Source organism: Chiloscyllium punctatum, chromosome 9 (genome assembly GCF_047496795.1).
Source record: "Chiloscyllium punctatum isolate Juve2018m chromosome 9, sChiPun1.3, whole genome shotgun sequence".
NCBI lineage: Eukaryota > Metazoa > Chordata > Chondrichthyes > Orectolobiformes > Hemiscylliidae > Chiloscyllium > Chiloscyllium punctatum.
In genome coordinates, this window is record NC_092747.1 from 8,155,308 (window position 1) to 8,299,486 (window position 144,179).

At 44.7% G+C, this 144,179-nt stretch overlaps 1 protein-coding gene across 2 annotated transcripts; it reads right to left on the bottom strand.

The window, feature by feature from the left end:
- Positions 1-754: 754 nt before the first annotated feature.
- On the bottom strand, positions 755-114,100 carry wnt11 (wingless-type MMTV integration site family, member 11). Of its 2 annotated transcripts, none has more exons than XM_072576816.1 (6): positions 113,884-114,100; positions 90,165-90,346; positions 71,704-71,939; positions 69,666-69,943; positions 62,694-62,986; positions 755-883 (listed from the first exon to the last, which is right to left on the bottom strand). In XM_072576816.1, exons 2-6 carry the CDS (start codon positions 90,245-90,247, stop codon positions 865-867), a joined length of 909 nt encoding a protein of 302 aa, XP_072432917.1. In that variant the 5' UTR covers positions 90,248-90,346; positions 113,884-114,100; the 3' UTR covers positions 755-864. The 2 variants fall into 2 exon arrangements, with proteins under 2 accessions (XP_072432917.1, XP_072432916.1); XM_072576815.1 differs by lacking the exon at positions 755-883 and adding an exon at positions 27,582-28,949 and having other exon boundaries at positions 113,884-114,097.
- Positions 114,101-144,179: the final 30,079 nt, after the last annotated feature.

Genomic DNA, 144,179 nt, shown 5'->3' on the forward strand with positions numbered 1-144,179 from the left:
TGCACTCATGTGAGTACATGTGACAATAATGCTACTTTTAAATCTAATTCTCATTCGAATACAGTGCCGCACAACAGACTTAAGAGCAACATTCCCTCTAAACCTCACAGCTATGCATGTGCAGCCAGTTCAAGGGTGCATGCATGGCATGCCAACTGCAGCGTAGACTTCCAATTGCAGAAGTCACATCCGTCAATGAGCCTCAGAGACTTTTGTATCTGAAATGAAAATTCGAGGGAACGCTGCTCGTGATCAAAATGATAGCTCACAGAATAAAAGGGATAGGAGCTACATGGATACTGAATTGATTGAGTAACAGGAATTGGTGAGCAATGGTTAATGGGTTTTACAGGCTGGAGGATGGTACTAGAATTTCCCAGGGCTCAGTATTAGAACCCTTACTTTTGTAATGTACACCATGATGTATCTTTACCCTGATGTACACGGCACAATTGCAAAGTTTGTGGACGTTGCAAAACTTGGAAGCTTTGGGAAATGTGAAGAGGATAATATAGAACTTCAAATGGAAGTGAAGAAGTGTGAAGTGATTCATTACAGTCGGAAGGAGTTAGACAGATGATATAAAGGAAAGGCAGCAATTCTAAACGAGATTCAGGAGCAGAGGGACCTGCGTTTAGATGTGCAGAATTCTTTAATGGTTGCCAGACTGATTGGCGGAAAAGTTTACAAATCATTCTGCATCCTGGCTCATGGGACTCTTCCGACACAGTGGCAGTGTCCTACCTCTGAGCCAGAGGCCCTTGGAAATATATCGCCGTTCCTTTAGTGTCGCTAAGTCAAAAGCCTGGAACTCCCTCCCTAACAGCATTTTGGGTCAACCTGGAGCACGTGGACTGCAGAGGTTCAAGAAGCAGAGGATGGTCTGAAAGAGAAAAACTTGGAAAGTCATGTTACACGTGTACAAAACAGAGCCATCGAGTCAGAGTTGTGCAGCATGGAAATAGATCCTTCGGTCCAACTCGTCCATGCTGACCAAAGGTCCTAATTGAATCTAGTCCCATTTGCCAGCATTTAAACCATATCCCTCCAAACCCTTCCTATTCATGTACCCATCCAGTTGACTTTTAAATGTTGTAATTGTACCAGCCTCCACCACTTCCTTTGGCAGCTCATTCCACACATGTACCACCCGCTGCAAGGAAATGTTACCTCTTAGGTCTCTTTTAAATATTTCCCCTCTCACCTTAAACCTATGCCCTCTAGTTTTCAACTCCCCTACCCTGGGAAACAGTCCTTGACTATTCACCAACCCATGCCCCTCATAATATTATAAAACTCTCCAAGGTCACCCCTCAGCCTCCAATGCTCCAGCTTATTCAGCCTATCCCTATAGCTCAAGCCCTCGAACCCTGGCAACATCCTTGTAAATCTTTTCTGAACCCTTTCAAGTATAACAACAACTATAGCAGGGAGACCAGAATTGCACATGGTATTCCAAAAGTGGCCTAAACAACGTCTTGTACATCTGCAAAATGATCTCCTAACTCCTCCACATGGTGAAAACCAAACAAACTGCAGAAGCTGTAAATCAGGAACAAAGCAAGAAATTGCTGGAAAAGTTCAGCAGGTCTGGCAGCAACTGTGAAGAGAAATCAGAGTTAACGTTTCAGGTCTGGTGACCCTCAGAACTTTCCCTCCACCCTGTCCGCTGCATATAAACCAACACTTTCCTAGCTACCATCAGCTCTGAGGAAGGGTCACCGGACCCAAAACGTTAACTCTGATTTCTTTTCACAGATGCTACCAGACCTGCTGAGCTTTTCCAGCAATTTCTGTTTTTGTTCCTATACTCAATACAATGACCTGATAAAGGCAAGCATACCAAACGCCTTCTTCACTCTTCTGCCTATCTGTGATTCAACCTTCAAGGAGCTATGAACCTGCACTCCAAGGTCTCTTTGTTCAGCAACATTCCCCAGGACCTTACCATAAAGCGTATAAGTCCTGCCCTGATTTGCCTTTCCAAATTTCAGTACCTCACATTTATCTAAATTGAACTCCACCTGCCACTCCTTGGCCCATTGGCCCATCTGATCAAGATCCCATTATACTCTAAGGTAACCTTCTTCACTGTCCATTACACCTGTCCTATTTTGGTGTTATCTGCAAACTTACTAGCCATATCTCCTATGTTCACAGCCAAATCATTTATATAAATGATGAAAAGCAGTGGACCCAGCATTGATCCTTGTGGCACACTGCTTGTCATCGGCCTTCAGTCTGAAAAACAACCCTCCAGCACTGCCCTCTGTCTCCTACCTTCAAGCCAGTTCTGTCGCCAAATGGCTAGCTCTCCCTGGATCCCATATGATCTAACCTTGCTAATTTTAGCTAGGCCTCATTTGGAGTATTGTGTGCAGCTCTGAGCGCCAAATGATAGTGAGAATGTGGAGGCTTTGGAGAGGGGGCAAAAGAGGTTTACCAGGATGGTGCCTGGACTGGAGTGTTTTAACTATAAGGAGAGGTTGAACAAACATGGATTAAGGATTGGAGGCTGAGGAGCGACCTGATAGAAATATGTAAAATTATGAGAGGCATGAATAGGGTGGATAGTCGGAGTCTTTTTTTTCCATAATGGAAATGTCAAATACATAGAAATATTGAAAACAGGAGCAGGAATAGGCCACTCAGCCCTTCAAGTCTGCTACCCCATTCAATATGATCATGGTCAATCAGGCCCCTGTTCTCACTTTCTCTCCATCACTGTTTGATCCTTTTAGCCCAAAGAACTAACTCCTTCTTGAAAACATTCAATGTTTTGGCCTCAACCACTTCCTGTTGCAGCACCGATCTGTAGCCGTCTGACCTACCCAAGTGAGTTCAAGGGAAATTACACACAGGAATAAATAACAGCCCAGCCTTCACCCTAGCAAATAATGCGTGTGCAGTGTATCCACTGGGTTCATGGTGCAATATGGCACTCAACACCTTCAGCTCTGGGAGCCAACTAGCCAATGGTGGGCCGGTCCCTCTGTTGCCTCTCACTCACACACCCCTCATCCACCTTCCCACTTCCCTTGCCCATCATTACCTTTATTTTTTCTGGCTATCTCCCTGGGGTTTCAGTTTTAATTGCCCATCTTTGGTTGTCCTTGAGCTCACACACGGTGTGATCATATAGCTCTGAGGCTGTAGTTACTCCATTCCGCATGTGTGTGCCATCTTTGAAACTGTCGTGGGGAAGTGTGCCCCCTATAGTCGGCAAACTGAACCATTTTAAAATTCTCGTCCTCACTTCCTTGCGGCCTCACTCCTCACTATCTCAGTCACTGCCTCCGGTCGCAGAACTATTCAAGATTTCTGTCTCTCTGAAATTTCTGTGTTCCTCAATTTAAGGCTCCTTGAACATTCCCAATTATAACTGCTCCATCATTGGTGGTGGCTGTATTCCTGATGAAGGGCTTTTGCCCGAAACGTCGATTTTCCTGCTCCTCGGATGCTGCCTGAACTGCTGTGCTTTTCCAGCACCACTCTAATTTAGACTCTGGTTTCCAGCATCTGCGGTCATTGTTTTTACCTGGTTGTACATCCAGCAAGGCCCCATGATTTGGAATTCCCTCCCTAAATCACTCCATCTCTCTCTATCTCCCTTTCCTCTTTTGCCTTGCTCTTTAAACTCTTGCACCACAACTGGAACTTCTCAAGTTAAAAAGTCTTGAGCAGGGCAAACTGTTTTAGGCCCTAATTTGCTAGTGATAACATCATTGGGGTTCTTTAATGGTGTGAGCTCCAGGTTAGATCCAATGGATCCTCCTTCACATAGGAATGGGCACACAAGGGGAAGAGCAGGAAAAGTTGTTTCAGGTCACGGTTCTGAAAGAGTTTGTGTTCATGTCAGGTTAGCTACATTCAAGGGGCTCTGGAGCCACATCTGAAGCACAGTTTTGATCTCCTTATTTAAAGAAAGATATCAATTCATTGGAAGCAGTTCAGAGAAGGTTCACTAGGATGATTCTTGGAATGGAGAGATTGTCTCATGAGCAAAGATTAAACAGGGTGGGACTCTACTCCCTGGAGTTTAGAAGAATGAGAGGTGATCTCATTGAAACATCCAGGATTCTTAAGGGGCTTGACAGGTTATTGCTGAGAGGATGTTCCCCCCGATGGGAGAGTCTAGGACCAGACGTCACAGTCTCGGAATAAAGAGGCACCACTTTAAGACTGAGATGGGGACAAACTTCTCCTCTCAGATGGTTGAGAGTCTTTGGAACTCCTTGTCACAGAGCTATGGGGGCAGAGTCCTTGTGTATACTTGAGGCTGAGAGAGATCCTTGATCAGTCAGGGAATCAAGGGTTACGGGGAAAGGGCAGGAAAGAGGATGTTAGAAATGTTGGAACAAGCATGATCCTATTGAATGGCAGAGCAGGCTTGAGGGGCTGAATAGCCTACTCCTGTCCTCATTTCCTATGGTCTTATGATGTGACCCAGAGTCTGGGTAGAGACCAGGAGCATCGTTGTGTCTAATCTTTTCTTGAGATCAATGTGCAGAAGAGGCTCCCGGAAGCTATGTGTTGGCATGATGACCGATGCACTCAGGGCTGCCCAATCCAGTGAGTGTTGACCAGGATTTCTATATTGTCTTTCAGAGAGAGCAGATATGTCTGTACCAGCTCCCTAAGCTCCTGGTCATTATAGAAGCATAGAAAATGGGAGGAAAAATTGGCTATTTGGCCCATCAAACCTATTCCACCATTCAATATGATCATGGCTGATTGCCCATCACATCTGCTTTCCTCCATACTCCTTGATCCCCTGAGGCCTAAAGCCTGACGAAATGTAATTGTATTTATTGCTAAACGTGCGTATCTAACAACTACAGTGATGAGGATAGATTGAAGAGGTTGGCTCTGTTCTCCTTGGAGTGAAGAAGACCCACAGGAAATTTGATAGAGTTTTTCCAAATCTGGTTGGACAGAGTAGATAGAGAGATAACGTTCCTGCTGGTAAAAGAGAAAAGAATGAGAATGCGTAGATTTAAAATAATGTGCAAACAGCGTAATGGTAGCATGAGAAAAAAACATCTTCACACAGCGAGTAGGTAGGATCTGGAATGCCCTACCTGGAAATATGGTGGAGGCAGGTTGGAAAGAGGTATTCAGTAGGGTGATATTTGGACAGAAATAGTGTGCAGGGATAGAAACATAGCATATAGGAGCAGGAGTAGGCCATTCAGCCCTTCGAGCCTGCACCACCATTATATACGATCATGGCTGATCCAACTCAGTCCCCTATCCCTGCTTTCTCCCTATACCTTTGATCCCTTCATCTATCTGCTTCTTGAAAACATGGGGAAGAGGCAGGAGACTGATGAACTAGGTAATGGAACTGGAATGATGGGCCAAGTGGCCTCTTCCTGCACCACAACAATCCTGTGATTCTGTGAACAGTGCCTCTTCTGAAGATTCTCTGTGATGGTATATCTTACAGCCACTAATTACTCAAAAGGTCCAAGACAAAACGAAGAGAAAGGGAGAATTGTGACAGAGAACAACTTCAAACATCCCAGTTCTACCCCCTGGTGGAGATGGCATATACCATGAGGTTCCTGGAGTGGTCATTTCAGAACATACAGTACCACCAGACTCTTCATTGTCATACACTTTCACCAAAATTCCATATCTCGCTGCAATAAATAGGGTGTCTGCTGGAGTCACAACAGTTGCACAGTTTGCAGTTGTGAAGAACGGCATATAAGGGTGGCACGGTGGGCTCACAGGATCCTGGGTTCGATTCCAACCTTGGGCAACTGTCTGCGTGGAGTGTGTACATTCTCCCTGTGTCTGTGTGGGTTTCCTCCCACAGTCCGAAGATGTGCTGGTCAGGTGAATTGGCCATGCTAAATTGCCCATCGTGTTAGGTGCATTAGTCAGAGGGAAATGGGTCTGGGTGGGTTACTCTTCGAAGGGTCGGTGTGGACTAGTTGGACCAAAGGGTCTGTTTCCACATTGTAGGGAATCTAATCTAATAGCAATTTGTTGTCATGTGGATCTTTACAAAAAAAGAACAGTAAAAAGTTTTATGGGTTGCCATATCATGGCACCTGCATAAATGACAGAATTATAGATAAGAAGGAGAAAAAGGTAAAAATTACATCAGTGTTCATTTCAGATCAATTTGAGTTTGGGGAAAGTCAATTAAGATGACATATTTGGGAATGTTGGAATACTCTCCCACCCCAGTTATAATCTCTTCCCACCTCTTTTGTCAGGCAGAAGATACAGAAGCTTAAACACATGTAGCAACAGATTCAAGAACAGCTTCTTCCCTGCTCATATTAGAACGCTGAATGGACCTCTCAAATTTCAAACCTAATGTTGATCTTGCCTGTTGTGCACTTTCTCTACAGCTGTAACTCTGTATTCCTCGCTCTGTTCAATCACTCTATGATCTTTGTATGGTGTGATCTGCTTTTACAGCATGCTAAACAAAACTTTTCACTGTACTTAGGTACCTGTGACAGTAATAAATCAAATCAAAGAAGACCTCCATACAGGACAGGACCACCAAGCCTGGAGCCCACTATGCCAAGCCAAAGAGGAGTCATATTGCTTGAAGCATTACCTCTATTTCTCTCATCACAGATAGCCAGACCTGCTGAGTTTCTCTGTGTTCCTGCCTTCCATTTTCCACCAGTTGCTACGCAATCACTGATGTTTCATTGGGGGAGGGAGGGGGGGTAACATTCCCATTTCTTATTGGGAAAGTCATGGGTACAAGCTCTATTCCAAGATTTGAGCTCGCCATCTACATTGATGATCCAGTGTCAGTACTGAGTGAATGTTGCAATGCTGGAGGTGAGGGGCTAAACCTAGACCCTATTTCCTGTTCTGCATTACCTTGACATCACCATTCTGAGGAAGGAATGGGGAGTTCTCTCCAGTGGCCTGGCTTATATTTAACCCCCTTCCCTCCCACAACCAAAACTGCTGAAACAGTTCATCTGCTTACATTGTGGTTTGTGGGAGATTGCTGTGTGAATATTAGCTGCCTTGCACCAAAGACTACAGTTCAACAGTACCCTGTTACCAACTGGTGTATCCTGATTTATATCCACTTGCCCTGGATGGGTGCAGTTCCAACAACACTCAAGAAACTTGACACCATCCAGGACAAAGCAGCTCACTTGAATGGCAACACATTCACAAACACCCACACCCTCCACCACCGATGCTCAGTAGCAGCAGTGCGTACCATCTACAAGATGCACTGCAGGAATTTAACAAGTCTCCTGAGACAGCACCTTCCAAACCCACGACCACTTCCATCTAGAAGGACAAGGGCAGCAGATACATGGAAACAACACCCCCTCCGAGTCACTCACTATCCTGACTTGGAAATATATCACCATTTCTTTACCATCGTTGGGTCAAAATCCTGGCATTCCCTTCCCTAAGAGCATTGTGGTTCTACCTACAGCATATAGACTGCAGTGGTTCAAGAAGGCACCTTCTCAAGGAGCAACTAGGGACAGGCAATATTGGTGCAAGCTGTGATCCCCACAACCTGTGAGTGAATCAAAACAATGTGCTGAAAGGTGCCATATAAATGTAATCCTCTTGCTTCTGCATCAGGATGTGGCAGAGCAAATCTGCAATTCCTCTGGTATAAAGGTAGCTTCACTCTCCAACTAACCCAGATTACACTTCAAAGTACCATTTACAAAATACAGGGGCAGAAAACATGTTACATTTCTCACTGTTGACATTCCTCTCTTCTTTGATCTTTAAAGTATTAAAATGAAAGGGTTTTGGTAGTGAGAAAATTCAAACCACAGTGTCTCTATGTGAGAGTGTGTGTTTCTCTACGTGTGTGTGTCTCTCTGTTTGTGTGTGTGTGTGTGTGTGAGAGAGAGAGAGTGTGTATGTGAGAGAGGGAGTGTGTATGTGTGTGAGAGAGTATGTGTGTGTGTGAGTCTGTGTGTGTGTGTTCCCATATTAGGCAACATTCTGGTAACTCTTTTCTGTATCCTCTCCAAAGCATCCACATCCTTCTGGTAGTGTGGTGACCAGAATTGTATGCAATATTCCAAGTGTGGCCTCATTAAAGTTCTACAAAGCTGCAACACAACTTGCCTATCCTTATACTCAATGCCCCTTCCAATATAGTCAAGCATTCTAAAAGCCTTTTTCACTCCCTTATCTACCTGTGCTGCCACCTTCAGTGATCTGTGGACCTGCACACTCTGATCTCTCTGCATATCAATACAGGCCATTCTGCTAATGTGAGTTCTATTAATGTGAATTTGCTGTAACACGATTGACGAATTGGGGACAATGTTTCTATAGCGTGAACTTTAAAGTGTGCATTGGTTATAACACAATTCCAGCCCCATTCATTTCAATGGTGCTGCTATTGTGTGATTTTCTTATAACACGGGATTACATGAGAATGGAATTACTGCATTATAGCAGAGCCCGACTGTACTCCGAAGGGTTCTGCCATTCACTGTATCATTTCCACCTGTACTTGACATTCCAAAATGCATCACCTCGCATTCGTCCAGATTAAACTCCATCTGCCATTTTTTTCTGCCTGTGCCTTCAACTGATCTATATCCTGCTGTATCCTCTGACAATCCTCCCCACTATCCACAACTCCAGCAATCTTTGTATCATCTGTAAACATAGTAATTAGATCAACTATGTTTTCCTCCTAATAATTTATGTATATCATGAAGAGGAGAGATCCCAGCACTGATCCTTATGGATCATCACTAGTCACAGAGCTTCATTCTGAAAAGTATCCTTCCACCACTATCCTGTCTTCTATGACTAAGCCAGTTCTGGATCCATCTTGCCAGCTCACCCCTGATACCATGTGATTTCACCTTTTGTATCAGTCCGTCATGAGGGACCTTGTCAAAGACTTTCCCGAAATCCACGTTGACAACATCAACTGCTTTTCCCTCATCAATCAGCTTTGTTACCTCCTCAAAAAACTTGATCAAGTTAGTGAGGTACGACCTCCCCCACACAAAACAATGTTGATAAGTCCATTTGTCTCTAAATATATTTAGATCTTGTCCCTGAGAATCTTTTCCAATAATCTCTCTACCACTGACATGAGGCTCACAGGCCAGTAATTTCTTGGATTATCCCCGCTATCCTTCGTAAATAATAGGACAAAATTGGCTATTCTCCAGTCCTCTGCGACCACACCTATGGCCAAAGGGGATACAAAGATGTCTGTCAGTGTCAAGTGTGTGCATGTATATGTGCGTGCGTGTGCATGTGTGTCTGTAAACATGTGTCTGTGAAAGTGTCTATGTGCTAGAGCATGTGTGGTGCGTGTGTGTGTGTATTTGTGTTTGTGTGTGTGTGTGTGTCTGCATGTGTGTGTCTGTGTATCTGTGAGAGGCTATGTGTGTGTATCTGTGTGTTTGTTTGTGTCTCTGTGACAGTGTGTCTATGTGTGTATGTGTGGGTGTGAATTTGTGTGTGTGTGAGAGAGTGTCTGAGTGTGTGTGTGAGAGAGAGTGAGTGTGTCTGTGTGAGAGTGTGTGTGTGTGTTTGTGTCTGTGTACCTGTGTGTGTGAGAGTGTGCATGTGTGTGTGTCTGTGTGTGTGTGAGAGAGAGTGTGAGTGTGTCTGTGTGTGTGTGAGAGACTGTGTGGGTGTGAGAGAGAGTGTAAGTGTGTCTGTGTGTGTGTGTCTGTGTGTGTGTGTGTGAGAGAGAGAGTGTGAGCGTGCCTGTGTGTGTGTGTGTGAGAGAGAGTGTGAGTGTGCCTGTGTGTGTGTCTGTGTGTGTGTGAGAGAAAGAGAGAGAGTGTGTGGGTGGGAGAGAGAGTGTGAGTGTGTGTGTGTGTGTGAGAGAGAGAGAGAGAGAGACAGAGTGAGTATGTTGGATGACAGCCATTGTTTGCCCTCCACAAACAAACAACATTCCCCAAGACCACCACAGGCAGTTTTCTTTTTCATTCATTGTATTAAGAAGCATTAAAATATGGAAAATAGGAGCAGGAGTAGGCTGTTCAGCCCTCTGAGCCTGCTCCCCCATTCAATATGATCCAACTCATGCCCTGTTCTTGCTTTCTCCCCTATATCCTTTGATCCCTTTAGCCCTAAGGAATGTATCTAAATCCTTCTTGAAAACATTCAATTTTTTAACCTCAATTGCTTTCTGTGGCAGAGAATTCCACAGGCTCCCCACTATCTAGGCGAAGACATTTCTCCCCATCTCAGTTCGAAATGGCCTACCCAGTGTTCCTAGGCTTTGACTTAATTTGAATTATTATTGTCACATGTACTGAGATACAGTGAAATGTATTGTTTTGCATGCTATCCAGGCAAATCATGCCTTACATAAATACATCAGGGCAATGGAACCGAATGCAGAACATAGTGTTACAGCTCCAGGGAAGGTGCAGAGAAAGATCCACTCTAATATATGAAAGGTCCATTCATTAGTCTGATGACGGCAGGGAAGAAGCTGATCTTGAGTCTATTGGTATGTGGTTCCAGACTTTTATATCCTCTGCCCGATGGAAGAGCACGAAAAAGAAAATAACTGAGTTGGGAGGGGACTTTGAGGATGGGTATATGAATTGAAAGGGTTTGGAAGGATATGGGCTGGGTGCTGGCAGGTGGGATTAGATTGGGTTGGGATATCTGGTCGGCATGGACAGGTTGGACCGAAGGGTCTGTTTCCGTGCTGTACATCTCTATGACTCTATGACTCTGTGTTGGCTGATTTCCTAAGGCAGTGGGAAGTGTAGATGGAGTCGATGGTTGGAAAGCTGGTTTGTGTGATGGACTGGGTTGGGTTCACAATTCTCTGTAATTTCTTGCGTTGCTGGGCAGAACAGTTGCTATACCACACTATGATGCATCCAATAGGATACTTTATATGTGCATTTATAGAAATTCGTAAAGGTCACTGTGGAGCTTCTAGTTCTGCACTTCCTGATTATTGGGAACATCCTTTCTGTGCTTACCCTGTCTGATCCTGTTACAATGCCATAGGTTTCTATGAGATTCTACACCCACATTCTCACTTGATACCCTCTTGTGGAACTTAATCTTCCCAAATTACAGATGGACCACTTCAGGAGTAAATCACTTCATGCACATGGAGGATAATGGAAACTTGAAACTCTCTTCACCCCAAAAGGCTGGGGAGGATTTGATTAGATTAGATTAGATTACTTACAGTGTGGAAACAGGCCCTTCGGCCCAACAAGTCCACACCGCCCCGCCAAAGCGCAACCCACCCATACCCCTACATTTGCCCCTTACCTAACACTATGTGCAATTTAGCATGGCCAATTCACCTGACCTGCACATCTTTGGACCGTGGGAGGAAACCGGAGCACCTGGAGAAAACCCACACAGACACAGGGAGAACGTGCAAACTCTACACAGTCAGTCGCCTGAGGTGGGAATTGAACCCAGGTCTCTGGTGCTGTGAGGCAGCAGTGCTAACCACTGTGCCACCGTGCCGCCCTATTTGGCTCAATTGTGGCTTGGAAATGACTGTTAGATAAAAGATATTTAACCAAAACAGATTCCTAGGATCAATTCTTCTTCCTCTTCAGTTCTCTACCAGCCGACAGGTCCCACAGTAACATGATCTCCTCCAAGGGTGGTGCAAACCTTTGCTTAAAGAATATTGAAGAATTCTGCTTCTGTCTCATCTTGAGAGAGTGAAATTCAAAGACATATCAACTTCTGTGTGAAAGTTCCCATTTTTTTTGTCCCAAAACAGGAAGCGTCCTTTTGCTATCAACCATGCCAAGACTCCTCAGAATTGTATCTCTTGACAATCAAGTCCCTTCTTCTGAACTCTAGAAGATGCAACCATACGCCATTCAACCTTCTCTGCCCTTTCCAAGTATTAGTCTGGGAAACCTCCTCTGATCTGCTTCCAATGTGTTTACATCCTTCCTTGAATAAGTTGATCAATCCTGTCCAAAATACTCTACGTTCGGTATCACAAGTGTCCTGTGTAACTGAAACATTACCTCTCTACTTCTGCATGGAATTCCCATCACAATAAACTACAACATCCTATGAACTTTCCTGATTGCTTGTTGTACCTGCACACTAGCCTTCTGTGATTCCTGGACTAGGACACCCAGATCCTACTACATCTCAGAGCTCTGCAACCTCTCACCATTTTGATAATATGCTTCATTCTCATTTTTTCTAATAAAATAGGCATTTTTATAGAAATTTTTCAATGTTATACTCTATCTTCCATCTCTTTGCCCACTTATTTAGTCTTTATACATTGTTGTAACCTCCTTATTGCCTCTCCACAGTTTACTGCTTATCTTGCAATTTTAGCAAATTTAGCACCTATGTTTTTGGTTCCTTCTTCAAAGTAACTTGTGTAGATTTTAAGGACGCTGCTCTGATCCCTATGACACACCACCTGTTACATCTTGAAAAGCTGAAAACACCCATTTATGTTCATTTTCCATTTACTGTCATCTAACCAATCTTCTATTGAATAGAACCTGAAAGAACCGCAAATGCTATAAATTGCTTCCAGACTCAATATCGAGGTCAATAATGTCAGGGCTTGAGCTCTCTCATGTCCTTACCCTATCCCCTATACAGCAGGACTTGTCGTCGTATAGTCACACAACCTATTGTTAATCACTAACTGTCACCCTCCTAGCCAGATTGTTATCCACACTTTTGTCTGTCCAACTGTTCATCTCTGTCTCTGGGCTCTATCCCATCTATCATTTATTCCTTTACACCTCCCCACACTCCACCACCATCTCCTGCATATAAACCAACATTTTCTAGCTACCATCAGTTCTGAGGAAAAGTCACCAGTCCCAAGATGTTAACTCTGATTTCTCTTCACACATGCTGCCAGACCTGCTGAGCTTTTCCAGCAATCTCTGTTTTTTGTCTCAAACTTCTATTGATGTCAATTTGTCACCCTAAACGCCATGAGCTTTTATTTTCTTCAATGCCTTTTTTTTTTGCAATTGTCTTCTGGAAATCCAAGTGCTTCCACCAATTCCCCTGTATCCACAATGTATGTTACTTCCTTGAAGAATTCAAACAAATTGGTTAAATGTGATTTCCCTTTCGCAAAACCTTGTTGAGTTGGCCTGATTGCCCTGACGTTTTCTAATCTCTGTAAAATTTCAATAGTAGCTTTGAACATCTTCTCTATGGTAGATGTTAAGCTGATTGACTGTTTCTTGCTCTCTGTCTCCTCACCTTTGCAAATAAACCAGTTACATTAACTACTTTCTAATATAAAGGAATCTTCCCAAATTGAGGGAATTTTGGAGAGTTAAAGCTAACACATCAGCAACTCAACTAGTCATCTCTTGAAGATTCTAGGATGAAATCCATCAGGACTGGGCAACATGTCACCTCCAACAGTTTCCTTAATGAGAGCAGTTTTCATGAGTTCCTCTCTCCCTTCCATTTCCTGGTTTACAGCTATTTCTGGGATAGGAAGCAGATGGTAAAGTGGAACAGCAGCCGAATCATGCATGATCATATGGAATGATGGAACAGATCTGATGGGCCAAATGGCCTTCTCCTGTTTGGTGTGTTGATGTGAAATTGAGGTGCATGATTTAATTAAATGATTGATCACCCACAAGGGGCATAAAAGGCTCTTGTGTAGTTTGCAAGACATAGAAACAATAGGAACAGGAGTAGACCATTCGGCCCCTTGAGTCTGTTCCACCTTTAAATGTGATTGTAGCTGATCTGTGGCCCATATCCCTTCATAACTTCATTTAACAAAAATATATCCATCTCATATCTAAAACTAACGACTGATCCAGTATCCACTGCCATTTGTGGTAGAGAGTTCCAAACCTCCCCCACCCTTTGTGTGTGAAGTTCTTCCCAACATCTCCCCTGAACAGTCTGATCCTAATTGTCAGATCATGCCCCTAGTTTTAGAATCTGCAACTAGTGGAAATAGTTTATCTTTATCTACCCTTGGTTTTTCCTGTTAATATCTTGAAGACTTTAAACAGATCACCCCTTAATCTTATAAATTCTGACAAAAATAGGCCTAATTTGTGGAATCCTTTCTCTTAATTTAAATCCTGAAGTCCAGGTATTATTCTGATAAACCTCCTCTGTACCCCCTCCAAGGCTAATCCATCCTTCCAAAGGTGTGGTGCCCAATCAGCTCGAAGTGCTTCCAGTGGGGTCTAACCAGGGTTTTGTATAACTGCAGCATAACCTCTGCATCCTTATACTCCAATCCTCGGGATATAAAGGCCAGAATTCCACTGCTTTCTATATCATTTTCTGCAGCTGTGATATTTTTAACATCAATGCTCATAGGCAGCATGGTGGCTCAGTAGTTAGCACTGCTGCCACAGCATCAGGGACCCAGGTTCGATTCCAGCCTCTGGTGACTGGCTCTGTGGAGTTTGCACGTTCTCCCTGTGTCTGTGTGGATTTCCTCCGAGTGCTCCAGTTTCCTCCCATGGTCCAAAGATGTGCAGATTAGGTGAATTGGCTATGCTTAAATTGCCCATAATGCTTAGGGATATGTAGGTTAGCTGCATTAGTCAGGGTAAACGTAGACTAATAGGATAGGGGAATGGGTCTGGGTGGGTTACTGTTCAGAGGGTCGGTGTGGACTTGTTGGGCCAAAGAGCCTGTTTCCACACTATAGGAATTCTGTGAAACTTTGATTAAGTCTCTTTGGATATCCACTATATTTAACTTAATGCCATTTAGAAAGTACCCTCATCTATCTTTGTTTTGTCTCTTATCCTCTTACTTACTTGTATTGAATTCTATCTGCCACAGTTTTGCCCATTCCCCTAGTCTATCACTATCCCTTTGTAATTTTATGTTATCACCTACACAGTCCACAAAGCTGCCTAACCTTGTGTCATCAGCAACTTACACAGGACCTAATGTGACATCATGGCTTGTAAATGTTAGACTGAATGCCTGGGGATTTGTTCATTTTGTCTCTGAGCTTAGGCTTTTCAAGATCTCCATCTTGATGTCAATATTACAAGTGGTTGGTCAACTTGAGCAAGGGATTAAAAGGTTGGTTAGGTGATAGAGCAGTGTGTGTTTCAATGGGAGGGTTGGTTTCCCTTCATCCATTTGACCATTGTTTATGTCTGTTATATTTGTTGTGGGACAGCATAGTGTTTGTAGATAGAGTGAGCAGTGATGCTGAGAAAGGGAAAGATTTAATTTTACGGTGCCCAGCTCCCGCTCATTCACTGCTTTTCCAACTCCCCCAAACATATAAATGGGACTTATAACTTTGCAACCAAACCCCCTCTGTATAATAAAGTCATCAGCACAGCAGCAAAGGGCCAATGGCATTTGAACATCCTTCCAAAAGACATCATTAATGCCAAGATAAACATTCTCAGCAGTCCTTTCCTGCACGGAAACTGGTTGTATGACTGCTCATAAAATGACTAATTTGATCCTTTATGCATTGCACTGGAGGTAGAGGTCACTCTGTCTGAAATGCCACTTGAGATTCTTTTCTAAGGTCACAGTTACCTAAAGACAGAGACGTCTTTGTGTTTTCCCTGGGTTTGTTTAAGTGAGCCGTAAATGTTAGCTTCTAGTATAGGGATAAATATGTAGAATCCTAATGAGATGTCATTGATAAATCCATCCCTCTGTGTGAAGTAAAGGGTTAACGATGCCTACATATGGAGCCAGTGCAGGAATTGAACCTATATTGTTGGCATCACTCACCAGCTGGCTAGTCAATTGAGCTAACCAGCTAGAGTTGTCAGCCCTCACCATCCTGTGAGGATAGTGATTTGAATAAAGCCTGTTGCTGCTTGCTCTCTCCTTTCCTAGGCTCCACACAGTGTGGAGATTAGATTCCCTACAGTGTGGAAACAGGCCCTTCAGCCCAACAAGTCCACACCTATCCTCCAAAGAGTAACCCACCCAGACCAATTTTCCTCTGACTAATGCACCTAACACTATGGGCAATTTGGCATGGCCAATCCACCAGACATGCACATCTTTGGACAGTGGGAAGAAACCAGAGCACTCAGAGGAAACCCACGCAGACACAGTGAGAATGTGCAAACTCTAGTCACCCGAGGCTGGAATCGAACCTGGGACCCTGGTGCTGTGAGGCAGCAGTGCTAACCACTGAGCCACCGTGCTGCCCTCTTTGTGGGATTGTACTCTGAAGGAACAGGTTATGGCACAGAGAGTTCAGTGAGCTAGACAGACAACAAGTGTAGTGACTGGGACCATGCTGACCTCATTAACTGCAAGGTTCTTGACTGGGATTATTAACCTGGGCCAATCAGGGAGCCCTGGCTGACAGAACTAAGCAGGAGTCTTCTCTTCTGCAGTTACGTTAGAGCCCGGGTGTCTCTGGAAAAGGAGCACGCGGTATCCACCAACACCCTGGAGTTGTTCAGGGAGAGGTGGGCGCCACAGGGAGTGGGGTGCATTATTTCCCTGTCTAACTCTATTTTGATTTAATCCCTGCCCTCCCCTTCACTCTCTGATTATGCAGCATTGCCCTTTGATGTGAAGAGCATTGCTTGTCACTGGTCACTCAGGTGTTTCCTTTCTTCCTAGTGGTGGAAAGTTAAATAAAGATTTGTGCACCTTCTGTCTTTACTGTGTCTCACACCTGCACACACACAACGTGGGTGGCTGGGGAAAGAATAAGCACTACCGCGGTTAGGTGGTAGTGTGGGGGTGGAGAGAAAAAAAACAGGAGCATCAGAAAAAAAAATAAGCAGGAGTCTTCCCACGCTCCTGATCGTCGGGCACCCAGTACGGAAGGGGGAAGGCAGGTCTTAAGACCTCTTGTGGGTCTGCTCCTGGGCCTGGCCAAACTGGCCATAAATAGGTCCAGGCAGCGGGCCGTGGTGGGGGTCGTTAGGGCCGACTGCCTGCCCTTCTTCCGCGGTTACGTTAGAGCCCGGGTATCTCTGGAGCAGGAGCACCCCGGAGTTGTTCAGGGAGAGGTGGGCGCCGCAGGGAGTGGAGTGCATTATTCTCCCTCCAATTCTATTTTGATTTAATCCCTGCCCTCCTCTTCACTGTTTGATCTTGCAGCATTGCCCTTTGATGTGAAGGGCAGTGCTTGTCACTGGCCACTCGGGTGTTTCCTTTCTTCCTGGTGGTGGAAACTGAATAAAGATCTGTGCACCTTGTGTCTTTCACTGCGTCTCACACCTGCACACACACAAAAGGAGTCTTAGAGAGTTCCTCATTCTAGGGACTGGCTCTGAGCTGGCTGGTCACAGCCAGTGTACTGGGCACATGTAATTAAAAGGTGATAGGACATTGGCCTCTGTGCCGTTATTTCCGCACGCTAAATGAGTGAGTTAAATCAAGAGTGAATATTCAGGAATCAAAAGGATGGTTAAAAGACAGCATATCTAAGGACAGATTTACTGGTGCTCCAAGCAGGCCAGGGAAGGCTCACTAGGCTGCTTCCAGGTATGGCGGAACTGTCTAATGAGGAGAGGGTGAGTAGGTTAGGTCTTTTCCCTGGGGTGGGTGGTCCAGAACTAGAGGGCATAGACTTAAGGTGAGAGTGGAAAGATTTAAAAGGGACCTAAGGGGCATCTTTTTCACACAGAGGGTGGTGCGTGTATGAAATGTGCTGCCGCAGGAAATGGTGGAGGTGGGTACAATTACAACATTTAAAAGGCTTCTGGATGGGCATATGAATTGGAAGGGTTTAGAGCGACATGGGTCAAATTCTGGCAAATGGGACTAGATTAGTTTAGGATATCTGGTCAGGATGGACAAGTTGGAGTGTACATCCATGCTGTACTTCTCTATGACTCTCTGACCGTATTGGGATATAGAAAAATGAGAGGAGAACTTATTGAAGCATATAAGATTCTTACGGGCCTTGACAGAGTGGACGTGGAAAGGTTGTTTCCCCTTGTGGGAGAGTCTAGGACCAGAAGGCATCATCTCAGAATAAGATGATCATTTGTTTAAGACAGGGATGGGGAGAGAAGTGCATTAGTGGTATTCCTGAGTGCAGAGGTATGTGAGACTGGGTCATTATCTATATTCAATGCTGAGATAGACAGATTTTAAATCAGTAAGGGAATCAAGGGCTATAGGGAAAGAAAAACAGGAAATTGGAGTTGAGTGTTATCAGATCAGCCATGATCTCATTGAATGTGGAGCAAGCTTTCTGGAGTGAGAGGCCCACGTCTGGTTCCAACGTCTCATGGTCTTAGAAAGTTAGTCACATACCGATATCAGCCCCGGTCAGCTGGCAGTCTTGACCTGGCAACTGTTGGAAGGGAAATGAGAGTTAATGTAGAAGAAGAATCAGTTGGGTAGGTAGCATTGAGACCTGGCCTGAGGCGGGCTTGGGTCGGTCTGAGAGCAGGAGGGGATACTGCCAATCACCCCACTCTGGCAATGGTGCCAACAGAAGTAGTGAAGGATTTGCTGATGACACAAAGGTCGGTACAGACATGACAACTGTGCAGCATTATCAATGGGCTCAGGCAGATTATGACAGAGAGACAGTAAAGACCGTAGATGCTGGAAGTCAGAGTCGATAGGTGTGAGGCTGGAAGAGCACCGCAGGTCAGATAGCATCTGAGGAGCAGGAAAGTCAACGTTTCCAGCTGAATCCCTTCGTCAGCCCTGCTCTTCAGATGCTGTCTGACCTGCTGCGCTTTTTCAGCCTCACACCTATTGACCCAGATTATGATATAGCTGGGGATCAGGCCTGTGTCTCGGCAGACAATATTTAATTTGGAAGAGTGCAGTCAGCAGAGCAAATGCTTAACATGAGCACACCATTCAGGGAGAAGTCTAAAAGAAATTAGAGAGGGCAAGAGATAGGAGCATTCCAGTTCACAACATGTGAAGCGTATTGCACGCAAAATGTTGCACAAAATGCAAGGTTACAGGCGTAACATTGAGTATACCCCGCATTTATTAGTACATTCAGCCAACCATATGACCACACCAGAGTGGGTGACACTGGCTCACAGCGCCGGGAGACCAGGTTCGATTCCAGCTTCAGGCGACTGTGTGGAGTTGCATATTCTCCCCGTGTCTGCGTGGGTTTGCTCCGGTGTCCTCCCACGTGATGTGTGGGTTAGGTGGATTGGCCATGCTACATTGCTCTGTAGTGCAGTCTAGGTGGGTTAGCCATAGGAAATGCAAGGCTACATGGGCAGAGGGAGGAACTGTGTCTGGGTGGAATACTGATGGTGGCAGGGGGGGGAGGCAGAGTGGTTGGTGCAGCTTTGATGGGCTAAATGGCCTTTTCCATACTGTAGAGATTCTGTTAAGGTGATTGGCAGGAGAATCAGAGGGGGAGGTGAGGAGGAATGTGCTTTCCTGGCATGTTGTTGTAATTTGGAATTCACTGCCAGAAACAGAGGCAGTAGCAGCATCATCAGAAACTTTCGGAAGGGCAGTGGACCAATATTTGAACAGGAAGCATTTGCAGGGCTGGGAGAAACAGGAGGGGAGTGTGCATCCAATTAAGCAGGTCTTTAATAATGGGCTGAATGGTCTCATTCTGAGCTGGATGATTCTGTAATTTATGGTACAAAAAGCTGTCATTATTCATGAGCAGGTCGAGTGAATAACATCACAAACACAAATGGAAATTGCTGAAGAAACTCAGCCAACCTGGCAACATCTGTGGAGAGCGAAGAATAGAGTTAATGTTTGAATGCAGTGACACTTCTTCTGAATCTTCAGATAGTCAGCATCCACAGCTCTTTGTTTTGTTGGTTTTATTAGAGTGGATAAACTGAACAATTGATTATTAAGGCAAAGCAACTTAATTTAAATATTGCAGAAAACGATATATTTTGTTGAAGCTTTTCACCTTGTGCACATCAGGACCTTTCACAAGAATACCAATGGGAAGACAAGCAACATTTGATACAGTATGAGAAGAGAAGTGCTGATTGGTTGGCAAATTGACTTCTTTTTTCTAGGTTGGGAGATTTCATGAATGGGGGGGGGATATTTTTAAGGAGCGAGGAGAGAGATTTAGAAAAGACATGAGGAACAATTTCTTTACACAGAGGGTGATTCATGTGTGGAATGAACTTCCTGAGGAAGTGGTGGAGGCAGGTACAGTTACAACGTTTAAAAGACATTTAGTACATGAACAGGAAAGGTTTGGAGGGATATGGGCCAGGAGCAGGCAGATGGGACTAGTTTTATTTGGGATTATGTATAGCATGGACAAGTTGGACTGAAAGGTCTGATTCCATGCTGTATGACTGGAGACTAATTGTTCTTTAACCAGAACTTGTTCAGGGTTTATTGGAACGCTGTGTCTCCTCACATGAGGAATAATATTAAGGTTTTGGAAAGGGTGCAAAGGGTAGTCATTTGGAGGAAGGATTACTTATCAAGACGGGCAGAAAGCGCTGAGATTCCACGTTCAGATATAACCTGTGTCTGGGTGGCACATGGATCAAAGTTCATTGGAAACTGAAGTGTATGTTTTGCATTCCACTTGTAGATTTCTTTTCCCCCAATGGAATGGGTTAGGAGAGCCCAACTTCACAATCAGAGGTTTGTGTAAGGCCAGATCTGAGCTTGATCTGAGACGTTGACTCTTTCCACAGAGCCGGTCAAGTGTGGAGCTGGATAAAGCACCGCAAGTCAGGCAGCATCAGTCCTGACGAGAGGTTCAGACCTGAAACATTGACTCCCCTTACCTTCTGACACTGGTTGACCTGCTGTGCATTTTCCCAGCTCCATAATTTCTTGACTCTGACTTTCCAGCATCTGCAGTCCTCAGTATCTCCAAACTCTTTCCCCAGAGAATCTAAACTAGCTGCTGGCTCATGAGGCAGACACAAAACTCACTCAACTCCTTCATTTTGGGAAAGCAAATCTGAGCAGGACGTATACACTTAATGGTAAGGTCCTAGGGAGTGTTGCTGAACAAAGAGACCTTGGAGTGCAGGTTCATAGCTCCTTGAAAGTGGAGTCACAGGTAGATAGGATAGTGAAGAAGGCGTTTGGTATGCTTTCCTTTATTGGTCAGAGTATTGAGTACAGGAGTTGGGAGGTTATGTTGCTGCTGTACAGGACATTGGTTAGGCCACTGTTGGAATATTGCATGCAATTCTGGTCTCCTTCCAATCGGAAAGATGTTGTGAAACTTGAAAGGCTTCAGAAAAGATTTACAAGGGTGTTGCCAGGGTTGGAGGAGTTGAGCTATAGGGAGAGGCTGAACAGGCTGGGGCTATTTTCCCTGGAGTGTCGGAGGCTGAGGGGTGACCTTATAGAGGTCTACAAAATCATGAGGGGCATGGACAGGATAAATAGACAAAGTATTTTCCCTGGGGTTGGGGAGTCCAGAACTAGAGGGCATAGGTTTAAGGTGAGAGGGGAAAGATATAAAAGAGACCTAAGGGGCAACTTTTTCACGCAGAGGGTGGTGCATGTATGGAATGAGCTGCCAGAGGAAGTGGTGGAGGCTGGTACAATTGCAACATTTAAGAGGCATTTGGATGGGTATATGAGTAGGAAGGGTTTGGAGGGATATAGGCCAGGTGCTGGCAGGTGGGACTACATTGGGTTGGGATATCTGGTCGGCATTGACGGGTTGGACCAAACGGCCTGTTTCCATGCTGTACATCTTTATGACTCTAAGCAAAAGCTGGACTTGTTTCTCCGGATCACAACTTGTCAAGTTTTAATGACGATCCAGAGCCAGGACGTCGCAGTCTAATGATACGGGAGGAGGCCATTTAGGGCTGAGATGAGGAGAAATGTCTTCACCCAGAGAGTGGGGAACCTGGGGAATTCTGTGCCACAGAAAGCAGTTGAGGCCAAAACATTGAATATTTTCAAGAAGGGTGGACGCTTGGAATTTGTTTCCGTTAGGGTGGGTGATTAGGACCCTTGGGCACAACCTTAGAATTAGAGGGGGGTCAATTTAGAATGGAAATGAGCAGATATTTCTTCAGCCAGAGAGTGGTGGACCTGTGGAATTCATTGCCATGGAGCGCAGTGGAGACTGGGACATTGGGTGTCTTCAAGGCAGAGATTGATAACCTTTTGATCTATGGGAGGAATTAAGGGCTATGGGAGAGTGTGGGTAAGTGGAATTGAAATTCTCATCTGTCATGATTAAATGGTGGAGTGGACTCAATGAGCCAAATGGCCTTGCTTCCACTCCTATGTCTTACGGTCTTATGATATGGTTTAAAGGCTATAGGGATCAAACATAATGGGAGAAGGCAGGAACAGAGTATCAAATTAGATGATCAGCCATGATGCTGTTGAATGGCAGAGAAAGACTGAAGGGCTGAATGGCCTATTCCTGTTCCTATTTTCTGTTTCTATATAAAAGGGTTGGTGCTTTTGAATCTGATGGCAGTCTGACTGATCCGGATTAGCTTTGATCGCAGAGGGACTCCCAGCCAATCATCCTCACCGGGAAGAGATGGGAAAGAGAGCCCTTCTCTGTTCATCGTCATTTGAATGTTGGTAACTGCCCAGCACGTCTTTGAATAATGCCATGGGATCTTCCACCTTTGACTGTGCCGCACTTCCTCAGTCCCTGGCTGGGAGAGCCGGTCCGGATTATGAATCGCCCAGAATGAGACCAGAACTCGAGATTCATTACAGATGATAGAAAGTAAAGGGAGTTTTCCTGGGACAGACCACTTTCTCCCATACCTGTTAACTAAATGGAATTTGGAACTCCAGGCAGGTGAATTGCTTGTGAAAATCCTGTTGCAATCTACAAGCGTGCTCTGGTTATCCTGTGTTCAAATACAGCCAGAACCAGGCGGCTGTACTTGTGTGAGCATACTTACCTGTGTGTGCCAGTGTGTCTATGTGCATGTGTACATACATGTGTAGGTGTATACATGTGTTCATGTGTATGCGTGTACATGTGTATGCATGTATGTATAAGTGCGTGAATATCTTTTACATACACGTGTGTGTATAAGTGCTCACGTGGATGTGGATGTGTGTACATGTGTATGTGCTCATATGTGTGCATGTGCAAATGTATGTACACATATATATGTATTTGCATGTTTGTGCATGTGTGTACATATGCTCATGTGTATGTGTACTTGTCTATGTGTATACATATAGTTGCATGTACATGTGCGTGCATACATGTGTGTACTTGCCTGGGTGTGTGTGTGTTTGTATGTACATATCTATGTGTGTGGGTAGGCACACATGTGTATGTATGCATGCATGTGTATATCCATGTTTGTGTGAGTGTGTGTGTTTGTATGTACATATCCATGTGTGTGGATAGGCACATACATATATATGTATGCATGCATGTGTAAGTACATGTTTGTGTGTGTGTGTTTGTGTGTGCGTGTGCGCGTGTGTGTCCCTGTCCAACTCTGTGTGTGTGCGTGTGCGTGTGTGTGTGTGTTCAGGGTTTTGACATTGATGGATTGCTGCATGAATGGTTAAATGAGCTGTGCCACAAAGGGCTCCAATCAGTTATTTTGAAACCGCAGTTTTCTTTATTGGGTTTTTGATTCAAGCATTAAATTTCTTGGCATCGTTCCCTTCAACTGCTAATTTGGGGCTCGCGTTCCAGGTTTTTGAACGCGCGTCTCCTTTATGGTGGCCAGACCTTTGTTTCCCCTGGAGGTGGTAAGGTCAGCAGACAGCTTTGCCCATGCTACAGTATCTTCTAGAATCATACAACACAGATTCAAACCCTTCATCCCATCCTACCTGTTTGGAAAGGCAGCAACTGCTGTTGACCCAAATGGACAGAGCCGTAAGGGCAGGAGGAGGTCATGCCTGTCCTGTTTAATAAGCCCATGGCTGATCTCATTGTAATATTAACTCCTCAGTACTCCCTATCCCGATAATCTTGCACCCACTTTTCTCAAAAAGAATCTCTGTGCCTCTGCTTTAAAAATATTGACTCTGCTTCTACAAATGTTTTGAGATAGAACGCCAAAGACTCATGACCCTCTAAAAGAAACCATTGTTTCTAAATGGATAGCCCCTGATTTTTAAACAATGACCCTTAAGGTCCTACAAGAGGAAATATCCTCTCTGCATCCATTATGCCAAGCTCCCTTAGGATCTTATATGATTCAATTAATTCATCTCTTATTTGTCTAAGCTCCAGGGGATACAAGGCTAGTCTGTCCAACCTTTCCTCATAAAACCATCCACTCATTCCAGGTATTTGTCTAGTAAACCTTTGCTAAATTGTTTCCAACACATTTACAACTGTCCTTTAATAAAGTGACCAGTGCTGCTTATTGTCCATAGCTGAGGCCATTTCCTACTCTCATATCGAATTACCTTACGAATGTTATTGAATCTGTTTCAGGTGATCAAAATGATCTGCAGCGTTTAAAGGAAATTTTCTTAATCTCCCCTTCAGTTCTTTTGCCAGTCACATTAAAATCTATGTTCTGTGGTTTCTGACCAACCCGTCAGTGGAAACGCATTCACTTCAGCATTCACTTCAATTTCCCCATGGCTTTGTTCTTTATTCCCAAACCCAGCTCTGTTTGCGTCCCTGTGTGATGGAGGCAATGGCCTAGTGGTGTTATCACCAGACTATTAATCCAGAGATGCAGGAAACATCCGAGGGAACTGAGTTTGGATGGTGACATTTGAATTCAATTTTAAAAATCTGGAATTAAGAGTCTAACGATGACCATGAATCTGTTGCCAATTGTTGGGAAAGCCCCAACTGGTCACTAATGTCCTTTGAGGAAGGAAACTGCCATCCTTCCCTGGTCTGGACTACATGTGACTCCAGACCCACATTAATGTGGGTGATTCTCAACTGCACACTGGGCAATTAGGGATGGCATTAAATGTTGGCTTAGTCAGCGATGCCCTCAACCTGTGAATGAATAAAAAAAATTTAGTCTAAGATATCATCCGACTAAGCTTCCTTGGCACCCTCTGTAAATCCTCGCAAAACAATGGTCCCCAGGATTGAAGGCATCACGGAATTGTAGAATTATAAAGGCATGGGGTGGCTCAGTGGTTAGCACTGCTGCCTCACAGTGCCAGGGACCCAGGTTCAAATCCACCCTTGGGCTACTGCCTGTGTGGAGTTGGCACGTTCTCCCTGTATCTGTGTGGGTTTCCTCTGGGTGCTCTGGTTTTCTCCCTCAGTCCAAACATATGCAGGTTAGGATGGATTGGCTTGGGAAATTACCCACAGCGTCCAGGGACGTGTAGGCTAGGTGGATTATCCGTGGGAAATGCACGGTTACAGGGATGGGTCTGGATTGGATGCTGTTCGGAGGGTTGGTGTGGACTGAATGACTTGCTACCACACTACAGGGATTCTATGATAGAGGCCCTTCAACCCATCAAGTCTGCACTGCCAAAAATACACTAGTACTGATCTTAGTCCCACATTCCCACACAGCCTTGAATGTTATGACATTTCAAGGACTCATCCAAGTACTTTTTAAAGTTGTGAGGTTTCCCTCCTCAACTACCCTCTCAGGCAGTGCATTCCAGACACCCACCCTCTTTGGGTGAATACGTTTTTCTTCAAATCCCCTGTAAAGTTCCTGCTTTTGATTTAAAATTGTGCTCCTTGTTCTTGACTCTTTGATTAAGGGGAACAGCTGCTTCCTATCCTACTGTCCATACCCCTTATCATCTCTACCCCTCCTCTATCAGCCTTCTCTGCTCCAAAGAAAACACCTTGAGCTGATCCAGTCTCTCTTCATCGCTGAAATGCTCCATCCCAGGCAGCATCCTGGTGAATCTCCTCTGCACCCCCTTCAGTGCAATCACATCCTTCCGATAGTGCAGGGACCAGAACTGCACACAATGTTCCAGCTGTGGCCTCACCAGAGCCCTGTACAACTCCATCTTAACCTCCTTGTTCTTATAGTCAATGCCTCATGCATCCCATAAGATTACAAATTGGATCCCAAAGCATAGGGGAAGAAGCAATCTTGGACAACCAGAGTGAAGACTTCTCTGTTAACAGGCCATTTTCAACATTGGTGTAGAAAACAGCCAAGTGCCTGCATGCAGAGCAAGTGTGGTGCACAAACCATTAGTCTCTCAGACATCATCTGCAGCGTTTCTAATGGATTATGTGCAGTTATTGCTTAAATAGAAATGTTGTGCAGAGATATAGAGAAAAATGCAGGAGATTGGCACCAGGGGATAGAACTAGCACAAACGCAATGGAGCAAATGGCCTCCTTATGCATCTGAACAATTCTGTGATTCTGATTCTGTAAAGGTCTGATGATGACCATTGCCGATTGGTGGACTGGTTCACTAATGTCCTTCAGGGAAGGAAATCTGCCATTTTACCTGGTCTGGTCTACATGTGACTCCAGACCCACAGCAAAGTGTGGTTGACTCTGGGTAATTAGGGTTAAAAAGTTTGGTACTGGAAATACATCGCAGGTCAAGCAGCTAGTGAAGAGCGGGAGAATTGACGTTTCAGGCAAAAGCCTGATTTTTCTGGGTAATTAAGGATGGGCTGGTCTAGCCAGTGACACCCACATCCCGTCAACAAATACTGAAGCTCAGTGAGAGTGATGTTTGTCTGTCAGCCAAGCAACCATTTTCTCTGCCATTTTCAATAGTTTTATATCAGAAGGAGAAATAATTGAAAACAATGACAAAAAAAATGCATTTTTTGTGTTGTGGTGAATTTTCTCCAGCAGTGATCTGAAGATCCGATCTTAAATTCCTGGAGGTGTCAAGGAAAGGAGGATTGATGGATGAAGAAAGACTGGATTAGCTAGGGATATGTTATCTGAAGATTAGAAGAATGATGAAGATAGAATCTCATTGAAATCTATAAAATTCTGTTAGGACTAGATGGGGTTAAAACAGGAGGGATGGTTCCTGATGATTAGGGAATACAGAACCAGGGGTCACATGTTAAGTATACAGAATAGTCACAATTTGGAGATGGCGGTGTTGGACTGGGGTGTACAAAGTTAAAAATCACACAACACCAGGTTATAGTCTAACAGGTTTAATTGGAAGCACAAGCTTTCAGAGCGCTGCTTCCAATTAAGCCTGTTGGACTATGGTAAAAACAATGACTGCAGATGCTGAAAACCAAATACTGGATTAGTGGTGCTGGAAGAGCACAGCAGTTCAGGCAGCATCAACGAGCAGCGAAATCGACGTTTCGGGCAAAACGTCGATTTCGCTGCTCGTTGGATGCTGCCTGAACTGCTGTGCTCTTCCAGCACCACTAATCCTGTTGGACTATAACCTGGTGTTGTGTGATTTTTAACTTTGTACGGAGTAGGACTGAGATGAGGAGAAATTTCTTCATCTAGAGAGTGGAATTCTGTGCCACAGAAAGCAGTTGGGGGCCAAACTTTGATCGTTTTTAAGAAGGAGTTAGGTATAATGTAGTTAGGGATCAAAGGGTACGTGGGAGAAAGTGGGAATGTGGCACGGAGTTGGATGATCAGTCATGATCGATCATACTGAACGGCGGAGCAGTCTCGAAGGGCCGAATGGCCTACTTCTACTCCCATTTTTCTGTTTCTATGAGACTCCAGACCAATTGTGGAGAGATGTCTAGAGGGATGGGGATGGCCGGGGAGGTCAGGATGACCTGGTAATCGATAAATGTGAAAGACATTTCACGAATGAGTATCAAGATGAAGAATAGGCTGGACATTTTAAAAATGTATTTTATTTAGAAGTGTTTTAAAGAGAAAAAAATAGGACATTGTTTTCACAAAAACCTTTATATTTAAGTCTCCACAAAAAAACTTAGAATTCTAAAGTCTTATAAATATTATTTTTTTCAAGATTTAAAAAAAAATTATCTTGTAGCCAGTAGTAGAAAATCTATTTACAGATTACATATGTACAGTCACTGCCAGAGAGCTGTGAAATTCCTGTTTGCCATTGCAACTGTTTGGGAGTTTGGTAAGTATCTGATTCTGATGAAAAATTATGATTCCTGTACCTGAAGATGCCCGGATCCCTACAGCTTATAGAACAGAGGAACTCTGGAAACTGTTTGAGCTATCTGGGTTCTCCCAGATATTCCCACTCCTGATTGGAAGCTCCATCTTGTGTGGCCTGTTCCTTGGTATGTACCATTCTGTCTATTCCCCTTCCCCACACCCCCATCCCGATTCTGCCAGCTTCACCTCTGCCCGCAGGCCGGATTTCCCTCCGCTTCCAGGGAATGTTCTCCTCGGTTTGCTCCTTCACCAGCCAACATCCCCGCACCCACTGTTGTCGATGGGAGGAGTCTTTCTGCTCTCTCCAGCGTCGAGGTGAAATCCAACTCTGGGCCGAGCTGTAGCAGTTCCTCGAGGTGGTCACATTCACGCTCCCTCCCCACCCGCCCACTAACCACATTTATCATCATGGGGTGGGGCAGTGGGGGGGGAGGGGGAAGAGAGAACAGGTGCTTGAGTGATTGGGAGGGGGTTCCCCTTGGGCCAGGAGGTCGGGTGAGGGGGGAGTGGGGCTAGTACAGTGGAAGATCAAACAATCGTCAATGCCCCCAACAACGGTTTCCCTTTGTTCCCTTTGCTGACATTTTCCTTCCTCTCCTCCTCCTTTAGGCCCAGAGAGAAGCAGAACTGGGCTTTGCGAAAGAATGTTAACCAGCATGTTCGGCACAAGTAACGTCTGCAGAGCGTTGGCAGAGAGCCAGGTGAAAGGTGGAACCCAGGAAGCTGACACATTCAGAACCTTCAAGGAGTGCCTCGTCGATTTATTGCATCCAGTGTCCCTGCAGATCTTTCCGAAAGAGCATTCAGGATGGGGGCTTTGCTTAGTGGAGGGTTGGCAATCGCAGGGAGGGTTGTGGGGTTGGGTGGGGGGGGCTGGAAGGGGCAAAGGGGTCACTTGCAGACGTATCTCTCCACTATCCTCTCACACCTTTTGCACGTCACGTAGCAGCACCAGTGGTACTTGCAGTGACAACGCTCCACCACTTTCTCCATGTAAGGGTTGTAGCCCCGTCCACAGCACATCAGGGTACAGCTGTCACTGCCATTGGATGTTTTGTTGCACTGCCTGAAAAAGGGGGAGGGGAGGGGGCAGGGAAGGGAGGAGTGTGGCGTGGACGGAAAGGAAAGGAAGAAGCAGAGATTTCAAATGAGTAAAGGTCATGCTCATCAGCCCCCTCACCATTGCATATTTTTCCAACAATAAATTCGGTCCAACCCACATTGGCCAGGCCAGCACTTATTACTCAATTCCTCACAGTGAAGTAGTGGTGAGCCGCCATCTTGAATCTAACTGAGTTGGTCAGCCAGACCAACCTGCCACCCTTCACCCGGTCTGGCCTATACGTGACTCCAAACCTTTGGAACGTGCTTGATTCTCAACTACCCTGTGAAGTATACAGCCAGTGATGGCCAGCAATGCCTACATCCCATGAAAGAATTGGAAAAAGTCAAGAGTCAACGTCATTTTGGGTCCACAGTCACAAGCATACCAGATAGGTCAAGATTGACAGATTATATTCCCAAACAGATGCTAGCGAACCAGATACAAGCGCAGAGAATTCTGGAGAAACTCAGCAGGTTTGGTAACAACTATGGAGAGAAACAAAGTTAAATGTTTCAGATCCTCAATGACACTTCTTTGGATCAGTGAACCAGATTTAGTGAACCAGAAACCAAAACAGAAGTCGCTGAAAAAGCTCAGCAGGTGTGGCAGCAACTGTGATGAGAAATCAGAGTCAATGTTTCGGGTCCAGTGACCCTTCCTCAGAGCGCAGAGAACCAGATGGTATTTTCCAACAAACTGGAAGTCTATGGGTCACTGTGCCAGAATTTCATTCAGAATTAATTTAATTAACTTATTTGAAATGTTCTAGCTGCTGCAGTGGAGATTGAACCCATCCCCAAAATCAATAGCTTGGATCTCTGGATTAGAAGTCTTGTCATTATGTTCACAAGGGTTTAGCAGAACAAGGGGAGATCTCATAGAAACCTATACGATTCCAATAAGACCAGACAGAGTAGGCCCAAGAACAGCATTTTGAATTGTTTTTGCAGCTTCTCTAATGCTTCCACATCCTTCCCAAAGTACATTGCCCAGAATTTACACATTCTCCCAAGGTTTCCTCCGGCTGCTCTGGTTTCCTCTCACAATCTAAAGATGTGCAAGTTAGGTGAATTGGCCATGCTAAATTGCCCATAGTGTTTAGGGATGTGTAGGTTAGGTGCATTAGTCAGGGGTAAATATAGAGTAATGGGGATTGGGTTTCAGTGGGATACTCTTCGGAGGGTCGGTGTGGATTTTCTGGGCCGAAGGGCCTGTTTCCACACTGTGGGGATTCTATGAAATGTAATTCTATGAAACAACATTCCAGCTGAGGCCAAATCAGTAATTTATTTCAACATCATCTCATTGTTCTTGTATTTGATTACCCTAATAACAAAGGATATTATCTGCATTATTAAAAGTGCTTTCAACATGTACCCCTAAATGACTATCCCTAAATCCCTCTGGGAAAAGACAGGATACTGGAGTTAAAGGTTATCAGATCAGCCATGATCTCATTGAGCAGTGGAGCAGACTCAATGGCCTACCTGTTTGTACTAGAAAATCACTAACGTAACACCCCCCCCCCCTTTAAAAAGGAAGTGAGGCAAAAGACGGAAAATTCCAAGTCGATTAGCATAACCTCGGTCGCAGGTAGGATTTTGGAGTTCATTGTGAAGGATGAGATTTCTGAATTCTTGCAAGTGTATGGGAAAATTCAGCATGGTTTCATCAAGGGGAGGTCATGCCTGACAAATCTGCTAGAACTCTTTGAGGAAGTAGCAAGCAGGTGAGACCAAGGAGAGCCAATGGATGGTCGTTTTATTCAGAATGTAAGGAGACATGGGATACAGGAAAATGTGGGTGTCTGGGTACAGAATTGCCTGGCCCATAGAAGACAGACAGTGGTGGTAGATGGAAAGTATTCAGCCTAGAGCTCAGTGGTTAGATTAGATTAGATTACTTACAGTGTGGAAACAGGCCCTTCGGCCCAACTAGTCCACACTGTCCCGCCGAAGCGGACCCACCCATACCAATTCCCCTTCATTTACCCCTACATCTAACACTATGGGCAATTTAGCATGGCCAATTCACCAAACCTGCACATTTTTGGACTGTGGGAGGAAACCGGAGCACCCGGAGGAAACCCACGCAGACACGGCGAGAACGTGCAAACTCCACACAGTCAGTCGCCTGAGGCGGGAATTGAACCTGGGTCTCTGGCGCTGTGAGGCAGCAGTACTAACCACTGTGCCACCGTGCCGCCCACTGGTGTTCCATAGGGATCTGTTCTGGGGCCTCTGCTCTTTGTGATTTTTATAAATGACTTGAATGAGGAAGTGGAAGGATGGGTTAGCGAGTTTGCTGATGACATGAAGGTTGGTGGAGTGGTGTATAATGTGATGGGCTGTTGTAGGTTGCTATGGGACATTGACAGGATCTTCTCAAAACTTGCTAACATTAACACGATGTAGATGATCGTAAAATGAAGGGTATGTCGGTTAGTTTGATCTTAGAGTAGGATAAAAGGTTGGCAAAATGTCAAAGACCGAAGGGCCTGTTCTGTGCTGTACTGTTCTATGTTCTACCTACCTGGACTTCAAGAAAGCCTTTCACAAGGTGCTGCACAGGAGGCTACTGAATAAGATAAGGGCTCATGGTGTCAGAGACAAGGTGCCAGCATGAATAGAAGCTTGGCTGTCTGGCAGAAAGCAAAGAGTGGGGATAAAAGGGTCCTTCTCAGGATGGCAGCCAGTGGTGTTCGCAAGGCTCAGTGTTGGGATCACAGCTTTTCACTTTATACATTAATGATCTAGATAAAGGAACTGGGGGCATTCTAGCTGAGTTTGCAGATGATACAAAGATAGGTGGAGGGACAGGTAGCGTTGAGGAGATGGGGAGACCGCAGAAGGATTTGGACAGGTTAGGAGAGTGAGCAAAGAAGTGTCAGTTGGAGTACAACATGGAAAAGTGTGAGGTCTTGCATTTTGGTAGGAAGAATAGAGGCATGGACTATTTTCTATGTGAGAGAAAATTCAGAAGTCCGAAGTGCAAAGAGACTTGGGAAATCTAGTCTAGGATTCTCTCAGGGTAAACTTGCAGGTTGAGTCTGTAGTGAGGAAGGCAAATGCAATATTGGTATTTATTTTGAGAGGATTGAACATAAAAGCAGGGATATACTTCTGAGGCTCTGTCAACTCTGGTCAAACCACATTTGGAGTATTACGCGCAGTTTTGAGCCCCGTATCTCAGGAAGGATGGGGTTAGGAGAAGGTTCATGAGAATGGTCCCAAGAATGAAGAGCGTAACATATGAGGAATGTTTCAGAACTCTGGGCCTATACTCGATGGAGTTTACAAGGATGAGGAGGGGATCTAGTTGAAACTTACAGAATACTGAGGGGCCTGGACAGATTAGATATTGGAAAGATGTTACCATTGGCAGAGAGACTAGGACCCGACGGTCTAGCCTTAGGTAAGACCTTTTAGAATGGAGATAAGGAGAAATGTCTTCAGCCAGAGAGTGGGGAATCTATGGAATTCACTGGTACAGAAGGCTGTGGAGGCCAGGTCGTTGAGCATATTTAAGACAAAGATAGGTTCTTGAATATCAAAGGGGATCAAGGTTACAGGGAGAAAGTGGGAGAATCGGGTTGAGAAACTTATCAGCCATGATCGAATGGTGGAGCAGACTTGATGGGCTGAATGGCCTAATTTCTGCTCCTATGTCTTAGGGTCTTATTTTAACTACGTCAATCAACCTACCCCTTAATCCTATATACCTTTAGATAATTCAAGACAGATTTAAGCCTAGAATCTCTACAGTGACAGAAAGAGGCCACTTGATCCATTCAGTCTGCACTTAAGTGTGTACAAGACCATTTTCTAATTCAGTATGTGGATGTACCTACCAGAGAAGGCGCAAAACTTGACCTACTCTTGGGAAATAAGGCAGGGCAGGTGACTGAGGTGTCAGTGAGGGAGCATTTTGGGGCCATCGACCATAATTCTGTTCGTTTTAAAATAGAGATGGAAAAGGATAGACCAGATATAAAAGTTGAAGTTCTAAATTGGAGAAAGGCCAATTTTGATGGTATTAGGCAAGAATTTTCAAAAGCTGATTGGAGGCAGATGTTCGCAGGTAAAGGGACGGCTGGAAAATGGGAAGCCTTCAGAAATGAGATAACAAGAATCCAGAGACAGTATATTCCTGTCAGGGTGAAAGGAAAGGCTGATAGGTGCGGGATGACTAAAGAAATTGAGGGTTTGGTTAAGAAAAAGAAGGAAGCATATATCAGGTATAGACACGATACATTGAGTGAATCCTCAGAAGAGTATAAAGGAAGTAGGAGTATACTTAAGAGGGAAATCAGGAGGGCAAAAATGGAACATGAGATAGCTTTGGCAAATAGAATTAAGGAGAATCCAAAGGGTTTTTACAAATATATTAAAGACAAAAGGGTAACTAGGGAGAGAATAGGGCCCCTCAAAGATCAGTAAGGTGGCCTTTGTGTGGAGCCACAGAAAATGGGGGAGATACTAAATGAATATTTTGCATCAGTATTTACTGTGGAAAAGGATATGGAAGATATAGACTGGAGGGAAATAGACGGTGACATCTTGCAAAATGTCCTGATTACAGAGGAGGAAGTGCTGGATGTCTTGAAACAGTTAAAGGTGGATAAATCCCAAGGACCTGATCAGGTGTACCCGAGAATTCTGTGGGAAGCTAGAGAAGTGATTGCTGGGCCTCTTGCTGAGATATTTGTATCATCGATAGTCACAGGTGAGGTGCCGGAAGACTGGAGGTTGGCAAACATGGTGCCACTGTTTAAGAAGGGTGGTAAGGGCAAGCCAGGGAACTATAGACCAGTGAGCCTGACCTCAGTGGTGGGCAAGTTGTTGGAGGGAATCCTGAGGGACAGGATGTACATGTATTTGGAAAGGCAAGGACTGATTAGGGATAGTCAACATAGCTTTGTGCATGGGAAATCATGTCTCACAAACTTGATTGAGTTTTTTGAAGAAGAAACAAAGACGATTGATGAGGGCAGAGTAGTAGATGTAATCCATATGGACTTCAGTAAGGCATTCAACAAGGTTCCCCATGGGAGACTGATTAGCAAGGTTAGATCTCATGGAATACAGAGAGAACTAGCCATTTGGATACAGAACTGGCTCAAAGGTAGAAGACAGAGGGTGGTGGTGGAGGGTTGTTTTTCAGACTGGAGGCCTGTGACCAGTGGAGTGCCACAAGGATCGGTGCTGGGCCCTCTAATTTTTGTCATTTACATAAATGATTTGGATGCGAGCATAAGAGGTACAGTTAGTAAGTTTGCAGATGACACCAAATTGGAGGTGTAGTGGACAGCGAAGAGGGTTACTTCAGATTATAACAGGATCTGGACCAGATGGGCCAATGGGCTGAGAAGTGGCAGATGGAGTTTAATTCAGATAAATGTGAAGTGCTGCATTTTGGGAAAGCAATTTTTAGCATGACTTATACACTTAATGATAAGGTCCTAGGGAGTGTTGCTGAACAAAGAGACCTTGGAGTGCAGGTTCATAGCTCCTTGAAAGTGGAGTCGCAGGTAGATAGGATAGTGAAGAAGGCGTTTGGTATGCTTTCCTTTATTGGTTAGAGTATTGAGTACAGGAGTTGGGAGGTCATGTTGAGGCTATACAGGACATTGGTTAGGCCACTGTTGGAATTTTGCGTGCAACTCTGGTCTCCTTCCTATCGGAAAGATGTTGTGAAACTTGAAAGTGTTCAGAAAAGATTTACAAGGATGTTGTCAGGGTTGGAGGATTTGAGCTATAGGGAGAGGCTGAACAGGCTGGGGCTGTTTTCCCTGGAATGTCGAAGGCTGAGGGTTGACCTTATAGAGGTTTACAAAATTATGAGGGGCATGGATAGGGTAAATATGCAAAGTCTTTTCCCTGGGGTCGTGGAGTCCAGAACTAGAGGGCATAGGTTTAGGGTGAGAGGGGAAAGATATAAAAGAGACCTAAGGGGCAACGTTTTCACGCAGAGAGTGGTACGTGTATGGAATGAGCTGCCAGAGGAAGTGGTGGTGGCTGGTACAATTGCAACACTTAAGAGGCATTTGGATGGGTATATGAATAGGAAAGGTTTGGAGGAATATGGGCCGGGTGCTGGCAGGTGGGACTAGATTGGGTTGGGATATCTGGTTGGCATGGACAGGTTGGACCGAAGAGACTGTTTCCATGCTGTACATCTCCATGACTCTATGACTTTATGATCTCCTGAAGATTCACCCCAATCGCATCCCTTTACATGGAGTTTTTACCATGGCTAACCCACCCAGCCTGTACCTCCCTGGAGACAATGGACAATTTAGGATGGCTAATACAAAGTCCTGTATATCTGTGGACTGTGGGAGTAAACCAGAGCACTCAGAGGAAACCCACGCAGACATGGGGAGAATGTGCAAATTCCACACAGACAGTTGCCTGAGGCTAGAATCGAACCCGGGTCCCTGTCGCTGTGAGGCAGCAGTGCTAACCACTGAGCCCCGTGTTACTTGTCCTGATGATTTAATCCTATTAATAGAGTTATTTATTGATTTTTTAAAAAGCCCTTAAAGAGTAATGCAATATAGAAATAGGCCCTTCGGCCCACCATGTCCATGCTGACCAACAAACACCACACTACACTGGTCCCATTTGCCTGCAGTCAGTCCATAGCCACATATGCCCTGGCATTTTAAGTTCTGATGCAGTTAGGAGTCCAAAACTAGAAGGCATAGGTTTAAGGTGAGAGGGGAAAGATTTAAAAGGAACCTAAGGGGCAACCTTTTCACGCAGAGAGTGGTGTGTATATAGAACAAGGAAGTGGTGGAGGCTTCTACTATTACAACATTTAAAGGCATCTGGACAGGTATATGAATAGGAAGGGTTTAGAGGGATATGGGTTGAAAGGGGTTAGATTAATTTAGGATATCTGGTCAGCATTGGACTCAACAGTCTGTTTCCATGCTGTACACCTCTACGACTCTGATTCTAATTCCACGTAGCATTACAAAGGGTTTATTTCTGTTCATGTCATGTTGTCCAGTCTGAGCATTTCAATTCACGGAGCAATGTAAAATCTTCTAGTGTTCTGTGAAATAGCCAGATCCAATGAATAAATGTTGCTGAATTCAATAAAACCTTCAGAACAAAGTGTCATGTGTCATTGAAGCATATGTTAGAATTCACCCATAACCAATAGGCGACCAAGTTTGCTACAGCTCTTAACTCTTTTTGTATTCCTATAAAATTCTAGAGTTGGAACAGCTGCTCTGACTATATAGGTCAGCCTGGTCAATGGAGGGGCGGGGGGTTGGGGGCCAGGGACAAAGCTACGTTAACCTTTCGTGTATATCGAAGTGAACAGTGTGCTTGATCTTACTCACTTAATGCGCCCTTGGGAGGCAAGGGACAGGAAGAGCCTATATTTCCCAAATCATCATCTGTAAATCCTCCAGGCAGCTTCTGAGTGCTGGGGCGCCACCCTGGAGTTACCTATGAACCGTTTCCAGTTTGGTCTGGACATTAATTATTGCAGAGTGACCACTTCGCAAACCTTGCAGGGCTTTGAAGGAGAACATTAGGCCCACTCCCCGTGTCTCTGCACTCGGTGAAGCCACAATACAGCTGGCTCATTCATGTGTTGTCACATGAGCAAGGACCAAGAATGGCCACTCAGCCCTTCTACCCCGCTCTGCTGTTCAGCTGATCCATGGGAACACCACCTCTTGCAAACTCCCCTCTGAGTCACTCATCATCCTGGCTTGGAAATATATCACCGTCCCTTCACTGCCAATGGGTCAAAATCCTGGAATTCCCTCACAAAGCATCTACCCTACAGCACATGGACTACAGTTCAAGACAGCAGCTCACCCCCACCTTCTCAAGGGTCAGCTAGGGACGGGAAATAAACGCTGGTCCAGCCAGTGATACCCAAGTCCCATGAATAAATACAGAAAAAAGATTGTGGCTGCTCCGAGTTTAGCTTGAACTTGACATTCCTACATATTCCTGACAATCTTTCATTCCCTTGGCCATCAAATATTCCCATGGAGTGAGGGTGGGTGTGAGCTGCCTTCTGACAGTCCGTGTGCTGTAGATGCTTCATTGATGGTAAAATGCCTTAGCAAACTCATTTTGTCTCTCATTCTACGTATTTAACATATTTAAAATCCTGCCTTCCCTTGAACAAATGCAAACGCACAGTGCTACAGGGGAAGGGTGTTCCAGGGGTTTGAACCAGTGACCCTGAATGGGATAGTTTCAAAGTCAGGATGGAGGGAAACTGGAGCTGCTGGTGCTCCCACATTGCTCTTGCCGTGTTAATCCAGTGTTTATCCAAATGGGATCTGAAGATGCCCTCTCCCAAAAGGATCCGTCAGAGTTCCCAAGGATCCCGAGAAACAGTCTGCCATTGAATGACAACTGGAGAAGTGATGATTGTGAACTGGAAGGCGGGAGGAGGGGAAGGCTAAGAGTGGTAGGAAGATCACCAGACAGGCACACCAAGACATTCCAATATATGGCAGCACAGCGACCTCATAGCACAAGAGCCCACCCTCAGGTGACTCTCTGCGTTTACACATTCTCCCCTTGTCTGCGTGGGTATCCTCCTACAGTCCAACGATGTGCAGGTTCAGGTGGATTGGCCATGCTAAGTTGCCTCATGGTGTCCAGGGATGTGCAGGCTAGGTGGTTAGCCAAGGGAGGGTTACAGGGATAGGGCAGGGGTTGGGACTGGGTAGGAAACTCTTTGGTGCAGGCTTGATCAGCTGAATGGCCTCTATCTACACCGTTGGGATGTATGATAATGAATTAGGTGTAGGCTCTCGGCCTCTTGAGCCCAATGAACCATTCAATAAGATCACGGCTGATCTGATGACACACTCCTATCTCCCCCCGATAAACCTCCACCTCCTGCAGTACCCAGAATCTATTTTCTTTTAAAATTCATTCATGGGATGTGGGTTTTGCTGGCTAGGCTAGCTCTAATTGCTCAGAAGGGCAGTCAAGAGGTCACTACATTGCCATGAGTCTGGAATCACATGTAGGCCAAACCAGGTAAGGATAGCAGTTTCCTTCTTTAAAGGGCATCAGTGAGCCAGATGGATTTTTCCATCGGCAATGGTTTCATGGTCATCCCTAGACACTAATTTCCAAACCTTTTGTTATTGTATCCAAATTGCACAAGCTGCCATCGCAGAACATTAGCTAGGTCTAGCCTTACCTTAAAGATATTCGAAGGCTTTGTTACCACCACCATTTCTGACTATTCACAACTGCTTTAAATTTTAAAAAAAATGTAAAATAAAAGCAAATACTTCTAATAGTTGGAATCTGAAATAAAAGCAGAAATGCTACAGAAATCCAATAGCCTGGCAACATCGAAGGAAAGTGACACAGTTTTGGTTGGCACCACATCCACAAGCATCCACTCCCCCCATCAGCGGAGCTCAGGAGCAGCAGTGTGTACTCGCTACAAGCTGCTCTGCAGAAAGTCACCAAAGATCCTCAGACAGCACCTTCCAAACCCATGTCCACTCCATCTAGAAGGACAAGGGCAGCAGATACATGGGAACACCACCCCCTCATGTTCCCCTCTGAACCGCTCTCCATCCTGACTCGGAAATAAGGCACCATTCCTTCACTGTCACTGGGTCACAATCCTGGAATTCCCTCCCTAAGGGTATATGGGTCTACCCATAGCACATGGACTGCAGCAGTGCAAGAAAACAGCTCACCACACATTTCTCAAGAAGCAACTAGGGACAGGCAATAAATGCTGGGTCCAGACAGAAACACCCACATCCCACAAATGAGTTTAAAAAAAGCTAGTGATTTGAGTCCAGTATTGTTCTGAAGAGGACTTGTATTGGACATGAAGCAATAATTCTATTTCTCTCTCCCAGAAGCTGCCAGACCTCCTGGGTTTGTTACTTCCTCCTGACTGAGGCTGAAGTTTAATTCATCCTGGTCCAATAGAGTCATTGTGTCATAGAGATATACAGCACGGAAACAGACACATTGGTCCAACTCGTCCATGCCCACCAGATATCCCAACCTAATCTAGCCCCATTTGCCAGCACTTGGTCCATATCCCTCTAAACCCTTTCTATTTATATACTCATCCAGATGTAGTTTAAATGCTGTAATTGTACCAGACTCCACCACTTTCTCTGGCAGCTCATTCCATGCACGCTCCACCCTCTGTGTGAAAAAGTTGGCCCCTTAGGTCCCTTTAAATCTTTCCCCTCTCACCCTAAACCTATGCCCTCTAGTTCTGGACTCCCCAACCCCAGAGAAAAAACCTTGTCGATTCACTCTATCCATGTCCCTCATGCTTTATTAACTTCTATAAGGTCACCCCTCGGCCTCCAACGCTGCAGAGAAAACAGCCCCAGCCTATTCGATCTCTCCCTATAGCTCAAATCCTCCAACCCTGGCAACATCCTTGTAAATCATTTCTGAACCCTTTGAAATTTCACAATATCCTTCCGATAGGAAGGAGACCAGAATTGCACGCAATATTCAAACAGTGGCCTAACCAATGTCCTGTACAGTTGCAACATGACTCCAAAATCCTATACTCAATACTCTGACTAATAAAGGAAAGCATACCAAACACCTTCTTCACTATCCTATCTACGTGCGACTCCACTTTCAAGGAGCTATGAACCTGCACTCCAAGGTCTCTTTGTTCAGCAACAATCCTCAGGTCCTTACCATTAAGTGCAGAAGTCCTGTTCTGATTTGCCTTTCCAAACTGCAGATTTATCTAAATTAAACTCCATAGATCAGAGGTTTTTAAATACTTTACAGTAAAAGGAAAATGAGCCAGGATACAAGTTTGTTCAAGGTGCTTGGCTGTTAATGAAATGCCTTTGAATTGTAGTCACTGGAGTAGTGTAGGAAACACAGCAGGATGTCTGCCCATGGTAAACTCCCACAGATGGAAATGTGCTAATGAGCTGTTTTGGTGAGGTAGATAGAGGTATTTTGAGCACTGTAATTCAGAGGGACATCTGTGGTTACTTAACTGTTTGAAATGTTGCCCTTCAACCAAAATGATTTGAGAACCACTAAACCAGTCAGCAGTAGGTGCCACATAGAGTCATAGAGATGTACAACATGGAAACAGACCCATTGCTCCAACCCATCCATGCTGATCAGATATCCTAACCCAATCTAGTCCCACCTGCCAGCACTTGGCCCATATCCCTCTAACTCCTTCCTATTCATATACCCATCCAAATGCCTCTTAAATGTTCCAATTGTACCAGCCTCCACCACATCCTCTGGTAGCTCATTCCATACATGTATCACCCTCTGCATGAAAAAGTTGCCCCTTAGGTCTATTTTATATCTTTCCCCTCTCACCCTAAACCTATGCCCTCTAGTTCTGGACTCCCCCACCCCAGGAAAAATACATAGATATTTATCCTATCTATGCCCCTCATGATTTTATAAACCTCTATAAGATCACCCCTCAGCCTTCAACACTATAGGAAAACAGCCCCAGCCTGTTCAGCCTCTCCCTACAGCTCAAATCCTCCAACCCTGGCAACATCCTTGTAAATCTTTTCTGAACCCTTTCAAGTTTCATAACATCTTTCCAATAGGAAGGAGAACAGAATTGCATGTAATATTCCAAAAGTGGCCTAACCAATGTCCTGTACAGCCACAACATGACCTCCCAACTCCTATACTCAATGCTCTGACCAATAAAGGAAAGCATACCAAACGCCTTCTTCACTATCCTGTCTACCTGCGACTCTACTTCCAAAGAGCTATGAACCTGCACTCCAAGATCTCTTTGTTCAGCAACACTCCCCAGGACCTTACCATTAAGTGTATAATCCTGCTAAGATTTGCTGTCCCAAAATGTCGCATTTATCTAAATTAAACTGCATCTGCTACTCCTCAGCCCATTGGTCCATCTGATCAAGATCTCGTTGTAATCTGAGGTAACCTTCTTCGCTGTCCACTACATCTCCAATTTTGGTGTTGTCTGCAAACTTACTAACCGTACCTCCTATGTTCACATCCAAATCATTTATATAATTGACGAAAAGTAATAGACCCAGCACCCAGGCTCTCCACTGGTCACATGCCTCAAGCCTGAAAAGTAACCCTCCACCATCACCTTCTGTGTTTGATGATAAAACATAGGAACAAATTCTTGACCAGTTGGGAATCGAAGAACACGGGGCAAGTTCAGGAAACTGAATATGAGGAATGTCAGATTCGTCAGAATCAATTGATTGCAGGTCAGAGGGGCTGAACAACCTACTCTGATCATTATTTCTTATGGTCTTATGGTCTTAAGGAGGCCATTCAGTCCACCATAGAGTCATAGTGTCATAGAAATGTACAGAATGGAAACAGACCCTTCAGGTCCCAGCCTATTCAGCCTCTCCCTATAACTCGTCCATGTCGGTCAGATATCCGAACCTAATTTAATCCCATTTACCAGCACTTGGCCCATATCCCTCTAAACCCTTTCTATTCATATACCCATCCAGATGCCTCTTAAATGTTGTAATTGTACCAGCCTCCACCACTTCCTCTGGTAGCTCATTCCATACACACACCACCCTCTCAGTGAAAAAGTTGCCCCTTAGTCCTTTATAAATCTTACCCCTCTCACCTTAAACCTATGCCCCCTAGTTCTGGGCACTCCTTTCCTGGGGGGAAGCATCTTGGGTATTCACCCTGTTCCTGCCCCTCATTATTTTTTAAATCTTTGCAAGGGCACCTCTCAGCCTCTAATACTCCAGGGAAAATAGCCCCAGCCTATTCAGCCTCTCCCTATAGCTCAAAACCTCAACAGCCTTGTAAATCTTTTCTGAACCTTTTCAAGTTTCACAACATCTTTCCTACAGCAGGGAGGCAAAAACTTAATGCAGTATTCCAAAAGTGTCCTCACTGATGTCCTGTACAGCTGCAACACTGATGTCCTTTAGAGAAAGAAACATACCATCCTTACCTGGTCTGGTTTCCATGTGACTCTAGACCCACAGCACTGTTAACGCCTAACTGCCCTCTGAAGTGTCTGGGAAAACCACTCAAGTTACAAAGAACTAGGAATGGGCAACAGATGTTGGATTTGCTAGCAATATGCCAATGGATGAAAGGTAAAAAGCTCAAATCAAAGCTGACAATCCACTAGAACACCGAGGGAGGTTACAACACTCTGAGATACTCTTTCCTCAAGATGTTAAACTGAGGGATTGTCTGAGCTCTGGAGGAAAGACATCCCATGACAGTAATGGTGTCCTGGCCAATACTTATCCCCGACTCAGTGTCACACAAAACAGATCATCCATTCATTATCACATTGGTAATAGTGGGAGCTTCCTGTGCACATAGCTGGCTGTTGTGATTCCAATATTCCAACAGTGACAATACTTACTGTAAAGTGCCTTGAGAGGACTGGCGGTCATTAATGGCACTATATAAATGCAAGTTTTCTTTTCACTGCATAATTCTGTGCATGCAAGTTATTTTGATGGACCTTCAATTGTTGCAAATAATCTGGTAGATTAAAGAGAATCTAATGTACTGGGTTCACAAAAATGACCTGTCTCAGAAGCACAAGTCGAACGTAAATCTAGAATGTCAAAGAAAATGGACGTTTTCCCACATTCTCATGGTCTAAAACAGACCAAATGTATTACCTTTGATTAAAATTCCAGTGGATCGGATTCTCAACCAACACACTCTCTACTTGCTCCCTTTCCAAGAATTTCAAGGGGTCAAATTCCCAGCCATTCTACCTCACTGTGAAAGCTACTTTCCTTTCTCAGAAAGTTGGGAGGTAATCTGGTTTGATGCCTAATCGATAGAGGTCTGCATAAATAATCCAGGGAACATGAGTTCCATCCTCAGAATGGTGCTTTGAGAATTTGAAAAACCTGGCACTCAAAAAGGTAGGCATTGATAAAAGCAACAATGAAAGAGTCAGTGGAGAGAGATAAACAGAGTTAATGTTTCGAATCTGATGTCACTGTTCTGAAGAAACACAGAAACAGACCCTTCGGTCCAACCTGTCTGTGGCGACCAGATATCCTAAAATAATTCCCATTTGCCAGCACTTGTCCCATATCCCTCTAAACCCTTCCTAATCAGACACCTATCCAGATTCCTTTTAAATTGTAATTGTACCAGCCCCCACCACTTCCTCTAGGAGAAAGTGAGGACTGCAGATGCTGGAGATCAGAGCTGAAAATGTGTTGCTGGAAAAGCGCAGCAGGTCAGGACCACTTCCTCTGGCAGCTCATTCCATACACACACCACCCTCTGCGTTGGCCCTTAGGTCCCTTTTATGTCTTTCCCCTCTCACCGTAAACCTATGCCCTCTAGTTTTGGACTCCCCACCCATGGGAAAAAGCCCTTGACTATTCATCCTTTCATGCCCCTCATGATTTTATAAACCTCTATTTGGTCACCCCTTAATCTCTGACGCCCCAGGGAAATCAGCCCCAGCCTATTCAACCTCTCCCTATAGCTCAAACCCTCCAACCCTGGCAACATCCTTGTAAATGTTTTCTGAACTCTTTCAAGTTTCACAACATCTTTCCTATAGCAGAACTGAACACAGTGTTCTAAAAGTGGCCGCAACATGACCTCCTACTTCTATACTCAATGCATTGGCCAATGAAGACAAGCATACCAAATACCTTCTGCACTACTCCATCTACCTGTGACTCGGCAGGTCATATCAGACAAGGATTAGAATGTTGATTAGCATAGACTCAACGGGCTGAATGACCTTCTTTTCTGTGCTGTGGACCTCTATGCGTCTATAACTTAGAGCAATAACTCTGCTTGTCTCTCTTTTCCTTTAAAATTATTTGTAGGATGTGGGGGTCGCTGGCAGGACACAGCATTTATCGCCCGTCCCTAGTTGCCCTTCAGAAGGTGGTGGTGAGCTGCTGTCTCGAACCACTCCAGTCTAAGATGCAGCCAGACCTGCTGAGTTTCTTCAGCATTCTCTGATTTTATTTCACATTTCCATAGTACCTAGCTTTTAATGAAGCAGTCAGGTTGTCACAAAATAAGCTAAACTGGTTTGCCAACATTCTTAAGGAAGAAACCCCACTGTCCACACCTAGTTGGGCCTACGTTGAGGTTGTACAGGACATTGGTGAGGCCACTTTTAGAGTATTGTGTCCAGTTCTAGCCACCCTGCTATAGAAAGGATCTTATTAAATTGGAAAGGGTTCAGAAAGGATTTATGAGGATTTTGCTGGGAATGGGAGGTTCTGAGTTGTAAGGACGTGCTGGATAGGTTGGGACTTTTTTCACTGGAGCATTGGAGGTTGAGAGGTGATCTTATAGAGATTTATAAAATCATGAGGTGCACAGATAAGGTGAACACCAAAGATCTTTTCCCTCTGATGGGGCAATTCGAAACTGAGGGACATATTTTTAAGGTGAGAGGAGGAAGATTGAAAAAGGTGCAAACTTTTTACACGCAGATTGATTCGTGTATGGAATGAAATGCCAGAGGGAGTTCATTTTCTGATGTCGTACAGTCACAATGGTTAAAAGACATGATTTGGAGGTGCCAGTATTGGACTGTGGTGTACAAAGTTATAAATCACACAACACCATGTTATAGTCCAACAGGTTTATTTGGAAGCACAAGCTTTTGGAGTGCTGCTCCTTCATCAGGTGGTTGTGGAGTATAAGATCTGTGTCTTATGATCCTATATTCCACAACCACCTGATGAAGGAATGGCTATATCCTGGTGTTGGGTGATTTTTGACTTTGTTTGGAAGATATTAGGGTAGGGACATGTATAGAAAGGTTGGAAGGGTATGGGCCAAGTGCACACAGGTGGGACTAGTTTAGTTTGGGAACATGGTAGGTGTGGATTAATTGGACCAAAGGGTCTGTTTTCGTGCTGTATTTCTCTATGTGTGACTCCAGTCCCGTGCCAACACAATTCTCCCAGCTTCCCTCTGGAGTGGTTTTACAAATCATTCAGTCACTCCAAAAGGGTCAATATTAGGAGGAGGCCATTATCTTCTCAAGACAGTTGGGGGTGGCCATGACTGCCAGTCCTGCGGGTGACGCCCACATTGCCAGGTTGCCTCTAAATCCTATGGGCTTCTTTTCTCCATTGTTATTGGGTGAATGTTTAAATGCGCCTTTTAAAGGTTCGAAATCACAGCAAGCAAATTGAGACAGAAACGCAAGTCTTCAGCAGGTCTAGATTGCCAATCTGGTAGGCCTCCCCACCGTCTCCCCAAGCAACCAGGCAAGTCAACATCCAAAGCACCATGGAATTAGTGGCATATTGTCTGTAAGGCAAGAGGGTGAAGGAAAAGGCAGTACATAGAAACTAGGAGCAGGAGTAGGCCATTCAGCCCCTTTAACCTGCTCCACCATTCAATACAATCCTGACTGATCCGATACCTCGACACCATATTCCAGCTTTCTCCCCAACTCTCCTTGATGCCTTTAATGCCTAAAAAATGTTTCAATCACTTCCTTGAATATTTTCCTTGAGTACACTCAGCGGGTCAGCGAACCTCAGTGGAGAGATGGGGAGGTCAGTGGTCAGTGGTACCTTTCATCTCTCTGTACAGGCATCGCCAGACCAGAGACTGTGTTCATCCATTTGCTAAATTCCCTCACCGCGATCATTGAAAAATGGTCAAACTGCTGCCAAATGTCAATCTCTCAAAACAGAAGTATGGGTTTTGAAATCTTAATTAAGTTTTGTCTAGAATATATGCGTGTGCAAAAGCATTTTCTATTGTGTTTTTTGTCTCAGCTGAATTGATGAATGATAGATATTAATGAATATTTACAAATTGGCAAATCATATCTAAGCTAGAAAGCTCAGATCACACAGAACGTGCTTTGGCATTAATTGGTACTTCTATTGTCCTTTGACCCTGTAGGGTTTGGGACCTCTCTCTGGGAACTGATTAGCTTTGAAATCAGCATGATCTTTGTTCTGGTGCAGATCTCTTACTGATAAGAGACGTGCAGACTCCAAATGGCGTCTTGCCGCGTGACGGGAGGGTGCTGTATGGGTTTTGAGAAGCTTGACAAACAGATCTTGAAGAAATATAGGGCGGCCTGTGGGTTGAATTGTGCACCAGAGGCTGGTACTCTCGCCCCTGAGTAAGGGTCAAGTCCCGCTCTGGACAGCTGGGTATGTAATCTGATCTGGTCCTCCTGGCCCTGAGGGGGGGCTAGCAGAGGTGCCAGCTATCCTTCAGATGGGATGTTGAACCCAGTTCCTGATTTGCCCTCTCAGGTAAACATGAAAGATTCTGAAACTACCACAATAAAGAGGAACAGAGGATGTGTCTCAGCTTATATATACCTCAACCAACATTGGAAAGCCAGATTATCTTGCCATTTTCACATTATCATTTGTGGGATCGTGCTGTGGAGATTGACTGTTGTGTTCCTTGAGCTACAAGATAGAGTCAGAGCCATTACAGCATGAAAAAAGGCTCTTCGGCCCATCATGTCAGCAACAGTCATCAAATGTCCATCTATCCACATCCCACTGTCTAGCACTTGGGTGGCATTGTGACTCAGTGGTTAGTGTTGCTGCATCACAGCACCAGGGACCGCATTGGGCGACTGTCTGTGTGCACATTCTCCCTGTGTCCCCCAGGTGCTCTGGTTTCCTCCCATAGTCTGAAGCTGTGCAGGTTAGATGGATGGGCCGAGCTCGGTTGGGGTCTGGATGGGATGCTGCTTGGAGGGTTGGTGCAGACTTGATGGGCCAAAAGGACTCTTTCCATGCTGGAAAAACTCTTGACTCTACCTTACTTTCCCCCAAAGCAGGGATTCTATGATTTACAGCCTTGCAAGCTATGGCATTTCAAGTGTTCATCTAAAAATGTTTTGTGGGTTCCCCTCTGCCACCCTTTGAGGCAGTGAGTTCCAGACATCCCTCAGAGCTTTGCACACTCCAATCAGGTGCCCCTCAACCCCACCGCATTCTCTGTGTTAACTTGGGGTAAACTTCAAAAGAACATGTTTGGTGGTAATGCACTATAAGATGTCCAGAGGTTGTGAAAGGTGCTGCATAATTGCAAGTTTCATTCTTACTAATCCCACTCATGATAACACTCCTTCTGCGTTTTGTTCAATGATATCTCTATGATTTAATCTCTCCCAGACAGTCTACCTCCCCCACACTTCCCCACCTCCCGGTCCCATGGTATAAAACCCATTAAATTTGGACCTCATTTCCATCCAAACACCAATCAATTTCAACTTGAAACATTTTTTTCCCTTTCTCCAGGGATGCAACTTGATCTGCTGTGTTTCAGGTCATTACAGTTTCCCAGCATCTGTCGAATGTTATCTTTACTCATTTTCCCTGAGATTGCTTCAGAGGAAGTCCACCAACTACACTGAACCCAGAACTGCCCCTTCTTCAATAGGCAACCTAAATTTAAAATGCATGGTTACATACTCTAGAATCTCACATAACCTGTTCAGCGATGTTATTACACACCTCTGGAGCAGGTGGGACTTGAACTGGGGCCTCCTGGCTCAGAGATAGGGACAATACCACTGCACCACAAGTGCCCGCCTAATGTTTGCTTTAAAAGTCAAACTGTTGTGACATTTCTCTCGAGCTGGTGGGACTTGAACCTCAGCTTTCCTACCTCAGAGGCAGAAACACTAGCACTGCATCACAACCTTCAACAGTATAAGGGAACATGATTCAAAGTCGTTAATGACAGAACAATGGACCATTAACAAGACCCACCTTCTCGCCTTTCCACTTTCATCACAATCTTTCTGCATTTACTAATTGAACACAACTGATTTAGCTCATTGAACCACGTGCCTCTATTGACTGACTGTGATAATTCATTAATGTACTGGCAGCTGCCAATTACAACAAGTCATTGCTTGTGCTGTTCCTGTCATTGTAATGGGCATTCAGAGGGCAGTGTTGTGTGTGGTGATAACCTGCACTGAGCTGCAACTTGAACTAAATTGATTGAAACCTTGATGCCAAGCAACGCAAGAGAGATATTAGAGAGATTCCCTTCCTCCCCCTCTCTCCGCCCCCCCCCTTTAGTTCTGAAGAACAGTCACTCCAGATTCAAAATGTGAACTCAGTTTTTCCCTCCACAGATGCTGCCAGGTCTGCTGAGTTTCTCCAGTAATTTCTGTTTTCATTGAAGGGAGATATTAGGACAGAGGACTAATTGGGGACTAACAGACAGTGCAGGCATGGTGATGAGTTGGCTTGCTTTCTGATTCATTATTCTTAAATTATTCAAAATGGCGCTGTATCATGGCAACAAATCAAAGCTTTTCACTGTATTCTTCTGGTAAAATACACTTGGTGATAAAATGAAAACCAAAAATCTAACAGATGAACTGGAGGAATGTATAAATTAGGGGAAGGAGGAGATCACTGAGTCCCTCTCAACTGCTCCATCATAGCTGATCTGATTGTGGTTTCAAATCCACAGTCCAGCACCCCCACCCCCATGCCCCCACCTGCTCCCATACAATCTGACTTTCTTGTTTGTTAAGAATCTATCTCTGTCTTAAAAATGTCCAACGACCCTCCCCCCTTCACTCCTCTCTGGGGAAGGAAATCTGCCTTCCTTACTCAGTCTAACCAACATTTTTTACTCTTAGTTACAACATTTAAAAGGCATGGGTGTATGAATAGGAAGGGTTTAGAGGGATATGGACCAAATGCTGATAAATGGGACTAGATTAATTAAGGATATCTGGTCGGCATGGACGAGTTGGACCAAAGGATCTGTCTCCGTGCTGTACATCTCTATGACTGTATAACTGCCCTCTGAAATGCCCACAGGAGTCTGGAAGAACACAGCAAGCCAGGCAGCATCAGGAAGTGCAGAAATTGACATTTCAGGTGTAACCCTTCTGCAGTCCTGAAGAAGGGTTACACCCAAAATGTCGACTTCTACACCTCCCGATGCTGCCTGGCTTGCTGTGTCCTTCCAGTCTCCTGGCTGTCTGCTTTGGATTCCAGCATCTGCAGTTTTATTTTGTCTCTGGAATGTCCAAGCAAACTGCTCCATTCAAAGGCAATTAGTGATGGGCAGCAAATACTGACTTTGTCAATGACCCACATCCTGTGAAAACTGGACTGGGACTCGACGATTGTTTCCAACCATCCTACTCAAAGAGGTTATGACACCCCTCTGGAATAGATAGGAGTTGTACTTGGGTCTCCTGGTTCAGAGATGGAGAGATTACCACTGTGCCACAATAGCCATAAACTGTCCAACACAGAGGTGACCGTGATAATACCTGAGGGTACGATTGAGAGAGAGAGCACAATTGGAGACAGAAAAGCAATTGGTTTGTGAGTGAGTGAAAACACCCTCTCCCCTGGGAGTTTCAGTTCCATCATTAAGTTTTTCTTTTTTAACTAAAGGAACAGGATATGTCCTAATGCACAGAAAAGTCTCTTTAATCACTACTTTCCCATATGAAAGGCTTTAATTAAAATATCACTAACAATGAGTGATTTAATCAGCATTCAGTATCATTGTGATCTTATTGCCCAGGGACAAAAGGTTGCTAATGGCCTGTATAGAGTGGGCCAGTTAATGCAGACTATTCCATCTCAAACCAGTTCTCGGTTTCACTCTACACCTATTTACTTCAATTACAGAACGCAGGAGGCCATTCGGCCCAACCGGCTCTGTGTGGTTTATTGGCACTTCCTGAGCTTCCACACACCTCAGCATCTCACCCTATCCACCAGTCCCTTGGATTGTTCCTCCCTCGTTTGCTTATTTAGCATTCCCTTTATTTCATCCTTACAGAGAGTCATCCAGTCAAACAGCACAGAAGAGGTTCTTCGACCCACTGAGCCTGTGCCAACCCATCTGCACTAACCCCAATTTTCAGCACTCAACTCATTGCCTTAAATGTTATGGCAGTTCAATTATTTACCTTAACCCCTGTCAATGTTGAAGCATGATTCACAGACTGTCATCTCTCAAAGAAGGTGTTTGGTATACTTGCCTTCATTGGTTAGAACATTGAGTGTAAGAGTTGGGACATTGTGTTGCAGCGATACAGGACATTGGTAAGGACATTTTTGGAACATTGAGTACAACTCTGGTCACCCTTTTATAGGAAGGATGTTGTTAAACTTGAAAGTGCAGAAAAGATTTACAAAGGTTGCTTGATGCCAGGGTTGGGGTGTTTGAGCAAGAGGGAGAGATTGAATAGATTGGGGTGTCAGAGGCTGAGGGTTGACTTTATAGAGGTTTATAAAATCATGAGGGGCATGGATAGGGTAAATAGACAAGGTCCTTTCCCCGGGGTGGGGGAGTCCAAAATAGAGGACATAGGTTTAAGATGAGAGGGGAAAGATTTAAAGGGCACCTAAGAGACACCTTTTTCACTCAGAGGGTGGTGCGTGTATGGAATGAGCTGCCAGAGGAAGTGGTGGAGGCTGGTACAATTACAACATTTAAAAAGCATCTGGATGGGTATATGAATAGGAAGGGTTTAGAGGGATATGGTTCAAGTGCTGGTAAATGGGACTAGGTCAAATTGGGATGTCAAGACGAGGCAGACAAGTTGGACCAAAGGGTCTGTTTCCTTGCTTTTTAAACCTATGACTCTATGACTCTTCATAAAGAAGTTGCTTTGGAATTCCCTGTGCATTTATTGGTTACCCACATTGCCTCTGTTTTGTTCTATGTGGAGCTCTGTGGTCCGTATGTGGTAATAATTTCTGTAACTGGAAGTCAATGCGTTGGCACGCAGATGCATGCCAAACAAAACTTTTCACTGTATTTCAGTACATGTGACAATACTACAATCAAATCAAATCAGATCAGTAAGTCGAGAGTGTGGCGCTGGAAAAGCATAACAGGTCAGGCAGATGAAGGGCTTTTGCCCAAAAAGTCGATTTTCCTGCTCCGCGGATGCTGCCTGACCTGCTGTGCTTTTCCAGCACCACACTCTCAACTCTGATCTTCAGCATCTGCAATCCTCACTTTCACCCTCAGATCAGTAAGTGCTGACTCTCGGACTGGCTGTGTTGCCAATTATTTTATATTTGAGTATTGCTGAGATCAGACACACCTTGTCTAAGATTCTTGTCTTGCATTGTTCAGGACATTGGTGTATGGATACAACGTGGTTTGTAACCACACAGCAGAAGCTCTCTGTATTGTGTATTCTACTTTTCAGAAGAAATGTCAAGAGGCCTAACATTCTTCCCAATTTGACCCACCATCTCCAAGACGTACTTCAGTAAACTATACAAGGCACTAATCAGACCACAGCAGCTACACTGTAAACAGTTTGGGGCCACTTATTGAAGGAAGGATATAGTGGCATTGGAAGCGATTCAGAGGGTGTTCACTAGGCAGTTCACTATTTACAGTGATTGGAACCAGGTGGATCGTATTGAGTTCCTTGACTGGGGTTGTTAACCTGGGCCAATCAGGGAGCCCTGGATGACAGATATACAAAGAAATTTAGAGAGTGTCCTCAAGGGACTGGCTTTGAGCTGGCTGGTCACAGCCAGTGTACTGTGCACATTTAATAAAGGGTGATTTGGTGACGGGATACCAGCCCCTGTGCAGTTACTTCAGTATTAGAGAGTCAGTTACAACACAGGCTCAATTCCTACCCTAGCTGAGGTTGTCATGAAGGATTCTCCCTCTCTCCTCTCCTGAGGTGTGATAACCCTCAGATTAAACCAGCAGCAGGTTACCTGTCTCTCATGAGAGCAGCTCTATGATCTAGTCAGATTATGCCTGCTTTATCAGGTGAGACCGTTTTATGAAGTTGAGGTTAAGTACATGGGAGAAAGTGAGGACTGCAGATGCTGGAGACCAGAGTTGAAAAATGTGGTGCTGGAAAAACACAGCAGGGCAGGCAGCATCCAAGGAGCAAGAGAATCGACGTTTAGGGCATAAGACTGAAGAAGGGCTTATGCCCGAAACATCGATTCTCCTGCTCCTCGGATGCTGCCTGGCCTATTAAGTACAAGGGGTCTTAACTTGTTGGTGACCTTGTTGAATCATACAGGATTCTTAGTGGACTTAACAGGGCGATATGGAAGGCCTGCTTCCCTTGTAGGGGTCACTCATTCAAGACGGAGATGAGGAGGAAGTTCTTCTCTCAGAGGGTAGTGAATCTGTGGAATTCTTTACAACAGAGGCCTATCAAGGCTGGGTCACTAAGGCTGAAATGGACAGATTTTTAATTAGTCAAGGAATCAAGGTTGTTATGGGGGAAGGGTAGTAAAGCTGACTTGAGGATTATCAGGTCAGCCATGATCTCATTGAATGGCAGAACAGACTCAATGGGCTGAATGGCCTGCTTCTGCTCCTTATGATCCTATAGACTTGCACCCACAGCCTGGTCTGCCTGTCACTCCTTCAAACATTATACCTTGTCATTTATGTTTCATTTCTGCAGGTTGTCTATTCATTCATGGGATGTAGGTGTTACAGGCTGGGCCATTTCCCGCCCATCTCTAATGACTCTGCAGAGGGCGATGGTGAGCTGCCTTCTTGAATCACTGCAGTCTTTGGGGATCACCTATGTGCTGTTATTGGAGAAGGCAAGTGACCAATAAATGACGTGGTTACCAGGCCGGTACATCGGATAACTAGCAGAAAGGTCAGCATTGGGAAAATGGCATGGATGGTGAAGGGTTATCAAATAAACAGAGTGTAGATTTTACGAGGTTATGAAGAGTGAGGATGTTATGATGCTGAGGGACTTGAGGAGGGTATGGGATGGTGAAACGGGTATTTGTGAGGGCTATTTATTGTCCATCTCTAATTGCCCGGGGGGCAGTTAAGAATTAACTTTATTGCTGAAACTGGAGTGACATGAAGCCAGAGTAGCAGTTGCCTTCCATAAAGGGGATTAATGAATCAGACGGGGCTTTTCCTCCGCTAATCATTTCACAATATCAGAGCAAATTTTTAAAAAAATTGTTTTCAAATTGCACCTTGACAGGATTGGAACCCAAAACAAAACCTGGACCTCCCTGGATTCACAACATTGAGAGGTGTGGCGCTGGAAAATCGCAGCAGGTCAGGCAGCATTCGAGGAGCAGGAGAGTTGACAATGCGGGCATAAGCCCTTCATCAGGAATGCCCAAATCGTTGACTCACCTGCTCCTCGGATGCTGCCTGACCTGCTGTGCTTTTCCAGCGCCACACATTTCGACTCTGACTCTCCAGCACCTGCAGTCCTCATTTTCTCCCACTCTCTGGATTAACAATAATACCACTCAGCAAATCCCCTTCCCATTAACACAAGCCAAGTGCTGTTGAACCCCTAAATTTATCAACCCTTTCTATTTGTTTTTTTAAACGAACATTGAACAAGTTGAACAGACCCCTGGTAAGACATTGTCACAAAAGTGAGATCAAATTCAATGTATAGAGAATGTACATCTCTGCTGGGAACCCCACAATGGGAAGGCAAGGAGAAGCAACAGGGAGGGAATCGAACCTTATACTTTCAGCATTAAGCTGTTTCACAGACCCCTGCTAGTCAAGTCATGGACTTTGATACACATATCGCACCCTGGAGATATAGCTGGCGATGTTAGAGGTCAGTCCCTCCTGCTTATACCCATTTGGAACTTGATACTCAAGTCATTTTGGCCATATTAGGAACTTTGGCCACCAAGTCAAAAGCTGCACCATCACATCTCCTTCGGCATACATTGCTGCTGGAATAGTAAGTGCTCATTCCTCTCCTGTTTGAACCATCATTGCAGGCCATTGTCGACTGCAGGAGGTGATGGCCTCAATGGATTTTGAAATAGCCCCACAGGGGCAGGTAGCCCTCACATGGAGAGTCCTGGACACTGTTCCAGCTCCCTCAGAGCCAGCTCTCATAAAAGACCAGAGCCTCAGACCCTCCTGTCAGCCAGGGCTCTCTGACTGGACCAGATTAACAGTCCCAGTCAGGGAACTCATATTCTATGATGTCCCTCTGGCTGACCTCATTATTTTTGAGGAAGTAACAAAGAGGATTGATGAGGGTGGAGCAATAGATATGATCTATATGGATTTCAGTAAGGCATTCGACAAGGTTCCCCATGGGAAACTGATTAGTATGGAATACAGGGAGAACTAGCCATTTGGATATAGAACTGGCTCAAAGGTAGAAGACAGAGGGTGGTGGTGGAGGGTTGCTTTTCAGACTGGAGTGCCACAAGGATCGGTGCTGGGACCTCTACTTCTTGTCATTTATATAAATGATTTGGATGTGAGCATAAGAGGTACAGTTAGTAAGTTTGCAGATGACACCAAAATTGGAGGTGTAGTGGACAGCAAAGAGGGTTACCTCAGATTAAAACAGGATCTTGACCAGATGTGTCAATGGGCTGAGAAGTGGCAGATGGAGTTTAATTCACATAAATGCGAGGTGCTGCATTTTGGAAAGGCAAATCAGAACAGGACTTATACACTTAATGGTAAGGTCCTAGGGAGTGCTGCTGAACAAAGAGACCTTGAATTACATGTTCACAGCTCCTTGAAAGTGAAGTCGCTGTTGGATAAGATAGTGAAGTAGGCATTTGGTATGCTTTCTTTTATTGGTCAGAGTATGGAGTACAGGAGTCGGGAGGTCATGTTGCTGCTGTACAGGTCATTGGTTAGGCCACTGTTGGAATATTACGTGCAATTCTGGTCTCCTTCCTATCGGAAAGATGTTGTGAAACTTGAAAGGGTTCAGAAAAGATTTACAAGGATGTTGCCAGGGTTGGAGGATCTGAGCTATAGGGAGAGGCTGAACAGGCCGGGGCTGTTTTCCCTGGAGCGTCGGAGGCTGAGGGGTGACCTTATAGAGGTTTACAAAATTATGAGGGGCTTGGATAGGGTAAATAGGCAAAGTTTCCCTGGGGTCAGGGAGTCCAGAACTAGAGGGCATAGGTTTCGGATGAGAGGGGAAAGATATAAAAGAGACCTAAGGGGCAGCGTTTTCACACAGAGGGTGGTACGTGTATGGAATGAGCTGCCAGAGGAAGTGGTGGAGGCTGGTACAATTGCAACATTTAAGAGGCATTTGGATGGGTATATGAATAGGCAGGGTTTGGAGGGATATGGGCCGGGTGCTGGCAGGTGGGACTAGATTGGGTTGGGATATCTGGTCGGCATGGACGGGTTGGACCGAAGGGTCTGTTTCCATGCTGTACGTCTCTATGACTCTATGACTGCATCTAGGTATGTCTTCCAGTCTCAGAATCTCATCGGTTCAAGACCCACTCGGAAGTTGGAGCATAAACACCATTTGGGTTAGTGAGGGGTTGGGCGAGTTGGCGGTGGCTGCTACTGCACCATTAGGGGGCACATAGATTCAGATGAAAGACTAGATTTTACAGAGCACTGCCTTCCCATTCTCTGACGAAAATGTCATATGGAAGCTCACCCATGATGAAAGGGTTTGCCCTACAGGGGGTGTCGTTGTCAGTGCATAAACCAAATCATCCGCCGACATTTCCGCCACCTCCAAAAAGACCCCACCACCAGGGATATATTTCTCTCCCCACCCCTTTCCGCCTTCCGCAAAGACCGTTCCCTCCGTGACTACCTGGTCAGGTCCACGCCCCCCTACAACCCACCCTCCCATCCTGGCACCTTCCCCTGCCACCGCAGGAACTGTAAAACCTGCGTCCACACCTCCTCCCTCACCTCTATCCAAGGCCCTAAAGGAGCCTTCTACATCCATCAAAGTTTTACTTGCACATCCACTAATATCATTTATTGTATCCGTTGCTCCCAATGCGGTCTCCTCTACATTGGGGAGACTGGGCGCCTCCTAGCATAGTGCTTTAGGGAACATCTCCGGGACACAACATTTCAACTCCCCCTCCCATGGCCCAACATTTCAACTCCCCCTCCCACTCTGCTGAGGACATGGAGGTCCTGGGCCTCCTTCACCACCGCTCCCTCACCACCAGACGCCTGGAGGAAGAACGCCTCATCTTCCGCGTCGGAACACTTCAACCCCAGGGCATCAATGTGGACTTCAACAGTTTCCTCATTTCCCCTTCCCCCACCTCACCCTAGTTCCAAACTTCCAGCTCAGCACTGTCCCCATGACTTGTCCTACCTGCCTATCTTCTTTTCCACCTATCCACTCCACCCTCCTCCCTGACCTATCACCTTCATCCCCTCCCCCACTCACCTATTGTACTCTATGCTACTTTCTCCCCAGCCCCACCCTCCTCTAGCTTATCTCTCCACCCTTTAGGCTCTCTGCCTTTATTCCTGATGAAGGGCTTTTGCCCGAAACGTCGATTTTACTGCTCCTCGAATGCTGCCTGAACTGCTGTGCTCTTCCAGCACCACTAATCCAGAATCTGGTTTCCAGCATCTGCAGTCATTGTTTTTACCTCGTTGATCATGACCTTTGCATCCTATCCCAATCTGGGCAGCAAGTCCTACACTGGGTACTGACCCAGCAGCGCCACATTGGAGCGGTGGCCACCACTGGAACTGCAGTCAGTCCACAGATCAGGCGGTCATGGAGGTCAGGGTTCAGGTAACTCTGGGTAATGAGTGTGGGAACATGACTGTTAGCCAGATAGAGAATGAGATTACTCCCTGGACTGGGCGGATTGCCTTATGAGGACTGGCTAGGCCTGTGTCCTAGGGAGACACCCGAAGGGCTCTTGCCCGAAATGTCGATTTCGCTGCTCGTTGGATGCTGCCTGAACTGCTGTGCTCTTCCAGCACCACTAATCCAGAATTTGGTTTCCAGCATCTGCAGTTATTGTTTTTACCTCTGTGTCCTAGGGAGTTCATAAGAGTCAAAGGTGGCTTAATTGAAACATAGAAGATCCTGGGAGGACTTGACAGGGAGGATGTGGAAAGAATGGTTCCTCCTGTGGGAGAATCTAGAACTAGAGGGTCAGAGTTTAAAAATAAGGCAGTACCCATTTATGACTGGGAATATTCTCTCTGAGGATTGTGAGAATTTGGGATTCCTTTCCTCAAAATGCAGTGGATGCAGAATCTTTAAATACTTTTAGGCAGAGGTAGGTTCTTCATGACCAAGGGTTCTTCATGAAAGACTATCAGGGATGTGCAGGAATGTAGAGTAAGGTTAAAATCAGATCAGCCATTGAATGGTGGAATAGGCTTGAAGGGCCGAGTGGCCTCCTCTCTTGTTCCTTGTTTGGGTGTTTGTTGACAGTGAAGGGGCTCAGGGCGCCTAGTTTGAGAGGCTAGAATGGGGTCAAGATTTAAAAAGGTGGGTGACCTTGGGAGTTAGTGGGATGGGGTGGTTCCTGTGGGTACAGGAGATCCCACAAAGGCGGTCCTGCCCATCTCCCTTACCCCCAACCAGATTTTGCCCTGTGGGAGCTTCTAAGATGGCTGCTTGAGGCAATGAGGTGACCACCCAAGTGGTCATTAACCAGTCACTGAAGGGTCTTCATGGTCCTAAGAGTGAGTAGTCGTATTGGAAAGGGAGTGGGAAGGGGAATTAAAATGGGCAGTGACTGGAAGGTCAGGCCCCTACGAGCCCGCATAAGGTGCTCGGCAAACCCTATGTTTATGTTTGGTTTCCCTGATGTAGGGAAGACCACATCAGGAACACACGATGCAGAAAACTTGGTTGGAATGATAGCCCTGACTTAACATTGTAGCTGTGAGTTGAGAATAGACAGGCTGAGATTGTTCTGCTTGGAGCTGAGAAAGAGGAGAACAACCCAGTGTGCCAAATCATGAAGGGCTTTAACAGAATAAATAAGAAGAAACTGTTTCTGCTGGCAGTAGGGTCGGTAACCAAGGGACATGCACAAGTGCCAGGTGCAACATTAGAAGAGTTTATTTTACACAGAGAGCTGTGAGCTGGAGTGTGCTGCCTGAAAGGGTGGAGTAAGCAGATTCAACCGAACTTTCCAAAGCAAGTTGGAGGAGTGCTTAATGAGGAATTTTTGCACAGGGCTCTGGTGAAGGGACAGGGCCAGTCGGACTAATTGAGGGTCCTGCCGAATAACGATGGGTAAGTGAGTTCTTTCTGTGCTATCTCATTCCAGAGTTCCCTCAAAGTCTATCATTTCCATCCTAAGGCACACTCTCCCACTTGACATTAAAATGGTGCGAGGCGGAGGTGGGGACTGTAGATGCTGGAGATCAGAGTCAAGATTGGCATGGTACTGGAAAAGCACAGCAGGTCAGGCAGCATCCGGGGAGCAGGAAAATCTACGTTTTGGGCAAAAGCCCTTCATCAGGAATAGTGAATATTAAAAAGGAGTATTTAGGAATATTAAAATGGTGCTGCACATTCCTTAAGAGTGTGCGAGGTAGGGCTAGTGTTGTGTGGCCCATACATGAAGACCCTTCAGTGGCCGGTTAATGACCAATTAGGTGGTCACCATCTTGGCAGCTCTCACAAGGCAATATCTGGTGGGGGTAGGAGGTAAGGGAGATGGGTAGGACCACCTTTGTGGGATCTCCTGTACTCACAGGAACCATCCCTGTGCCCCCAACTCCCAAGATCACCCACCTCTTTAAATCTTGGCCCCATTCTGGCCTCTCAATCGAGGCCCCCCGATCCCCTTTTGTGTCAACAAACTTCCCAAACAAGGAATGAGAGAGGAGGCCACTCGGCCCTTCAAGCCTGTTCCACCATTCAATGGTTGATCTGATTTTAACCTCACTCTACTTTCCTGCACATCCCAGATAATCTTTCATCCACCCTGCCTTAAAAATATTCCAAGATTCTGCATCCACTGCATTTTGAGGAAAGGAATCCCAAATTCTCACAATCCTCAGAGAGAATATTCCCTGTCATAAATGGGTACTGCCTTATTTTTAAACTCCGACTCTCTAGTTCTAGATTCTCCCACAGGAGGAACCATTCTTTCCACATCCTTCCGGTCAAGTCCTCCCAGGATCTTCTATGTTTCAATTAAGTCATCTTTGACTCTTCTGAGCTCCCTAGGACACAGGCCTAGCCTTTTCTCATAAGGCAATCTGCCCAGTCCAGGGAGTAATCTCATTCTCTATCTGGCTACCAGCCACGTCCCCACACTCATACCTGAACCTTGACCTCCATGACCACCTTCGTCTGGGGACTGGCTGCAGTTCCAGTGGTGGCCACCGGTCCAACATGGTGCTGCCGGGTCAATCCCCAGTGTAGGACCTGCTGCCCGGATTGGGATAGGACGCAAAGGTCTTGCCATGTCCACACCACCCCCTGAGGTGTAACACAACTGTAGGGCAAACCATTTCATCATGGATGGCTCCAGAATGACATTTTCGTCAGAGATTGGGAACACAGTGGTCTGTAAAATTGAGTCTTTCATCTGAATTTCTGTGCCCCCTAATGATGCAGTAGCAGCACCACACCACCCCGCTGCCCCCACAACCCCTCACTAACCCGACTGGAGTTTATGCTGCAACGTCCGTGTGGATCTCGAACCAATGAGATTCTGAGACAGCAAAACATACCTAGATCTTTCATGATTGTAACGAGATCAGCCCACGGGGGTACAACACAGAATATAAGTTCCCTGACTGGGGCTGTTAATCTGGTCCAGTCAGGAAGCCCTGGCTGACAGGAGGGTCTGAGGCTCTGCTCTCTCTCTCTCTCTCTCTGAGAGCTGGCTCTGAGGGAGCTGGAACAATGTCCTGGACTCTCCATTTGAGGGCCTACCTGCCCCTGTGGGGTTATTTCAAGATCCATTGAGGCCATCACCTCCTGCAGTCGACAATGGCCTGCAGTGTTAGTTCAAACAGGAGAGGAATGAGCACTTACTATTCCAGCAGCAATGTATGCCGAAGGAACAGCTGCACCAATGTGATGGTGCAGCTTTTGAGCCAGAAACCCTGGGTTTGAATCCCAACTTGGTGGCCAAAGTTCCTTATATGGCCAAAATGACTTGAGTATCAACTTCCAAGCCATGCCAATGGGCAGGTGGGTATAAGCATGAGGGATTGACCTCGAACATCACCAGCCACAGCTCCCGAGTGTGATATGTGTATCAAAGAGGCCATTCTTGGCCTCCTCCATTGCCACAGCGAATCAAACCGCAAACTGGAGGAACAACGCCTCATCTTCTGCCTGGGCAGCCTACAGCCCGGAGGACTCAACACTGAGGTCCCAAATTTCAAATACTCTCCCTTCCCTTCCCCTGACTCCCTTCCCAGCTCCTTCCATTCCTCTCATCGACCCTTCATTCCAGCCACCATATGGATTCATTCCTCGCATCGACCAACCAGGTCATACCTGCTACCTGTATTCACCTATCCCCACTTCACCACCCCCCCCCCCTTATCTGCAGCTCCCCTAACACCCACCCCCAGTCCTCAAGAAGGGTTGTACCCAAAATGTTGATTTCTGCACCTCCAGATGCTGCCTGGCTTGCTGTGTTCCTCCAGCCTCCTGCCTGTCTACCCATCATTCCAATGAAGCTTAAGACCATAACTAGGAACCCCATTCTCCTGCCTTTCCCCATGATCCTTGATCTCTTTATTCATCAGGAACCTATCTCTGTCTTAAATACACCCAATGACTTGGCCTCCACAGCGTTCTGTGGCAATGAGACTGAAGAAATTGTTCCTCATCTATAAAGGGTCACTCCTTCACTCTGAAGCTGTCCTTCAGGTCGTAGTCTCTCCCACTGTCATAGAGTCACAGAGTCATAGAGATGTACAGCACGGAAACAGACCCTTCGGTCCAACCCGTCCATGCCGACCAGATATCCCAACCCAATCTAGTCCCACCTGCCAGCATTTGGCCTATATCCCTCCATTCCCTTCCTATTCATATACCCATCCAAATGCCTTTTAAATGTTATGATTTGGAGATGCCGGTGTAGGACTGGGGTGTACAAAGTTAAAAATCACACAACACCAGGTTATAGTCCAACAGATTTAATTGGAAGCACACTAGCTTTCAGAGCTGATGAAGCACTACCACCTGATGAAGGAGCATCGCTCCAAAAGCTAGTGTGCTTCCAATTAAACCTGTTGGACTATAACCTGGTATTGTGTGATTTTTAACTTTTAAATGTTGCGATTGTACCAGCCTCCACCACTTCCTCTGGCAGCTCATTCCATACACGTACCACCCTCTGCATGAAAAAGTTGCCTCTTAGGTCTCTTTTAAATCTTTCCCCTCTCACCTTAAACCTGTGCCCTCTAGCTCTGGACTCACCCACCCCAGGGAAAAGACTTTGTCTATTTGTCCTGTCAATGCCCCTCATAATTTTGTCAACCTCTATAAGGTCATCCCTCAGCCTCCGACACTCCTGGGAAAATAGCTCCAGCCTGTTCATGCTCCCTCTATTGCTCAAGTCCTCCAACCCTGGCAACATCCCTGTAAATCTTTTTCTGAACCCACATCTACTCTATCTAGGCCTCTCAGTATTCTGTAAGTTTCAACGAGACCCACCTCCCCCATCCTTCTAAACTCCATTGAGTACAGACCCAGAGTCCTCAACTGCTCCTCATACAATGAGCCCTTCATCCCCAGGAATCATTCTTATAAACCTCCTCTGGACCCCCTCCAAGGCCAGCACATCCTTCCCTAGATACAGGACTCAAAACTTCTCATAATATTCCAAAAGTCATCTGATTAGAGCCCTATATAGCTACATCAGGACATCTCTGTTCTTGTATTCCAGCCCTCATAAAATGAAGGCTAACATCATTAATTGCCATCAGAACCCCATCTGGCTCACTAATGCTCTTCCGGGGAGAAAATCCTTACCCAGTCAGGCCCATGTGTGAGTCCAGGCCACTGCAATGTGATTGAAACTAGAGCTAGGGAATAAATGCCGATCTAGCCAGTGATGCTCATATCCTTCTAATTAATTTTCAAAACGTGTCAGGATAGTTTGTGTGGTTTGCAGGGGAATTTGCAGGGGCTGGTGCTCCCCTGTATTTTCTGTGTTTGTCCTCCTCAGTGGCAGAGTTGGTGGGTTTGGAAGGTCCTGTCACAGAATGTCTATTCCTCAACCGACATAATTAATAAAACATTATCGTGGTCGGTTTGTGGGAGCTGGCAGTGCTTACTTTGCAAAGTGGAGGGCTGCTTTGTGAGGGGAGGTTGGACAGGCTAGGCTTGTATCTGCTGGGAATTCGGAGAGGAAGAGGCAGCTTGACTGAGACATGGACGATCCGGAGGGATCTTGACAGACTAGATGTGGGGAAGATATCTCCTCTTGGGGAGAGTTTAGAACCTTGAATCTAGATGGAAGGAAAGGTTCAGAGGGATGTGGCCCAAATACAGGCAAATGGGACTAGTTTAGTTTGGGTTAACTAATCAGCATGGGAAGAGTTGGACTGAAGGGCCTGTGTCTGTGCTGTATGCCTCTATGTCTTCAAACAAAGGTTACTGTTTGACAATCAGAGGTCACTCATTTAAAATACAGATGAGGACAATGTCTTTTTCTTTCTTACAAAGTTGAGAGTTCTTCCTGACAAGGTGATGGAAATAGAGTTGCTTGAATATTCTTATGGTTGACATAGATAGAATCTTGTTAAGCAAATGGGTTAAAGGTCATGGATGGAGGTGGGAGTGTGGATTTGAGATTATAATCAGATCAGCAATGAGAGAACAGGCTTGAGGGGCTGAATGGCCTGCTGTTTCCTCCTAATTTGTATGTGCGTATGTAATTTGACTGCCACATTTTCCACTTTGCAACAATTGCTGCAAAACAGGTGTCTGATTGATGGCTCAGAATTGGGCGAAAGGTGCCATACAAATGCAAGTGCTGTCTTTCGACTGTCTCACCTCTCTTGAGTTCCATTGGAGCCCAGTTTCTCATTCCTCGTACAGAAGTCCGGTGAATTCTGCAGGTACACCAGCTCACTCTCGCGGATGGGCCTGACGTCAATGTCCTTGGGGACCAGCTGTTTGCGGGTGCCCACTGGGCGATGGACCACCCTGGTGGCTGACAGGTACTTCAGCTTGAGGTCCTGGGCAATGCTGCTGAGCTCCTGCAGCCCCTTCCAGCACGTTTTCACCGAGCACGAGCCTGAGACTCCGTGACACTTGCACTTTATCTCCAGGGATGCCTTCAGGGCCTGAAAGATGCACAACTGTGTCAGCCAAAGCTCAGTCAGGCTCACACACTCAACCACTCTCATCCTGAGTTCAAATCCCACTCCATACACTCTTGAGCAAAAGATCATAGAATCCCTACAGTGTGGAAACAGGCCCTTCAGCCCAACATGTCCCCACCGACCTTCTGAAGAGTAACTCATCCAGACCCATTCCCACTGATTAATGCACCTAACCTACGCATCCCTGAACACTATGGACAATTTAGCACGGCCAGTTCACCTACCCTGCACACCTTTCGGTTGTAGGAGGAAACCCACACAGGCACGGGGAGAATGTGAAAACTCCACACAGACAGTCACCTAAGGCTGGAATCAAACCTGGGTCCCTGGTGCTATGAGGCAGCAGTGCTAACCACTGAGCCACTGTACTACCCCCACACCGTCACTGTTCCCCACACACTATATTGTACTGAGGGAGTGTCTTACTCTGGGAGCTATTATTTTACATATCACTGAGAAAGGTTTTGTCAAAGTTTTTTATCTTGGACTCATCAGGACCATTTGCAAGAATACCAGTGTAAAGGGGACCAACATTTTATATTCTTTGGTAGGAGAACCAGTCAGCATCACTGTACAACTTATAACATTCTACACTGGTATTCCTATGAAAAGGACATTCCTGATGACCAGGAAGTTCAGAACCAGGGGTCACAGTCTAAGGATATGGGATAAGTCTTCTAGGAATGACAGGAGAAGGAAATGTCTTCACTCAGAGAGTGGGGAGCCTGGTGAATTCTCTACCACAGAAAGCAGTTGAGGCTAAAGCACTGAATGTTCTCAAGGAGGGGTTATAGAGTCATAGAGTCATAAGGTATGGAAACAGACCCTTCAATCCAACCAGTCCATGTCGAACATGTTCCCAAACTAAACAAGTGCCACTTGCCTGCCCTTGGCCCCATATCCTTCCAAACCTTTCCTGTTCATGTATCCATGTCTTTGCAATGTTGTAACAGTAACTGAATCCATCACTTCCTCTGGCAGTTCATTTCACACACAAACCACTCTCTATGTAAAAAAGTTGCCGCTCAAGTCCTTTTTTAAAGTTTTCCCCTCTCACATTAAAAAATATGATGAGAAGGTGCCAGTGTTGGACTGGAGTGGACAAAGTTAAATATCACACAACCCCAGGTTATAATCCGACAGGTTTATTTGGAAGCACTAGCTTTTGGAGCGCAACTCCTTAGTCAGGTAGCTCGTGGGGCAGGATCATAGGACACAGAATTTATAGTAAAAGATCATAGTATCATACAACTGTTACGATGTATTGAACAAACCTAGACTGCTGTTAAGTCTTTAATCACTTAGAATGGGGATGCAGGTTTCGATTCATTTACATATAAACCCTAGAACTTCTTTCAAGTCACTTTCTGGGTGAAGACATTTCCTGCTCATGTCAATCCTAAAAGACTTATCCCATATTAGTGAGTTTTGAGAAGATTTGTAGCTCAAGTTGATGATAAGTCTGTAAGTTTGCTCGCTGAGCTCAAAGGTTTGTTTTCAGAAGTTTTGTCACTGTACTGGGTAACATCATCAGTGAGAATCTCTGGTGAAGCACTGGTGGTATGTTCCACCTCTCTAATTATAGGGCTTGGTTTCTAAGGTGGGTGATGTCATTTCTGGTTCTTTTCTTCAAGGGAAGGTAGGTAGGATCTAAATCGATGTATTAATTGATGGATTTCTGGTTAGAATGCCATGCCTCTAAGAATTCTCGTGCGTGTCTTTGTTTCGCCTGTCCTAGTGGTGTCCTTCTTTGTCTGTATGTATAGAATCTAGTGATAGTGGGTCATGTCTTTAGGTGGCCCGTTGGTGTTCATGTATCCTGGTTTTTGAGTGCTGCAGTGTGACGTAGCTCTTGGATGGAGACATTATTTCAAAGAGTTACATGACACTGCAGCACCCAAGAACTATAAAAAGCAGAAGTAAAACATCTACACAACGTTTTCAAGAAAAACGAGGACACAATAAACACAATCCACTGATTCCTCAGAAACAAACCCAAACAAGCAGACACAATGCAACCAAAACCTATAGCCATATTACCTTACATCAGAGACATATCAGAAATGACCTCCAGACTACTCAGACCCCTTGGCATCATGGTAGCCCACGAACCTACCAACACACTGAAACAGTGACTAATGAACCTAAAGGATCCATTAGATACAACCAGCAAATCTAACACCATTTACAAGATACCATGCAAGAAATATAAAAAAACACTACATCGGACAAACTAGCAGGAAACTTGCCACCAGGACACACGAACACCAAATGGCCACCAGAAGACACGACCCACTAACACTAGGTTCCATAAATAGAGACAAACAAGGACACCACTTTGACTGGGACAACACACACATCCTAGGACAGGCGAAACAAAGACATGCACTAGAATTCTTAGAGGTATAGCATTCTAACCAGAACTCCATCAATAAACACATCGATTTAGATCCTATCTTCATTCCCTTGAGAAAAAGAACCGGAAATTGCATCACCCACCTTAGAAACCAAGACCTGTAAATAGAAAGGCAGGACATACCACCTGAGACTCTCACTGATGATGTTACCTAATATGGTGACGAAACATCTGAAAACAAATCTTCCAGCTCAGCGAGCTAACTTACATACTTATCCCATATTCTTAGACTGTGACCCCTGGTTCCGAACGTCCTGGTCATCAGCAACGTCCTTTTCATAGGAATACCAGTGTAGAACATTGTAAGTTTATTCACAAGATGAGGACGTCACTGTCTTGGCCAGTATTTATTGTTCCTCCCTAACTGCCTAGGGGGCAATTAAGAATCAACCACACTGCTGCGGGTCTGGTGTTACACATAGGCCAGGCTAGATGAGGATGGTCGTTTCCTTGTCAAAAGAACATTAGTGAACCAGATGGGTTTTTCTAACAATCAACAATGGATTCCTGGTCATCACTGAGTCCATCATTAGAATCTTAATTCCAGATTTTTATTGAATTCAAATCTACCATTGCAGGGTTCAAATTCAGGTCCCCAGAATATTACCTGGGTTTCTGGAGTTACAGACCAGTGAGGATACCATTAGGCCACTCCCATATGCCTTCTTAATCACTCCAGTTAAGGCAAACTGGGTCATCAAACTTAAAAAGAATGAACACTAAAAACTCATTAACCCAAACCCTTAAGTGTGGAAAATGTTACTGTCTGTGGGAGCTTCCTGATCACAAAATGGCTGCTGCGTGTTTCCTACGTTACAGGAGTGACTGTATCTCATAAAGGATTCCATTGGCTGAGAAACACCTTGAAGCATCCTGAGGTCAAGAGAAGCAAAAAAAAAATTGGATATGTTTCCTTTGTAAAGTCTAACCGTAAAAGAATTCCCATCGACCCTTGGCTGATGCAGCCCATAGTAACATGAACAGGGAAGACCTGACGATACATCTAGAATTTGACGTATGGCACCAAAGGAAGAGTTGGTGGTGAAGTAGTAACATCATTTGACCTCGTAAGACACTGGTTCAAATCCCACAGCAGTCACTGCTAGAATTTAAATTCAATTAATAAAGTGACCATAAAACTATCATTCACTTTTACCCATCTGGTCTGCTGTTGTTCTTTAGGGAATGAAATCTATGGTTTGAACCTACTCTGACTTGCATGTGACTCCAGACCCACAGTAATTGACTCAAGTATTCAGATCAAAGGGCAATTGGGATTGTTGGCCCAGCCAATGACATCCACATCCTATGAATGAATAAAAAAAATTAAAAAGGTCACCATGAAACTCATTCATTGTAACACACCTCATCCAGTAATGGTCTTTAGTGAAACAAATCTACTCTTTGTACCTGGGAAAAAGTGAGGATGTGCAGATGCTGGAGATCAGAGTCAAGTGTGGTGCTGGAAAAGCATAGCAGGTCAGGCAGCATCCGAGGAGCAGCGGAATCAATGTTTTGTTCAGAAGCCCTTCATCAGGAATTCTGTTTGTATCTAGTCTGATTTGTATGTGATTCCAGACCCACATCAATGTGGAATGGTCTAGTGAGCCTTTAGGTTCAAAGGCAATTAGAAATGGTCAATAAATACTGGCCATATCCCAGTATAAACACAAACATAATTGGTCTTGCTTGCCATTTTTATCTGGGCCCTTCATAAACCAGGATTTAGATTTTGCTATTGTAGTGTAATGGCAGCTCAGTTGGCACTAGAAACTAGACCTGGACTAATAGCCCAGATTAATTTAAATCTCCCAACTTTGTAGTTTGAAATTTTGAAATCAGTTTTAAAAAATGGAAGGAGATCTGACTTTTATGCTGTAATATAATAGGTTACATCTGACAATGTGATATCTTAATGAGAGACAGTAAGCACTGTCATAGGAAGTGATGCAATGTCACATGATCTAGCTGTCTTTTGCAGCTTAGTGTCAAGATGAAGTCACAGTATGATGTTTGTTAAATAAGTAAAGTTAATGTTATCCTTACCTCAGCCACTCTGTAAATACTATTTTGCCAGCACACCAGACCAAGGGTATTATCACAGAATCACAGAATTATAACAGTACAGTGGGAGGCCATTTGGCCCATCATGCTTGCACTGGTTCTTTTATTTAGCACCATTCGCCTGCCTTTTCCCCACATCCCTGTACCAAATAACCATCCAATGCCCCTCTTAAATGCCTCAATTGATCCACCCTCCACCACATTTTCAGGCAGCACATTCCAGATCCTAACTACTTGCTGTGTGAAAAGGTTTTATCTCACAACACGCTTGCTTCTTTTGCACTAACTCCCTACCCTCTCATTATTTTCTCTTTTGCAAGCAGGAACAGTTTCTCCCTATCTACTCAATCTAACCTGTTCATGATTTTGAAAACCTCTATCTAATCTCCTCGGTATTCCTCTCTCCAAGAGCACAGCCCCAACTACTTCTATCCATCCTTGTCACTGAAGTTTCTCATCCCTGGAACCATTCTTCTACATTGCTTCTGCACTCTCTTCAATGCAATCATACACACCTTCTTTGGACTTGTTATGCCTCCAGTTCTAGAGCATCATGAACGACAATTATAGTATAGACCAGCACGTTAATAGACTCTCCACCATCTGGTCTCAGTACTCCACCCAAGTGTGCCTTCATCGGAGCTTCCTTTGTCTCCCATGTACTTGGATGGCCCGGTAAGGCGTTCAGTCAGGGCAAGGCAAGTAAGGAACAGGCCATAAATGCCTTTTGAAACCAGTGAAGACCTACTTCATTTTCGTAAACACAAAAGCCCAAATAAAGCATTGCTACGCTAGCCCCATACGCCAAGAATGAAGTGACCTAGCCGAGATCTTTAAAATCGTGAAAGGTTTGGTCAATTGTAAAGGGAGAGAGAGAGAGAGAGAGACAGAAACAGAGCAAAATAAGATGGTCACTGAAAGATGCAGAGGCTGTCCATGTGTATAAGTTGCAGAAAGCGAGTAGGCAGGTCCAGCAGGTAATCAGAAGGGTAAATGGAACTTATTGCTAAATGAATAGAGTATAAAAGTAAGGAAGTGTTGCTGCAAATGCACAACACACAGGTGAGATTGCACTTTTAATCCTTTAATTTTACAATTTTAATCTCCTGCATTGGGGAAGGTTTGCGAGACTGATTCCAGAAATGAGGGGTTTGCCTTGTGAGGAGAGAGTGAGCACTTTAAGTCTATAATAACCCTCCAATACCCTTTCCATCATATGCTTTTCCAGCTTCTTCTTAAATGCATCAATACTCTTGTACAATTTGCTCCAACCGCTCCCTATGGTAGTGAGTTCCACAGTCCCACCACTCTGTGGCTGAAGTCATTTCCTCTGTTCAGAAGAATGAGAGGAGATCTAACTGAGGTAATCTAACTAAATGCTAAAGGGATTGACAAAGTACACACAGAGAGGATGTTTCCTTATATGGGGTAATCCAGAACGAAACGTCATGGTTTTAGGATAACGGTAGCAGAATTAAAACCGAGATGAGGAGAAATTACTTCTTTCAAAAGGGTCAAGAATCTGTGGAATTCACTGTCCCAGGGTACAGTGGACATGAGGATGCTAAATAAAATTAAGGATTTTTAACTAGCAATGGATTAAAGGGTTGGGGGGGGTGGACAGGAAAGTGGAGTTCAGGCTAAGATGGGATCAGCCATGATCATAATGAATGGTGGAGCCAACTGGAGGGGTTGAATGGCCTACTCCTGCTCCTGGTTCATACGAGTAATCCGATAGGGAATTCTGAGGAAATGACTTCAGCCACAGAGTGGTGGGACTGTGGAACTCACTACCATAGGGAGCGGTTGGAGCAAATTGTACAAGAGTATTGATGCATTTAAGAAGAAGCTGGAAAAGCATATGATGGAAAAGGTAATGGAGGGTTATTCTGACAGGTTTGGACCAGCATAGATAAGCAAATGGATTTGTAACCTGATTGGGCCGAATGGCCTGTTTCTATGCTGTGGATCCAATAAAGTAAGTTCAGAGCCAGTGCCAGCCTGATGGATGGTATGCTGTAATTGAGAGAGTCCTGTCGTATTTCAGTTTCTAATGCTGAAATTGGATGCTGCCTGACCTTTTCCAGCACCACTCTAATCCAGACTCTGATTTCCAGCATCTGCAGTCCTCACTTTTGCCTAGTACTTCAGCTTGCTTACCTGGCGCCCAACCTCGCTGTTGTGCAGGTTCATCAGCTTGTTCGCTTGCGATCCAGACTTCTTCATCTTCATCGGCGAATCGGAGAACTTGGATCCCAGCACTATCCCGTAATTCAGGTTGTCATTGCAGCCACCCCATCGGAACCCCGGCCCGGGAGCCTCAGAGGCTAGCGGTCCACAGGAGCAGCCAGGAAGGTCTCCTGTGGTGCAGGCCCTGGCTATGGTATGGCTGATAGCAGCAGCAGAGAGAGCGTAGACAAAGGCGGACTCTCTGGTACCTGGAACAAGAAGCGAGTGGTACAGCATCAAACTCACTGCCCGCAAAAGGGAGACGATACTGCCTGGGGATCATCCTTAGGGAATGCCACAACATCAACAACAATGAGGTGCATTTATAAAGCACTCTTTGCACCAGTGAAAAATCCCAAGGCCCCTCACAGGAGCATTGTCAAACACAACTTGGTGCTGAGCCACATAAGGAGATGTGGGGCCATGGTGATGACTGGCACAGTTGAACCAGCAATCATTTGGGATGAATGAACAGATGAGAGGGTGTGGCTGATTAATTGGCTGTGATAAGGTTGAAGGTCTTCGCCCTGTGTTGAGGGGAGAGCGGGAAGCTCCGGGGAGCTGGATAAAGTAGCCATCGACAGGCCATGCCGCGGAGCAAGCTGCCCCTCACCCACAGCTACATCAGACCCGGGCGTTCTTGTTGAGGGAGCAAACCATGTCTGCCAACACCCCGATGCACCTAGAGACACAAGAGAGAGGTAGGCACTGCAGGGGCCCCCTCCAACACCATCTTGTCTTAACACCTCCCTCTCTCCTTCCCCTTCCTTCCTGTATTTAATATGGTTGCACTGCCTCTAATGAACAGTGCTTGTAATTTGTTACTCATTAATTGGATAACTCAGTGGTGGGCTTTTAAATAAAGAAAGGCTGTGGGTCTTTGGAATTCCATTACCCAGAGAGCAGTGGCGACAGAGTCATTGGATATTTTTGTGGCACAGATTGGTAGACTCTTGATTAGCAGGAGAGTGAGTATCTATCAGGGGTAGGCAACACTATCAGATGAATCAGAATTTTGTGGAATGGTACAGCAGGCTAGATGTGGCTGAATGGCCTACTCATGCTCCAGCATAATGGATGAGGAGGTCAACAGGTGGATGGACAGATTTGGGTGTGTGGAGAGGTGAATGGTTGATGGTTAGGTTTATGTATGGGGGGAGGTGGAGAATGTTTGGGTTGGTGGATGGGGGAGGTGAGGGAGTGTTGCGGTTATGGATGGGGGAGGAGGAGGATGGTTAGGGGAGGATGGTTGGGGTTATGGATGGGGAGGAGGACGATGGTTAGGGTTATGGATCAGGGGAGGTGAGGATAGTTGGGGTTATGGATAGGGAGAGGAAAAGGATGGTTGTGGTTATGACTGGGGAGGTGGAAGATGGTTGGGGTTATGGATGGGGAGAGGGGAAGGATATTCCTGGTTAGTGATGGGGTGAGGTTGAAGAATGAATGGAGTAAACTGTGCATATTACTTCAAATCAAGACTGGGAAAATATATCAAAAAGCTGCACTTACATTAGTGAGGAAGTGTTTGTTAGTCATAAATCTTCATGCAAAAGGACAGTTTTCCGATGGAAAGTGCCTGGAACATTCTGCCAGGGGAAGGTGTTTGAAGCAGATACCGTAATAATGTTTCAGGGTCATTTAGATAGACACATGAACACATAGAGGATGGAGGGATATGGACCATGTGCACACAGATAAGATTAGTTTAACATCATGGTTGGTACAGGCAAAATGGGCCAATGGGCCTGTTCCTGTACCTGCATTGTTCTGTGCTCTACAACATGTTAGAATGCCTGAACAGGTACCTTTTGCCTGCAGAGGACATACCTCTCTGCAGGAATATCTGTGATGTTTGAGCCAGTGTAACGGAGCTGTGTTGTGAGTGTGACTGACGACCTTAAGTTGTTGCAAGCTACACAAACCAATCCTTTTTGACGTTAATATTCAAGCTGTGTATTTGATGATTTACCTCTCTCCAGGTCTGGCGGGAAGTAGGGAGCCAGTTCGATTGAAGAGCAGTTCCACCTCATATCAGAAAAGGTTTTCTGGCAGGTTTTCTTGACCTCCCGGGCTGTCTGGATGATGCTCTGCATGAGCTCCAGGTTACTCCGGCAGAGCTGCTGCTGAGCTGAGACCAGGCCTTCCAGGTGCTTGCAGTTCTGGGTCTGGTTGAAGGCCATTCCTGGGTCAGTCCTGGCCAGAGCACTGGACAGGAGAGATGGACAAAGGGTCAGCTGTTTCCAAACCTGCTCCTGTGAGAGACATTGTTGTTCAGGTCTAATAGAGTGTACATCCAACCATGAGTTTAATATGATAACCACTAATAAATCCAGCACAGAATTAACTTCTTTCTCCAGAGAACAGTGAGAATATGAACTCACTATCAAAAGGAATAGTAAGAAAATAAGAGATATGAACAAGTGTAGGCCATTCCACTCCTCAAGTTACATTTTTAGAAAACCATTGCTGACCTGCCCCAGACATCAACTGCTTGATGATGATTCATGGTCTGTCCCTGTGAAGCCAGTTGGGAGCTGTCACTAGTCCCAACTCCTCTTTCATGCCAGCTCCTCAATTCCCTGAACTCCTCAGTATTTCAACAATCTATTGCCCACCTCTTTAAACAGTGATCAAGTCTTCTCAATTCTCTGGGGTCAAGAGTTCCACGGCATTCATAATCTCTGGGAGAAGAAATTTATTCACCTTTCAGTTTTAATTAAGTGTCCCCTTATTCTACAACTGTGTCCCTTGTTCAAAACTCGCCCACGGGTGGGAACATCTACTGTACCCTGTCAAGGAAACGTGTGTGTTTCAAGAAGGTCACTCCACATTCTTCAGAACTCAAAAGAATAATGGCTGAAACTTCAGCTTTTCTTGATAAATCAAACCTTCATCCCGGGAATCTGCCTATTCAACTTCTTCTGGCTAGCATCCAATGCCAATGTATCCTTTCTTAAACACAGGAATCAAAACTATGCACTGTACTCAGGTGCTGCCTCACCAACACCCTGCCCCTACCAATACAACTGGTGGAGCCTAAATTTATGTAATTAATTAATCTAGGATCTATAGGAACAAGAGTAGGTCAATCAACTCCTTCAGCTTATTTCACATTCAATGTGATCTTGACTGATCTGTGGCCTAACTCCAAATACCTGCCTTTGGACTGTATCCCTTAATATCTTTGTTGAATAAAAATTTATCTATCTCAAATTTAAAACTTACAACTAATGTATCATAAGCTATCGTTTGTGGTAGAGAGTTCCAAACCTCCCCAGCCCATTGTGTGTCGAAGTGCTTCCTAACATTTCTCCTGAACAGTCTGGCCCTAATTCTCAGACTATGTGCCTAGTTATAAACCAGTGGAAATCGTTTATCTTTATCTACCCTGTCATTTCGTATTAATATCTTGAAGACTTCGATCAGATTACCCCTTAACCTTCTAAATTGTAGAGAAAACAGGTCTAATTTGTGTACTCTCCCCTCATAGCATAACTCCTGAAGTCCAGTTATCGTTGTACTCTATCTGTACTTCCTCCAAGGCCAGTCTATCATCCCTGCAGTGTGGTGCCCAGATCTCCTCTCAGTATTCCAAGCAGGGTCTAACTATGGTTTTGTACAACTGCAGCATAACTTCTGCATCCTTATACTCCAGTCATGTAGATATAAAGGTCAGCACTCCATTAGCTTTCTTTATTCTTTTCTGCATGTGTTTGTGACATTTTAATGATCTATGCATCTGAGACCCCAAATCCCTTTTGGACATCAACTTCATACCGTCTAGAAACACCCAAACTATCCTGTCCTGGTCCAAATGGATAACCTCATACTTACTTGCATTGAATTTCATCTGCCACAGTTTTGCCTATTCACCGAGTCTATCACTACGTCTTTGTAATTTTATGCTATCCGTCTACATTGTCTACAAAACTTTGTCTCATAGTAAATTTGAGTATATGACTGCCTATGCCATTATCCAAGTCGTTAGTTTATAATGTGAATAACTGAGGCCTTAACATGCATCCTAATGGGACACCACTGGTCACCTACACATTATCCCTACTTTCTTCAATAAAATGAAGAACTGCAGATGCTGAGAATCTGTTGCCTTCCACTGTAATTTCAGAAATTTGACCTCAATTCCATGGTCCTTTACCTTAGTTAACAGCAATTGTGTCAAATGTTTCTTTAAACATCCTCTACTGTTTTGCCCATGAACAGATTTTCCCAGCTTACCGTGGACAGTCTCTATTACATCTTATTAAAGTCGGCCTAACTTTAATCTAAAACTCAGGTAGCTGATTTATACTTTTCGTTTTCAAAAGCTACATTGAACTCAATCATTTTATAATTGCTATTTGTTCAATGTTCACACACAATTGGGTTACTAATTAAATACAGCTCATTACTCATTACTAAATCTAAAATAGTTTGTCCCCTAGTTGCATCCAGGACATTTTGCTGTAGGTAACTATTTCAGATACCCTCCAGAAATTCACTCCCTTTCTGACAGGTGCGTGCCTGCCTCTCCCTATCTACGTTAAAGTTAAAGTCTGTGGATGCCAGAAATTTGACATAAAAAAGAAAGTGCTGGAAATACTCATCAGCTTCTTAATTAGTCAGGGGATCAAGGATTACGGGGAGAGGTCGGGAGAATGGGGTTGATAAACATATCCGCCATGATTGAATGTAGGAGCAGGCTCAATGGGCCCTATGACCTAATTCTGCTCCAATATCATATAGTTTATCTGTGGAGAGAAGCAGAATGAACATTTCAATTACAATATGACGTTTCTTCAGAATTCCACACCTTCCCAAAAGTCCACCCTCAAACAATACCATGATAGAACCATGACCTTTGATTCATTCCGTTGAATCATAGAATCCCGACAGTGAGGAAGCCTGTCGAGTCCACACCGAACCCCCCCCCCCGCCACACCCGAAGAGCATCCCATCCAGACCCAGACCCCTGTAACCCTGTATTTCCCATGGCTAACCCACCTAGCCCGCACATCCCTAGACTTCTTCGCATTCTGTGGGATTATGCTGTGCCCAAACTGGTTAAATGACAGTGGAATCGTTGGTATCATCACACTTATTAAGGATGACTATTCCAGTCCCTGTTGTCAGGTGTTACTGACATGTACACGCAGGCTGGCCTATTCTCTACACTGTCAGACATCTACGTCCCGGCAACAATTGGCAATTGCATTTTCCAATGCGTTCATTGGCTGTGAAACACTTTAGGTCAGCTGGAGGATATGAAAGGTGCTGAATAAATGCACCCTCACTCTCCTGTACTTTATTTCCCCACTAAACGTTCTGGTGGCGACAATGGGAGATGGTGGATGGAGAAGGAACAGTAAGTAAGGCACCATGAGAGAAGTTTAGCGTTTAATGTTGAATGGCAAGCTAGGGGACATTGTAGAGATCCAAAGCTGCAGTCTACAGGCAATGAAAGGTGAGGGTTATTGAACCTTGCCAGCTGTGCAGGGTAGTAACTGATTATGGATCCATTGGTCACATTCTTGCCTCACTTTGGAGGCCCTTGAACATCGGGCTGATACTTCAGAGTCAGTGCTGAGAGAGATGCTGCACTGTCAGAGGCACTACCATCAGCCTCTACCAGCCCTTTAACATGAAGGAGTTCTCCAGTATTTATCCTTCAAACGAGGCAACTACAAATCTGACCAGCTGGTTCTGGTCACTCTGTGGGATCTTGCTTTGTGTGTGGTTGTGAACATTTCCTACCTTACACCAGTGACCACACTTTGAAAATGATGAGCTCACTGTCAGGGTCACCGGCCTGTGAACTAAACAGACATTCCAGAACAAGTGCTTGCATAGCACACATGAAAGCTCCTTCAAACAAGGCGATTCCTTTATCTTAGCCTTCCGTCTCTTTGTGTTGGACACTAACTAGTCCAGACCTGTCCAGCTATCACTCAATATGAATGATAGCTTTGATAATGAGATTTACTATGATGCAAATCAGGCTTCAAGCTCCAGGTAACAATGGACGGTGCCACTACCAACTGAAACACTGAACACAAGAACAGCAGGAGGCCTTTCAGCCCCTCCAAACCTCCAAACTGTTCCACTATTCACGGCTCCATTTACCCTTTTGCACACCCCTCCACCTCACCCACATTCTCTTAATACCCCAGTTAACAAAGATTAGAACATAGAACAATACAACACAGGAACAGGCCCTTCGGCCCATGATGTTGTACCGATCATGATGCCAAATAATCGCTTCTGCCTGCCTATTGTCTATCTCCCTCCATTTCTTGCATATTCATGTGATTATCTAAAAGCCCCTTAAACGCCCCTCACATACCTGCCTCCACCACTACCCCTAGCAGCACGTTCCAGACCTCTACCACTCTCTGTGTAAAAAACCTGCCCCTGACATCTCCTTTGAACTTTCCCACTCTCAACTTAAATGCCTGCCCCCTAGTTTTAGACATTTCAACTCTGGGAAAAAGATTCTGACCGTTAACCCTACCTGCGCATCTCATAATTTTACAGACTTCTACAAACTCTCTCCTCAGGTTCTGCTGCTCCAGAGAGAAAAACATTGATCAACTTGATTCAGACTCTCTCTCCTGCCCCTTGTGTGTAGAATGTGCCTAAATTCACTCCTGTGAGGTAATGAACTTGGGAAGGGTTAACAAGGGAAGGGGTGGTACGATAATTGGTATGACCCTGGAGAGTACTGAAGATTGCAGGGACCTTGGTGAACATCGCTAGAGATCCCTGAAGCTAGCACATGGTTAATGTTGTTCAGAAAGCACATGGTCTGCCTCTGAGATTTAGGAGACACTCCTTACTCCTGGACTTCCCAAAGTATTTTCTCTATATCTACCCACAGCTGCTCGATGTTAACACCCTGTGTCAGTGCTGAATGCATTGAAGGCACTACAATCCTTACAGACCCGAGGGCTGCTCCCTCAGGGAGGGAGGGAAAACTGGTGGTGGTTTTGCTAAGGGTCGCCACACCTCAGGCAAAGAGAGAGATTGAGAAGGAGTCCTTCATGGTCATCTCAGATCGTGCAGGAGTTGAACCCACAGTGTTGGTATTACACTGCATTGCAAACCTGCCAACTGAGCTAAACCAACCCCCACACTGTACACTATAGCAAGCAGGGTCCCTGCTGTGCTTTTGATAAGCCATTCTCCACCAGCTCAGATGCTAATAGACCCCAGTATCTGACCTCCAGTTTTCATACAACTACGGAACAGAACTTTACAGCACAGTGAGGAGGCCATTTAGCCCAGAGGTGTAGCCCATTACTAGTTTTTGTTTGTTCCGATGGCAAGGGGAAGCAGTATTATGATGCCAGGGTGAACAATCCTTTCAATGCCATCGTCTGAGGTAGTGGTTGTGATGCCATTGGGCACCGATCTCGATCTCCCGGGGCAGGAGTTCAGTATCTGGGTGATGGCCTCACTGGGAATGGCCACACTCCCAATGGGTGGATGGTAGTGGGTGACCCTTCACTTGCTCCTCCCTGTTAAAGTAGGTCTGTCAACCTGGAAAAGAACCCCATCCAGGTGGCAAGCTGTAGACCAGCCACCGGACTCCTAGTTCACCAGGTGAAAACATACCCTTACAGTGGGTAACGCTTTCACCTCAGAGACAGGATCACGCCTGTTCAAGGAAAAAACAAGGTCTGCAGATATTAGAAGTCAGAGTCGACAGATGTGAGGCTGGAAGAACACAGCAGGTCAGACAGCATCCAGGGGGGGGTGGGGGCAGGAAAATCAACTTTCCAGGCCAAAACCCTAAGCAGTTCAACAGACATTCAGAATCTTGAGCCCGTGGTCCAGGCTGCCTCCTCCCTCACCTCTATCCAAAGCCCTAAAGGAGTCTTCCACATTCATCAAAGTTTCACCTGCACATCCACTAATATCATTTATTGTATCCCTTGCTCCCGATGTGGTCTCCTCTACATTGGGGAGACTGGGCGCCTCCTAGCAGAGCGCTTTAGGGAACATCTCTGAGACACCTGCACCAATCAACCAAACCGCCCCGTGGCCCAACATTTCAACTCCCCCTCCCACTCTGCCGAGGACATGGAGGTCCTGGGCCTCCTTCACCGCCGCTCCCTCACCACCAGACGCCTGGAGGAAGAACGCCTCATCTTCCGCCTCAGAAAACTTCAACCCCAGGGCATCAATGTGGACTTCAACAGTTTCCTCATTTCCCCTTCCCCCACTTCACCCTAGTTCCAAACTTCCAGCTCAGCACTGTCCCCATGACTTGTCCGGACTTGTCCTACCTGCCTATCTCCTTTTCCACCTATCCACTCCACCCTCTCATCCCTGGCTTATCACCTTCATCCCCTCCCCCACTCACCCATTGTACTCTATACTACTCTCTCCCCACCCCACCCTCCTCTAGCTTATCTCTGCACACTTCAGGCTCACTGCCTTTATTCCTGATGAAGGGCTTTTGCCCGAAACGTCGATTTCAAAGCTCCTTGGATGCTGCCTGAACTGCTGTGCTCTTCCAGCACCACTAATCCAGAATCTGGTTTCCAGCATCTGCAGTCATTGTTTTTACCTCTCTAGTTCTTTGCCAAGGGCAAGTACTGCTATCGAAGGAAACTGCAGCCAATTTGCACTCACCAAGATCCCACTAAACCACCAAGTGTTAAATATTTAGTTTTATGTTATTTCAAGAGGTGCTGCTATCAAAAGCCAGCATTTGTTGTCCATCACCAATTACCCTTGAACTGAGAGACTTTTTTGGGCGATTGCAGGTCTGTAGCCAATCAGGGAAGGCTCAGGCAAATTTCCTTAATAGTCATTCACTGAGGGGTGGGAGGGAGGGTGAGCTGTGAGAAGGATGATGGAGATGCTTCAGTGAGATTTGGACAGAGTGAGTAGGCCAGTGTACGGCAGATGAGCATAATGTGGATAAGTTTGAGATTATCCATTTTGGCAGCATCTGAATAGCAATTTATTGGGAAAGGGGAAGGTGCAATGACACCTCCACATCCTTGTACACCAGTTGCTGGAAGTCTTGCAGTAATTGTACAGGGCTCTGGTGAGATCATGCCTAGAATATTCTGCGCCATTTTGGACTCCTTTATCTGAAGAAGGATGCTCTGGCGATAGCAACTAATTTACCAGGCTAATTCTTGGGATGGCAGGATTGATGTATGAATAGAGACGAGACCCATTAGGGTTATATTCACCGGAGTTCAAAAGAATGGCGAGAGGGAATCTGAAAGGACTAGACAGGATAAGTATAGAAAGCATGTCCCCAGTGACCTGGGATTCCAGAACCAAGGGTCACAGCGTAAGGATACGGGGTAGTCCATTTCGGACTGAGATGAGGAGAAATGTCTTCACCGAGAGAGTGGGGAGCCTGGGGGATTCTCTATCATAAAAAGTGGTTCAGGCCAAAACACTGAATGTATTCAAGAAGGATTTAGAAATGGTTTTAAGGCATGTACATGGGAGAGAAAGCAGTGACAGGGGACTGAGCTGGATGGTCAGCCATGATCACACTGAATGGTAGAGCAGGCTTGAAGGGCTGAATGGTCTTCTTCTGCTCCTAATTTCTATTTTAGTATTACTGAATCAAATGGGCTGTTACAACAAACAATAATAGTCCCTGTTACTAGCTTTATAACAGCACAATTATTAACTGAAACCAAGTCCTACCGATGGCTTTGAATCCATTTCCCAAGAGAACAGGCCTGAACTGCTACTCCAGTGACATTACAATGACACCACTATCTCCTTGGCAAGCTAATAGATGATCCATTTCCTCTTCAGTGTGCCAATGAAGGAATAGCTATGGCCCAGAATACAAAGGACAGCTTTTCACTTTGTACATAGGGTTACGGAAATCCTCTTGTGTCCACCCACCAGGGCAGAAAGGACCTTCATTTAACCCCACAGCCCAGTAATGAATTGGTCTCAGGCTATCTGATGTGTGAAACAAGGTGCAAATCCTTTTCTTGATAGTTCTCCACTTACAGAATGTAGCATTACATATCTCTGCCTCCCATCTCCTAACTCACCCAGTGTCCCAGCAGTCATATAGAAACAGGAGGCCATTCAGCCCTTCGAGTCTGTTCCATTGGTCAATGAGATCATGGCTGAACTGTGGCCTAGCTCCACATACCTGCCTTGCCTTGCAAGCCCCTCCCATCCTTTGTGTGGACAAGTGCTTCCTAATACCTCTCCTAAACAGTCTAGCCGTAATTCTCAGACAATGCCCCCTCATTCTAGAATCCCCAGTCAGTGGAAATTGTTTATCTTTATCTCCCCTGTCTTTTCCTGTTAATGTCTTGAAGACTTCAATCAGATCACTTCTCAACCTTACAAATTCTAGAGAAAACAGGCGTAAATCGTAGAACAAAAACAGAAATTTCTGGAAAAGCTCAGCAGGTCTGGCAGAATCTGTGGAGAGAAATCAGAGTTAACATTTCAGGACTGGTGACCCTTCCTCAGAACCATATTGTTTAATCTCCCTGACACCTGAAGTCCAACCCATCTTTATATTCTTTTGACTAAAGCCAATTAAATCAAATCAAGTCAAATTAAAAGATTATTGCATCTTAAGAGGATGTAATAGGGAAAAAAGAAAAAAAGGTCAGAAGAAGAAAAAAAAGGAGTTTAAAAAAAACAGGAGTGTCAGACGTCCTATTCACTCTGAGAGCTGACTCTGAGGGAGCTGGAATCAGTGTCAAAGAGTGAAGGACTCTGCTCTAAAAAAAATAAAAAAATGTTCAATGAAAAATTAAAAATTAAACTAAAATGTTGTTTTCCTCCAGCCTGTGGTACCCGTTGGCCACAGGAGGCCTCAAGCATTTTGGGACAAGCGTGGGTGTAACCATAGAAGATATGCAGGTACCTGGGTATAACAGCCTTTGGTCAGGAGCAGTAGCAGACCCAGAAGGAGGTCCTCCAGTGTGATCTCCATATTTGGAGTGTAGCTAAAACACAGCCAAACATCAACAAGCAGATCCCTCAGCTAATTAGACAGGGGCTACAGCTGAGTACACCCAGTGTATACATGGAACTATGGATTCCTCAAAGCCACAGAAACGTTGACAGCCAAGGACCCTTAACCAGTGTAATCACCTGATTGCATAGGACTGTTGCATGTAACACCACCTTCCCCCCCACACCCTACCCCACCCCAAGCCAATAGCATTACCTACTCAGGATATTCTATTTTAAAATCAACCTGCCCAGATATGTTAATGACACACCTACACAGCTGGTGGGACTTGATCCCAGGCCTCCTGGCTCAGAGATAGGGACACTACCACTGCTCCACAAGAGTCCACATGTGCTCAAAACACTTGCTTATGTCAAGAACCTGCACATGGAGTCCTTTAACATTGCAGGGGGGGAGCTGTGTTGCAGCTTCCACACAGTCCCAACTAACCAGGAAACTCTCCCACTCTTACCATTTGCTATGGGCACCACAGTGGTTAGCACTGCTGCCTCACAGCACCAAGGACCTGGGTTCAATTCCACCCTTGGGTGTCTGTCTGTGTGGAGTTTGCACATTCTCCCCGTGTCTGCGTGGATTTCCTCTGGGTCCTCCCACAGTCCAAAGATGTGCAGGTCAGGATGGATTGGCCGTGCTAAATTGTCACTGTAGTTTCCAGGGATGTGCAGGCTAGGTGGGTTAGCCATGGTTAATGTGGGATTATACAGATTAGGTGAGGCGGTGGGTCTGATCGACAAGGTTCCCCATGGGAGACTGATTAGCAAGGTTAGATCTCACGGAATACAGGGAAAACTAGCCATTTGGGAACAGAACTGGCTGAAAGGTAGAAGACAGAGAGTGGTGGTGGAGGGTTATTTTTCAGGCTGGAGGCTTGTGACCAGTGGAGTGCCACAAGGATCGGTGCTGGGTCCTCTACTTTTTGTTATTCACATAAATGATTTGGATGCGAGCATAAGAGGTACAGTTAGTAAGTTTGCAGATGACACCAAAATTGGAGGTGTAGTGGACAGCAAAGAGGGTTACCTCAGATTACAACAGGATCTGGACCAGATGGGCCAGTGGGCTGAGAAGTGGCAGATGGAGTTCAATTCAGATAAATGCGAGGTGCTGCATTTTGGGAAAGCAAATCTTAGCAGGACTTGTACACTTAATGGTAGGTCCTGGGGAGTGTTGCTGAACAAAGAGACATTGGAGTGCAGGTTCATAGCTCCTTGAAAGTGGAGTCGCAGGTAGATAGGATAGTGAAGAAGGCGTTTGGTATGCTTTCCTTTATTGGTTAGAGTATTGAGTACAGGAGTCGGGAGATCATGTTGCAGCTATACAGGTCATTGGTTAGGCCACTGTTGGAATATTGCATGCAATTCTGGTCTCCTTCCTATCGGAAAGATGTTGTGAAACTTGAAAGGGTTCAAAAAGATTTACAAGGATGTTGCCAGGGTTGGAGGATTTGAGCTATAGGGAGAGGCTGAACAGGCTGGGGCTGTTTTCCCTGGAGCATTGGATGCTGAGGGGTGACCTTATAGAGGTTTACAAAATTATGAGGAGCATGGATAAATAGGCAAAGTCTTTTCCCCGGGGTCAGGGAGTACAGAACTAGAGGGCATAGGTTTAGGGTGAGAGGGGAAAGATATAAAAGAGACCTAAGGGGCAACTTTTTCACGCAGAGGGTGGTACATGTATGGAATTAGCTGCCAGAGGATGTGGTGGAGGCTGGTACAATTGCAACATTTAAGAGGCATTTGGATGGGTATATGAATAGGAAGTGTTTGGAGGGATATGGGCCAGGTGCTGGCAGGTGGGACTAGATTGGGATGGGATATCTGGTCGGCATGGATGGGTTGGACTGAAGAGTCTGTTTCCATGCTGTACATCTCTATGACTCTATGATGGTGATACTCTTTGGTGCAGACTTGCTGGGCTGTATGGCCTCTATCTGCACTGTAGGGGAATTTATAGGCATGGGCACATCAGAAAAAATTTACAAATTGATGATCAACCTCTTGGTCACTTTACAATGTACCTGCCATGGCTGTCACGTTCTGAGGTGGGCCTGGAACATGGGATGTGCTAGCCCAGAGGTAGGTGCACTACCCACTGTGCCACAGACCTCCTCCACCATGCCCAAGATCTTTACTTGATCAACACCCTCCATCAATTTATCTTTGACCTTAACAACAGAAAAAACACATTTCTTTTGTTAGTAATGATACTTTGAGAACCCAGTGCTCCCTCAGAAACTTAGTCCTGATAATCTCCCCAAGCACAGAGATGGGAGGGAGTGTTTTAGCCAAGGTCATGCTCACACCTCCATCTAAAGTATATGGACGACTGGGGAAAGTGTCATTGTGCTGGGAATCACTGTGTGCTGTTTTCCAAACATGTTTAGATGGAGGAATTGTACTCCACTCTCCGTCTAGCTCTCAGGTGTTGGCCAGATCCTGTTCACATACACAAACCAGTTTTGAGGCTCTTTGCTTTTTTCTGAAATTCTACCCAGTGATTTATGCGACAGATGTCAAGTCATGTTGGGAACTAGGAAAAATAAAACTGCCTGTTGGAGAATATGGAAAAATATTCACCACTAGCTTTGAGGGAAGACAAAGTACTCCCTTGGACATTTCAATCATGCATTATATCACATCGACCTGTCTAAGTGCAAGTGTTGTTATTTAATTCACTCTATTCCTTCTCTGCGTCCCCCGTTCCTCCAGTTCTCCTCCCTGTGGGCATTTGTCATGTCTGTCTACACAGGCTGGGCTGGTGCTAAACTTATTGTTAGTTTGTTTTAAAAATAAGGGAGTGTCAGACTGTTATTTATTAAAGATGCTGTATAAATACAATCAATCACTTTATGTGTAATTCACCTGATCTTCATTTGCATTGATGGCGTTGTCAGGAGTCTCAAGATTTTGGGTTCAAGTCCCAAAGTTGGCATTCCTGTGCAGTATTGAGGGAGTGCAGTACCATTGGAGGTGCTATTTTTCAGTTGAGATATTAAATCAAGCCCAAATTGGCCTTTATAGGTTGATGTAAACAATCTCATGGCACTATTTCAGAGAACAGCACGGGAGTTATCCGTAGTTGTTCAGGCCAACATTCATCTCTCAATGTGAAAAAGGACCATAACTTGAGTACTTTAAAGATATTTCTTATTCTCACTTTGGACTTTTTAAACTCTGTATTCCCTTGCTAATCCATTTTTTATTTAACTATTTCAATTCTGTAACAACACTAAGTTTGCAGTTTTTGAGAAGAGTTTGAGGTTGATGCCAAGGGGCCGGAGTAGTCTGGTCGTCATCTTTGAGATATCTTTGATGTGTGGCAGTGTGGTTAGACTCTCTGGACATGCCTTCTTATTTGGCATCATAGTAGCCCACAAATCCACCAACATACTGAAACAGCTACTGATGAACCTAAAGGACCCTGTACCAGGAACCAGTGAAACAAATGTCATTTACAAAATACCCTGCAAGGACAGCAACAACACTACATCTGACAGACAGGCAGGAAAATAGCCACCTGGATACATGAACACCAACTAGCCACCAAAAGACATGACCAGCTATTGCTAGTATCCTTATACACAGACAAAGAAGGACACCACTTCAACTGGGACAACACATCCATTCTAGGACAGGCTAAACAGAGACACACAGGGAATTCCTAGAGAGTTGGCATTCAAACCAGAACTCCATCAATAAACACATCGATTCGGACCCCATTTACCAACCCCTGAGATAAAGAACCAGGAATTATATTCCCCACCTTAACAGATCAAGACACAAATAGAAAGTGGGACATAACACCAGCACTTCACCGGAGGCTCATTGATGGTGTGACCTCACACCGTGAGGAAATGTCTGAGAACAAACCTACCAGCTCAGCGAGCAAACTTACAACCTGAACACTTAAGGTATCTGTACCTGGGTATCCAGTACCTAAGATGCCATTGAGGGGTGACATTACAAATTTTTCACTGCACCCAATCAAGTGCATGTGACAATAAAGGCAACTCTAATTCAATTTACATCATAACATCTTTCCAATAATATGGAGGTTAGGTGGATTGGCCACGCCATTAAAAGAGACCTAACGGGCTACTTTTTCACAAAGAGAGTTGTGCGTGTATGGAATGAGCTGCCAGAGGAAGTGGTGGAGGCTGGTGCAGTTATAGCATTTAAAAGGCATCTGGATGGACATATGAATAGGAAGGGTTTAGAGGGATATGGGCCAACTGCTAGCAAATGGGACTAGATCAAATTAAGATATCTGGTCAGCGTGGACGAGTTGGACGGAAGGGTCAGTTCGTGTGCTGTACATCTCTATGATTCTATGACTCTATGCTAAATTATCCATTGTATTCAGGAATGGGGAGGTTAGGTGCATTAGCCATGGGAGATGTAGGGTTACAAGCATAGGGTAGTGTGATGGGTCTGGGTGGGATGCTCTTTGGAGGATTGGTGTGGACGTATTGGGCTGAGTGGTCTCTTTCACTGTAGGGATTCTGTGATGATTTAGAGATTCTACTCAGAGGCTAGGAATCCTGCAGCCGCTAACTCACCACATGACTCCCTAAAACGTGTCCACCATTTACAAGGAGATAGTGAGAACTGCAGATGCTGGAGAATCAGTATCAATAAAGTGTGGAGCTGGAAGAAGCAGAGCAGGTCAAGCAACATTAAGGGAGCAGGAGAGTCAACGTTAACGAGAGAAACGTCGACTCCCCTTCTCCTCTGAAACTGCTTGACCTGTTGCACCATCTACAAGGCCCAAGTCAGGAGTGTGATGGAATACTCCCCACTTGTCCTGGACTGGTGCAGCTCCAACAACACTCAAGAAGCTTGACACCATCCAGGACAAAGCAGCCCACTTGATTGGCATCCAGCCATCACCTACAACCTTCACTTCCTTCACTGCCAACGCACAGTGCCAGCAGTTTGAACCATCTAAAAGATGCAACAACTTGCCAAAGCTAGTGAGACAGTACCTTCCAAACCAAAGACCGTTACCATTTGGGAAGACAAGGGGCAGCAGATACATGGGGACACCGCCCCCTGCAACTTCCCATCCAAGACACTCACCATCCTGACTTGGAAATATACCTCCTGTCACTAGGTCAAAATCCTGGAATTCCCTCCCTACCAGCATTGTGGGTCTATCTACAGCTTATGGATTGCAGTTCAAGAAAGCAGTTAGGGATGGTCAATAGTTGCTGGCCGAGTCATTGATATCTATATCCTCTGAATAAATTTTTAAAAATTACAAGTTATCTGTTTATTGTCAGATTAGTGTGTGTGGGGGGGAGTTTTGTTGCATACAGACTGACTGTGCCTTCTCTACACTGACTGCTCATCTGGATGTCAGATAATCAGTTTGATCATTTAGAGTCATGCAGCAATCCACACTAACCACGTTCCCAAACTGAACTAGTCTCACTTGTCTGTATTTACCCCATATCTCTCCAAACCTTTCCCAATCATGAACTTATCCAAATGTCTTTTAAATGTTATACCTGTACCCATATCTACCACTTCCTCTGATAGTTCATTCCACACACGAACCACTCTCTGTATAGAAAAGGTTGCCCCTCAAGTCCTGTTTAAAACCTCCTCCTCTGACCTTAGAGACATGCCCCCTAGCTTCGAACAGACAGTGGGGAGGGTCTGAGTGAGTTAGTGTTGGGGTAGAGCTGGTGGTTATCAGTGTACAGGTGAAAACAAACACTCTTGGATAATATCACTGTCTATACAGTGACCGTATTTCAAAAGAGTTGTATTGTATTGTCTGCAGAGCATTTTATAGCCCCATAGCTTTGGAAAAACTTCGACGGAAATGAACCCCAAGTGTACAATCCAAGTTGCACTCCAGTTCCAATCGTGAGGGAGTGCTGCAGTGGCAGGGGTGCAGCCTTTCAGAAGAGATTAAACCAAAGCCCTGTCTGCCTTATCTAAACTAGCAGACAGGCAGGAGGTTGGGAGACCACAGCAAGGCAGGCAGCATCAGGAGATGGAGAAGTCAACATTTTAGGTCCTTCAGGACCTAAAGCACTTCACAAACAATTAAGTACTTTGGGGTCCTGAAGATGGGTTACACCCAAAACATTGACTTCTCCACCTCCTGATGCTGCCTGCCTTGCTGTGTTCCTCCAGCCTCCTGCTGGTCTACTTTGGATTCCAGCATCTGCAGTTTTTTTTGTCTCTTATCATGTAAACTGAGCCGTAACACTTTTTCAAGGGAGAGTAAGAGAACCTGGCAAATGTTTATTTCCCCTCTAACATCATTCACAGGATTAACTGATCATTTTCACGTTGCACTTTGTGGGAGCTTGCTGTGCACAGAGCAGCTGCCACGTTTCCGACATTCTAACATTTCAAAAGTACTTCCTTGATTGTAAAGTGCTTTGGGACACCCTGAGGTCATAAGAGGATGTATGTTAATCTCTTTCTTTACCAAGCTTTCGGCATGCAGTCCTGTGGTTGATTCCCAGGTGAGCGGTTTAGAGTTGGCACAAGCCCAGGAACCACTCTTTTGTCAGCAGCGGGTAGCAGTCAGGAGGACCAGGAACCCTGACCGATATTAACCTCAGTGACGTTAAAAAGCAAATTGTAAAGAACCCCATTTTCTGCTGAAATCAGCTAACTCAACACAGCCCCAGGGCATTGAACACAGGGACCCCTCCCTTGCCTGCTCACAACTGATCCCATTTAAAATCGTGCATTTCAACCGTGGAGTTAGATTGTGTTCGAAAACAAATGCATCCCAGATGCAACATGAGTTTATGATCTTAGCTAACTTAGCGCTAAAAACTATTTGGTAACTGGATACCAAATACCACACAGTGCATTTTTAAAAATTCTTTCTTAAATAGACCTTGACCATCTCTCCAAATTGATGGAGAAAAGGTTAAACTTTGCGTTCTGTCTGCAGACTTTGACACAATGACCATCCTACACTCTGCTGGTGTTCAAATGGGTGAAATCGCTCTCACCAGCCTCTGTCCTTATTTCGTCATAGCCATAGAAACATTGACAATAAAATGTAAACACAGCAAATGATAGCCCCTTGTTATTGACCAGTCAACTATGTGGAACAGTCGCTTCCTACCCACCCTGTCCTTGCCCCTCTTCATCTTATACATCTCTCTCAGGTCCCCCTCGACCTTCTCCAAAGAAAACAATCTGAGCTTATCTCTACACATTTAAGTGGCTCCATACCAGACAGCGTCCTGGTGAATCTCCTCTGCACCCTCTCCCAAAGCAATCACATTCTTCCTAGAGTGCGGAGACATGAACTCCACACAGTAACTCCAGCTGGTGCCTCATCAATGTCCCGTATGGCTCCAACATCACCTCCCTGCTCTTAACGTAAATCAAAGCTGATAAAGGCAAGTGTCCCATTTTCCTGAAACTGAAAACGTTGAAGACTGACCGGATTGCTTTTGCATCCCATTGTTGACTTCATTCGTTCGCCACCAATACCATCCCTCATCTTGGCAACTGTTTCAGATGAAAGCAGACTTTTTGCAACCTTAGACCCAAAGAAGAGCTTCCATCAAATATTCACGACACGGGTATGGTCACCTTTTACCATCTCTGGAAAATTACTCCATCTCTGCCTCAGATCATCTGTTACTGAAGCCTTCATCGATGTCTTTGTTGCCTCCAGTGTCAGATAGTCCAACAGCCTCCTGAGTGACCTCCCTTGCCTGACCCTTTGCCAACTGGAGATCATCCAGACCCCTGCTGCCCAGATCCCTAAGTCCTGTTCACAGATCAGCCCAGTGCTCACTAAACATGCATGTGACAGCACCTGGTTAAACAGTGTCCCGATTTCACAATTCTCAGCCTTGTTTTCAAATGGGCTTGTCTCTCCCAATTTCAGGAATCTCTGTCCCCCCACAATACTCCACGGCAGAGTCACAAGGGTCTGCAACACGGAAAAAGGCCCTTCAGCCCATTGAGTCTGCACCGGTCAAAACAATCACCTAACTATTTTCATCATATTTCCCAGCACTTGCCCCTTCGCTGTGAATACCTTGGCATTTACACACCTCAGTTATTCAGAACCAAAAGCCTCTGTAATATGCTTCGAGTTTTCTCGATCTGTAAAAACCCAAACTCTGAAACTGAAGGCGTCTCCTGACTATTATTAAAGGCAGACAAGAGAAGGCCAAAGAAAGACACCTACGTTTTAAGAGACATCTAGACAATAAGGTGATGTTTTGTTGGAATCTCAACTCTGGTAGAAGTGCCCCTGGTCTCGATAACAAGAGGTCTAATTAATGGCCAGACAATGTTGCACTGCAGCCCTGCACCTAGCAGCAGTGTTGTTCAGAAGTGCAGCCATAAACAACTAGAGTCTTAGAGTTATAGAGATGTACAGCACAGATACAGACCCTTCCATCCAACTTGCCCATGCTGACCAAATACCCTAATCTAATCTAATCCCATTTTCCAGCATTTGGCCCATATCCCTCTAAACCCTTCCTATTCATATACCCATCCAGCCTCCACCACTTCCTCTGGCAGCTCATTCCATACACGACACCACCTTCTGAATGAAAAGGTTGCCCCTTAGGCCGCTTTGATATCTTTCCCCTACCATCCTAAACCTACGTGCTCAGTACAAAGGCTTCATCACAGATGATCAAAGTAATTGCCACCGCTCACAAATAAATTAAGTCAAGGTAATGAGGGGGAGTGGTGGTGTGGAGGGGTGGGAGGGTTGAAATGGGAGAGCAATCTGTACAATTCCGTCTTAACAGAGGGAGTCATGGGCCCCATGCCAGGTCACCTTCCCATTTGAGTCTTTATTTTACTTACCCATGGGATGTGGGCATTGCTGAATGGGCCCGTCCCTAGATACCCCTTGAGAAGGTGGGGATGAGCTGCCTTCTTGAACCACTGCAGTCCATGCAGATACACCCACAATGCCGTTAGGGAAGGAGTTCCAGGATTTTGACCCAGCAACAGTGAAGGAGCGGCGATATATTTCCAAGTCAGGATGGTGAGTGGCTTGGAGGGGAACTTGCAGGGGGTGATGTTCCCATGCATCTACTGCCCCTGTCCTAGATGGAAGTGGCCATTGGGTTGTGGATTATTCTTTGGATTTTGACGTAGCATTAGTTTGGGTAACGACTTAGGGATACAAGAATTCTCAATCCATAGTTCTCAGTTAACCAAAACATTGTAAATACAGAATCAATATTCAAAATTACCATTGACCCTGTATGGACACACATGCATGCATATTTATCACATGCACGATACATGTGCGTACACACATGACACATCGTATAATCACGTGTACACACACAACACTAATATTGCACACATACATATACACATGCAGCACGCATCATACAAACACATACAGATACTTTTCACAAAGCGTTCCACTGTGCCTCGGTAAACATTACAATAAATAAATTTAATTCAGATACTTACAGCCATCGAATGGCATGACAGACCCTCGTGTTGAGCAAGAGGGTACAGATAGATGCCAGCACACAGCCAAGTGCCACTCTCATTCTGCCAACGGTGTCTGAACCAAACCAACAGGAGGAACCTCGTCCCAGACCCCCTCCAAATCTGAATAGGTCCCGGGCCCGCTCTGTATCGAGATGAACCTGGAAAATGGAAGGTGGGTGTTGTCAGCCAGACAAGTAAATCAATATCAAAGCAGTCTCTAAATCTCTGTTGTATGTGATATATAAACACACAGATCAGGAGCAAGCCATTCGGCCCGTTGAGACTACTCCACCGTTTAATAAGGTCATGGCTAATCTAACTGAATTTACGTTCTCGCCTAACCCCAATGACCTTTCACCCCCTTTGTTTAACAAGAAGCTATTCATCTCTACCTTCTTAATGTTTCAAGACTCTGCTTCCCCCACATTTCCAAGACGTTTCCAAAGACTAGGATGGGTATATGAATAGGAAGGGTTTACAGGGACATGGGCCAAGTGCTGGCAAATTAAATTAGGATATCTGGTAGGCATGGACGAGTTGGATTGAAGAGTCTGTTTCCGTGCTGTACACACCTATGACCCTCTGACTTACAGAAACATATAAAAGTATGAAGGGTATAGATAGGATAGAAGTGGAAAGAATGTTTCCACTGATGGGTGAAACTAGGACAAGAGGGCAGAGCCTCAAGATTAGGGGAAGCAGATTTAGGACTGAATTGAGAATGAACGTCTTCACCCAGAGGGTTGTGAATCTAGGGAAGTCCTTGCCCAGTGAAATAGTTTAGGCAACCTCAGTAAAAGTTTTTAAAGCTAGGATAAATAATTTTTTTGAACAGTAAAGAGACACAACGAGACTGAGGGTCAGTGGAGTTGAGGCCATGAAAAGATCAGCCATGATCTTATTGAATAGCAGAGCTGGCTCGAGGGGCCAGATGGCCTACTCCTGCTCCTAGTTCTTACGTTGTTATGATTCTATGAGCCAGGCCCCTCTGAGTCAATAAAATGCTCTTCATCTCTGTTTTAAACTCCTGATCTTTAAACTCTGAATCCCTAATGCTAGACGCTCCTAGGAAAGGAACCCTCATATTTAAATCCACCCTGTCAAGATCACTCTCTAACTCTGTGAAACTCCAGTCGTTTGCAGTGTGCCCTGTGTAAGTGTTGAACATGGGTGTGAAGCCCAATTATAGACCTACATGGCATTCCCCAGTTGCAGGCAGGATTAATCAGCTAATTTTTCTCAAGACTCTCCAGTCTTTTTGCTTGTCTTTTGTCCTCAGCCGTCTGTATTTCTCATGATGCGAAGGAAACATTTCATTCCTTGAGAATAAGCACATAAGACTGGAAGTAGGCTATTCAGCCCATTGAATCTGCTCCTCCATTGAATGAGATCATGGCTGATCTGATAGTCCTCAACTCCACTTTCCTAACTTTCCTCAGTTCTGAGGAAGGGTCATTTGACCCAAAACATTAACTCTGATTTCTCTCCACAGATACTGCCAGACCTGCTGAGCTTTTCCAGCAATTCCTGTTTTGGTTCCTTTATTGATCTCTGCCATCTTGAATGTACCTAATGCTCCCTAGCATTTATTTCTTTTGTATTTTCCTTCCAAGATAGAGATGCCTGAGGTTTATCTTCAAGGAATTCTTGAACTCTAATCTCCGTCTGCCTTGCACACGGTGTTCAGATGTAGGAGTGAATTATTGCAAATGCTGGAATCTGTACCAAAAACCGCAAGTGCTAGAGATTACAGTGGGTCAGACAGCATCCATGGAGACAGAGAAAGCTTTTCCCTGGGTTGGGGGAGACCAAAACTAGAGGGCATAGGTTTAGGATAAGAGAGGAAAGATTTAAAAGGGACCTAAAGGGCAACTTTTTCACGCAGAATGTGGAGTATTTATGGAATGAGCTGCCACAAGAAGTGGTGGAGACTAGTACAATTACAACATTTAAAAGGCATCTGGATGGGTATATGAATAGGAAGGGTTTAGAGGGATATGGCCAAATGGGATTAGATTTATTTAGGATATCTGGTCAGCATAGATGAGTTGGACCGAAGGGTCTGTTTCCGTGCTGTATGTCTCTATGACTCTATGACTCTATGACACCAAATTTCTGATGATTAACAACGTGGTGCATCATCACACCAAGTTCCACCCGAAAACTGTGCTTCACAAAAATGAGTTGTAGCATTAAGCAGAGTGAACCAGTCACTGTTTTTAGCCACACTGACTGGTTTCAATAGAAAAAGTTTCACACACAATGCAATTAAATGTACCTCACGCAAGCCCAGTCACTTAACTCTCATCCCCCACCATTCAATAACCTTGGCACTTACACCTACATAACAACTAACTCACACTGTGGATTCACTGATTTCACCAACAAATGCTTAGGAAGCAAACACAATTACTGTACATGCTGGAATTGTAAGATTACAGACATGAACCTTTCTTAAGCACTTCTGCACTTAAGCTCAGTCAGTCTGGCAGCATCTGTGGAGAGAAATCAGAGTTAACGTTTCAGGTCGAGTGACCCTTCCTCAGAACACAGACCCAAAACTCTGATTTCTCTCTACAGATGCTGCCAAGCCTTTTATTTTTGTTTCTGACTTACAACATCTGCAGTTCTTTCAGTTTTCACTGCCAGCACTTGCTGATTAATCTTATTGAGCATTAATAATACAAAGTTTTCAAGAACACACCATGCAAATCTATGCATTGGAATCTGATAACCAATGACAGCATCTACTACTTTGATCTTTATTTACTAATCAGGGGTTCCCAGAATATTACCTGGGTCTCTGGATTAATAGTCCAGTGATAATAACCCTTGGCCATTGTCTCCACTAAAATAGTGTTAATAATGTTCAAGATTGTGTTTATTCAAAGGAAGATTCAAGTAGTCACTTGATAGTGCAGAACTTGAATATTCCTGATGAGAGACATGCCACTGAAACTTTTCAACTTCCACTCATCAGAGGCCAATGCAGGAGAGTCAAATTTCAAACAATCCCAAACACTAATATTACAGGAGAAAAGGATACCAATTGGTTGGCAAGTGTACTTTGCTAGGCCAACGTGTTGTCATGGCAAAAGCAATGGTGGATCTATATACTCCCCAAGCTCCTGGGCAATTCAAAAAGGAAAGAGGCCTGAATATATTGCTTTTGTTTATAGAGAAGTGTCCACGTGTTTGGATGTGTAAGACACAAGGATTCAGCAAATTTTCTCTCTTTCCAACAATATTCAAATATTTAAGACTCTTTAAAGAACGGAGAAATAATACCTTTCAGAGGTCTCACGAACTCAAAAGGAGGTTCTCAAGGGTAAGGTACCTGGAATGAGTAGATCATCCAGGTTGGCACTTGCTTCCCCACACTGTAGGAAGTGCTACATTGTCAGAAGTTCCACGTTTGGATAAAGTGTGAAACCTAATGACCGTATGTCCTCTTGGATTAATATAAAAAGTATCTCATGGCACTTGGCAATATTTCTCCTTACAGTCCTTGGCCTATCAATAGTTAGTCAAAAACCAACATCACTAAATGGAAGATCTTATTGCAGTTTATGAGAGCTTACTGTGTACAAATTGACTGCTGTGTTTCCTTTATTGACACAAAGCCATGCTTCAAGAATAATTCATTGACTGTAAAGTGCTCTTAGACAATCTGAAATTGTAGAACATATTATACACAGATTCAAGACCTTCTTTTGCATTTTTCTAAGTTCCTTCAAATGGCATCAACACGTGACCATAAACCACTCAGCTAGAGAGTGCAGGAGTGCAGCTGTGGTGGAGCAGCATTGAACGTCCAACTAACATGACCTTGCATGCTTTCAGACTTGAAAGATTGTTGAGCATAGGAAATAGGAGCAGTGATAGGCCATCCAGCCAATCAAGCTTGCTACACCACGTTCATGGTGGATTTTCTATCTCAAAGCCATATTTCTTGAATATTTGATGGATGCTGGAAAGAGAGGTGAGTTGCTGAAGCTTCTCTTCTTGCACATTCATAGTCAGCACCCATCCTCTGTAAACTACCCCCATACCCCTTGATATCTTGAATACCTACAGATATATCAATCTTGGTCTTGAATGTACTCAAAGACTGAGCTTCCAAAGCCCTCTGGGGTAAAGAATTCCAAAGGTTCACCACTCTCTGAATGAAGACCTGCCTCCTGATCTCTGTCGCAAATGGCCTGCTCCTTATTCTGAGACAGATGCCCTGGTTGTGGACATCTATCCAACTAGGGGAACATCTTCCTGTACTGACCCTGCAGGAATTTGGAATGTTTTGACAAGATTACCTCTCATTCTCCTGAACTCCAGTGAAATCAGATCCAGTTTCTCCAACGTCTCCTCACAGGACAAACCCACCACCCAGGGATTTGTCTGGTCATCCAATGCTACACTCCCTCAAGGGCAATTATATCCATCCTTAGGTAAAAGGAAGATAGAGTTACCATAATCTTAACAAACTTGCTCTCGCATTAGAGACAGGCACAATTGGTGGTGGTTTAACCTGAGGGTCACCACGAGGAGAGAAATTAAGAAGTTGTGTCCAGTTCTGGAATAGCACCCACGCTGTTGGAATTGCTCAGTACCACAGCCCAGCTGTCCAGCCAACTGAGCTAACTGACCACCAAGGTTTCATTTTCTCAATCTCTCCCCTGGCCTGAGGTCTGCTGACTGTTGGGTTAAACCAGCACCAGTTGTATTCTCCTAATGAGAGAGCAGCCTAATGGTTCTGAGGTAAGGAGATTAAAACTGTGCACAGTACTCCAGGTGCAGTTGCTGACATCTTTCCCTCTGCATGTAAATCCTCTCACAATAAAGAACAACATATCATTTGCTTTCCTTTTTATTGCTGCACCTGCATGTTAACTTTCTGTGAGTTATGAGCAAGAACATAATTTGCAGCATCAACACTTCCCACTCTCTCTCCAGTAAAGGAATACTCCACATTTTTGTTGCTCTCAGTTCGGTGGGTAATCTCACATTATATCCAGAGGATGATCAAACATTACAAGTGAACACAGTAACGTATTCAGATACAGAATCTGATCTCAATTTCAAATTAAACCACTTTTATCATCACATCCAAACTTGTTCTGGTCCTTGGGCCATTTGTGTGTATGGTTTTACAAAGAGTAGGGCACTTGTCCCTATAACGTCCCTGGGCTCATCTTCATTCGGGAACTACGCGGTGACATCGACCACAGTGTGGTGGTAGTGCCAATACCTTTGGACCTGAAGGCCCAGGATCAAGCTTGGAATGAAGAGTTTGAGTTATGAGGAGAGGCTGGATAGGCTGGGATTTTTTTCACTGGAGTATAGGAGGTTGAGAGGTGACATCACAGAAGTTATAAAATCATGAGGGTTATGGATATGGTGAATGCAACTGTCTTTTCCCTAGGGTGGGGTATTTCAAGATTAGAGGATGCATTTTTAAGGTGAGAGGAGAAAGATTTTAAAAAGACATAAGGGGCATTTTTTACACAGAGGGTGGTTCATGTGTGGAATGAACTGCCAGAGGAAGTGGAGGATGTGGGTACACTTATAACATCGGAAAGACATTTGGATAAGATTAGATTACTTACAGTGTGGAAACAGGCCCTTCGGGTCAACAAGTGCACACCGACCCACCGAAGCGCAACCCACCCAGACCCATTCTCCTACATCTTCCCCTTCACCTAACACTATGGGCAATTTAGCATGGCCAATTCGATGGGAGAAAACCGGAGCACCCGGAAGAAACCCACACAGAGAATGTGCAAACTCCACACAGTCAGTCACCTGAGGCGGGAATTGAACCTGCGTCTCGGGCGCTGTGAGGCAGCAGTGCTAACCACTGTGCCATCATGCCACCCACAAGTGCAGGAATAGGAAAGGTTTGGAGGAATATGAGTCAAGCACAGGCAGGTAGGGGCTAGTTTAGTTTGGGAACATGGTAAGCATGGACTAGTTGGAGCAAAGGGTCTGTTTCCATGCTGTATGACTCTTTGACTCGACGGACAGAGAACTGTGTCATAACATGTCCAAACAGGGGGCTGATTGGAAAAGGAACACGCAGCATCAGCTCACTGTGTTTATCTTACCAGGTACCTTCATCCCGCAACCTGCCCTTCTGTGGGTCTGTGTTGTTGGAATTTGGGAATCATGTTGAGGCATCTGACCATTTGCACATAATGGTGGTGTTGCAGCATTTTTTACACTCGTAAGGTCAAAGTCAGGTCCCTTTGCAGACCAACTCAATCCCAAAGAGCAGGCAATGTCACAGAGAGAGCCAAATGCCATCTCACCCTGACAGAATACTGGGTATCAGCAGAAATGGTGCTCTCGAAGTAATGAAAAAGGGAAGGAGAGAAGTTACATTTGTATAGTGCCTTTCAACACTTCAGGATATTCCAAAATACTTTACAGCCAATGAAGCACATTTGAAGTATAATTTGTAATTTAGGAAAGCACAGCAGCCAATCAGACAAGGTGGTAATAACCACTGTGCAGGTCACTCGGTTGACAGACCTGGATTTTGTAGACGGCACCACCTCGCAGGCTGAAGAACTGTGCACACTCAAACACATGACCAGCAGTCTTGAGAGGAGTGCTGCCAAAGGTGGTCTACACATTGGCTGCAAGAAAACCATGACAGCGATGAGGATGGCAGCAAGGGCTTCCTTGCCTTGCTGTCACATCACCATCAAACAACACTTCAGGACGTTGATAGCTTTGCCTCCTTGGAGGAACATCTCCAGGAAAGGGGAGATTGAGATTTAATTCCAATCGGGAAAACTAATTTTGCATGCAGTTGGTTTTCCAGTGGCCACACTCAGCATAAACACCATCAGCACAACCATGGAGCTACATAGCCATTGGGAGGCTACCAATTACACACTCTCACAGTGAGACACGGAGAAGAACAGAACCATAGAAACCTACAGTGTGGAAACAGGCCATGTGGCCCGTTGGGTCTGCACCAACTCTCTGAAGAGCATCCCACCCAGACCCTGGCCCCTACTCATAGCCCTGCATTTCTCATGGCTAATGCACCAAGCCTGCACATCCGTGGACACTATGGGACAATCTCCCATGGCCGATCCAAAGTCCTGCACATCTTTAGATTGTGGGAGTAAACCGGAGCACCTGAAGGAAACCCGCACAGACACAAGAGAATGTGCAAACTCCACCCAGACAGTCGTCTGAGGCTGGAATTGAACTGGGGTCCCTGGCTCTGTGAGGCAGCTGTGCTAACCACTGAGCAACATGAGCAAAGGTGTCATGTAAGTTGGGCATCTTCCTCCAGCACAGCCAGATCAGATCCTGGGCATCACCTGGAGCAATTACAGTACCAATGAAGGAGAGCTCCACAGGACTGGTCAGAGGTGCCTAAAGGAAAATGTGATAGAGAGCGGGCAGAGGCTGACTGTGCAGCTATTTCACCAAGGTACACCCTGGCAGAGCGCCAGCTGGATGTACACCACCAGGTGGGAAAACAAAACAAGGTTGGCCAAAAGGGACCTGGTGAAGTACATTGAAGGAGGACATGGGGGAGCAGGACACCAGTGAACTGTAGTGGAGGACAACGCAGTCGTCTGGGACAGTTGGCAGTGTCCCACACTCGAGCACAGGAATAGGGTCTATGTTAGTGACAAGGGGAGAACCACCACCCTATCCTTTTGCATGTAAACTTGGGAAACCTGACATCCACCTGAGAGAGTAGATGGAGCACGCCCTTAACACCTCATTGAATAGCACTCTGACAGTATAGCAGTCCCTCTGTACGGCATCAGCCTAGATTCCAGGCTCTCCAGACTGGGATTTGAAGTCATGTCTCAGAGGGAATTGTGCCACGCGGCAATGATAGTTAATCTGGGGTTGCATTGACCAGGCAGTTGATTGGATCCCACCCCCTGACTTCAGACCACGGGACAGCCAAGGTCTGAGAAACTGAGGAAGGGAGATATGGTTAAGCAGGGTCACATTCTAATGAAGTGTTGCTACCTTCAGGACAGAGCGAGCAAAGAGAAAAAGTGGGAGACTCTATTTTTTAAAAAAATGTCTTTGGATACAGAGGAAGGAGCTAAAGAGAAATAAAGCTGTTGGAATGACCTCTGTAGAGCTAGGCACTGTGTCCAACAGTTGTATCTGTACAGGGCTGCAGAGTCCAGCTTAGCGATGATTAGCCTCAACTAACTCAAAGACCTTCCTGCAATATTCGTCAACACTCAACAGTTTTTCACATAATGGGGACATTCCTTTCGGGAGCAGTGCCTACCCCACCAACCAGAATCCTCACAGGAACTCGCCAGTCATTAATCCTTCACTACGTCCACCTCAATCCACACCTGAGACCATTCTCCACAGGATCCCAGCTTTGCTAGACTAGCCTTACTTCGTGCTAGTGCAGAGGCATTGAGAACAATGGCCAAAGGATCAGTGAACTTGGTATTGACCTCAGAGAGAACACTGTGGACCAGTTTGAGCAAGCTACAGGAACCACTCCAGTTCATCTGTGCTGCTGTCCACTCCCCTGCTGGAAGGCTTACAGTGTCACTGGAAATAAAGCCGGTGATCAGCCTTGACAAAGCCGTTTACAGAGACAATAGTGGATTTGATTCCCCAGTCAGTATTTTTAGCCACACCAATTCACATTCAGAAGGAAGGTCCTCTTAAACAAGTTCTAAACACATTCATTAACCTGTTCGATTAGGGCAGACCCAGGATGAATGTGAACTCATTAACCTTCGCACTAAAAATAGCACAGAGCCATTTGACACCCACAACTATTATCACCTGGCCTATTACCAAACACACTTACAGGAAAAGTATACTGTACTTAGAATCAACTAGGCAAAAGTGAGGACTGCAGATGCTGGAAATTAGAGCCTAGATTAGAGTGGTGCTGGAAAAGCACAGCAGGTCTGGCCACACCGTGCTCCTCGGATGCTGCCTGACCTGCTGTGCTTTTCCAGCACCACTCTACTCTGTTTTTAGAATCAGTGCATTTTCATATTGAGTCATATGGTTTCAGTCTAAAAATTAAGTGTTAACTGTTCATAGTGATATGAACCCGAAAAACGATTAAATTTATGCAGTACGTTTCACCAATTCCCAAGTGCACCACACCAATTAAATACCTTTGAAGCAAAAGCAGTAATGATCATTTTGAATCCAGGGACCCTTCTTTAGAAATACTTTTGAAATGAAGTTTATGAAGGGCATAGACAAGATAAACAGGAAGACCCCTATCTCACTGCTGGAGGGAACAATGGCTCATGGGGAGGGGGGAGGGGCAGCATAGATTTAAGGGAAGGGGCTGGAGGTTTAAAGGGGAGGTGAGGAATTTTCTTTTCATCAAGAAAGTAGTGGGTATCTGGAACTTACTGCCTGTAAGGATGGTAGAGTCAGAAACCCTCCTAAGTATTTAAGAAGTATTTAGATTTTTGTTCTCACATCATCATTGCTTCTTTTGCATAAAATTTTAAATCGATGCCCTTTTGTTCATTATCCTTTATCGAGCAGGATCATTTTCTCCTTATCTACACTGCCCAGCTCGCTTACGATTTTGAAAATCTCTATCAAATCTCCTCTCAGCCTTCCTCTCTCCAAGGAGAACAGTCTCAACGTCTTCAACCTATCCTCGTGAAGTTCCTCTTTCCTTCTGCACTCTCTCCACTGCTTTCACTGTAAAGTCATGCCCACAACCACACACTGTACTCCAGCTGAGGTCTAACTGTGGGTTGACATAAACCACACAGACTGCAGCTCCCCACCAGCTTCTCCAGGGCAGTTTGAGAAGAGGCAGCTAATATCGGCCTTGCCAGTGATGTTCACGATCTGAAGATGAAGAAAAATGACCAAAGGGAGGGGAATTGGTGATTGTAACATGATCCTATTGTGCCCTTCCCCAAACTCTCCAACTCCTATTCTACAAGTACACCCCCTCACCAAAACAATTCCTCTGATGGGACATATAATATTCAGCACTGGGGCTGATGATGCCTCATCAGGGAATCAGTCTTGTTTTTCTCTCCATAGTTTTTCTAGCCCTCTGGTTTCATTCTTACAATGACATTGTTAATTTTGATTTGATTTGAGTTATTATTGTCACATGTGCCAAGGTACAGTGAAAAGCATTGTTTTGCGTGCTGCACAGGTAGATCAACTCACACAAAGTCCCTCAGGATAATCGAATGGAGTGCAGGATATAGTGTCACAGCTGCAGAGAAGCTGTAGGGCGGGATTCACATTAAAATTTGAGAGGGTCCGATCAAAAGTTTGATAACAGCTGGGAAGAAGCTGTTCTTGAATCTGGTGGTGTGTGTATTCAAACATTTGCATCAATGTTCTTTCAAATATTGTTAATTTTATACCAAACTTTTATATCAATAATTATATTATTTTAATGGAGACAAACAGGAAACTTTTTCTGACTTATCCCAGTAATTTGCAACTATTGCAGTGATTTTCATCTTCTTGGGGTGACCTGTCAGCTATAAGTTACTTCTGACATCACGCGCAGCTTGGGGATAAATGACAAATTAGTTGTACAGGCTTTTCAGGACACTGGAAGATTATGCTTGAATTATTATAGCTGAGCAGGCAGACAGCAATTTAATTTAGGCCCCAGAATCATCTGAACCTGAGGTGATTAAAGTTTCCATGATTATTTTGAGTGTTAGAATAGTTTATGCCTGACTGGAAGGACAACAGCTCCAACAATGCAGCACTCTCTGAGTCCTGCACCAGAAATAGTCGCTTAGCTCAGGCATTTGAGTCCTGAAGTGCAACTTAATCCTACAATCTTCTGATTTAGAAGCTGCAAGTGAGTCACCCTGAAACTTGACTTGTTGATGCTTAAAGATCGAAACTTACTGCTGTGCAGAACGCACTGCCTGGGAGGACATTGGGGGTAAATTCAACAGCAAGTTTCTAAAAGGGAATTGGATAAGATGCTGAGGAAGATAAATGGGATGCTTTCATTGGGTGAGCTAATACAAAAGCAGGGGTGTAATGTTGGAACTGTATAAGACACTGGGCAAGCCACAGTTGGGGTTCGGTGTACATATCTGGTCATGACATTACAGGAAGGAGATAATTGCTCTGGACAGGGAGTACAGATGCGATTTACAATAACATCACCGGTGCATGAAAGTCAAAGGAAAATTTGGATTGGCCAGGATTGTTTTCTTTAGAATCGAGGTGTGGATTATTGGGGTGTACAAAATATTGAGGGCTTGGACAAAGTGGTCAGGGAGGACCTGTTTTTCCCTAACAGAGAGGGCATGGGTTTAAGGTGGCTAGTAGAAGGATTAGAGGGAAAATGGTTTTACCAGAGGGGAGTGAATGTCTGGAATTCTCTGCTCAGTTTGGGAATTGACCCAAAGGGAAAGGGAACCTGGGTCTGCCCCTGCAAGGTTAAGACCATAAGAAACAGGAGTGGAAATAAGGCCATACAGTCCATCGAGTAAACTCCGCCATTCAATCATGGCTGATAGGCATTTCAACGCAACTTACCCGCGCTCTCCCCATATCCTTTAATTCCTTGCAAGATTAAGAATTTATCAATCTCTGCCTTGAAGACCTTTAACTTCTCCACTCCCCCCACCTCAGTACGACCCCAGTCAATGTGCAATTATGAGACCAGAAGACACAGGAGCAGTGGTAGGCCATTCAGCCCATCAAGTCTGCTCCACCATTCAATGAGGTCATGGCTGATCTGATAATCCTTAACTCCACTTTGCTGCCTTTTCCCCATTAGCCTTCATAGAATCCCTACAATGCGGAACCAGGCCATTCTGCCCATCAAGTCCATACCAACTCTCCAAAGAGTAGCCAATCCAGACCCACCTATCCCTATAACCCTGTATTTCCCATGGCCAATTCACCTAACCTGCACATCTTTGGACTGTAGGAGGAAACCCATGCAGACATGGGGAGAATGTGCAAACTCCACATGGCTCAAGGCTGAAATCGAACTCAAATCCCTGATGCTGTGATTAGCCTTGATTCCTTTCCTGATTAAAAGTCTATCTCAGCTTTGAATACATTTAAGATCCGGACTCTACAGCCTTCTGAGGTAAAGAATTCGACAGGTGCACTACCGTTTGGAGAAGAAATTCCTCCTCATCTCTGTCTTAAATGGGTGACCCCTTCTTCTGAGATTACGTCTCCTGGTCCTCGACTCTCCCAGAAGGGGAAACAAACTTTCCACATCTATCAATATCTCTCAATCCTGATAAAAATCTTGGATGTTCCAATAAAGTCAGCTCTCATTCTTCTCGGCTCCAATGAATACAGACTCAACCTCTTCACATCCTCTCCTTGTAAGAAAATCCCTCCACTCCTAGTTACAGTTTAGAAAAACTTCTCTGGACTACATTCAATGCCAGTATATCTTTCTATTTGATTTGGTTTATTGTAGTCACCTGTACCTAAATTCAGTGAAAAGCTTTGTTTTACAAGCAGTACAGGCTGATCATAGCAGACTGGGACACACAGATCATATGATGTTCAGACAGAGTGGGATATACAAGGTCCTTAGGTAAAGGGCCCAGAACATCACAAGATTCCAGCTGAAGTCTGACAAGGATTCTGAAGAAGGATTCTAATCTCAAAATGCTAACTCTGTTTCTCTCTCACAGATGCTGCTGAGTTTCTCCAGTAATTTCTGTTTTGATTTGTTTCACGTTTCCAGCCTCCACATTTTTTTGTTTTATTTTAATAGATTAACTAGTTTCTTTATTCATCATGGGATGAGGGTGTCACTGGCTGGGCTAGCATTTATTGCCCATCCCTAATTGCCCAGAGGGCAGTTAAGAGTCAACCACATTGCTGTCACATGTAGGCCAGACCAGGTAAGGATGGCAGTTTCCCTCACTAAAGGACATGAGTGAACCAGATGGGTGTTCCGACAATCAACAATGGATTCCTGGTCATCATTTGATTCATAATTCCAGATATTTTATTGAATTCAAGTTATACTATGGTAGGATTTGAACCCAGGTCCTGGGAAGATGACCTCAGTCTCTGAATTAACAGTCCAGCAAAAATGCCACTAGGCTGTCACCTCATCTAAACAAATGCCTTGTATAGTTTTAGCAAGACCTCCTTATTTTCATACTCTATTCCCTTTGAAATAAAGAATGCTTAGTGGCACATTATAGAATCATGCAATTCACCCCAGAAGGGTTCCAGCAGAGAATGAGGCCACTCTGCTCTACTTGCTCATGCAGAATCTCTGAAAGAAGTCATTGCCAACCCTCTAGGATTGCCCTGGAATCTCCAGCAATTGAAATTTCCATCACAATCAAAGCTTAGGAAAAATATCAGACGTCTTCCAACTATGTTTCCTTTTCAATAAAGATTTTGCTAGTTATTAAAGTACTGGTGATGATTCTGTTGTGATTAATCCAAATTGGCTAACACAGAATCCACTTCATTTCCAATTGGTTGCAGACAATAATGAGATGGACCAATGGCACAGGGTGGCAGATTGGTGAGGAGTCACATGATTACACCTCAAGGAATCATAGAATCCCCACAGTATGGAAGCAGGTCAATTAAATCCCACCCAGACCTAACTCCCAACCCTATCCCAGTAAACCCTGCATTTCCCATGGCTAACCCATCTGACAATACTTGGAGACTATGGGCAATCTCCCATGGCCAATCCACCTAACCTGCACATCTTTGGCCTGTGGGAGGAAACCAATGCAGACACAAGGAGAACGTGTAAACTCCAGAAAGACAGTCCCTGAGGCTGGAATTGAACCTGAGTCCCTAGCACTGTGAGGCAGCAGTGATAACCACTGAGCCACCATGCCACCCCCGAACGTATGAAACCAGAGCTTACCATATCTAAAGATTTTGTTTTTGGAGGCTTTCTATTCAATTGGATTGAGTGCCTTGGCACAAGAGCTGTCCTTAAGAATAGTAGTTCAAAAAGAGGTTATGTAATAACGATGGGAATGGGGTGGGAATCAATGAAGATAGGCCACTTTGAAAAGAAAAGGAAGCAATTCTGAAAAGGTGAGGAGTGACGAGAATAATCTAATCAGGCCGCTTCCTGCCCCAGCAAGATGTGAGTGAGGAATCAAATGGCATCAGCCTCACAGCTGATTGCAATTGTGCTCCTGAATGCCATTATGCAAGCAAACCTGCAAATCCCGTTACTTAACGATGTGTAAAGTATCACACCTTCATGAAAATGCAGAAGGTTTGTGTATTGCAGAGCTGCTGTTCCCATCAGATGAAGAACTTGCCATTGACAAAGGACATAATAGTGGCAGGTCAAGACAAAGGGAAGAATTGACCTGTGCTTTGTTTGTTTGATGGGAACAAGCTGACAGTGCTATGTTCATTCAATATTTTATCAGCATTGAGTACAAACGTGAGGCAGTCATGGGAAAGATTCATTTTATTCTCTCATTGGGTCTCAGCTGGAGAATTGATAGAATCCCTACAGTGTGGAAACAGGCCATTCTGCCCGACAAGTCCACACCGACCCTCCGAAGACCATCCCACCCAGACCTGTTCCCCTACATTTCCCATGGCTAATGCACCTAACCTACACATCCCTGAACACAATGGGCAATTTAGGAAGGTCAATTCACCTACCCTACACATCTTTGGATTGTGGGAGGAAACCCACACAGACACAGGGAGAATGTGCAAATTCCACAGACACTCGCCCGAGGCTGGAATCAAACCTGAGTCCTTGATACTGTGAGGCAGCAGTGCTAACCACTGAGTCACCATGTGTACCACACTTGTCAAAGTGTACACAATGAGAAAATTCAGAGAGGGTGCAGGGGGAGAGACTCCAGTTACATGTAGAATTTACAAAATCTCCCTTGTTTCCTTTAGATAGGATAAGGCTAAGGGTGCCCTGGGAGGGCTCAGAGGAGGGGTCACTGGACTGAAAATGTTAACCCTGTATCTCTCTCCACAGACATTGCTGGAAAGATCAAAAATAGGAGCAGGAGTAGGCTATTTGGCCCTCCAAGCCTGCTCCACCATTCAATATGATCATGGTTGATCATCCAACTCAGTCCCCTATTCCAATTCCTCCCCTTTTGATTTCTTTAGCCCCAAGAGCTATATCGAAAATGAACAGCTGATTAGTCCCAATTCCCTCCGTCCTCTCCACAAATTACCTTCTTTAGTTTTCTGTTTGAATGCAGGAGTGACCCTGAGTACCACAGCCCAAACCCTCCTAGTTCAAATGGTCTCAACCATTTTCTGCGGCAGAGATATCCACTCTCTGGGTGAAGGCATATCTCATCATCTCTGTTCTAAATGACTAGCCCTATATCCTTCAGCTATGATCCCTAGCTCTGAACTCCCAATAAGGGGGGAAATCCTTGCATGTTTATTTGCCCTGCTGAGTTTCTCCAGGGCTTCCTGGTTTTATTTCAGGTCTCCATATTTTGTATGTTGTACTCCAGTAAATAAAGGTATTTTGCCTTTACTTTAAGGTTAAGGGGAGATCTAATGGAGATCTTCAAATTTCCAAGATATTTTGATAGAGTAGATAAGCCGAGTCTGTTTCCTGTTGGAGAAGAGAGATTAAGAATACAGATTAAGATACCTGAACAATGAACCAGAGTGCGAGAAGGACCAGTTAATCTTATGCAATGGGTGGAGATCTGGAATTCTGTGCCTCCTGAGACAGATTGAACATAGGGACAGGAGTAGGCCATTCAGCCCCTCAAGCCTGTTCCATCATTAAATGAGATCATGGCTGACCTGCCACCTCACTCCATATACAAAGAAACCTCGATTTTCCGAAGGACACGCGCAGGCAGTATTTCATTCAATTAATCAAATTCTGGATAATTGAATGCTGGATAATATTGTTTAGCTAAGCATTGCGATCTTGTCAAATGATCTGATATTTGGATAATCGAGGTTCCTCTGTACCCGCCTTTAGCCCATATCCTTTAACACTGTCATTTAACAAAAATGGAGCTATCTCATATTTACAATTAACAATGACTGGACAGAAACTTTCAAATCCAGATAAATATATGAAAAGGGAAAAGGATAATAAAGTTATGGAGCAAGAGTAATGGAGGTCTTGAGGAGGTAGTGTCCCTGCCTCTGAGCAACAGCTTCAGGTTCAAGTCCCACTCCAGAACCTGTCGGTCAAGGGAGGTGCATTTGGTGCCAACCTGTAAATCCTTCCAACACATGCCACCAGCAGCTGGCAGGACTGGGAGGTTGTCCTGGTCGGCCAAGTGACATCTTCCATCTCTATCCATAGCTCCAGACTGCAAGGTGCTTGTAAACGTTTATGTTGCCAGAGCAACCAAGAGTTCGTTTGGTGGAGTTGGCTGGACAGGCGCTGTGGATCAAGTTGATACCAACAGCACAAGTTTCAATTCCAATTTGAACTAGGAGGGTTTGGGCTGTGGTACTCGGGGTCACTCCTGCATTCAAACTGAAAACTAAAGAAGGTAATTTGTGGAGAGGACGGAGGGAATGGGACTAATCAGCTGTTCATTTCAAAGACCAGACACAAGTACGGTTGGCCAAGTACTCTCCTGCTGAACTTGAATTATTCAGTTTAACATGAACCATTCAGCCCATCTAACTTCTGCTGTTGACCATACTGTACATGAGTCTCCTGCTGTTCCATCCATCACACCCCAATCTTTTAACAAATCTTTCTAACTTCTTATGATTAGATTAGATTACTTACAGTGGGGAAACAGGCCCTTCGGCCCAACAAGTCCACACCAACCCGCCGAAGTGCAACCCACCCAGACCCATTCCCCTAAACCTAACACTGCGGGCAATTTAGCATGGCCAATTCACCTAACCTGCACATTTTTTGGACTGTGGGAGGAAACCCACACACACACACGGGGAGAATGTGCAAACTCCACAAAGTCAGTCGCCTGAGGCGGGAATTGAACCCGGGTCTCTGGCGCTGTGAGGCAGCAGTGCTAACCCACCATGCCGCCCACAGATTATAACTCATTTCATGTGAACCCTTTAGTGTCACACTAAAGAAATATCAAGACTTTTTTTAGTGAAGATATCAGATTATATTCAATTGTAATGATAATGTACGTACATGATTAATAGAAGCACGTTTAGGCCATTCTGGCATTGAGTCTGCTCCATTTTAGTAAAATCCCAGCTAATCTTCCCGCTTAACTCCAAATTCCTGCACCAGCCTTCTTTCGATTAATTTCATTAGTAGTCAAAAATGTTTGCATGTAAACACTTAGATTAAGTTCCCCTCTCTGTTGCTCTGGTGAAAGGTTAAGCAGTGAGTTTACTGAGACTGGCGAGGATTGCAAGGCACTTTTCTGTCTCTCTGCCTTCTCATCTATTTCATCTAGCAGGTCGCTGTCATGCTCTCTCCATTACTGAATCGGAAACTTAAATGGAAAAGACCTCTGTTAAAATATTTGGAGTGAGGAATTTGATGCAAGCATTTTAGGCGTTTTTGTAATGTCACTGACAGTATTAATCAGTCATGATCCCAGCAAGGAGGCTATGAGGTTGAAGGCTTCCTCACGCATACCCCCTCCAGCTTGAAATCCATTAAGCTTTTGCTACAATTTTTCTGTCAGTTTAAGAGTCTATTAAACTGGAAAAGAGGAACCTTACTGTCCTTCCTCAGGGACAATGATTTCATCGAATGAGAAGCAGAGTCTCACAACGGGGAGGCTTTGAACTTGATTGAGATGTTTCATGTAACCATTTACACATTGTAAATCAATTCGACCTTTCTTCATCAACCAAGATTAACCACAAACTTTAGTTTTTTTTAATTCAATGGCCAGGCCATGTAGTTGACCTATGAAGTTGGCATTGGTGATAGTCCTTTAGTTTTGAATTGCTGTTAACCAAGCTATTCTAAATAAATAAATTTGAGAACATTTAGGAAAGAATCACATTAAACTTTAAACTGTTGTTACATAAAAGACAGACAAGTATAGGCAGCAGATCATTCTCCTTATAGACTGTTAGTGAGCCAAGAGGGGTTTATTCTTACAACATAGCTTCATGGTCACTTTTTGGCTCATGACCTTTCACATATAGCTTGGTGGTAACCCCTTTGAGTTGGATCATTGTGAATTCCAGCCCTGCTCAAGAAAGTTGAGCCAAAATCTAGGTTGACAATAAACTTAAATTTAAACTAAGCTTGGTAGTTAACTGTCAGTCATCACTTAGCTGGTGCATTCTCTGTCACAATGCATTTACCAATTACACTCCTTTCTCACACTGTGTAAAAAGACATTATTCCCCTTTACAATGGTGGTCTTGCAAATTGTCCTGATAAATATTAAGACAAAATATTTTGTCAAACCTTTTTCAGCAATATTTAAGTACTGACAATTTAGTACACTTTTAAAGCACTGTCACTCCTTCAGGTAGAAGTATTATGAGGACTATAATGAAGTAACTCAGGGGAATTCTGGAACAGAAACAGAATTTGCTGGTGAAACTCAGCAGGTCTGGCATCATCTGCGGAGAGAAAGCAGAGTAAATGTTCCAAATCTGGTGACGCTTCATCAGAACTCTTAGTTTGTTTCAGATCTCCAGCATCTGCAGTTCATTAGTTTATGCAGGAGAGTCCTTCTTGGAGCCTTACCCAATAGTTAGCCCACAGCAAACATCAGTGAAACAGCTGATCACGTTATCTTATATAAAAACTGAAAAATGTGTCAAATGCTCATGCGGTCAGGCTATATTGGTGTGTTGCTGATGACCTGAAGTATTAACTCTCTTTATCTTTCCACAGATACAAAATGAAGCAGAGCAAGATAGCAGACAAAGACACATCCCTCCCCAACGCAATCAATACTCTGAATGCTCAGTTTGAGCAGAATGCCAGCAGCGCGGTGACCCCTGCCCCTTGGTCACTGCTGCAGACGTCAGGTCAGTCTTCCTGGGAGTCAACTCAAGGAAATCGACGGGCCCAGACCGTTTCCCCAGCCGAACGCTCAGATCCCATGTGGACCAACTGGTGGAGGTATTCACCGACATCTTCAACCTCTCCCTCCTACAAGCCAAAAGTCCTCACCTGCTTCAAGAAGGCCACCATCATTCTGATACCTACAAAAGCACATGCAATGTGCCTTAATAACTACCACCCAGTGGCTCTGACCTCAATAATCAGGAAGTGCTTAGAGAGGCTGATCATGGCCCACATTCTCTCCAGTCTTCCAGCAGGCCTCGATCCCCTACAATTTGCTTACTGATGTAACAGGTCCACAGCAGGCGCCATGTCCCTAGCCCTGCACTTATCCCTGGAACATCCGGACAACAAGGACACCTATGTCAGACTCCAGCTCATCGACTACAGCTCTGCCTTCAACACCATTATCCCCTCCAGAGTGATCTCAAAACTCTGTGACCTTGGTCTCAGCTCCACCCTCTGCAAATGGATCCTCAGCTTCCTGACCCACAGACCACAAACAGTGAAGATAGGTAACTGCATCTCTTCTACAATAACATTTAACACTGGAACCCCCCCAAGGATGCTTCCTCAGCCCCCTACTGTACTCCCTGTACAGCCACAACTGTGTATCTCAACTCCAAATGAATGCCAAGTACATGTTTGCTGACAACGCCATTATGGTAGGACACACATCAAACAGCGATGAGTCAGAATACAGGAAGGAGATGGACAGCTTGGTGATGTGGTGCAATGGTAACAATCTCTCCCTCAATGTTGGCAAAACTAAAGAACTGATCATTGACTTCCGACTGAAAGGAGGAGACCATGCCCCCATCTACATATGGAGCAGAGATGGAGAGGGTGGAGAGAGTCACGTTCCTCAGAGGGACGATAGCCGACAATCTGTCCTGCACTTCCCATGGTCAAGAATGCACAATAACACCTCTTCTTTTTCGGGCGGCTCAGGAAATTTGTCACATACATAAAGACCCTCACCAACATCTACAGATATACCATTGAGAGCATACTGTCCAGGTTCATCATGGTCTGCCCAGGACTGTAAGAAACTACAGAGGTGGCGTGCACAGCCCAGACCATCACAGAAGCCAACCTCCCATCCCTGGACTCCATTTACACAGCTCACTGCCCGCAGAAAGATCGCCAAAACCATTGCATCCTGATAATGATCTTCTACAACCTTTTCCTCAGGCAGGAGGTACAGAAGCTCACACACACACACACACACACACACACACACACACACACACACACACACACACACACACACACACACACACACACACACACACACACACCGGCAGGTTCAGGAACAGCTTCTTCCTGGCTGTTATTAGACTGATGAATGGACTCTTTAGCCTCAAATATTACTGACCTTGATAACGTTGCTCCAGCCTGGCACACAGCCTGTGCAATGTAATCTATATGCCTCTGTCTAAGTCTTTTTGATCTGTATATCCTTGCTTACTATGATCTACCTGTCCTGCTTATAAACAAAGCTTTTCACTGTACTTCAGTACATGTGACAATAAATCAATCAAATCAAGTCAGATGCTGCCTGATCTGTTGAATATGTCCAGCATTTTCTGTCCTTTTTTATTTCAGCAGTCCAGCATCTATTGTCTTTTGCTTATGAGCTTATTGCTGTGTGGAAATTAGCTTCGGACATTATAATGGCAACTACTCCTCAAAAGCAATTAATTGATAGTCAAGCGTTTGGGACACACTGAGGTTACACAAACTGCTATATAAATACAACTTCTTTCTTTGAAAAGCCCTTGTCAGATTAATCTCATATGTTACCATGGGAAATAAACAGAAAACAAATGGTCGCAGGAAATATTATGGAGGGTGATTGAATCATAGTTAAATAGGTTTCAATGAGATAAGGGAGATCCAAATGGGTTTCGGGAGAGAATTTCAGAATGGTAGGTCAAAAGTCACCAATAAAACTGGAAACAGAAGCAGCAGGAGGCCATTCAGCCCCTCAAATATATTAAAGTATTGTCAAGCCATATCTTAAGTCTGTTTGATAACGTAACCATTTCATGACACATTCACTGGCAGCAAGCCATTCATTACAACTAAAGGGGAATAATTTCAAGACTTGCATCTTTTTGACCTTGGGGAGTCAATATTACTTTCTCCATGGCAATGCCTCAACCAATCAGACTTGACTTGCTGACCAATTAACACCCTTCGTTTTCTCCTGTGTTATAAATTCTTGTGAGTGAAACTTGGCATTCTTGTGTTTTTGTCCTGATGAGGGTGGGACATAAAATCTTCCAGGAGAAAGTGAGGACTGCAGATGCTGGAGACCAGAGCTGAAAATGTGTTGCTGGAAAAGCGCAGCAGGTCGGGCAGCATCCAAGGAGCAGGAGAATCAACGTTTTGGGCATGAGCCCTTCTTCAGGAATCCTGAAGAAGGGCTCATGCCCAAACATCGATTCTCCTGCTCCTTGGATGCTGCTCGACCTGCTGCGCTTTTCCAGCAACACATTTTCAGCTGGGACATAAAATCTCCCAACAATGCGCCTTTGCTTTGGGTGAGATTCACCTTGTGTGTTAGTGGGTGCCTGGCATTCGATCTTAATTTTGTGTATCCATCATAAAAATTCTATTAATCTTGTTATCAAAAGGTTTAAATGAGCTGTAAAAGCTGAAGAACTTTATTTTGGGATGTGCCTGGGACAGAGGGAAAGGGTTTCAGATTTACACACAACGCCTCCCCCCCCCCACCCCGTCTTTTATGAAAGAATGTTTTCTGACATTCCCAACCCCCAAAAATTAAAAAAAAAGTCCTGACTCAGAATCACAGGAGTGTTGCAGGAGGAGGGCATTCGGCCCATCATGCCTGTTCTCGGACTCCACTCCACAGTTCCTTTGCCCTGCATTGAAGCCCAAGGGAAGGCCAAAAATGGTTTGGAGAGGGCAAAAGGTCGTGAGAGCTCCCTATCTACCCTGCCCCTGCGTTCACTGCTCTTCTAAAGTCAAAAATCACACAATACCAGGTTATAGTGTGATTTTTAACTTTGTACACCCCAGTGGCATCTCCAAATCATGACTTCTGAAGTCGAACAGTCTCTGTAGACCAGCAACTGCAAACCATAGCAGTATCAATCCATCTCCCGTGAGTTGATTGACTCTTGAGGTCTCCAGTTTTGTATTTTCGGAAACTGTAACAAGTTTAGACTTTGTAGCTTTTAAACTTGTCCTCTCTGGGGCTCCAGGTGTCTGTGTGTGTGTGTGTGTGGGGGGGGGGGGGGTGCGGAGGTTGCAGGAAGGTCAGGATTTGATCTCCCAGTGTTTAAGCTTCCTCTGGTTTCCAGCAAGGCTTTCACAGAGAAGGCTTCCAGTCAATAGTTTGATGAGAAGCTGCACCTTGCTTGAAAAGGCAGGAAGGGGACAGGCGTGTGCCTCCCAGACCGAACTCTCTGCGGCTGCGGAGAAATATATTCACCTTTAAAAAGGCTCGTTCACAGAGCATTTCGAATCTATCCAGACGTGTAGATTCCTGAAGAAGGGCCTCATGCCCGAAACGTCGACTCTCCTGCTCCTTGGATGCTGCCTGACCTGCTGCGCTTTTCCAGCAACACATTTCCAGACGTGTAGATCAGCCCCACTAACTGGAAGAAAACTTCCAGGCCATTCAGCCCCCATTCTGCGGCTCTCGCTCTGTACTAACCCCCATCCCCCCCACCCCTTTCCCTCAATTCAAAGTTGCTCCTAAAGACTTAAAAACAACTTTTCCTCGCTGCTAAATAACTCCGTTCCTTCCCTGGGACAATGTTTCCCCAGAAACAGTGATTTATTACAGGAGGAGCAGGCGAGGGGGAGCTAATTTCCGCCGGGAGGCGAAGGGGTAACATATTTAAAGCTTTTTTGATCAACCCGGTTCTTGGAGGCTTTGTAAATTCTGGGGGATAGTTTACACATGTTTAATGACAGCGCCAGCTCAGAGCGCACCAGACCTGTGTTTTTGCTGGGAGGGGGGTGACGGTGTTACTGTACTGGAGAATATTTTAAATTAAGGAGTTATCCCAAAGCACCCTGTTTTGAAACAAACAATCCTGGATCAAATCCGGACAACAGATCAGTACTACCCTTCGCTCTTTGTAACTAACCTGGGGATTGGAGTGTGGGGGATGAGTTTGTGAGGACATAAAAATGCACATAACTGTTCCCGTCGACTTCCAACTGCCTTAACTAGGCACAACACCCCGATTGAAGTTTATATTCAAGAATAAAGAAGGAATGGACTCGGATTTCTTCTGTTCAACACTCGCCCACTTTCAATCTTTTGGTTCCAAAATGTGAGTTAGAACTTTTTTTTCCCCCCCAAAAAAATTCATATTTCGAGATCCTGAGTTAATTTTTTATTTGGAATCGTGGACTCCAGCCAGATCCAGATTTGCATCTCGCAGGTAGCTGCTCACATTCCACTGTGCGGGTTACAGCAATTCATTGATCTTACACTTTTAAAAACTGTGGGGTTCAGAGTGACACAGATACACAGCAGAAAACAGTGTTTTGGTCCACTCTCCCCTCAGTCAGGTAACCAGGTTGTCATTTCCAAGCATCTTGGAAAGTGTGAGTCTGTGAGAGGTTTTATTTTTAAAACTAAACTAATTCTTTCTAAATAGAAAGGCACATACAACGCTGAGAATTCTAGGAGACAGTAAACTCGAAATTCATTCTGCCCCTCTTTTTTGTTGTTGGAAGTTCAATGCAACATTTTTTAAAATTTCCTACCTTCAGTCCCGGGGTGTCTGCACAGAGATTTCTTCGTGGTTTATTCCAAATCTAAAGGAGCCCATCCATTCTGGAGTCACTACTGAAAGTTGCCTTCTGATACACAGCCCCACTCTGTCTCTGCACTGAGTTCATCTGAACACCACTCTCTCTCTCTCTCTCTCTGTGTAGCGGCAGGACCTCGTTATATCGACTCCACAACCTCCTTTGAAGTCCAATGATGTCAGGGGATTATTAACATAACAAAGGCGTCGCTGATATAGCGTTTTTTTAAACAGAAAAAAAGCGAGGTGGAATGGTTGGTGGAAAGAAATTCCATAAACCCCTCTCCTTTCACCCCCCACCCCCCATCCCCCTCCCCTCCCCTCCCTGCCCGTGCCTCATCTCCACAACAGGGACAAGGTAGCTTTCCCCATTCTGCTTCTGAGCAGTTCGGGACTCGCATTCAACCGGGATCCGAGACTCGGTGTGAAGTCGTTCAAACGCAGGCCCCCAGTTTCGATTAATCAATGCATTTTGGTAACTTTTTTGCTGTTTAGAAAATAACGCCAATCCCCCTGGAAGAGCACTTTGCAAGAAACAATGGCTAAAATTGCTGTGATTGTCTTGTCATTTGAGTCTCTCCGAGTGTTACAAACCTGTGTGAAAGAAAAGCTGGAAATCAGAGAGAGAAACGGAGATTGCTGGAGAAACTCAGCAGGTCTGGCAGCATCCGTTGGAGAGAGAAAGCAGAGTTAACGTTTCGTGTCCAGTGACCCTTCCTCAGAACCTTCTGATTTGTGTGTGTGTTTTTCTCTCCTGTGTATCTGTGTCACTCTGAACCCCACGCTGTGTCTGTGTGTGTCTGTGTGTGTGTGAGTCTCTCTCTCTCTCTCTCATCCTCAACTTCTGCCACTCACTGCGCTTGGAAGTTATACTGCCAGGGTTTGCCCCAGTCTTATTCCCTCTGTCGCTGAGTGGACCCTTCTGTTTTTGCTTATCTCTTGTGTATCAGAGTTCCACCCTCCCGCCGGTATTTGTGTCTAACAGCTTCACTTGCATTTATTTGTACGGCACCTTGCGTTTATGTAGCGCCTTTCACACACATCTAGCGTCTCAATCGCTTCACAGGAGCCCATACAAAACAGAACTTGACACCAAGTCCCTTAACGTGATCCCAGGGAGGCGACCGAACATAATCATTCGGGTTTTATGTCGACTTTGGGAACAGAGCCAACAACAAAAAAACAAACTTTGCACCAGCTCAAAGCACTTTCTCTCTCTTCGGGTGCCGCGGGAGGGTATTGGAGACGATTGAAATTGTTGTTGGATTAGGTTTATGCTTGAAATATAGAAACTCCAAGCAGGAGTAGGCTATTCGGTCCATTGAGCCTGTCCCACCATTCAATCTGATCATCCAACTCAGTCCCCCTTACCAGTTTTTTTTCCCCACACCACTTGATCCCTATAGCCCTAAGGACTATATCTAACCCCTGTGAGAAAATATTCGATGTTTTGGCTTCCAATGCTTTCTGTGGCAGAGAATTCCACAGGATCCCCCTCCCTAAATGGGAGGGGGGTGGGGCTACATGCTATACGTAGATGAAGGTGGGAGAAGGTGATTGGTTGGCGACGGGGGGGCGGGGGAGTGGAATGGATAGGTGGGAAGGAAAGTGGACAGTTCAAGAGGGCAGTGCTGAGTTGGAAGGTTGGATCTGGGGTAAGGTGGGGGGGAGGGGAAATGAGAAAACTGGTGAAATCCACATTAATCCTGTGTAGTTGGAAGGTCCCAAGGTGGAAGATGAGGTGTTCTTCCCCCAGGCATCGGATGGTTAGGGAATGGTGGTGGACAAGGCCCAGGACTTGTATGTCCTTGGAGGAGGGGGAGGGGGAGTTAAAGCGTTCAGTGACAGGGCGGTGGGGGTGATTAGTGTGTGTGTCCCAGACATGTTCTCTGAAACGTTTCGCAAGTTGGCGTCAATGTAGAGGGGTCCACATTGAGAGCAACGGACACAATAGATAATGTGTGTGGAAGTACAGGTAAATCTCTGTCAGATATGGAAGAATCCTTTGGGGCCTTTGGAGGTGAGGGGGGAGGTGTAGGCGCAGGTTTTGCATTTCCTGCAGTGGCAGGGAAAGGTGGGGGGAGGGGAGTGTGGTAGGTGTTGGGGGGGGGAAGCATGGACCTAATAAGGGAGTTGCGGAGGGAATGGTCTCTCTGGAACACAGCTAGGAGTGGGGAGGGAAATATATCCCTGGTGGTGGGGTCTCTTTGTAGGTGGCGGAAATGGCAGAGGATGATGCGATGTATCCAGAGGTTGGTGGGGTGGAAGGTGAGGACCAAGGGGGTTCTGTCCTTGTTGCAGTTGAATGAATGGGGTTAGAGGGAAGAGGTGCAGGAAGTGAAGGAGATACGCTGGAGGGCATCGACCACATGGGAGGGGAAATTGCAGTCTTTAAAGAAGGAGGCCATCTGGGATGTTCTGTGGTGGAACTGGTCCTCCTGGGAGCAGATGCAGCGAAAGCAGAGGAATTGGAATAAGGGATAGCGTTTTTACAGGAAGCAGGGTGGGAGGAGGTGTAGTCCGGGTAGCTGTGTGAGTTGGTGGGTTTGCAATGATGTCTGTGTTGAGTTGGTCACCAGAAATAGATATGGAAGATCGAGGAAGAGGAGAGAGGTGTCTGAGATGGTGCAGGTGTACTTGAGGTCAGGGCGGAAGGTGTTGGTGAAGTTGATGAACTGTTCAACCTCCTCATGGGAGCACGAGGTGGCGCTGATGCAGTCATCAATGTAGCGGAGGAACAGGTGGGGGGTGGTGCCGGTGTAGCTGTGGAAGATGGACTGGTCTATTGTTTTCAGCACTTGTAAAACCTTGGTAAACTTTAGTAACACTTCCTCAGTAAAGTAAAGCAGCAACATCCTACAGGACCATGGAACTGCCGTCTCATGAGAGAGCAAGAGAGAAAAAAAACTAGTGGTGGTTTACCCGAAGGGTCACCACACCTCAGGTGAGGGGAGAGTCATAGATTCATGGAGTTATACCTCAGGGAAACAGACCCTTTGGTCCGATTTGTCCATTGTGACTAAATTTCCCAAACTAAACTAGTCCCACATGCCTGCACTTGGCCCCCATCCCTCTAAACCTTTTCTATTCACGTATCTGTCCAAATTTCTTTCAAACATTGTAACTATATGTGCATCTACCACTTCCTCTGGTAGTTCATTCCACATACAACCACATTCTATGTGAAAAAACTGCCCCTCGAGTCCCTTTTAAGTCTTTCTCCTCTCACCTTAAAACTATGCCACCTAGTCCTTCATGGTAATCTCAGCTGATGAAGGAATTGAATCCATATTGTTGCATTGCGAACTAGTCAACCAAGCTAACCAATCCCCTGTCCCTCCAAGGCTGATGTATATGTTCTGGCAGAACTCTATATGATGTGTGGTACAGTGGCTCAGTGGTTAGCACCACTGCCTCACAGCGTCAAGAGCCTGGGTCCAATTCCAACTCCAATTGAGTGACTGCCTGTTTGGAGTTTACACATTCTCCCCATGTCTATGTGGGCTTCCTCCTACAGTCCAAAGATGTGCAGGTTCGGGTGGATTGGCCACGTGGCTACAAGGCTGGGGTGGGATGCTCTTTGGAGGGTCAGTGTGGGCTCAATGGGTCAAATAGGCTGCTTCCACATTGTCGGAATTCCGTTCGATGACAATAATCCTGATGTGGTCAAATCTAAGATTTGAATGACTCAGTAACATTATCTTTCCAGTAAGCTCTAGTTTATTATTTTAAACACCAAACCATAAAAAATAAGTGCTCACTTCTATCTTTTAAATATTGCAACTTTTATAAACAATGAAAGATGCTGAGCCCTTGATCGGAAAAATGTATGTTGATAATCTTTTTTTTGAGCATTCTGTCGCGGACTGGTTGGGCCTGTGTGTGTGCTGTCCATTTAACTGAATCAAGTTTGTGGGAAATTACATGGACGTACAAAGAGTGTTTATGAAACAGAAGTCTGTACATTGACACTTTCCGTGACGCAGATACCCGACTTCATCATTGAACTTTCTTCAGCAGCTAAATAATCTGCAGAATTTGAGTCTTCTCTCTCCTGGCTCCAAGTGAGGTTTGAATTCAGAAGTAGGTGGGCTGTTTATTCTCTAACTCAAACTCATTCATTACCTACTCACTCTGGGTAATTGGATCTACCACACTAATGTAACTCCGTCCTTCTCTCATCTGCAGCCATTGAGTATCCTCTATTTATCTTCCTCATTATGAGGAGATACTGGATTAATGGCCCTTGCGTCACAACTTAGAGAATTTGACCATTTCAAGAAATCCAGTACAAACTTACACTGTCCCTAAGGTTTTAACCTTTAAGTGTCCCAAATTTACCAACATATTGGCCTACATTGAGTTCTGATGAAGAGTCACTGGACTCGAAACGTTAATTCTGCTTTCTCCCTCGGATGCTGCCAGGCCTGTCGAGTTTTGCCAGCAATTTCTGTGTTTGCGTAGGCCAGCATTTTGCAGTCAGCAATGAAGTTACGGCAGTCCACAAAGAATGCTGCCTGCAAAAATATAGCACGCTCTCTGATGTGACTTTTCCCCTTCCCTGGCGTTAATTCAAATCTGGCGTCAAGTCAAGGGGACCCCCAAATATCCAGCCACCGTGGTGTCATCAAGTGAGGGAAGCAGACAATCACATTGAAGTATTCTCACTGACAGCAAAGCAGGAAAAATCAAAAGTACTGACAGCCCATCTCCTTCCAATTTCATTTTGAAAAACCTGAAATTAAGTTTAGAGTCTGTAGCTCAGTTTGTTATACCTTTGACCTTGTCTTACAATGCTTCCCAATTGAGTTCAGGACCTGAGCATAATTACCAATTCAGATGCTCCGTTGTTGTTCTGAGAGAACACTGCACCTTTGGATCTGCCATATCTTTCAGGTGTGATGGTAAACTGGACCTCATGTTTGTCCTCTCAGGAAGATATCAAAGATCCCATTCTCTTTGAAGAAATGCAGGGAAAATCATCTCAGTGTCCCAGTATCCCTTAATCAACTTCATTTAAACAGATCATCTGCTCACCTTTCAAAACCTTCTCTACCATCTAGGAGGACAAGGGCAGCAGATAAATGGGAACACCACCGCCTACAGGTTCCCCTCCAAGCCACTCACCATCCTGTTTTGTACAAGATGATTAGGGGGTTAGATAGGGTTGACAGTGAGAACCTTTTTCCACGTATGGAGTCAGCTATTACAAGGGGGCATAGCTTTAAATTAAGGGGGGGTAGATATAGGACTGATGTTAGGGGTAGGTTCTTCACTCAGCGAGTCGTAAGTTCATGGAATGCCCTGCCAGTAGCAGTAGTGGACTCTCCCTCTTTATGGGTATTTAAGCGGGCATTGGATAGGGAAATGGAGGATAGTGGGTTAGTGTAGGTTAGGTGGGCTTTGATTGGCCCAAGGGCCTGTACTGCGCTGTATTCTTCTATGTTCTATGTTCTATATCACCATTCCTTCAGAGTAGGTGGGTGAAAAGATGGAATTCCCTGTCGAATGGCAGCGTGAGAGTTCCTACACATCAGGTCTACAGCAGGTCAAGAAGGAAGCTCACTACCACCATCTCAGGACATGGGTAATAAATGTTTATCCAGTCAGTTCTCTAATAAGAACAAATTTTACAAATCACATTACTGTTTGAGCTTGCTCTATACAGATTGACTGCTACCCCTACCATGTTTCCCCTCATGTCTCCTTGCTTCCTTTGTCATTCACCTTAAATCTAGGCCCGCTCATAGAGTCATAGATTCATAGAGATGTACAGCACGGAAACAGACCCTTGGGTCCAACCCGTCCATGCCAACCAGATATCCCAACCCAATCTAGTCCCACCTGCCAGCACCCAGCCCATATCCCTCCAAACCCTTCCTATTCATATACCCATCCAAATGCCTCTTAAATGTTGCAATTGTACCAGCCTCCACCACATCTTCTGGCAGCTCATTCCATACACGTACCACCCTCTGTGTGAAAAAGTTGCCCCTTAGGTCTCTTTTATATCTTTCCCCTCTCACCCTAAACCTATGCTCTCTAGTTCTGGACTCCACGACCCCAGGGAAAAGACTTTGCCTATATATCCTATCCAAGCCCCTCATAATTTTGTAAACCTTTATAAGGTCACCCCTCAGCCTTCGATGCTCCAGGGAAAACAGCCCCGGCCTGTTCAGCCTTTCCCTGTAGCTCAGATCCTCCAACCCTGGCAACATCCTTGTAAATCTTTTCTGAACCCTTTCAAGTTTCGCAACATCTTTCCGATAGGAAGGAGACCAGAATTGCACGCAATATTCCAACAGTGGCCTAACCAATGTCCTGTACAGCCGCAACATGACCTCCCAACCCCTGTACTCAATAATCTGACCTTCACTCCCTGGACCCATGGGAAATATTTCCCATTCTACTGTCAAATTCTTCTCTTCATTTTAGTGCTGAACACATCCAAGCAATGAAAAGCAGCGTTTAGCAAAGCCAAGAGAATGTTGTACCTTCTGGCCCAAATGATTTCAGTGATATATTTCAGGAGGATTTCATTAAGCCACAGTATGCTTTGGTTCGATCACAGCTTGACTATTATCCAAGGCATGAAGAAAATTCAAAAAAAGACTGAAGGAGAGAATTTATATCAGACCTATCGGAGCCTCAAGTGAAATGTCTCCACCTGTTGTGGCATACGAAACAGGACATCAAATCAATACACAGCAGGATCCCACAAATACCATGGTCACAAATGGAAGTGGCCAATGGAATTTCGTCATGATAAATATGGGGTGATGAACAAGGCAAGGAAGTACATGATGACAATTAGAATCCTGGGAAGCACCAAGGATCAGAGAGATCTTGTTGTGCATTCCCACTGCTTCCTGAAAATACAAGGACAGGTGGATAAAATGGTTAGTATGGCATATTAATGGTATACTTGCTTTATTAGCTGAGGCATATCATTTAAGAGTAGGGAGGTAATTGGTTAGGTCACAGCTAGAGTATTGCATGCAGTTCTGGAAACCACATTATGGAAGGGATGTGATCATACTGGAGAAGGTACAGAGGAGATTTACCAGGATATTGCCTGGGCTGGAGAGTTTCCGTTATGAAGAGAAATTGGACAGACTGGAGTTGTTTTCCTTGGAGCAGAGGAGATTGAGAGGGGACATAGTTGAGGTATAGAGTTATGAGGGGCATAGACAGGATAGACAGGAAGAAACCTTTATCCTTCATGAGGGGATCAATGACCAAGGGGCATAGATTTAAGGTGAGGGGGATATGAGGGAAAACGTTCTCATCCAGAGGGAGGTGGGAATCTGTAACTCACTACCTGTAAGGGTGGTAGTGCCAGACACACTCATCACATTGACAAAGTATTTAGATGTGCCCTTGCAATGCCAAGGCACACCAAGGCCAAGTGCTGAAAAATGGGATTAAAATAATTGTGTGGCTGTTTGTGACTGGCATGGGACCGTTGGGCTGTAGGGCCTTTTTCTGGGATGTAGATCTCGAAGATTCTGACTCAATAAAGGCCAAGTAATCAAAACGCTGGTTGAGGGATAATTATTGGTCAGGACCCTGGATGGAACTGCCCTGCCTTTCTCCGAAATACTGGCGTGGGGTTTTTTTACTCCCACCCAGGAGTGGGTCTTGATTTGATGTCTCATTCAAGACACAGCACCTCTGACAATGCAGCACTTCCACAGTCATTTCCCTGTAGCTCCCCTCTCTAATCACGTTACCATTTTAAATGCCTTAAGCAACCCATCTCTCAACTTTCTAAATTCAAACAAATTGAAGGCACCTTTATTCATAATTTAATCCTGGTATTAATTTGTTTAAGATAGCCTGCAGGAGTCATTTCAGGTGGATGGCAGGTGGAGAGACTCTGGGAGAGATGCAAAAATTCAAACATCATCCTAATTTGCCTAAATCCAGGTCTAATGAAGAATGGACAGCAGACAGCTCATCTATTATCAGCTTCCTCTGGGTTACTGTTGATTAGAAAGGGGACTGAATCAGCTTTGTAAACACAGTAGCTACAAGAGCAGGGAATTCTGTGATGGTCAACAGCCCTCTTGACTCTCCAAAGCCAGTCCACCATCCACAAGCCACAAGTCAGGAATGCAATGGAATACTCCCCACTTGCCTAGGTGAGTGTAGCTTCAACAACATCACAAAGCTCGAAACCATTCAGGACAAAGCAGCCCGCTGAATTGACACCTCATCCACAAGTCTCCACTCCCTCCGCCACCGACGCTTAGTGGTAGCAGCTTGTACTATCTACAAGATGCACTTAACTAACTCACCAAGGGTCCATCAGCAGCACCTTTCCAATCTCACGAGCCATGACCATTACCATCTCAAAGGACAAGGGCAGCCAACACTTGGGAACACCAACATTTGCACGTAGCCCTCCAAATTACTCACCATCCTGACTTGGAAATATATTATTGTCACTGTAGATCATGAGACATAGTATCAGAAGTAGGCCATCCAGCCCATCAAAGGGCAAGAGTGTAGTGCTGGAAAAGCACAGCAGGTCAGGCAGCATCCAAGGAGCAGGAAACTCGATGTTTTGGGCATAAGCCCTTCATCAGGAATGAGGGGCCTAATGAAGGGCTTATGCCCGAAACGTTAATTCTCCTGCTCCTCAGATGCTGCCTGACCTGCTGTGCTTTTCCAGCACCTCACTCTCGACTCTGATCTCCAGCATCTGCAGTCCTCACTTTCACCATCCAGCCCATCAAGTCTAATACACCATTCAATGAGATAATGGCTGATCTGATCATCTTAAACTCCATTTTCCTACCTTTTCCTCATAGCCCTTGATTCCACAACTGATTAAAAATCTGTGTACATCAACCTTGGATATACTTAATGATCCAGCCTCTACATGGCACAAGGCAGGAACGTGATGGAATGGTTTAAAGTAGAAATGTCTAAAAAAAGGAGGCATCAGGAAAACAGACAGGTATCTAAACTGTAACATGGTACAGAGAAAACATAGTTCCTTAGAATGAACCAGGAATGGAGAGATGGCTTAGGACAGGAGTGAAGATTTGTTTGGAGAATTAGACCAATGACGTTTCTGTATTCTTCATCTTAAAAGGGAAGGTAGTTCCTTACAATTTGAAGCAAGGATGGCACTGTGGCTCAGTGGTTAGCACTGCTGCCTCACAGCACCGGAGACCTGGGTTCAATTCTGGCCTTGGGTGACTGTCTTGTAAGAGTTTGCATGTTCTCCCTGTGTCTGTGTGCTTTGCTCCAGTTTCCTCCCACAGTCCAAAAATGTGTTGGTTAGATGTTTCGGCCATGGGAAATTGTCCATGATGTTTGAGGATGTGTGCGTTAGCCATGGGAAATGCAGGGTTACAAAGATACAGCGGGTCTGGATGGGATACTCTTCAGAGATTCAGTGTGAACCCGATGGGCCAAATGGCCTGCTTCCACTCAGTAGGGGTTTCATGCTTCCAGCCTATGTTTTGAGTTTCAGAGAGAAGCTGACCAAAGCATTTGAGTTGGTGAAAAAGTATTTGAAGTGTACTCAACAAACAATGACAACGAGAGCAGATAAAAAACTCAAAGTTTGAAATGTTACTGGAGATAAGATCTTAGTGTTGTTGCCTTTCTGGAGAACCATGAAAAACCATGGACTGTATCAAAAAGGAACTCAATGTTGTAAATTGTGCAGTGAGTTCTCTGGACAGGAGAAACAATAGCCAGTGTATCATGTTAACATATTAAAAGAGATATCATGATAGGCACAACAGTCAGGAGAAATGTGTACATACAGTGGTGGAAGAAATAAGGAGTGAAATAGAAGTATTAGAACAATTGGAAAATAGAGCAGAAATTGAAAATTCAAACACTGAGCCTTCAACAAACATATTGGATAATATAGAGGTGCTTAAAAAGTGAGATAGCATCATGCTTTGTTCTGAAGAAATCTATTTAAATGACTTATGAACACTATCATACAATCATAAATCAACTTGTCTGAGTAGGTCAGGAAAAATTGTTTTCGCTGTGCATAATGCTAATATGGGAATGCATTACCTATAAAACAAGATCACTACAGACTCAATTCAGAGGGATTAGCTCAAGTGAGGGAAGAGATTATGTTCATAATGGACAATGACATTATTGAACTGTGTCATAGTAGCTAGAGCCCACTTCTTGAGATGATGCTGAAACTGTGTGGGTCACAAAGATTCTGTATTGATCAAAGTCAACGTGGTAACAAAAGCAGACTCACGTCCTGTTTCACGATTGGAGGACTGCATGAAATTAATTCAAGATAATTGATCCATCACAAAAACTATTTGGGTAAAAGAATATTGGCAAGTTCTGTTGACCGACAGAGCTAAAGAAATGTGTACTTTTGAACACCAGATCAACTTTATCAATTCAACATCAGACCACTTGCAATGAAAAATGCCCCAGTAAATCTCAACAATTGAACTATTAAAGGACTATGTAAATGTATTACTTGCATTGAGAGCTTGTCTGGACTGTTTGGTTAGTTATAAAGAGCCAATTTGGTTAGAAGTCTGACCAAATCAAAAGTGATTTGTTGGCACCACACTATAGGACAAGGCCACGTGGTACCTGCAGAGGTGAAAGCAATGACTATTCTGGGACAAAATGTGAAACTTTGCACTTTGTTGATATGAATGGATTTTATCACATGTTTGCTCTGAACATCAGGGTGGTAAAAACAATGACTGCAGATGCTGGAAACCAGAGTCTAGATTAGAGTGGTGCTGGAAAAGCACAGCAGTTCAGGCAGCATCCAAGGAGCAGTAAAATCAACGTTTCAGGCAAAAGCCCTTCTGTTCTGAACATCAGTACAGTCATTGCAGTTTTAACAAATCTGTTGAAGAAAGGGAGAAAATTTGAATGTGCTCAAGAATGTCAGAGTGCCTTTGAAAACTCAAATACTGTGCTGACAGCGATACCCGTTCCAGGTGCGCTGAATTACGAGAAGCCACTCAAACCAGCTGTAGATACCAGAGACACTGATTTGGGATCTGTTTTGTTGGAAGATGATGACATAGGGAACAAATGGCCTGTCACTTCGTTTTCAAAGAAACTGACTCTATTTCAGCAATCAATTCCATAACTGAGGAGACATTGCATCTTCTGTTGGCTTGACGTCATTTTGAAATAAACATCAACAATAATATGGAAGAAACTGTTATTTATACAAGACACAATCCTCTAATTGCTTGGAAAATATTCAGGACAAGAAATTACAATTGTTCCAGTGGAGTTTAATTCTCCAACCGTTTATTTGATACATGTGCCTCGAGAAGAAAAAGTTGTTGTTTTATTGAGAGCACATATAAAAGACGTTGAGTGTGTGATGTCCATGGATTTATGTAAAGTACGATTGCTTTGTAACACATTGTATGCTTAATGTCAATGTGTTACTATGAATGTCAATAGAAAGAGCACTAAGAAAGCTTTTGATGGACAATGAAACTGGCTCTTTAAGGAGAGGTACAATGTAAGACACATCATTTATATATATTTTGATATCTTTTATTATAGAGTTTGGATTTTGAACTGGTGGCATGTGGGTTTGGTTTGGGTGTTTTTTTTGGGGGGGGGTTGAATAATTAAGTTGTCAGTCTTTTGGGAGCCATTTTTTAAACTGTGTGAGACAAAGAGGGCTCCTGGACTGATAATAGGATTTGTTTATGTTTTACGATCCAACAGTGTTTTACGATCCGACAGAGTAAACACTAAAAAGCATTAGTGCACTTTCAGTTTAGAAGACTGTGGAATTGTTTTTCTCTTGCTTAAAAATACATAGCTTTAAAAGCTTTTGGTTTCAGTTCACAGAAGACCTGGTCAAGGTTCAATGTAAGGGACAGTTTCGACAAGAGATAGGTGTTAGTTCAGAAATGGTAGTAAATTGATTAGATCACATTAAGGCTGAAAGTTTGAAAGTTCCAGATCATACATGTTGATTAGAACACCTGAAGAGGTTTTTAAAGCTAAGAAAGTCTGAACTCAGTTGTGTGGCAGATTAAACAAAATGCTACCAACCTGTGAACACCATAAGAAACAGTTCAGTAAAGCCGATATATGTGCACTGTCACAGGGTCAGTGCTGGAGGAATGCTGCACTGTCGGAGGGTCGGTACTGAGATGGTGTCGTACAGTCAGAGGGTTAGTACTGAGGGAGTGCAGCCCTGTCAAAGGATCAGTACTGAGGGTGTGCTGCACTGTTGAAGGTCAGTATTGAGGTAGTGCTGTACTGTCAGGGGGTCAGTACTGAGGGAATGTTGCACTGTCAGACAGTCAATAATAAGGGAGTTCTGGACTGTCGGAGGGTCAGCACTGAGAGAGTGCCGCATTGTCTTAGAGTCAGTCCTGAGGGAGAGCCACATTGTCAGACGGTCTGTATTGAGGGAGTGCTGTAGAGTCAGAGGTGTCCTTCAGGGACAGTTCCTCATGATGCCCTTGTATTTTCCTAGATGTTATGTGTCGAACTGCAGGAGATGGGGAAGATACTAAATGACTATTTTGCATCAGTGTTTAACAAGGAGAAGGACATATATGATATAGAATGTGGGGAAATAAATGGTACCATCTTAAAAAATGTCCATATTACAGATGATGAGGCACTGGATGTCCTAAAACACATAAATGTGGATAAATCCCCAGGACCTGATCAGATGTATCCTAGCGAAGCTAGAGAAGTGATTGCTGAGCCTCTTGCTGAGATATTTGTATCATTGATAGTCACAGGTGAGGTGCCAGAAGACTGGAGGCTGGCAAAAGTGGTGCCACTGTTTAAGAAGGGTGGTAAGGACAAGCCAGGGAACTATAGACCAGTGAGTCTGACATCAGTGGTGGGCAAGTTGTTGGAGGGAATCCTGAGGGACAGGATGTACATATATTTGAAAAGGCAAGGACTGATTATGGATAGTCAACATGGCTTTGTGAGTGGGAAATCATTTCTCATGAACTTGATTGAGTTTTTTGAAGAAGTAACAAAGAGGATTGATGAGGGCAAAGTGGTGGACGTGATCTACATGGGCTTTAGTAAGGCGTTCAACGAGGTTCCTCATGGTAGACCGGTTAGCAAGGTTATGTCTCATGGAATACAGGGAGAACTAGCCATTTGGATACAGAACTGGCTCAAAGGTAGAAGATAGAGGGTGATGATGGAAGGTTGCCTTTCAGACTATAGGCCTGTGACCAGTGGAGTGCCACAAGGTTTGGTGCTGGGTCCACTACGTTTCATCATTTATATAAATGATTTGGATGTGAACATAGGAGGTGTAGTCAGTAAGTTTGTAGATGACACCAAAATTGAAGGTGTAGTGTACAGCAAAGAAGGTTACAACGGGATCTTGATCAGATGGGCCATGGGCTGAGGAGTTGCAGATGGAGTTTAATTTAGATAAATCTGAGGTGCTGCATTTTGGAAAGGCAATCAGAGCAGGACTTATACACTTCCTGCTGATGGGCTTTTGCCCAAAATGTCAATTCTCCTGCTCCTTGGATGCTGCCTGACCTGCTGTGCTTTTCCAGCAACACACGCTCAACACATATACACTTAATGGTAAGGTCCTGGGAGAGTGTTGCTGAACAAAGAGACCTTGGAGTACACGTTCATAGCTCCTTGAAAGTGGAGTTGAAGGTAGATAGAATAGTGAAGAAGGTGTTTGGTATGCTTTCCTTTATTGGTCAGTGCATTGAGTACAGCAGTTGGGAGGTCATGTTGCAGCTGTACAGGACATTGGTTAGGCCACTTTTGGAATATTGTCTGCAATTCTGGTTTCCCTCCTGTTGGAAGGATGTTGTGAAACTTGAAAGGATTCAGAAAAGATTTACGAGGATGTTGCCAGGGATGGAGGATTTGAGCTACACGGAGAGGCTGAATAAGCTGGGGCAGTTTTCCATGGAGTGTCAGAAACTGAGGGGTGACCTTATAGAGGTTTATAATATCATGAGAGGCATGGATAGGGTAAATAGATAAGGTCTTTTCCCTGGGGTGAGGAACTAGTCCAGAACCAGAGGGCATAGGTTTAGGGTGAGAGGGGAAAGATTTAAAAGGGACCTAAGGGGCAACCTTTTCATGCAGAGGGTGGTGCGTGTATAGAATGAGCTGCCAGAGGAAGTAGTGGAGGCTAGTACAATTACAACATTTAAAAAGCATCTGGATGGGTATTTGAATAGGAAAGGTTTAGAGGGATATGGGCCAAGTGCTGGCAAATGGGACTACATTAGGTTGGGATATCTGGTTGGCATTGACGAGTTGGAAGGAAGGGTCTGTTTCTGTGCTGTACATCTGTATGACTCTATGACTCTGTGAATGTTAAAGATCATACAGGTGCTATTCAATAAAAAGCAGCATAGAATCATAGAGTCATAGAGATGTACAGCATGGAAACAGACCCTTCGGTCCAACCCATCCAGGAAGAGGACCTTCTCTCTCATGTCCCAACCTTTGTTTCTTTGTCAGACCCTATGCATGGAAAATGATTCTGAATTCAATGGTATCTATCACCCAGTCACTGACACAGGTCTGACCATCCTCAAAGATTGGCGAGGTGTTTCTTAGCTTTTCCTGAAATTGGGTTAAGGTGTTTTATGTGTTTTAAATAGGATTTAAGGTCAAGATTAGGCCACTCGGCCCTTTGAGCCTGATCAGTCATCCAACGTGATCATGCCTGACCTGACTGTGGCCACAACTCCACGTTTCTGTCTGTCACTCCCCGTCAGGCTCCCCATAATGTTTACTGATGAACAATCTTTCATTCAGCTTTGATTATATCCAATGACCCAGCATCCAGAGTTCTCTGGGGAAGAGAATTCCACAGAATAATGACCCTTGGAGAAAGGAATTCTCCTCAGACCATAAGACCTAAGAGTAAAAGTAGGCCATTCAGCCCACCGTGTCTGCTCCCTCATTCAATAAGTCATGGCTGATCTGATAATCCTCAACTCCACTTTCCCACCTTTTCCCCATAACCCCCAATTCCCTTACTGATTACAAATCTGTCTCAGCCTCCAATATACTTAATGACCCAGACTCAACATCCCTTTGTGCTAAAGAATTCCACAGATTTATCACTCTCTGAGAGAAGAAATTCCTCCTCATCTCTGTCTTAAATGTGTGACGTGTTACTCTGAGATTCTGCCCTCTGGTCTTAACCTCTCTGCTCAGTCTTACGTGGGAGTTCCCTACTTTTTAAGCTGTGACCCCTATTTCTTCACTCCCTCACAAGTGGAAAGCTCAGCATCTAGCCTGTGGAGACCTTCCAGGATCCTTTATGTTTCAATAAGGGTATCCCTCATTCTTCTGAGGCCCGATAAGTGTAGACACAACATGCTCAACTCCTCCACTTCAGCCCAGGAACCAGTTGCATGAGTCTTTTCTGAACAGCTTCGAATGTAATTATATTCAAAATTGTGCAGAGTGCTCCAGATGTGGTCTCACTGGCCCCGGTACAGCTGTAGCTAAACTTCCCCTCTTTTATACTCGATTCCCCTTGCAGTAACTGTCAGCATTCCATTCCTGACATTCCTGATCTTCGAACGTAGCACAGCGTCTGATTGCTGAGCCCAGTTAATTGCCATCGAGCAGCATAGCAGATATGTGCTGCTATCTGTCAATGGTGTAGAGGCATCAGGGGGTGGGGGATAGAGGCAACTTGATGGAGGGGAGTGGGGAGGCAAAGTACCATGACAGGAGTGGGGGCCAATTGGATAACTCAACGCCCAGCAGGGACCGTGCCTTGATGGATACACTAACAATAGGAAGCCAAATATCAGACTATACGCACATAGGAACAAGCGTAAGTCATTCAGTGCCTGGAGATAATTTTGCCATTCAATGATAACTCCCCCCTCTTGAATCACCCTCCATCAATATCTTGGGGATCACCATTGTCCAGAAACTCAAACACACTCGCTACAAAGGGACCTGAGGGGCAACCTTTTCACACAGAGGGTGGTACATATATAGAATGAGATGTCAGAGGAAGTGGTGGAGGCTGGTACAATTACAACATTTAAAAGGCATCTGGGGGGTATATAAATAGGAAGGGTTTAAAGGAATATGGCCCAAGTGCTGCCAAATGGGACTAGATTAATTTTGGATATCTGGTCGGCACGGATTAGTTATATGGAAGGTCTGTTTCCGTGCTGTGCATCTCTATGACTCTATGACTCCAAGAGCATGTCAGAGGCTAGGAATCCTGCAGTGAGTAACTCACTTCCTGACTTTCCAAAGCATGTCCCCTCTACAAGGTACAAGTCGGGAGTGTGATGGAATACTCCCCACTTGCCTGGATGGGCACAGCTCCAACAATACTCAAGAAGCTTGACACCATCCAGGATGAAGCAGCCCGCCTGACTGGCATCACATCAGTAAGCATCCTCTCCCTCCATCAGCGGCACTCAGTAGCAGCAGTGTGTATTATCTACAAGATGCAGTGGAGAAATGCACCAAGGTTCCTTAACAGCACCTTCCAAACCAATGACCATTTCCATCTAGAATGACAAGGGCAGCATATACCGAGGAACATCAGTCCTTGGAAATTCCCCTCCAAGCCACTCACCATCCTGACTTGGAAATACAGCACTGATCCTTCAATGTCACTGGGTCGAAATCCTAGAATCCCCTCCCTAAGGGCATTATTGGTCGACCTACAGCAGTTCAAGAAAGCAGCTCACTGACACCTTTTTTGAAATGAGGTCAGCCAGGTGGACCCCATAGAATATGAGTTCCCTGATTGGGGCAGTTAGTCTGGTCCAATCAGGGAGCCCTGGCTGACAGATATAAACAAGAGTGTCAGAGGCTCTGCTCACTCTGCTCTGGGGGGAGTTGGATCCGTGTCAAGGACTCTGCAAGTGTAAATAAACAGTGACTCGGTGATGGCATACTGGCCTCTGTGGAGTTATTTCACTGCTCAGGGGCAACTAGGGGATGGGCAATAACTGGTGACCAATAGTGATTCACGAACCATGAATGAATTTAAATCAAAAACAGATTGTAACTGATCTGTGGCCTAACTCCATGTAGCTGCCATTGCCCTGTATCCCTTAATACTTTTTGCTTCACAAAAAATGATCAATCACAGATTTACATTACCGAATGATCCTGCATCCACTGCTGTTTGTGGAAGAGAGTTTCCACACATCTACCACCTTTAATGAATCCGTTATCCCATTCAGCAAAGTGCCAGCAGTTTCCATTTATGTTTTCCAGCTTTCCTCTTGTGCAGATCAGAACAGAACAGCGTGAGCCTCTGATAGCACAGCAATTAGTGGATGTCGTGGGCTATGAAATTTATTTCCCTCCCTCATAGAAAAGGCCCCGATAATGCACTTAGGCCGTTGTCACTTAGGAGGTGCTGGTGAGGGGGAGTTATCAGTTACTCGAGTTTGCAAGGGGTGAGCTCCGAATTCCTCAGTAAGTGTTGATATCATGCCAGTCTAATTATAGTGATCCAGCTCTCAGAGTGACCCAGGCTGAACCAGAACGCTGCATCTTCTCTATATAACAAGGACAGTTACTTGGTCCTTGTTGGTGTTGTTGTCATGTGTCGTTTTTGAACTGTAATTGGACACAAGTAAGTTTTTTTGTAACATAAAGGGAAACCAACGCTGTCCCCACCAACCTTTGCGTCCCCACCCCCAGGCAAATCATAAATAAAACATTTAATGGTTTGGAATGACGATAGTATATAGGTAATGTCACGGTATTAGAAGTCAAACTACTTAGGTTAACTCTGTAGGGGCAAGGGTTCAATTTGTACAGAAGAAGGAGTAGGCCATTCAGCCCCTTGAACCAACTCTGCTATTCAACAAGAGCTGATTGTGGCCTCAACTCCACGTTTCTACTTGCCCGTTATAACCTTTCACCCCCTTGCTTCACCATATATTGTTCAAATATTCAAGGCCTCTGCTTTCATAATCTTTTCAGGAAGAGAGCTCCAAAGACACTGAGAGAAAAAAAATTGCCTCATCCCATGACCCCTGATTTTTAAATATTAACTCTTAGTTCTAGATTCTCCAACAAGTAGAAATGCCCTCTCTATATCCACCCTGTCAAGACCCTTCCAGGTCTTGGATGTCTCTATCAAGACACTTCTTAATCTAATCGACAGATACTCTCTCTAATAATAATCATAACAACTAACATTGGTTGCTCTTAAAAACCCAACCGGAAGAAAAACTGCCATCTTGATCTGGTCTAGCCGATGTGGTTTGCTGTTAACTGCCCTCTGGAATGTACCTTGTAACCTACTCAGTTCCAGGGAATGTAGGAACAGGAATAGGCCATTCAGTTACTCAAACCTGTTCCTCCAATATGATCATGACTGACATGTGACCTGTGACCTAACTCCTTTGGCCCATATCCCTTAAAACCTTTACTGAATAAAACATCTCTATTTCAAATTTAAAACTAACAACGGATTCTGTGTCCACTGCCATTTGTGGAAAAGAGTTCCGAACCTCTCCCACCCTTTGTGTGTAAAAGTGCTTCCTAACATCTCTCCTGAATGGTTTGGGCCCATTATCAGCAAGAGCCCCACGAAATATAACAGACAGAGAGAGATGCATCACATTCCTAGATGAGGATTATCTTGTGCTCAAAGTGCAGTGTCTCTTGATGTCTCAATTTACAGTCTAACTCTTTGGATGTTGGGACAAAGTTTAACAGCACTTCTGGGGGGTTCTGCAGGATGTGTCAGTGCTCTGAGAGGTGTGTCTGTATTTATGGAGGGTCACTAAGAGATTGTCAGTATTTACAGAGGGTCTCTGAGTGAGTGCCAGCCTGTACAGGGGGTTTCTGAAAGGATGTCTCTACATAGAGGCAGCTTTGAGGGTGTGTCAGTATTTACACGGGGCTCCTCAGGGAGGGGAGTGGGTGTAAGTGTTTACACAGGAGTCCCTCAGGGTGGGGGGCTGTCAGTGTTTACTGGGGGATCCCTGGGGGTTGGGGGGGGGCAGTATTTACATGGGGGTCCCTCAGTGGAGGTGTGTCTGTATTTACATGGGGATACCTCGGTGGAGGGGTGTCAGTGTTTACTGGGGGGTCCCTGGGCATTGGGGGGGTGTCAGTATTTACATGGGGGTCCCTCAGGGGGAATATCAAAATTTACACAGAATGTAATCTCCTAAAAATGAGCTTGAAGCCGTGTCTTCAAAGGTAGTGGGGGAGCGATTCTTGGTGATTAAGTTGGTGAACGGTTACCGGGGTTGCCAGGAATGTTGGCTAATCAGATTTTATTGAATGGCAGAGTTGGCTAGAGGGGCCAAATGGCCGTATGTTCGTGTAAGAAGCAGGATTGCTGGATGGAGTTCCTCTCTCAGACCGGAATCTGAAGTTTAGCGAACAGACCAAATAGTAAGAATGCATGCTGAAAGGCGCTATGTAGCTTATCAATCCATGCGGAGGGTCAGAGGAAGTTCTGTAGTTTTACAGCATGCTGCCATCACACATCTATTCCTTATCCGCACTGTGGGAATGTCCTAATCATCTTAATGCTGATATGAGCCATGACCCTTTAGAAACCGATAGGAATGGTTCCACTTAACTGGCTCCTTGATAAACAGACTTATGCACTAAGTGGGAGAGGGAGCTGCAAATTAAGGGCCTCTACACTTGCTCCTGCTCTGCCCTGTGGAAGGCTAATCTTGATTGTGACTGAAATCAGCAGCCTGTGTTTATCAGTGGATGCATTTGGATAGTGTGAGGGCACAGGGATCATAGGCTGCTTTGCCCTTCCCATATTCAACTACCATCTTTGTGTGATTCTATGTTTGCATCCGTGAGTTTGGTTTTCATGATAGACTGATTGAGAAGAAGGCAAGGTCAAGGACTGTCTTCAAGTTGAGCTTCTTTGTACCAACTGTTTAATACATATTAAGCCCAAATACTGCTGTATGTAGCATTCAGAGACATAACAGGTTCTGATCATATTGTTGAAAGACTATTCCATAAACTCTATCATCTAATGTTAATTGATTCACTCCACATGTTTCTCTGTGTGTATTTTTAGGGTTAACGTGGTGAGATTTCAGTGTAACTCTTTATGCGTTTCTTGGTTCTTTTATAGCTCCTCCCACACTGTGCTATTTATACCCAGTGAGAAGCAGCTCTGTGACACCATTGCAAGTTTTCTCCGGGGTCCGAAAGCCTTCAATAGCATTTATAGCACATAAACAGTACATTACACTGCTGTTCAATGAGTGGACAATTCCTTATGAATATTAGGATGCTAAGTCCAACTTTGGAGTCCTTGTATGGTTGGTAATTAGAGATCTCTGAAACTGTAAAAGTATTTGATAGGTTAGATGTAGAGAAGATGTTTCACTTCTGGAGGTATGCAAAATTAGGGACCATCAATATAAGACAGTCACTAATAAATCCAAAAGGAATGAGGTGGAACCTCTTTAGATACAGAGTGGCAAGAATGTAGAACTCACTACCCCATGAACTAGTTGGGGCGAGAATTATGGATGTATCTAAGGAGAAGCTAAATCAATGCTTTGTGGAGAAACTTTTTTTAAAAAAATTGCTGGCTCGGTCAGCATTTATGGCCCAGAGGGCAATTAAGAGTCAATCCCATGGAGTCACATGTAGGCCAGACCAGGTAAGGATGGTAGATTTCCTTCCCTGAAGGACATTAGTGAACCAGATGGGTTTTTACAACAATCAACAGTGGTTACATGGTCACCATTGAGTTAGTATTTTGTTCCAGATTTTACTGAATTCAAATTTCCCAATTTGCTATGGTGGGATTCAAACGCATGTGCCCAGAACATTGGTCTGGAGTTCAAAAATGTTACTTGAGTGACGATACCATTGCCTCCCCTGAATCACATGTTGACACGGTTGGATGATGGAGGGCTTGGGTTGAATAGGAACAATCGCAAGGGCTGTCTTGGGGACAGTTTCCCTGCTGTAGTTTTTATGAAATCTAGGGACTGGTTATTGCTCAAGGCCCCAAAGAGACAGTGGGTGGGGGAGGGGTGAATCTATAAAATTATGGGAAAGAAGGGTGGTGGCTGTAATTGGGGGTGGTACTGAGTGCCCACTGTCTCCTCAATTACAGATGGATAATGCCACTCCTGCCTGGGTGTCAGTTGATACGCTGAAACTCTCCTTGCTGCCATTAACATTTTCTGGCAATGCCCTCTCCCCAGCTGCCACCCCAGCCCCACAAACCCCACCATTCCTTCCTTGCTGGTGCCTGTCTCACCAGCCCTGGCACCCTCAGAACCCACCTACCTGGCCAGGACAGCCATGCCTTTTCACAGGACCTAATCCTTCCAGGTACTTGCACATCAGTGATCATAGCTCCCCCTACTGGCTGGCGGTTTCTGGGGAACCCTGCCAGCAACTACAGTAATTAGTTCCCTGATCTTCTTTAAAATGAGACCCAGGTTCAGGACCCTGGCAACAAGCGTTAAATTCAGTGCTATGCTATCCCAGTTTAAAGCTATAGGCGCTAATGTGCAAATTAGGAGCAGGCCATTCAGCCCCTCCAACCTGCTCCACCATCCAATAATATCACAGGTTGTCTGACTGAAACCTCTTCAAGGCGGGCATCCTTGCAAGAGGATTCGCAGTAGGGTTAAAATCAACGAGGTAAAAACAATAACTGCAGATGCTGGAAACCAAATTCTGGATTAGTGGTGCTGGAAGAGCACAGCAGTTCAGGCAGCATCCAACGAGCAGCGAACCTCTTGCCTGTCACTGAGGTCCTTTGAATCCCTTTCTTAGCAAGAATCTATCTATCTTTGCATTAAAAATATTCAAGGGCCCATGCCTCTAAAATAATTCGAAAGACTCAGAATCTTTTGAGAGAAATAAAATTGCCTCAGCTCTGTTTCAAATGAATGACTCCTGACTTTTTGAACAGTGATCCCTTGTTCTACCATCTTCCACAAGAGGTAACACTCTCTTCCCATCTACTCTGTCAAGCCCCCTCAGGATCATATATGTTCCAATCAAGAAGATTGGTTCAAAAAGCTGAAATTCTACACTTCAGTGGGGCGGCACGGTGGCTCAGTGGTTAGCACTGTTACATTACAGCGCCAGGGACCCGGGTTCGCCTGTCTTTGTAAAATTTGCACATTCTCCCTGTGTCTGCATGGGTTTCCTCCGGGTGCTCCGGTTTCCTCCCACAATCCAAAGATGTGCAGTTCAGGTGAATTGGCCATGCTAAATTGCCCATAGTATTAGATGCATTAGTCAGGGTAAATATAGGGTAGGGGAATGGGTCTGGGTGCGTTACTCATCAGTGTGGACTGTTTGGGCTGAAGGGCCTGTTTCCACACTGTAGGAAGTCTAGACATTGGGCTGATTTGATCAAGGTTTGTAAAATGATGAAGCAAATAGTTATGTTCCTGTAGTGTCTTGGTTCTTTGTTTTCGAAGAAATGTAGTTAACAGAAGACTTGATAAAACAAATTAACTTAAATATGAACATTTATTGAGTAATAAAGTCGAAAAGCAACAAGTATTTTGCCCTTCTGCCCATCAGGGAGCCCTTCACCCAGAGCTGGTCTGGAGGCTAAGGTTCATTCCTGACAGTGTTTGTGATCCCGGTCCGAGGTGAAATCCAATGACTTAGAATGAAACTCTCTCTCTTATAGCATGTAACATACAGCAAGTGCAGAAAAACAAGTTGATTGTACTGCCTCAGCATGTACAGGAATGTGAGTTGCACATTGCAGGACTTATTCAAGGTCATGCACTTGTCAAATATCATCAACAATTTGTCAAGTATCATCCTATACATGCAGACAGTTTGTTTCAATTAAATAAAATGGAAAGGATCTGAGGGAGAAATCTCAAATAACGCAAGTATATCGATCTAGCTCATCTGTTGGAAGGTAGTTTTTATTTTAGAGCATAGGGAATGTCAGGCATCGTCTATTGGTTGACAAAGTGGAGAATGAATTGTTGAATTATTTCAACTGAGAGCTGACCCTATTTCTTTCTAAGAACAGGACTATCTTGTACAATAAGTAGGCAATGTTATGTATGTAACAATAAGTATGGCTATTGTTAAATGTGATTCTATGAGTGACAATACTTGGTGAGTATGCTCGCAAGTATGTTGCTACATTAATAATCAACTTAAGATAATCAGTTTAGCTCATAGCACATTGTTAGAAGCAACACACATTCTTTCACATGAACCCATTCTGTACAAATATCTGACTGTAATATCTATCCTTTGAACCATGTCTTGTTTTAGTTATTCTATGAATCACTGCAAAGTAATGCAACTATTTTTCTTTTACATTCCTCTTCTTATATCTAAGATTTGCACCAAACTATTTTGTCTCAGTCAAATCTCTCAAACTCAGCACCGCCTTCCTAACCAGCAATCTTTTTCCTGACCTCTCCGCCCCCACCCCACTCCAGCCTATCACCCTCACCTTGACCTCCCTCCACCTATCACATTCCCAACGCCCCTCCCCCAAGTCCCTCCTCCCTACCTTTTATCTTAGCCTGCTGGACACACTTTCCTCATTCCTGAAGAAGCGCTGATGCCCGAAACGTCGATTCTCCTGTTCCTTGGATGCTGCCTGACCTGCTGCGCTTTTCCAGCAACACGTTTTCAACTCTGATCTCCAGCATCTGCAGTCCTCACTTTCTCCTCGAAGAACCTAACTACTTTATATCAAGATGGCACCATGAACATTGTAAAACTTTTTATTGTATCCTGTACTTCTGTATTTGGGTACATATTGACAATAAAGGATATTCTACTCTAAAGGAATAAGATCAAGCCTGTTCCTTCTTGGATTATTCATGTCTTTGGGCAGCCTGTAGTTCCTTGGTTGTCTTCTTCATAGTGTGATGGAAGTTTATAATACTATATATTATCAGTATTATTTTGGAAATTGGGTTCCAATGAAGCTGATTCTTTTTTAGGGTCAGAAACTCATTTTTTCCACATCGGATCACAATGGCATTTCCAAGCTATCATGTGATTTCAGCTAAATGACTAGATAAGCTACCTAGTGAAATAACTGCCGAAATGTTCAATAATTGGAGTTTTTATGACATTGAGAAAAAGAGACAGAGGGCACAAGCAGGTTGAGTTCAGAAGAAAAGATCCATACGAGAAAATGCACTGCTAAGCAGCCTTAAAGTAGTCAAAGTCACTGGGAAAAGCCCTGCATTTTTTTTAAACGTCAATGAGACAGGTCAATCAGTTAGTTTCTTGCTGTATGACCCAGGGAGAGACAGAAAGAATTACGCTTGGTGAATGTGCAGAAATTTGCTGAAAAGGCAATTATTGTGACTTCTTCAGTTGAGTAGGGAATTAAAGAGTGAAGACAGGAATAATATTTCACTGGGTTTGAGTGTCTGTAAAGGATACTGCTGGAAAAAAAATGGTTGAATATTTCTTTCTGATGTTTTTAATAAGAACTTCAAAGGAATTGTCATATGTAACTTTTTTGTATAATAAATTGATGTTATTTCATCAAAATACATTGGCAGCCTCTTGTCAATAAATTCAGTAACTGGTAACCAAATCTCAAAAATGAAACCGCTGATATTAAGACGATTTCACACTGGAAACTGACATGAAATTTGACCATCAGCACTGATCATAATAGTGGCAATACCTCAGCCAATTGGAGTTGGCTTACTAACCAGACTGCACCTTTTTCTTCTGTAGTATAAATTGCTATGATTGTTTGGTCTGTGTTTGGTGGTCTTGTTCTGGCATGGGGGTCTTCTTCAGAGATAGCTGCCAGGTATTCCAGTGTTTGTCATTTTAATTGGTTTTCCCTGAACTGAAGTTGATCTGAGGTGAACTTTGCCTTAATATTTATGCTTTTTTTCTTTCTTATTTATGACTTACATCATTCATGCAGGTGCTGTGGTATGGCAACTTATCCAGCTTTTCACTGTATTATTTTTGTAAAAATACATGTGACATTATGCCTTTGATAAGGTACTACACGGGAGGTTGCTGAGCAAGGTGAGGGCCCATGGTGTTCGAGGTGAGCTACTGGGATGGATTGAGGATTGGCTGTCTGACAGAAGGCAGAGAGTTGGGATAAGAGGTTCTTTTTCAGAATGGCAGCCGGTGACGAGAGGTGTCCCGCAGGGTTCAGTGTTGGGGCCACAGCTGTTCGCATTATATAATAATGATCTGGATGAAGGGACTGGGGAAATTCTAGCAAAGTTTGCAGATGATACGAAGTGAGGTGGACAGGCAGATAGTACTGAGGAAGTGGGGAGGATGCAGAAGGATCTAGACAGTTTGGGAGAGTGGTCCAGGAAATGGCTGATGGAATTCAACGTGAACAAATGCGAGGTCTTGCACTTTGGCAAAAAGAATAAAAGTACAGACTACTTTCTAAACGGTGAGAAAATTCGTAAAGCCAAAGTACAAAGGGATCTGGGAGTGCTAGTCGAGGATTCTCTAAAGGTCAACATGCAGGTTGAGTCTGTGATTAAGAAAGCGAATGCAATGTTGTCACTTATCTCAAGAGGGTTGGAATATAAAAGCACCATTGTGCTACTGAGACTTTATAAAGCTCTGGTTAGGTCCCATTTGAAGTACTGTGTCCAGTTTTGGGCCCCACACCTCAGGAAGGACATACTGGCACTGGAACGTGTCCAGCGGAGATTCACACGGATGATCCCTGGAATGGTAGGTCTAACATATGAGGAACGGCTGAGGATCCTGGGATTGTATTCATTGGAGTTTAGAAGATTAAGGGGAGACTTAATAGAGACGTACAAGATAATACATGGCTTGGAAAGGGTGGACGCTAGAAAATTGTTTCCGTTAGGCGAGGAGACTAGGACCCGTGGACACAGCCTTAGAATTTGAGGGGGTAAATTCAGAACAGAAATGCGGAGACATTTCTTCAGCCAGAGAGTGGTGGGCCTGTGGAATTCATTGCCGCAGAGTGCAGTGGAGGCTGGGACGCTAAATGTCTTCAAGGCCGAGATTGATAGGTTCTTGTTGTCTCGGGGAATTAAGGGCTACGGGGAGAATGCGGGTAAGTGGAGTTGAAATGCGCATCAGCCATGATTGAATGACGGAGTGGACTCGATGGGCCGAATGGCCTTACTTCCACTCCTATGTCTTATGGTCTTATGGTCTTATGGACAATAAATTGGTGTTCTATTCTAAAATTCATATTCTTGCATTTATCCTCTTGAGTGCAAGATTAAAAGTTTCAGTAACACTACCTTTCCAGATATTTTCACAAACAGGTTTTTTTTAACTAATTAAAGGGATCAGAGAAAATTCCACTCTCACTGTGTTTGTACCTTTCTGTCTTCCTTAACATTCCCCTTCAAATTACTTTGACCAAGCTTTTGGACACCTGTCCTAATATCTCTTTAGGCAACTCAGTATTTATCTTACCATGCTTTTGCCAGTGCCTGCGGATGTTTGATGAAGTTGGAGATGATACATCAATGCAAGTTTTTGTTGTGGTCCATCAGAAGTGATGTGATGGGTATTGATCTGGATAATGGCGGAGCAGAATATCATTGTGCAATTGAAAATGCTGCTGAAGGTGACTTGCTTTACTTTTTAAGATACTTGTTGTGGGATGTGGATGTCATAGGCTGGACCAGTGTTTATTACTCTTCCCAAATTGAGAAGGTGACAGTGAGCTGCTTTCTTGAATTGCTGTGGTCCATGTGGTGTAGGTATTCTGACAACGCTGTTAGGGAGGACATTCCAGGATCTTAACTCAGCGACACCAAAGAAAACGAGAGTGTGGTACTGGAAAAGCACAGAGGTAAAAACAATGACTGCAGATGCTGGAAACCAAATTCTGGATTAGTGGTGCTGGAAGAGCACAGCAGTTCAGGCAGCATCCAATGAACAGCGAAATTGACGTTTCGGGCAAAAGCCCTTCATCAGGAATAAAGGCAGTGAGCCTGAAGTGCCCAAAACGTCGATTTCGCTGCTCGTTGGATGCTGCCTGAACTGCTGTGCTCTTCCAGCACCACTAATCCAGAACTGAAAAAGCACAGCCAGTCAGGCAGCATCCGAGGAGCAGGACAATCGACACTTCAAGCATAAACCCTACATCAGGAACACTGAAGGAATGGCGATATATTTCTAAGCCAGGATGGTGAGTGGTTTGGAGAATTTGCAGGTAATGGTTTTCCCATGTATCTGCTGCCCTTGACTCACTCTATCAATCCTTTTGCCTCGGTCCAGGTGAAAATGGCCTAAATAATACCAGAAATAGTGTCAAAAGAGCCAAGACAGAACATTGGGTGGCTGACATTTGGCTGTTCACTAACTCTGAGTTGTTAGGAAGGAAGACTGTGTTTTACTTTGTCATTTCTGATGTCTATCCATGTTGGGTGGTTCACCCAGTTTAATTCCTTTTCTTACAATTGACTATGCAGCAATTTGATACAAGTGAGTGTCTCACTTAGTCATTTCAGAGGGCATTGAAAGGTCAACCATGTTGCTGTGTTGAACATAGGCCAGACTGAATGAGGATGGCAATGTCCTCAAAGGAAGTGAGTGAACATGATGGCGCATTCACACAGCCAACAATGGTTTCATGGTGGTCACCAAGAGACTGTTTTTTAAATTCCTGGTTTTTTTTGTTAATTGAATTCAAAGTAGAATCATAGAATTCCTATAGTGTGGAAGCAGGCCATTCAGCCCATCCAAAGCAAATGCTGTCCTGCCCACCCCACTCCCTATCCTATATTTCCCATGGCCAACCCACCCTAACCTGCACAGCTTTGGATTGTGGGAGCAAACTCGTGCACCCAGAGGAAACCCATGCAAATATGGAGAGAATGCGCAAACTCCACACGTACAGTTGCCCAAGGCTGGAATCGAACCTGGTACCCTGGTCTGTGAGGTAGCAGTACTAACCACTGAGGAGAAAGTGAGGACTGCAGATGCTGGAGATCAGAGCTGAAAATGTGTTGCTGGAAAAGCGCAGCAGGTCAGGCAGCATCCAAGGAACAGGAGAATCGACGTTTCGGGCGGCTTATGCCCAAAACGTCGATTCTCCTGTTCCTTGGATGCTGCCTGACCTGCTGCGCTTTTCCAGCAACACATTTTTAGTACTAACCACTGAGCCACCATACCACCCAGCTGCTGTGGTGGGCTCTGCACACATGACCCTAGTGCATCAATTTGAGTCCCTGGATTATTGGTCCCCATTAGCAGCACGCCACTGTCTCGCTGTTGTCCTTGTGGAAAAATATCCATTTTCAATATTCACGGTTGGCATGTGGGAGTGAATTCCAGGACTTCGGGGCCAGGTAATAAAAGCAATGTTGGAGTGAAAGGATTTGGGGAATGTGCAAGAGAGCAGTATTCGGGGAAGCTTCTAGTGCTGGACAAGGCTAGAGAGATGGGCAGGGGATGAGACCATGAAAGGATTTGAAACCAAATTTGATGTGATTGGAGATCGAGATCATCAAGTTCTTACCAGTGATGATCACCAACAATCTGTTTGGACCACCCACATTGATGGACGGTCAAGAAGGCATAACAGCTCTTCTTCCTCTGGAGGCAAAGGAATTTGGCATGTCCATAACGACTCTCACCAACTTTTATACATGCACCATAGAAAGCATTCCATCTGGATGCATCCCAGCTTTGACGGCGACTGCTCTGACTTGGACTGTAAGAGAGTTGTGAACACAGTCGAGTCCACCACACAAACCAACCTCCCACTTATCACTGCCTCAGAAAGGCTGTCAACACCATCAAAGACCCCTCACACCCTGGTTATAATTTCCGCAACCCCTTCCATCAGGCAGATGATACAGAAGCTTAAACAGATATACCAACAGGTTCAAGAACAGCTTCTTCCCCACTGGTAGTAGACTGCTGCATGGACCTGAGGGCGTGGTGCTGGAAAAGCACAGCAGGTCAGGCAGCATCCGAGAAGCAGGAAAATAGACGTTTCGGTCCAGAGTCCTTCATCTTTGGAACTCTTTGCCCCAAAGAGCAGACTCCTTGTGTACATTCCTGATGAAGGGCTCCGGCCCCAAAATGTTGCTTCTCCTGCTCCTCCTTTGCTGCCTGACCTCCTGTGCTTTTCCAGCAACACACTCTCAACTCTGATCTCCAGCATCTTGCAGACCTCACTGTCTCCCTGCTGAATGGACCTCTCAAATTTCAAGTTTAAAGTTGATCTTGCTTTTTGTGTACCTACTTTGCAACCATAATGTTATATTCCTCACTCTGTTCAATCACTCCATGATCTTTGTATGGTATGATCAACCTGTACTGCATGGGAAACAAAACTTTTCACTGTACCTAGGTACATGTGACAATAATAAGTCAAATCAAATCAGAAACAACCAAGTGACGTGGGGGATGCAATACCCTGAGATGGGGTTGGTGAGGGGGGTGCACAGCGTATGGTCTGATTGGACAGATACACCTTGCGTCTTCACACCAAACTATCCAATAAGCCCTGAACTGGTTAAGGTCACAGCAACAGCTCTGCTCATGAGCTGTTCCTGATTTGACACTGAGTTCTGAAAGACTACGCACAAACCCTTCCAGCAAGTCTACAGCGATCTCTGAGGAATGCAATTGCACTTTAATTTATGAATGGTTTGCCACTACATTGTACAGGAAGGAACACAATGTAATGAGAATGGAGAAGGAATTGCACTAATCCAGCAGCTTATCGCATCGAAACCACTTCACTTGCATCAATTATTGTGTGGGATGTAGAAGGCTGCCAGAAATAGATGAAAGACTGTTAATCTGTTCATGGTGCCTTTGCAATTTTCTCCCCCGAAAGATTTTGAATTTTCAGTTATTAAGTACACTCATCGAGTCCTGGAGTCACTTATGTCACTGAAGAGGCCTTTAGCCCATCAAGACTGAAGCAGTCCATAACCAAATGCAGCAAGACCTGGAAAACCTTCAGGTTTAAGCTAATATGTAACAATTAACATTCATCTGACACAAGTCCCAAGCAATGATCATCTTCAATAAGTGAGTCAAAATCATCCCTGGACATTCGATGGTATTATCATCTCCAAAATCTTCCACAAACAACATCCTGGGGGACACACTTGCCAGAAAATTAACTGGACTGGCTATATAAATATGGTGTATGCAATTCTGTAGAGGCTAGGCCAGGCAAGGACCATCTCTAACAAGAAACAATCTAACTACCACTCCATGAAATTCAGTGGCATTGCCATCACTAAATCGTACTCCATGAACACTCTGCAGGTATAGACCAGAAACTGAACTGGACTAGCCACAGTGGTTACAAGA

What these genes read in the sequence shown, in the direction of transcription:
- wnt11 (XM_072576815.1), bottom strand. Translation starts at nt 90,247, where the DNA reads ATGAGAGTGGCACTTGGCTGTGTGCTGGCATCTATCTGTACCCTCTTG. An exon ending in TGTCATGCCATTCGATGGCT is followed by an intron (nt 71,940 to 90,164) that starts GTAAGTATCTGA and finishes TCTCCTGTCCAG; the next exon opens with TGCTCTGGCCAGGACTGACC. An exon ending in ACAGCGAGGTTGGGCGCCAG is followed by an intron (nt 62,987 to 69,665) that starts GTAAGCAAGCTG and finishes TGCATCTTTCAG; the next exon opens with GCCCTGAAGGCATCCCTGGA.